This window comes from Melospiza melodia (genome assembly GCF_035770615.1).
Source record: "Melospiza melodia melodia isolate bMelMel2 chromosome 17 unlocalized genomic scaffold, bMelMel2.pri SUPER_17_unloc_1, whole genome shotgun sequence".
NCBI classification, from domain to species: Eukaryota; Metazoa; Chordata; class Aves; order Passeriformes; family Passerellidae; genus Melospiza; species Melospiza melodia.
Genome location: NW_026948502.1, coordinates 1,086,763 through 1,230,433, shown reverse-complemented (window position 1 = coordinate 1,230,433; position 143,671 = coordinate 1,086,763). Strand labels below are relative to the sequence as shown.

General features: G+C 60.3%; 4 protein-coding genes across 10 annotated transcripts; 2 read left to right on the top strand and 2 right to left on the bottom strand.

Annotated features, from left to right (window-relative positions):
* Nucleotides 1–8,404: 8,404 nt before the first annotated feature.
* On the top strand, nt 8,405–22,848 carry LOC134433016 (PDZ domain-containing protein GIPC1-like). The gene is given in 7 exon segments (XM_063181902.1): nt 8,405–8,674; nt 13,238–13,423; nt 15,648–15,828; nt 18,133–18,248; nt 20,266–20,347; nt 22,605–22,720; nt 22,722–22,848. Coding segments are annotated over 7 exon segments (987 nt in total). The 3' UTR covers nt 22,758–22,848.
* A 7,432-nt stretch (nt 22,849–30,280) lies between these two features.
* On the bottom strand, nt 30,281–98,280 carry LOC134433013 (A.superbus venom factor 1-like). The gene is made up of 40 exons (XM_063181897.1): nt 98,116–98,280; nt 95,779–95,971; nt 92,234–92,393; nt 90,511–90,581; nt 90,302–90,396; nt 90,127–90,209; nt 89,944–90,034; nt 88,272–88,374; nt 86,296–86,416; nt 84,761–84,876; nt 82,782–82,928; nt 80,136–80,348; nt 78,683–78,877; nt 77,829–77,987; nt 74,637–74,766; nt 73,590–73,661; nt 71,861–72,061; nt 68,768–68,882; nt 67,191–67,276; nt 61,900–62,039; nt 61,603–61,815; nt 57,724–57,790; nt 56,819–56,905; nt 56,531–56,734; nt 52,393–52,468; nt 52,154–52,313; nt 49,295–49,390; nt 49,055–49,205; nt 47,034–47,197; nt 44,938–45,096; nt 42,559–42,709; nt 42,392–42,443; nt 40,570–40,657; nt 39,156–39,242; nt 37,975–38,080; nt 36,651–36,740; nt 35,181–35,267; nt 33,301–33,384; nt 32,460–32,595; nt 30,281–30,751 (listed from the first exon to the last, which is right to left on the bottom strand). The coding sequence occupies exons 1-40, from the start codon at nt 98,247–98,249 to the stop codon at nt 30,610–30,612; spliced, it is 5,025 nt and encodes a 1,674-aa protein (XP_063037967.1). The 5' UTR covers nt 98,250–98,280; the 3' UTR covers nt 30,281–30,609.
* A 6,430-nt stretch (nt 98,281–104,710) lies between these two features.
* DNAJB1 (DnaJ heat shock protein family (Hsp40) member B1) lies at nt 104,711–114,391 on the bottom strand. 5 transcript variants are annotated; one of them, XR_010031454.1, is made up of 4 exons: nt 114,108–114,391; nt 112,347–112,906; nt 105,547–107,546; nt 104,711–105,410 (listed from the first exon to the last, which is right to left on the bottom strand). XR_010031454.1 is itself a non-coding variant. In XM_063181898.1 (3 exons), exons 1-3 carry the CDS (start codon nt 114,316–114,318, stop codon nt 107,316–107,318), a joined length of 1,002 nt encoding a protein of 333 aa, XP_063037968.1. In that variant the 5' UTR covers nt 114,319–114,391; the 3' UTR covers nt 104,713–107,315. The 5 variants fall into 5 exon arrangements, 3 of the variants coding, with proteins under 3 accessions (XP_063037968.1, XP_063037970.1, XP_063037969.1); XR_010031455.1 differs by having other exon boundaries at nt 104,713–106,495; nt 106,566–107,546; XM_063181898.1 differs by having other exon boundaries at nt 104,713–107,546.
* Nucleotides 114,392–118,793: 4,402 nt separating this feature from the next.
* Nucleotides 118,794–143,543, top strand: LOC134433010 (very-long-chain enoyl-CoA reductase). 3 transcript variants are annotated; one of them, XM_063181891.1, is made up of 13 exons: nt 118,794–118,862; nt 120,629–120,679; nt 124,885–124,936; nt 127,189–127,233; nt 129,516–129,619; nt 130,633–130,748; nt 132,320–132,425; nt 133,649–133,721; nt 135,392–135,435; nt 136,912–136,969; nt 138,444–138,532; nt 139,174–139,219; nt 142,007–143,543. In XM_063181891.1, exons 1-13 carry the CDS (start codon nt 118,848–118,850, stop codon nt 142,132–142,134), a joined length of 927 nt encoding a protein of 308 aa, XP_063037961.1. In that variant the 5' UTR covers nt 118,794–118,847; the 3' UTR covers nt 142,135–143,543. The 3 variants fall into 3 exon arrangements, with proteins under 3 accessions (XP_063037961.1, XP_063037962.1, XP_063037963.1); XM_063181892.1 differs by lacking the exons at nt 135,392–135,435; nt 136,912–136,969; XM_063181893.1 differs by lacking the exons at nt 118,794–118,862; nt 120,629–120,679; nt 124,885–124,936; nt 127,189–127,233 and adding an exon at nt 129,408–129,428 and having other exon boundaries at nt 129,481–129,619.
* Nucleotides 143,544–143,671: the final 128 nt, after the last annotated feature.

Below are 143,671 nucleotides of genomic sequence, written 5' to 3'. Positions count from 1 at the left end.
ACATGACAGCCAGATCCCAGGACAGGGACAGGGACACAGCTGGACACTGGACACGGCCAAATCCTGGGACACGGCCGGATCCCAGGACAGTGCTGGACATGGCCAGGACAGGCACAGGGACACAGCTGGACAGGGACACAGCTGGACATGGCCAGGACAGGCACAGGGACACAGCTGGACAGGGACACAGCTGGACATGGCCAGGACAGGCACAGAGACACAGCTGGACAGGGACAGGGACAGGGACACAGCTGGACAGGGACAGGGACACAGCTGGACATGGCCAGGACAGGCACAGGGACACAGCTGGACACTGGACAGCCGGGTCCCAGGACAGGGACACTCCCAGGACACGGCTGGACAATGGGACAGGGACAATTCCAGGACAGGGACAGATCCCAGGACATGGCTGGACAATGGGACAGGGACAATTCCAGGACAGGGAGACTCCCAGGACATGGCTGGACAATGGGACAGGGACAATTCCAGGACAGGGACACTCCCAGGACACGGCTGGACAATGGGACAGGGACAATTCCAGGACAGGGACACTCCCAGGACATGGCTGGACAATGGGACAGGGACAATTCCAGGACAGGGAGACTCCCAGGACACGGCCGGACAATGGGACAGGGACAGATCCCAGGACAGGGACAGATCCCAGGCCCGATTCCCTCCTGGATGCCGTGGGACCAACAAGGGTGTGACCGGATCCCCCTGGACTCCCCAAATGGGTCCCAGATCCCCCTGAATGGATCCCAGATCCCCCTGGAGAGACCCTGGACTCCCCAAATGGATCCTGGGCCCCCCAAATGCATCCTGGACTCTTCAAATGGATTCTGGACCCCCCTGGACTCACCGGGTGGATCCCGGATCTCTCCGGACCCACCAAATGGATCTGAGATCCCTCTGGGCCTTCTGGATGGGTCCCAGATCCCCCTGGACCCCCCCAAATGGATCCTGGGCTCTCTGGATGGATCCCAGACCCCAAATGGACTCCCTGGGTGGATCCCAGAACCCCCAAACGGATCCCGGACTCTTCCAATGGACCCTGGACCCCTCTGGACTCGCAGGATGGGTCCCAGATCCCTCTGGACTCCTCCCAAGTGGATCCTGGACCTCTCTGGATGGATCTCAGATCCCCGGGTGGATCCCGGGCTCTGAACCCCTCCTGGATGGATCCCAGAGCCCCCCAGGTTGATTCCAGAGCTCTCCGGGTTCCCTGGATGGATCCTGGACCCCCAGAGCGGATCCCGGATCCCCCTGGGCCCCTCGGAGGGATCCCAGAGCCCCTGAGCGGATCCCAAACCTCCAGGTGGATCCTGGATCCCAAATGGGTCCCCTGGATGGATCCTGGACCCCCTTGGACGGATCCCAGACCCCAAATGGGTCCCAGACCCCCCTGGAGCCCCGGATGGATCCCGGTTCCCGAGTGGATCCCCCGGACAGACCCCGGACCCCAGATGGAGCCCCTGGATGGGTCCTGGATCCCCCTGGGTCCCCTGGATGGATTCTGGATCCCCTGGATGGATCCCAGACCCCAGATGGGTCCCAGACTCCCCTGGAGCCCCGGATGGATCCCGGTTCCCAAGTGGATCCCCCGGACAGATCCCGGACCCCAAATGGAGCCCCTGGGTGGGTCCTGGATCCCCCTGGATCCCCTGGATGGATTCCAGTTCCCAAATGAGTCTGGACCACTTGAACAGATCCCAGATCTCAAATGGAGCCCCCTGAACAAATCCTGGAGCCCCAGATTGATCCTGGACCCCACATGGATCCCCTGGGTGGATCCTGGACCCCACATGGATCCCCTGCACAGATCTCGGACCCCTCTGGGCCCCAGACGGATTCTGGATCCCCTGGATGGATCCTGGACCCCAAATGGATCCCCTGCACAGATCTCGGACCCCTCTGGGCCCCCAGACTGATCCTGGATCCCCTGGATGGATCCTGGACCCCAAATGGAGCCCCGGGTGGATCCTGGACCCCACATGGATCCCCTGGGTGGATCCTGGATCCCAAATGGACCCCCTGGGTGGATCCTGGACCCTCTGGACTGATCCTGGATCCCCCTGGACCCCTGGACAGATTTCGGACCCCAAATGGATCCCCTGGACGGATCCCAGACCCCTCAGACTGATCCTGGATCCCCTGGGTGGGTCCCGGATCCCAGATGGATCCCCTGGACGGATCCTGGCGTCCCCGAATGGATCCCAGACCCCTCTGGAACCCTGGACAGATTCCGGATCCCAGATGGATCCCCTGGATGGATCCTGGAGTCCCCGAATGGATCCCGGACCCCTCTGGAACCCTGGACAGATTCCGGATCCCAGATGGATCCCCTGGACGGATCCTGGAGTCCCCAAATGGATCCCAGACCCCTCTGGAACTCTGGACGGATCCTGGACCCCTGAGTGGATCCCAGATCCCAAATGGGTCCCCTGGACAGATCCCGGAGTCCCCAAATGGATCAGGGACCTCAAACGGATCCTCCAGGTGGATCCCAGGCCCCAAACGGATCCTCTGGATGGATCCTGGACCCCATGGACCCATGAACACGTCCTGGAGCCCAAATGGATCCCCTGGACCCCAAATGGATCCCCTGGAGCCCAAATGGATCCCCTGGACACATCCTGGAGCCCAAATGGATCCCCTGGACCCCAAATGGATCCCCTGGACACATCCTGGACCCCCAAATGGATCCCAGATCCCAAATGGATCCCCTGGACACATCCTGGACCCCAAATGGATCCCAGATCCAAAATGGATCCCAGATCCCAAATGGATCCCCTGGGCACATCCTGGAGCCCAAATGGATCCCAGATCCAAAATGGATCCCCTGGACGCATCCTGGACCCCCTGGATGGATCGCAGATCCCAAATGGATCCCCTGGACAGATTCCAGAGTCCCCAAATGGATCCCAGATCCCAAATGGATCCTCTGGACACACCCTGGACCCCAAATGGATCCCCTGGATGGATCCCAGACCCGCAGACAGATCCTGGATCTCCCTGGGTCTCCTGGACGGATTCTGGGTCCCAAATGGATCCCCTGGGCACATCCTGGACCCCAAATGGATCCCCTGGACACATCCTGGAGCCCAAATGGATCCCCTGGGCCCCAAATGGATCCCCCGGACCCCAAATGGATCCCCCGGACGGATCCCAGACCGGGACGATTGTGGGGAACCCCCCCCCCCCGCGCCCCTGCCCCGCTGTACAGAAATACAGGATCCCAAAACGCCTCGAGTCGAGCCCAAAATTCCTTGGATTGACCCCAAAAACCCCGGCCGGGACCCCCAGATCCCCCCGAGCGATCCCAAAACCCCTCGGGAATTCGTCCCAAAAATCCTCGGGAATTCGTCCCAAAAATCCTCGGGAATTTGCCCCCAAAATCCTCTGGGATTCACCCCAAAATCCTCCGGAATTTGCCCCCAAAATCCTCCGGGATTCGCCCCCAGAATCCTCTGGGATTCACTCCAAAATCTTTGGGAATTCGCCCCAGAAATCCTCTGGAATTGGCCCCAAAAATCCTCTGAAATTCACTCCAAAAATTCTCCGGAATTCACTCCAAAATCCTTTGGGATTCACCCCGAAATCTTCTGGGATTGGCCTCAAAATCTTTGCGAATTTGCCCCAAAATCTTTGGGAATTCGCCCCAGAAATCCTCTGGAATTGGCCCCAAAAATCCTCTGAAATTCACTCCAAAAATTCTCCGGAATTCACTCCAAAATCCTTTGGGATTCACCCCGAAATCTTCTGGGATTGGCCTCAAAATCTTTGCGAATTTGCCCCAAAATCTTTGGGAATTCGCCCCAGAAATCCTCTGGAATTGGCCCCAAAAATCCTGGGGAATTCACCCCGAAAATTCTGTGGAATTCACCCCCAAATCCTCTGGAATTCACCCCCAAATCCTTCAGAATTCGCCCCCAAATCCTCGGGAATTCACCCCAAATTTCTGGGACCCTCAAATCTCCACGATCGGCCCCAAAACCTTCGGGACCGACCCCAAACCGGCCCCGGGGCACCCAGGAGCACGGGGGGCCCTGCAGGTGTGAGACAGGTGTGTGACAGGTGTGTAATGGGTGTGTACAGGTGTGCACAGGTGTGTAACGGGTGTGTAATGGGTGTGTACAGGCGTGTAACAGGTGTGCACAGGTGTGTGACAGGTGTGTGATGGGTGTGTACAGGTGTGTGACAGGTGTGTGACAGGTGTGTAATGGGTGTGTACAGGTGTGTGACAGGTGTGTGACAGGTGTGTAATGGGTGTGTACAGGTGTGTAACAGGTGTGCACAGGTGTGTACAGGTGTGTAACAGGTGTGTAATGGGTGTGTACAGGTGTGTACAGGTGTGTAACAGGTGTGTAATGGGTGTGTACAGGTGTGTAACAGGTGTGCACAGGTGTGTACAGGGTGTGTAACAGGTGTGTAATGGGTGTGTACAGGTGTGTGCACAGGTGTGCACAGGGTGTGTAACGGGTGTGCACAGGGTGTGTAACAGGTGTGTACAGGTGTGCATAGGTGTGTGACAGGTGTGCACAGGTGTGTAACAGGTGTGCACAGGTGTGTACGGGTGTGTAATGGGTGTGTGACAGGTGTGTAATGGGGGTGCACAGGTGTGTAATGGGCGTGTAACGGGTGTGTAACAGGTGTGCACAGGTGTGTAATGGGTGTGTACAGGTGTGTAACAGGTGTGCACAGGTGTGTAATGGGTGTGTAACAGGTGTGTAACGGGTGTGTAACAGGTGTGCACAGGTGTGTAACGGGTGTGTACAGGTGTGTAACAGGTGTGCACAGGTGTGTAATGGGTGTGTAACAGGTGTGTACAGGTGTGTAACAGGTGTGCACAGGTGTGTACAGGGTGTGTAACAGGTGTGTAATGGGTGTGTACAGGTGTGTGACAGGTGTGTGATGGGTGTGTACAGGTGTGTACAGGTGTGTACAGGTGTGTGACAGGTGTGTAATGGGTGTGTACAGGTGTGTGACAGGTGTGCACAGGTGTGCACAGGGTGTGTAACGGGTGTGTAACAGGTGTGCACAGATGTGCATAGGTGTGTGACAGGTGTGTAATGGGTGTGTATACGTGTGTGACAGGTGTGCACAGGTGTGTAACAGGTGTGTGACAGGTGTGTACGGGTGTGTAATGGGTGTGTGACAGGTGTGTAATGGGCGTGCACAGGTGTGTAATGGGCGTGTAACGGGTGTGTAACAGGTGTGCACAGATGTGTAACGGGTGTGTACAGGTGTGTGCACAGGTGTGTAATGGGTGTGTAACGGGTGTGTAATGGGTGTGTAACAGGTGTGCACAGGTGTGTAACAGGTGTGCACAGATGTGCATAGGTGTGTGACAGGTGTGTAACGGGTGTGTACAGGTGTGTAACAGGTGTGCACAGGTGTGTACAGGTGTGTGACAGGTGTGTAATGGGTGTGTACAGGTGTGTGACAGGTGTGCACAGGTGTGTACAGGTGACAGGTGTGTAATGGGTGTGTACAGGTGTGTGACAGGTGTGCCCAGGGTGTGTAACGGGTGTGCACAGGGTGTGTAACAGGTGTGTACAGGTGTGCATAGGTGTGTGACAGGTGTGCACAGGTGTGTAACGGGTGTGCATAGGTGTGTACGGGTGTGTAATGGGTGTGTGACAGGTGTGTAATGGGCGTGCACAGGTGTGTAATGGGCGTGTAACGGGTGTGTAACAGGTGTGCACAGGTGTGTGACAGGTCTGCACAGGTGTGTAACGGGTGTGTAACAGGTGTGCACAGATGTGCATAGGTGTGTAACGGGTGTGTATAGGTGTGTGACAGGTGTGCACAGGTGTGTAACATGTAACAGGTGTGTACAGGTGTGCAATGGGTGTGCCCCAGCTGTGCCCAGGTGTGCACAGGTGTGCAATGGGCGTGTCCCATCTGTGCCAGGTGTGTGACTGCTCCCTCAATCCCCTCACTGGCTCCGTTCCCACCCCGCCCACTTTGGGGCTTCAGCCCCGCCCCTTTGCGGCCTGCCCCGCCCCCATTGGGGTCTGAGCCCCGCCCCTTTGGGCTCTGCCCCGCCCCCATTGGGGTCTGAGCCCCGCCCCTTTGCGTTCCAGCCCGCCTCCTTTGGTGTCTGAGCCCCGCCCCTTTGGGCTCCCAGCCCCGCCCCCTTTGGGCTCTGAGCCCCGCCCCTTTGGGGCCTGCCCCGCCCCCTTTGGGCTCTGAGCCCCGCCCCTTTGGGCTCTGCCCCGCCCCCATTGGGGTCTGAGCCCCGCCCCTTTGGGCTCCCAGCCCCGCCCCCTTTGAGCTCCGCTCCTCCGCGCTCCTGGCCCCGCCCATTTTCACCACGCCCCTCTTAGCCCCGCCCCCTCAAGGCCCCGCCCTCACAACGCTCCGCGCTGTCTCCTGATTGGCTGCGAGCTCGGGCGCTCCCATTGCCGGCGGCGCTGGGGGGGTAGGGGACGGAGCGGCCACGCCCTTTCCTGCCCCCCCGCCTTCCATTATTCCTAGCTGGGCGGGGCGGCCGCGCTGATTGGTCCGCGCAGGGCAGGGCGGCGGCGCTGATTGGCGCGGGCGGGGCTTGGCCACGCCCTCCCGGAAGTACCGCTCCGGCAGCAGCGCCCGGCCGGTGAGGGGGGACCGGGACCGGCACCGAAACCGGAACCGGAACCGGAACCGGGACCGGGACCGAGCCCGGGGGGGGCCGGGACCGCGTGCGGGAGGGGGCGGGGCCGGGGCCCGGCGGGAACCGGAACCGGAACCGGGGCCGGGCCGGGGGTCCCGGGGGGGAACCTGGCCCGGGGAACGGGAGGGACCGGGGGGAAACGGGGAGGGAACCGGTGGGGGGAACCGGGGCTCGGGGACCCCCCCCGTGCCTCAGTTTCCCGTCTCGCCTTTCAGCCCCCAGCGGAGCAGAGCGGGGACCCCCCCGAAATACCGGGGAGGGGGCAGCGAGAGAGCCCCGGGAGCCCAAAAGAACCCCCGGGAACACCGGGAGCCCAAAAGAACCCCCGGGAACACCGGGAGCCGCCCCGGGAGCCCCGGGAGCCCAAAAGAACCTCCGGGAACACCGGGAGCCCAAAAGAACCCCCGGGAACACCGGGAGCCGCCCCGGGCAACACCGGGAGCCCAAAAGAACCCCCGGGAACACCGGGAGCCGCCCCGGGAGCACCGGGAGCCCCAAAGAACCCCCGGGAACACCGGGAGCCGCCCCGGGAGCCCCCCCGGAAACCCCTCCGGCTACACCGGGACCCCCCGGAGCCCCCCGGACCAACGTAACCCCCCCAGAAAGCCCCGAGCGCCCCCAAAACCCCCCCAAAGATCCCCCCAGACCCCCCCAGCGTCCCCCATTACCCCCGAACCACCCGAGACCCCCAAAACCTTCCCCCAGAGCCCCCTCGGACCCCCCAAACCCCCCCCGAGACCCCCCAAAACCCCCTCAGACCCCCGAGACCCCCTCAGACCTCCGAGACCCCCCCAAAACCCCTCAGACCCCCAAAACCTCCCCAAATCCCCTCCTAGACCCCTCAGACCCCCCAAAACCTCCCCAAATCCCCTCCTAGACCCCCCAAATCCCCTCCTAGACCCGTCAGACCCCCCAAAAACCCCCCAAATCCCCTCCTAGACCCCCCAAATCCCCTCAAACTCCCCCCAAATCCCCTCCTAAACCCCCGAATCTCCCCAAACTCCCCCCAAACCCACTCCTAGACCCCCCAAATCCCCTCCTAGACCCCTCAGACCCCCCAAACTCCCCCAATCCCCTCCTAGACCCCCCCAAATCCCTCCTAGACCCCCCAAATCTCCCCAAAACCCCCCAAATCCCTCCTAGACGCCCCAAACTCCCCCCAAACCCACTCCTAGACCCCCCAATCCCTCCTAGACCCCCAAATCCCCCCAAACTCCCCCCAAACTCCCCCCAAACCCACTCCTAGACTCCCCCAAATCCCCCCAAACTCCCCCCAAATCCCCTCCTAGACCCCCCAAAGCCCCCAAACTCCCCCCAAACCCACTCCTAGACCCCCCAAACCCTCTCCTAGACCCCCCAAACCCTCTCCTAGACCCACCCCCCCAAATCCCCTCCTAAACCCCCCCAATCCCCTCCTAAACCCCCCAATTCCCCCCAAACTCCCCCCAAACCCACTCCTAGACCCCCCAAATCCCCCCAAACTCCCCCCAAACCCACTCCTAGACCCCCCAAATCCCTCCTAGACCCCCCAATCTCCCCCCAAACCCACTCCTAGACCCCCCAAATCCCCTCCTAGACCCCCCAATCTCCCCCCAAACCCACTCCTAGACCCCCCAAATCCCTCCTAGACCCCCCAATCTCCCCCCAATCCCTCCTAGACCCCCCAAATCCCCTCCTAGACCCCCCAATCTCCCCCCAAACCCACTCCTAGCCCCCCCAAATCCCCTCCTAGACCCCCCGAACCCCGGCATGCCGCTGGGGCTGGGCCGCCGCAAGAAGCCGCCGCCGCTGGTGGAGAACGAGGAGGGGGCCGGGGGGCGCGGGGGGGCCCCGGGGGAGCCCGGGGGGGCCCCGGGGGGGGTCCCGGGGGCGGCGCCCCCCCCGCAGCCGCTGCGGCCCCGCCTGGTGTTCCACACGCAGCTGGCGCACGGCAGCGCCACCGGGCGCGTGGAGGGCTTCGGGAACGTGCGGGAGCTGTACGGGAAGATCGGGGAGGCCTTCGGGATCCCCCCCAGCGAGGTGAGACATACTGGGATATACTGGGAATGCATTGGGTTATACTGGGATGTACTGGGAATGCATTGGGTTATACTGGGTTATACTGGGTTATACGGGGTTATACTGGGAGGGCTTCGGGAACGTGCGGGAGCTGTACGGGAAGATCGGGGAGGCCTTCGGGATCCCCCCCAGCGAGGTGAGACATACTGGGATATACTGGGATGGACTGGGATATACTGGGTTATACTGGGAATGGACTGGGATATACTGGGTTATACTGGGAGGGCTTCGGGAACGTGCGGGAGCTGTACGGGAAAATCGGGGAGGCCTTCGGGATCCCCCCCAGCGAGGTGAGACTGGGTATACTGGGATGGACTGGGATGGACTGGGAATGCATTGGGTTATACTGGGATATACTGGGAATGCATTGGGTTATACTGGGATATACTGGGATATACTGGGAATGCATTGGGTTATACTGGGATATACTGGGAATGCATTGGGATGTACTGGGATATACTAGGATATACTGGGAATGCATTGGGTTATACTGGGTTATACTGGGTTATACTGGGTTATACTGGGAGGGCTTCGGGAACGTGCGGGAGCTGTACGGGAAGATCGGGGAGGCCTTCGGGATCCCCCCGAGTGAGGTGAGACTGGGTATACTGGGATGTACTGGGATGGACTGGGATATACTGGGATGTACTGGGAATGCATTGGGTTATACTGGTTTATACTGGGAGGGCTTCGGGAACGTGCGGGAGCTGTACGGGAAGATCGGGGAGGCCTTCGGGATCCCCCCCAGCGAGGTGAGACATACTGGGATATACTGGGATATACTGGGAATGGACTGGGAATGGACTGGGATGTACTGGGAATGCATTGGGTTATACTGGGTTATACTGGGAATGCATTGGGTTATACTGGGAGGGGTTCGGGAACGTGCGGGAGCTGTACGGGAAGATCGGGGAGGCCTTCGGGATCCCCCCGAGTGAGGTGAGACATACTGGGATATACTGGGATGGACTGGGATATACTGGGTTATACTGGGAGGGCTTCGGGAACGTGCGGGAGCTGTACGGCAAGATCGGGGAGGCCTTCGGGATCCCCCCCAGCGAGGTGAGACTGGGTATACTGGGATATACTGGGATATACTGGGATACACTGGGATGTACTGGGAATGGACTGGGATATACTGGGTTATACTGGGAGGGCTTCGGGAACGTGCGGGAGCTGTACGGGAAGATCGGGGAGGCCTTCGGGATCCCCCCGAGTGAGGTGAGACTGGGTATACTGGGATGGACTGGGATATACTGGGAATGGACTGGGAATGGACTGGGATGTACTGGGAATGCATTGGGTTATACTGGGTTATACTGGGAGGGCTTCGGGAACGTGCGGGAGCTGTACGGGAAGATCGGGGAGGCCTTCGGGATCCCCCCCAGCGAGGTGAGACATACTGGGATGGACTGGGATATACTGGGAATGGACTGGGATGTACTGGGATATACTGGGAATGCATTGGGTTATACTGGGTTATACTGGGAGGGCTTCGGGAACGTGCGGGAGCTGTACGGGAAAATCGGGGAGGCCTTCGGGATCCCCCCCAGCGAGGTGAGACTGGTTATACTGGGAATGGACTGGGATGTACTGGGATGTATTGGGATATACTGGGATGTACTGCGTTACATTGGGAATGCATTGGGATATACTGGGTTATACTGGGATGTACTGGGAATGGACTGGGTTATAGTGGGATGTACTTGGTTATACTGGGATATACTGGGATATACTGGGTTATACTGGGATATACTGGGTTATACTGGGAATGCATTGGGTTATACTGGGAATGGACTGGGATATACTGGGTTATACTGGGAGGGGTTCGGGAACGTGCGGGAGCTGTACGGGAAGATCGGGGAGGCCTTCGGGATCCCCCCGAGTGAGGTGAGACTGGGTATACTGGGATGTACTGGGATGTACTGGGATATACTGGGTTATACTGGGAATGGACTGGGTTATACTGGGTTATACTGGGTTATACTGGGAGGGCTTCGGGAACGTGCGGGAGCTGTACGGGAAGATCGGGGAGGCCTTCGGGATCCCCCCGAGTGAGGTGAGACTGGGTATACTGGGATATACTGGGATGGACTGGGTTATACTGGGTTATACTGGGAATGGACTGGGTTATACTGGGTTATACTGGGAGGGCTTCGGGAACGTGCGGGAGCTGTACGGGAAGATCGGGGAGGCCTTCGGGATCCCCCCGAGTGAGGTGAGACATACTGGGATATACTGGGATGGACTGGGATATACTGGGTTATACTGGGAATGGACTGGGTTATACTGGGTTATACTGGGAGGGCTTCGGGAACGTGCGGGAGCTGTACGGGAAAATCGGGGAGGCCTTCGGGATCCCCCCGAGTGAGGTGAGACTGGTTATACTGGGATATACTGGGATGTACTGGGATATACTGGGATATACTGGGAATGCATTGGGTTATACTGGGTTATACTGGGTTATACTGGGTTATACTGGGAGGGCTTCGGGAACGTGCGGGAGCTGTACGGGAAGATCAGGGAGGCCTTCGGGATCCCCCCCAGCGAGGTGAGACTGGGTATACTGGGATGGACTGGGATATACTGGGATGGACTGGGATATACTGGGTTATACTGGGATGTACTGGGATGTACTGGGATATACTGGGAACGAACTGGGATATACTGGGTTATACTGGGAGGGCTTCGGGAACGTGCGGGAGCTGTACGGGAAAATCGGGGAGGCCTTCGGGATCCCCCCCAGCGAGGTGAGACGGGATATACTGGGATGGACTGGGATGTACTGGGATGTACTGGGATGTACTGGGATGTACTGCGTTACATTGGGAATGCATTGGGATATACTGGGTTATACTGGGATATACTGGGAATGGACTGGGTTATAGTGGGATGTACTTGGTTATACTGGGATATACTGGGATATACTGGGTTATACTGGGTTATACTGGGTTATACTGGGATGTACTGGGTTATACTGGGTTATACTGGGTTATACTGGGTTATACTGGGAATGCATTGGGTTATACTGGGTTATACTGGGAGGGCTTCGGGAACGTGCGGGAGCTGTACGGGAAGATCGGGGAGGCCTTCGGGATCCCCCCCAGCGAGGTGAGACATACTGGGATATACTGGGATGGACTGGGATATACTGGGTTATACTGGGATGTACTGGGATGTACTGGGATATACTGGGATATACTGGGTTATACTGGGTTATACTGGGAGGGCTTCGGGAACGTGCGGGAGCTGTACGGGAAAATCGGGGAGGCCTTCGGGATCCCCCCCAGCGAGGTGAGACTGGTTATACTGGGAATGGACTGGGATGTACTGGGATGTACTGGGATGTACTGGGATGTACTGCGTTACATTGGGAATGCATTGGGATATACTGGGTTATACTGGGATATACTGGGAATGGACTGGGTTATAGTGGGATGTACTTGGTTATACTGGGATATACTGGGATATACTGGGTTATACTGGGTTATACTGGGTTATACTGGGATGTACTGGGTTATACTGGGTTATACTGGGTTATACTGGGTTATACTGGGAATGCATTGGGTTATACTGGGTTATACTGGGAGGGCTTCGGGAACGTGCGGGAGCTGTACGGGAAGATCGGGGAGGCCTTCGGGATCCCCCCCAGCGAGGTGAGACATACTGAGATATACTGGGATGGACTGGGATATTCTGGGAGGGGTTTGGGACAGGCTGGGTTGTACTGGGTTATACTGGGATGGCCTGAAATTGGGCTGGGTTATACTGGGATGCACTGGGAGGGACTGGGATATACTGGGAATGGATTGGGATATACTGGGACATACTGGGAATGGATTGGGATATACTGGGATATACTGGGATGGACTGGGAGGGACTGGGACATACTGGGAATGGATTGGGATATACTGGGACATACTGGGATGCCACACTGGACACACCGGCGTCCCCAGGTGTTGTCCCCTGTCCCCCCAGGTGCTGTTGTGCACGCTGAACACGCCCATGTCCCCATGTCCCCTGTCCCCAGTGTCCCCATGTCCCCTGTCCCCAGTGTCCCCAGGTGATGTCCCCAGTGTCCCCAGGTGATGTCCCCAGTGTCCCCAGGTGCTGTCCCCATGTTCTGTCCTGTGTCCCCAGTGTCCCCACCTGTCCCCAGGTGCTGTTCTGCCCCCTGAACACCCCTCAGGTGCACATTGAGAAGCTCCTGGGGGGGCAGATTGGACTGAGGGATTTGTCCCCACCTGTCCCCAGTGTCCCCAGGTGCTGTCCCGGGCGCTGTTCTGTGTCCCCACCTGTCCCCAGTGTCCCCACCTGTCCCCAGGTGCTGTCCTGCCCCCTGAACACCCCTCAGGTGCACATGGAGAAGCTCCTGGGCGGGCAGATCGGGCTGGGGCATTTGTCCCCAGTGTCCCCAGTGTCCCCAGTGTCCCCAGTGTCCCCAGTGTCCCCAGTGTCCCCAAGTGCTGTCCCGGGCGCTGTTCTGTGTCCCCAGTGTCCCCACGTGTCCCCACCTGTCCCCAGGTGCTGTTCTGCACGCTGAACACGCCCCAGGTGGACATGGAGAAGCTCCTGGGCGGGCAGATCGGCCTCGAGGATTTCATCTTCGCGCACACGCGCGGGCGCCAGAAGGACGTGGAGGTGCTGAAATCCGAGGAGGCGCTGGGGCTCACCATCACTGACAACGGGGCTGGATACGCCTTCATCAAGGTGAGACACACCTGGGACAGGTGAGACACACCTGGGGACACACCTGGGATAGGTGAGACACACCTGGGGACACACCTGGGCAGGTGGGACACATGGGGACACACAGGGACAGTGCAGGTGCTGAAATCCGAGGAGGCGCTGGGGCTCACCATCACTGACAACGGAGCGGGATACGCCTTCATCAAGGTGAGACACACCTGGGGACACACCTGGGACAGCTGGGGACACATGGGGACACACCTGGGACAGGTGAGACACACCTGGGGACACACCTGGGACAGCTGGGGACACATGGGGACACACCTGGGACAGCTGGGGACACATGGGGACACACAGGGACAGAGCTGGGGCTCACCATCACCGACAACGGGGCCGGATACGCCTTCATCAAGGTGAGACACACCTGGGACAGGTGAGACACACCTGGGGACACACCTGGGGACACACCTGGGGACACACCTGGGGACACACCTGGGGCAGCTGGGGACACATGGGGACACACAGGGACAGAGCTGGGGCTCACCATCACCGACAACGGAGCAGGATACGCCTTCATCAAGGTGAGACACACCTGGGACAGGTGAGACACACCTGGGGACACACCTGGGCAGGTGGGACACATGGGGACAGTGCAGGTGCTGAAATCCGAGGAGGCGCTGGGGCTCACCATCACTGACAACGGGGCTGGATACGCCTTCATCAAGGTGAGACACACCTGGGGACACACCTGGACAGGAGGGACACACCTGGGAACACACCTGGGACAGCTGGGGACACATGGGGACACACAGGGACAGAGCTGGGGCTCACCATCACTGATAACGGGGCCGGATACGCCTTCATCAAGGTGAGACACACCTGGGACAGGTGGGATACACATGGGGACACACCTGGGACAGGTGAGACACACATGGGTGGGGGCAATGGCGCTATCACCGACAACAGCACTGGATACACCTTCATCAAGGTGAGACACACCTGGGGACACACCTAGGGACAGGTGAGACACAGCTGGGGACACACCTGGGACAGGTGAGACACACCTGGGCAGGTGAGACACACCTGGGGACAGCTGGGGACACACATGGGTGTGTGTGCTGGGGCTCACCATCACAAACAGCAGAATGGGCTACGCCTTCGTCAAGGTGAGACACACCTGGGACAGGTGAGACACACCTGGGGACGACACACCTGGGACAGGTGAGACACACCTGGGGACACCCCTGGGATAGGTGAGACACACCTGGGACAGGTGAGACACGCCTGGGACAGGTGAGACACACCTGGGGACACCCCTGGGTAGGTGAGACACACCTGGGACAGTTGAGACACGCCTGGGACAGGTGAGACACACCTGGGACAGGTGACACACGCCTGGGGACAGCAGCGTGGGGGCAGTGGGACGGTGCTGGGGCTCACCGTCACCAACAACCGGCGACCCCAGATGGCCTCAGGTGGGACCCAGGTGTCCCCAGGTGTGTCCCAGATGTCCCCAGGTGTGTCTGTGTCTCCAGGTGTCCCCAGGTGTGACCCAGGTGTCCTCAGGTGTGTCCCAGGTGTCCCCAGGTGTGTCCCAGGTGTGTCTGTGTCCCCAGTGTATCCACGAGGGGTCAGTGATGGCGCACACGCCCCAGGTGTGACCCAGGTTACCCAGACCCCACGTTATCCAGGTGTAACTCAGGTGTAACTCAGGTGTAACCCAGGTGCATCTTCCCCCCCCAGAGGATCCGTGAGGGCTCGGTGATGGCGCGCACGCCCCAGGTGTGACCCGGGTTAGCTGGGTTACACAGGTCACACAGGTTGTACAGGCGTGCCCAGGTGTGACCCAGGTTACCCGGGTTAGCTAGGTCACACAGGTTACCCAGGTGTGTCACAGGTGTGTCCCAGGTATCTCAGGTGTGACCCAGGTGTGTCTCTCCCCCCACATAGAGGATCCGCGAGGGCTCAGTGATGGCGCGCATGCCCCAGGTGTGACCCGGGTTAGCTGGGTTACACAGGTCACACAGGTTACCCAGGTGTTACCCAGGTGTTACACAGGTGTGTCTCTCCCCCCCAGCGGATCCGCAAGGGCTCGGTGATGGCGCGCACGCCCCAGGTGTGACCCGGGTTAGCTGGGTTACACAGGTCACACAGGTTATACAGGTGTCACACAGGTTGTACAGGTGTGTCCCAAGTGTGCCCAGGTGTGCCCAGGTGTGACCCAGGTGTGTTTCCCCCCACGCAGAGGATCCGCGAGGGCTCGGTGATGGCGCGCACGCCCCAGGTGGGCGTCGGGGACGTGCTGGAGGCGCTGGACGGGCGCAGCCTGGTGGGCACGCGGCACTTCGAGGTGGCGCGGCTGCTGCAGGAGCTGCCCCGCGGACACCAGTTCAGGCTGAGGCTGACGGAGCCACGGAGAGCCTGGGGTGGGTACCGGGAGGGACTGGGAGGGACTGGGATTGAACTGGGATGGACTGGGATGAACTGGGAGGGACTGGGAATGAATGGGATTGAACTGGGATTGACTGGGAATGAATGGGAGTGATTGGGATCGATGGAGCTGGAGCTGCCCCGGGGGCACCAGTTCAGGCTGAGGCTGACGGAGCCACGGAGAGCATGGGGTGGGTACTGGGAGGGACTGGGATGGACTGGGAGGGACTGGGAATGACTGGGATTGAACTGGATGGACTGGGATGGGCTGGGATTGACTGGGAATGAATGGGAGTGATTGGGATTGATGGAGCTGGAGCTGCCCCGTGGGCACCAGTTCAGACTCAGGCTGACCGAGCCACGGAGAGCCTGGGGTGGGTACTGGGAGCACTGGGATTGAACTGGGAGGGACTGGGATTGAACTGAGATTGAACTGGGATGGGCTGGGAACCAATGGGATTGAACTGGGATGGACTGGGAGGGACTGGATGGATTGGGATGGGCTGGGAATCAATGGGATTGAACTGGGAATGAATGGGATTGAACTGGGATGGACTGGGATTGACTGGGAGTGAACTGGGATGGGCTGGGAATCAATGGGAGTGGACTGGGATGGACTGGGATTGGCTGGGAATGAATGGGAGTGATTGGGATCGATGGAGCAGGAGCTGCCCCGGGGGCACCAGTTCAGGCTGAGGCTGACGGAGCCACGGAGAGCCTGGGGTGGGTACTGGGAGGGACTGGGAGGGACTGGATTGAACTGGGAATGAATGGGATTGAACTGGGATGGGCTGGGAACCAATGGGATTGAACTGGGATGGGCTGGGATTGAACTGGGATTCCCGAGGGCACCCCTTCAGGCTGAGGCTGACCGAGCCCAGGAGGGCCCCTGGTGTCCCCCTTGTCCCCTCTGTCCCCCGCTGGCCCCTCTCTGACCTCCCCATCCCCTCTGGCCCTGTGTCCCCTCCCTGTCCCGTGTCCCTTTCCTGTCCCCTGTGTCCCCATCCGTCCCCTGTGTCCCCTGCTGCCCTGTCTCTCACCCCCCCATCCCCTCTGTCCCCATCCATCCCCTGTGTCCCCTCCCTGTCCCTCTGTGTCCCCTTTGTGTCCCCTCTATCCCCGTCTGTCCCCCTGTGTCCCCTCTGTCCCCTCTCTGATCTCTCTGTCCCCTGTGTCCCCTGTCTGACCCCTCTGTGTCCCCTGTGTGTCCCCTCTGTGACCCCTCTGTGACCCCTCTGTGACCCTGTGTGACCCCTGTGTGACCCCTCTGTGACCCCTCTGTGACCCCTCTGTGACCCTGTGTGACCCCTCTGTGACCCCTGTGTGTCCCCTCTGTGACCCCTGTGTGACCCCTCTGTGACCCTCTGTGACCCCTCTGTGACCCCTGTGTGTCCCCTCTGTGACCCCTCTGTGACCCCTCTGTGACCCTGTGTGACCCCTCTGTGACCCCTGTGTGTCCCCTCTGTGACCCCTGTGTGACCCCTCTGTGACCCCTCTGTGACCCTGTGTGTCCCCTCTGTGTCCCCTGTGTGACCCCTCTGTGACCCCTCTGTGACCCCTCTGTGACCCTGTGTGACCCCTCTGTGACCCCTGTGTGACCGCTGTGTGACCCCTCTGTGACCCCTCTGTGACCCCTGTGTGACCCCTGTGTGACCCCTCTGTGACCCCTCTGTGACCCCTGTGTGTCCCCTCTGTGACCCCTCTGTGACCCCTGTGTGACCCCTGTGTGACCCGTGTGTCCCCTCTGTGACCCCTGTGTGACCCCTCTGTGACCCCTGTGTGTCCCCTGTGTGACCCCTCTGTGACCCCTGTGTGACCCCTGTGTGACCCCTCTGTACCCGTGTGTCCCCTCTGTGACCCCTCTGTGACCCCTCTGTGACCCCTGAGTGACCCCTGTGTGACCCCTGTGTGACCCCTCTGTGTCCCCTGTGTGACCCGTGTGACCCCTCTGTGACCGCTGTGTGACCCCTGTGTGACCCCTGTGTGACCCCTGTGTGTCCCCTGTGTGACCCCTGTGTGACCCCTCTGTGACCCCTGTGTGACCCCTCTGTGACCCCTCTGTGTCCCCTGTGTGTCCCCTGTGTGACCCCTGTGTGTCCCCTCTGTGACCCCTCTGTGACCCCTCTGTGACCCCTCTGTGACCCCTGTGTGTCCCCTCTGTGACCCCTCTGTGACCCCTCTGTGACCCCTCTGTGACCCTGTGTGACCCCTCTGTGACCCCTGTGTGTCCCCTCTGTGACCCCTCTGTGTCCCCTGTGTGACCCCTCTGTGACCCCTCTGTGACCCCTGTGTGTCCCCAGACGGGATCGGGCCCCGTTCCGGGGGGGTCTCGGCTCGGGGGGGGCCCCCCCAGGTGCTCTCGGGCCGGGGGACGCTGAGGCTGCGCTCGAGGGGCCCGGCCACGCTGCAGGAGCAGGTACGGACCCAAAACCGCCCAAAATCACCCCAAAATCACCCCAGAAACACCCCAAAAACACCCCCAGAACAGGCCACGCTGCAGGAGCAGGTACGGACCCAAAACCGCCCAAAATCACCCCAAAATCACCCCAGAAACAGCCCCAGAACAGGCCACGCTGCAGGAGCAGGTACGGACCCAAAATCACCCCAAAAACACCCCAAAATCACCCCAAAAACACCCCCAGAACAGGCCACGCTGCAGGAGCAGGTACGGACCCAAAATCACCCCAAAAACACCCCAAAAACACCCCCAGAACAGGCCACGCTGCAGGAGCAGGTACGGACCCAAAACCGCCCAAAATCACCCCAAAATCACCCCAGAAACACCCCAAAAACACCCCAAAAACAGCCCCAGAACAGGCCATGCTGCAGGAGCAGGTACGGACCCAAAATGGCACAAAATCACCCCAAAAACACCCCAAAATCACCCCAAAAACACCCCAAAAACACCCCAGAACAGGCCACGCTGCAGGAGCAGGTACGGAGCCAAAACCGCCCAAAATCACCCCAAAATCACCCCAGAAACACCCCAAAAACACCCCCAGAACAGGCCATGCTGCAGGAGCAGGTACGGACCCAAAACCGCCCAAAATCACCCCAAAAATCAGCCCAAAAACACCCCAAAAACACCCCAAAAACAGCCCCAGAACAGGCCACGCTGCAGGAGCAGGTACGGACCCAAAACCGCCCAAAATCACCCCAAAATCACCCCAGAAACACCCCAAAAACACCCCCAGAACAGGCCACGCTGCAGGAGCAGGTACGGACCCAAAACCGCCCAAAATCACCCCAAAAACACCCCAAAAACACCCCCAGAACAGGCCACGCTGCAGGAGCAGGTACGGAGCCAAAACCGCCCAAAATCACCCCAAAATCACCCCAGAAACACCCCAAAAACACCCCAAAAACAGCCCCAGAACAGGCCACGCTGCAGGAGCAGGTACGGACCCAAAACCGCCCAAAATCACCCCAAAAACACCCCAAAATCACCCCAAAATCAGCCCAAAAACACCCCAAAAACACCCCAAAAACACCCCCAGAACAGGCCACGCTGCAGGAGCAGGTACGGACCCAAAACCGCCCAAAATCACCCCAAAATCACCCCAAAAACACCCCAAAAACACCCCAAAAACACCCCCAGAACAGGCCACGCTGCAGGAGCAGGTATGGACCCAAAACCGCCCAAAATCACCCCAAAAACACCCCAAAAACACCCCAAAATCACCCCAAAAACACCCCAAAAACACCCCCAGAACAGGCCACGCTTCAGGAACAGGTACGGACCCAAAACCGCCCAAAATCACCCCAAAACCAGCCCCTAGAGACCCCAGAACCAGCCTGCGACCCCCCAAAATATCCACTGGGGACCCCAAAATATCCCACGCAATCCCAAAATGTCCTGGGGACCCCAAAATCCCTTTGGGATCCCCCAAAATCCCCTTGGGACCCCCAAAAATCCCTTTAGGATCCCCAAAAAATCCCCTTGGGACCCCCAAAAAATCCCCGTGGGACCCCCCAAAAATCACCTTGGGACCCCCAAAAATCACCCCAGGGTCCCCCAAAATCCCCTTGGGACCCTCGGGATCCCCAAAATCCCCTTGGGGACCCCCCAAAATCCCCCAAAATCCCTTTGGGACCCCCAGAATCTCTTTGGGATCCCCAAAATCCCCTTGGGGACCCCCCCAAAATCCCTTTGGGACCCCCAGAATCCCTTTGGGACCCCCAAAAATCCCTTTGGGACCCCCAAAATCTCTTTGGGACCCCCAAAACCCCCGTGGGACCCCACAAAATCCCTTTGGGACCCCCAAAATCCACGTGGGACCCCCCCAAAATCCCTTTGGGACCCCCAAAATCCCCTTGGGGACCCCCCAAAATCCCTTTGGGACCCCCAAAAATCCCTTTGGGATCCCCAAAATCCCCTTTGGGACCCCCCAAAATCCCTTTGGGACCCCCCAAAATCCCCCTAATCCCCGCAGCCGTCGGCGTTCGAGGAGCGCGCGGTGGCCAAGGTGGACGATCTGCTGGAGAGCTACATGGGCATCCGGGACAGCGAGCTGGGTGAGCACCCCGAAATCTGGGACCCCAAAATCCACAGGGACCCCAAAATCCTGGGGGAACCCCAAAATCCAGGGGATTACCCCAAAAAAAACCCCCAGGATCACCCCGAACCCCCCGGGCTCTGCTGCAGAGCTCCATGGGCATCCGGGACAGCGAGCTGGGTGAGCACCCCAAAATCTGGGCACCCCAAAATCCACAGGGACCCCAAAATCCTGGGGGAACCCCAAAATCCAAGGGATTACCCCAAAAAAAAACCCCCAGGATCACCCCGAACCCCCCGGGCTCTGCTGCAGAGCTCCATGGGCATCCGGGACAGCGAGCTGGGGGAGCACCCCGAAATCCTGGGGACCCCCCAAAAATCCTGGGGGAACCCCAAAATCCTGGGGAACCCCAAAATCCCAGGGATTACCCCACAAAAACTCCCCGGGATCACCCCAAACCCTCCAGGTTCTGCTGGGGAGCTCCATGGGCATCCGGGACAGCGAGCTGGGGGAGCACCCCAAAATCCACGGGGACCCCAAAATCCGGGACCCCAAAATCCTGGGGGAACCCCAAAATCCAAGCGATTACCCCAAAATCCTGAGGACCCCCCCAAAAATCCTGGGGGACCCCAAAAAACACCCAGGGATCACCCCAAAACTGCCCCGATCTCCCCAAACCCCCCGGGCTCTGCTGGGGAGCTCCCCGAAATCTGGGACCCAAAAATCTGAAACCCCAAAATCCTGGGGAACCCCAAAATCCTGGGGAACCCCAAAAAAACTCCCAGGATCACCCCAAAAAACCTCCCAGGATCGCCCCAAACTGCCCCAATCACCCCAAACCGCCCGGGTTGAGTTGGGGGAGCACCCCAAAATCTGGGGGAACCCCAAAATCTGAGACCCCAAAATGCTGAGGGACCCCAAAATCCCGGGGACCCCCCAAAAGCCCCTGGGAGCCCTGGAGTGTCCCCCAATGTCTCCATCTCTGTCCCAATGCCCCCAGTGTCCCCAGTGTCCCCAGTGTGTCCCCAATGTCCCCAGTGTCCCCAATGTCCCCAATGTGTCCCCAATGTCCCCAATGTGTCCCCAATGTCCCCAGTGTCCCCAATGTCCCCAATGTGTCCCCAATGTCCCCGCAGCCGCCACCATGGTGGAGCTGGGCCGCGACGCCTGTGACCCCAATGTCCCCGATGTCCCCAATGTCCCCGAAGTCCCCAGTGTCCTCAATGTGTCCCCAATGTCCCCAATGTCCCCGATGTCCCCGCTGTCCCCGCAGCCGCCACCATGGTGGAGCTGGGGCGCAATGCCCGTGACCCCAATGTCCCCGATGTCCCCAATGTCCCGAATGTGTCCCCAATGTCCCAGATGTCCCCAGTGTCCCCAATGTCCCCAATGTGTCCCCGCTGTCCCTGCAGCCGCCACCATGGTGGAGCTGGGCCGCGACGCCCATGACCCCAATGTGTCCCCAGTGTCCCCAGTGTCCCCAATGTCCCCAATGTGTCCCCAATGTCCCCGCAGCCGCCACCATGGTGGAGCTGGGCCGCGACACCCGTGACCCCAATGTGTCCCCAGTGTCCCCAATGCCCCCAAAGTCCCCAACGTCCCCGACACTGTGTGTGTCCCCAATGTCCCCGATGTCCCCAATGTCCCCAATGACCCCAATGTCTCCGCTATCCCCCCAATGTCCCCAATGTCCCCAACGTGTCCCCGCTGTCCCCGCAGCCGCCACCATGGTGGAGCTGGGGCGCAATGCCCGTGACCCCAATGTCCCCGATGTCCCCAATGTCCCCAATGTGTCCCCAATGTCCCAGATGCCCCCAGTGTCCCCAATGTCCCCAATGTGTCCCCAATGTGTCCCCAATGTCCCCAATGTCCTCAATGTCCCCAATGTCCCCAATGTGTCCCCAATGCCCCCAATGTCCCCAATGTGTCCCCAATGTCCCCAATGTCCCCAATGTCCCCAATGTGTCCCCAATGCCCCCGCTGTCCCCGCAGCCGCCACCATGGTGGAGCTGGGCCGCAACGCCCATGACCCCAATGTCCCCAATGCCCCCAATGTCCCCAATGTGTCCCCAATGTCCCCAATGTCCCCAATGTCCCCAATGTGTCCCCAATGCCCCCAATGTCCCCAATGTCCCCAATGTGTCCCCAATGTCCCCAATGTCCCCAATGTCCCCAATGTGCCCCCAATGCCCCCAATGTCCCCAATGTGTCCCCAATGTGTCCCCAATGCCCCCAATGTCCCCAACGTGTCCCCGATGTCCCCGCTGTCCCCGCAGCCGCCACCATGGTGGAGCTGGGCCGCGACGCCCGTGACCCCGACGCGCTGGCCGAGGCTCTGGACGCTCAGCTCGGCGACTTCGCCTTCCCCGACGAGTTCGTGTTCGACGTCTGGGGGCGCCATCGGCGACGCCAAGGCCGGGCGGTGCTGAGAGCCCCGAAAATGGGGGCCCCCCAAAACTGGGACCCCAAAAACCGCCTGGGTGGGACCCCCCCCCAAAACTGCCTGGGTGGGACCCCAAAACCTGGGACCCCAAAACCCCAAGACACCCCCAAATGGGGACCCCAAAACCCCGGGACCCCGAAACCACTGGGACCCCAACACGCGGGACCCCAAAATCCTGGAACCCCAAAACCCGGGACCCCAAAACCCCAAGGCACCCCCAAATGGGGACCCCAAAACCCGGGACCCCCGAAACCACTGGGGCCCCAACACGTGGGACCCCAAAATCCTGGAACCCCAAAACCCAGGACCCCAAAAACCACTGGGACCCCAAAACCCCAAGACACCCCCAAATGGGGACCCCAAAACCCCGGGACCCCAAAACCCCGGGACCCCAAAACCATTGGGACCCCAAAACACGGGACCCCAAAATCCTGGAAGCCCAAAACCCAGGACCCCAAAAAACCACTGGGACCCCAAAACCTGGGACCACAAAAGCACTGGGACCCCAAAACCTGGGACCCCCAAAAGCACTCGGACCCCAAAAACCTGGGATCCCCAAAAATCACTGGGACCCCAAAACCCCGGGACACCCCAAAACCACTGGGACCCCCAAAATCCCAGACACTCCCTGATGGGGACCCCAAAACCACAAAACCCCAAAAACCTCAGGATCCCAAAAACCACTGGATCCCCAAAAACCACTGGACCCCAAAACTGCTGGGACCCCAAAACCCCCGGACACCCCAAAACCACTGTGACCCCAAAAACCCCGGGACCCCCCAAACCCCAGGACCCCAAAACCCTGGGACACAACAAAACTCCCTGGGACACCCCAAAAACCCAGGACACTCCATGATGGAGACCCCAAAACCACTGGGACCCCCCAAAAAGCACTGGGACCCCAAAACCCCGGGACACCCCAAAACCCCCAGGACACTGCAAAAGTCCCTGGGACCCCAAAAAACCACTGGGACCCCAAAACTCTGGGAGACCTCCTGATGGGGACCCCAAAACCCTGGGACACCCCAAAACCCCCAGGACACTACAGAACTCCCTGGGACCCCAAAAACCTTGGGACCCTCCTGAATGGGGACCCCAAAATCCCCTGGGATTGGGAACCCCAAAACCCCGGGACACCCCCAAAACTCCCTGGGGTCCCCCCAAATCAGGACCCCCCCAAAACTCCCCAGGACACTACAAAACCCCGGGATGCCCCAAAAACCGCTGGGACACCCCAAAAATCCCGGGACCCTTCCAAAGGGGAACCCCAAAATCCCCCAGGATTGGGGACCCCAAAACTCTGGGACACCCCAAAAACCACTGGGACCCCTCTCGATGGGGACCCCAAAACTCCAGGACACCCCAAAATCCCGGAACACCCAAAACCCTGGGAAACCCCAAAAACTGTCTGGGACCCCAAAAACCTTGGGACCCTCCTGAATGGGGACCCCAAAATCCCCTGGGATTGGGAACCCCAAAACCCCGGGACACCCCCAAAACTCCCTGGGGTCCCCACAAATCAGGACCCCCCAAAACTCCCCAGGACGCCCCAAAAACTGCTGGGACACCCCAAAAATCCCGGGACCCTCCTGAATGGGGACCCCAAAATCCCCCAGGATTGGGGACCCCAAAACTCTGGGACACCCCAAAAACCACTGGGGCCCCACTTGATGGGGACCCCAAAACTCCAGGACACCCCAAAACCCCAGGAAACCCCAAAAACCCCTGGGTTCCCCCCAAATTGAGACCCCCAAAACCCCTCAGAATTGGGGACCCCAAAACTCTGGGACACCCCTGGGACCCCCAAAATCCACTGGGACCCCAAAAATCCCAGGACACCCCAAAAACCCCCCAGGGGCCTGTGGGATTGGGGACTCCCCAAAACCTCCCGGGACCCCCCCAAGGGATTGGGGACCCCCATAATTGAAGGGGACCCCCATAATTGGGGGGACCCCCATAATTGAAGGGGACCCCCATAATTGGGGGGACCCCATAATTGAAGGGGACCCCAAAATTGAAGGGGATCCCCATAATTGGGGGGACCCCATAATTGAAGGGGATCCCCATAATTGGGGGGACCCCAAAATTGAAGGGGACCCCATAATTGAAGGGGACCCCCATAATTGAAGGGGACCCCCATAATTGGAGGGGACCCCCATAATTGGGGCCCCTCATAATTGAAGGGGATCCCCATAATTGGGGGGACCCCATAATTGAAGGGGACCCCAAAATTGAAGGGGACCCCCATAATTGAAGGGGATCCCCATAATTGGGGGGAGCCCCCCAAAAGCTGGAACCCCCCCCCCACCCCCCAAAATCTGCTGGACCCCCAAAGTGCCCTGAGCCCCCCCAAAGTGCCGTGAGCCCCCCCTGGGGAGCCCCCCCAAAATTTCCCTGTGCCCCCCTCACCCCCCCCTCCACCCGGGACCTGCGGACCCCCAAATTCCGAACCCCAAAATTCCCCGTGCCCCCCCCCCCCTTTGAACCCGGGGACCCCCAAATTCCTTTGTGCCCCCCCCATTGTGGGACCCCCCCCGGTGCCACCTGAGCCTGTCACTGTCACTGTCACTGTCACTGTCACCTGCTGGTGTCACCTGCTGGTGTCACCTGTCACTGTCACAAACTGTCACTGTCACCTGCTGGCCCCTCCCCCACCCCGGGATATTTTTGTATTTTCGTGGAAAAAAATTTGGAGATTAAAAAAAAAAAAAAAACCAACCAAAAAAAAAAAAACCAGAGAAATGGGAACGGCTGTGGGGGAGGGGAGGGACACACCTGGGGACAGGTGGGACACACCTGGGACACAGCTGGGGGACACCTGGGGACACACCTGGGGACAGCTGGGACATCTCAGACACACCTGGGGACACACCTGGGGACAGCTGGGGATACCTGGGGACAGCTGGGACATCTCAGACACACCTGGGGACAGCTGGGGACATCTCAGACACACCTGGGACACACCTGGGGACAGGTGGGCACACCTGGGGACAGCTGGGGGCACCTGGGGACACACCTGGGGACAGCTGGGGGCACCTGGGGACACACCTGGGGACACCTGGGGATACCTGGGACACACCTGGGGACACACCTGGGGACAGCTGGGGGCACCTGAGCAGACCTGGACACACCTGGGGATACCTGGGCACACCTGGGGACAGCTGGGGGCACCTGGGACATCTCAGACACACCTGGGACATTCGGGACACACCTGGCACACACCTGGCACATCTCATCACACACCTGAGCATACCTGGGGGCACTTGGGACACACCTGGGCCATCTCAGACACACCTGGGGACAGCTGGAGCACACCTGGGACATCTCATTACACACCTGGGCACACTTGGGGCACACCTGGGGGCACCTGGACACACCTGGGACATCTGGGACACACCTGGGACATCTCATTACACACCTGGGCACACCTGGGGACACACCTGGGACATCTCATTACACCCCTGAGCACACTTGGGGCACACCTGGGGGCACCTGGACACACCTGGGACACACCTGGGCATATCTTGGACACACCTGGAACATCTATGACACACTTGGGGCACACCTGGGAATACCTGGGATACACCTGGGGCTCACCTGGGCATATCTCGGACACACCTGGGGACACCTGGGACATTGGGACACACCTGGGACATCTCATCACACACCTGGGCACACCTGGGGGCATCTTGGACACACCTGGGGTACACCTGGGAATAAGTGGGATACACCTGGGGTGCACCTGGATACACCTGGGGACACACCTGGGACATCTCATTACACACCTGGGACACACCTGGGACATCTCATTACACCCCTGAGCACACTTGGGGCACACCTGGGGGCACCTGGACACACCTGGGACACACCTGGGCATATCTTGGACACACCTGGAACATCTATGACACACTTGGGGCACACCTGGGAATACCTGGGATACACCTGGGGCACACCTGAGACATCTCAGACACACCTGGACACACCTGGGGACACTGGGACATTGGGACACACCTGGGACATCTCATCACACACCTGAGCACACCTGGGACACACCTGGGGGCACCTGGACACACCTGGGGACACACCTGGGCATACCTGGGGGCACCTGGACACACCCATTACAAACCTGGGCACACCTGGGACACACCTGGGCACACCTGGGACATCTCGGGCACATCTGGGGTACACCTGGATACAGCTACACACCTGGGACACACCTGAGCACACCTGGGCACACCTGGGGCACACCTGGACACACCTGAGGAGTACCTGGGACACACCAGGCACACCTGGGCACACCTGTGACATCTCAGACACACCTGGGCCACACATGGGCACACCCATTACACACCCGGGGTACACCTGGGCACACCTGGCACATCTTGGACACACTTTGGGCACACCTGGGGACGTCTGAGACACACCTGGGGTACACCTGGGCACACCTGGGCGCACCCATTACACACCTGGCACACCTGGGGTACACCTGGGCACACCTGGGGTACAACTGAGCACATCTGGTCACACCTGGGGCACACCTGGACACACCTGGGGTACAACTGAGCACATCTGGTCACACCTGGGGCACACCTGGACACACCTGGGCGCACCCATTACACACCTGGGGCACACCTGGGGCACACCTGGGGTACAACTGAGCACACCTGGTCACAGCTGGTCACACCTGGGGCACACTTGGGCACACCTGGGTGCACCCATTACACACCTGGGGTACACCTGGGCGCACCTGGACACACCTGGACACACCTGGGCACACCCATTACACACCTGGGGTACACCTGGGCACACCTGGACACACCTGGGCACACCTGGGCACACCCATTACACACCTGGTCACACCTGGGGCACACCTGGACACACCTGTGTCGCTCCTGCGCCAAGGTGGAGGCAGGAGCAGGTGAGGGCAGGAGCGCAGAAATGCCCCAGAGACCCCCCCAAAACTGCCCCAGGTGCAGGGCTGGGGGTGCAAAATTTGGGGTGGGAAATGAGGGGTGCGGGGTTTGGGGTGTGAAATTTGGGGTGTGAAATGTGGGGTGCGAGGTTTGGGGTGCGGGGTTTGGGGTGTGAAATGTGAGGTGCAGAAATGTGGGGTGCAAAATTTGGGGTGTGGGATTTGGGGTGGGAAATGTGGGTTCAGAGTTTAGGGTGCAAAATTTGGGGTGCGGGCCTTGGGGTGTGAAATTTGGGGTGTGAATTGTGGGGTGCAAAATTTGGGGTGCGGGGTTTGGGGTGTGAAATTTGGGGTGTGGAATGTGGGGTGCAGAATTGTGGGGTGTGGGGATTGGGGTGCAAAATTTGGGGTGTGAAATGTGGGGTGTGAAATTTGGGGTGGGAAATTTGGGGTGCGGGGTTTGGGGTGTGAAATTTGGGGTGTGAAATGTGGGTTCAGAGTTTAGGGTGCAAAATTTGGGGTGCAGGGTTTGGGGTGTGAAATTTGGGGTGGGAAATGTGGGGTGCAAAATTTGGGGGAGCCAACTATCGGGTGCAGGGTTTGGGGTGCGGGGATTGGGGTGTGAGATTTGGGGTGTGAAATGTGGGGTGCAGAGTTTGGGGTGCAAAATTTGGGGTGCGGGGTTTGGGGTGTGAAATTTGGGGTGCAGAATTTGGGGGTGCCAAGTATCGGGTGCAGGGTTCGGGGTGCAAAATCTGGGGTGACAAATGTGGGGCGCAGTGTTCAGGGTGGGAAATGTGGGTTCAGAGTTTGGGGTGCCGAGTGTGGGGTGCAGAGTTTGGGGTGCAGAACTTGGGGTGTGAAATGTGCGGCACAGAATTTGGGGTGCGGGGTTTGGGGTGCAAAATTTGGGGTGACAAATGTGGGGTGCAGGGTTCAGGGTGGGAAATGTGGGGTGCAGAGTTTGGGGTGCAAAATTCGGGGTGTGCAGTTCAGTGTGGGGTTTGGAGGTGCAGAGTTTGGGGTGCCGAGTGTGGGGTGCAGAGTTTGGGGTGCAGAACTTGGGGTGTGAAATGTGGGGTGCAGAATTTGGGGTGCGGGGTTTGGGATGTGAAATTTGGGGTGGGAAATGTAGGTTCAGAGTTTAGGGTGCAAAATTTGGGGTGCGGGGTTTGGGATGTGAAATTTGGGGTGGGAAATGTGGGGTGCAGAAATGTGGGGTGCAGAATTTGGGGTGTGCAGTTCAGTGTGGGGTTTGGAGGTGCAGAGTTTGGGGTGCCGAGTGTGGGGTGCAGGGTTTGGGGTGCAGAACTTGGGGTGCAGGGTTTGGGGTGGGAAATTTGGGGTGCAGAGTTTGGGTGTGGGGTTTGGCATGCAGAGTTTGGGGTCCTTGACTGGTATGGTGTCCCTGTGCCCCCTCTGGTGTCCCCATGTCCCCTCTGGTGTCCCCATATTGTCTCTGATGTCCCCATGTCCTCTCTGGTGTCCCCCTGCCCCCTCTGATGTCCCCATGCCCCCTCTGATGTCCCCATGTCCCCTCTGGTGTCCCCCTGTCCTTTCTGATGTCCCCATGTCCTCTCTGGTGTCCCCATGCCCCCTCTGGTGTCCCCATGTCCCCTCTGGTGTCCCCATGTCCCCTCTGATGTCCCCCTGTCCTTTCTGATGTCCCCATGTCCTCTCTGGTGTCCCCATGTCCTCTCTGGTGTCCCCCTGTCCTTTCTGATGTCCCCATGTCCCCTCTGATGTCCCCCTGTCCTCTCTGGTGTCCCCCTGTCCCCTCTGATGTCCCCATGTCCTCTCTGGTGTCCCCCTGTCCCCTCTGATGTCCCCATGTCCCCTCTGGTGTCCCCATGCCCCCTCTGATGTCCCCATGTCTCCTCTGGTGTCCCCATGTCCCCTCTGGTGTCCCCATGTCCTCTCTGATGTCCCCATGACCCATCTGATGTCCCCATGTCCCCTCTGATGTCCCCATGTGCCCTCTGGTGTCCCCATGTCCCCTCTGATGTCCCCATGTCCTCTCTGATGTCCCCATGTGCCCTCTGATGTCCCCATGCCCCCTCTGGTGTCCCCATGTCCCCTCTGGTGTCCCCCTGTCCTTTCTGATGTCCCCATGTCCTCTCTGATGTCCCCATGTCCTCTCTGGTGTCCCCGTGCCCCCTCTGGTGTCCCCATGACCCCGGTCGTGTCCCTATGTCCCCTGTGGTGTCCCCCTGTCTCCTACCAGGTCCCCATGCCCCCTCTGATGTCCCCATGTCCTCTCTGATGTCCCCATGTCCTCTCTGATGTCCCCCTGTCCTCTCTGATGTCCCCATGTCCCCTACCATGTCCCCATGTCCCTTACCATGTCCCCATGTCCCCTTGATGTCCCCATGTCCCCTCTGATGTCCCCATGCCCCCTCTGATGTCCCCATGCCCCATCTGATGTCCCCATGTCCTCTCTGATGTCCCCATGTCCCCTACCATGTCCCCATGTCCCTTACCATGTCCCCATGTCCCCATGTCCCTTGCCATGTCCCCATGTCCCCTTGATGTCCCCATGTCCCCTTGATGTCCCCACTCCCCCCACATGTCCCTCCCTTCAAGGACACCAAAGCCAATTGCTCAGAAATGACTTTTTTAACAAAAAAAACCCAAAAAAAAAAACGTGAGGAGGGGACAAAAAGCGAGAGGAGAAGAGCGGTGACACCCCAGGACTGGGTGCCACCCCGGCGTGGTGACACCTCGGGTTGGTGCCACCCAAGGGGGGTGGCACCTCGGGGACTCAGCTGGGACTTGGTGCCAGCTGAGGGGGGTTGGTGACGCTCCAGAATTGGGTGCCACCAGCGGGTTGGTGACACCTCGAGGCGGTGGCACCTCGGGGCGGTGGCACCTCGGGGCGGTGGCACCTCAGGGTGGTTGCACCCCGGGGTGGTGGCACCTCGGGGACTCAGGTGGGACAGCCGAAGAACGCCATGTTCTCGGAGAACTCGACAAAGTCCTGGCAGCGGCGCTGCAGCGACGCGTCCTGGCACGCGGCCTCCGAGGGCCACTCCTCCAGCCAGGTGTCCTTGCCCATCAGGTACCGGTACCTGGGGACACGGGGGACAGCTGGGGACACGGGGACAGCTGGGGACACGGGGACAGCTGGGGACATGGGGACAGACAGGGACACGGGGGACAGACGGGGACAGCCATTAGAACAACCATGACGACATGGGGACAATGGGGACAATGGGGATATAGAAGTGGCCTCCGAGGGCCACTCCTCCAGCCAGGTGTCCTTGCCCATCAGGTACCGGTACCTGGGGACACGGGGACAGCTGGGGACACGGGGACAGCTGGGGACACGGGGACAGACGGGGACAGCCATTGGAACAGCCATGGCGACATGGGGACAATGGGGACAATGGGGACATAGGGGTGGCCCTTGGAGGCCACTCCTCCAGCCAGGTGTCCTTGCCCATCAGGTACCGCTACCTGGGGACACGGGGACAGCTGGGGACACGGGGACAGCTGGGGACACAGGGACAGACAGGGGGACATGGGGACTGAGGGGATATGGTGACCCTTGGAGGCCACTCCTCCAGCCAGGTGTCCTTGCCCATCAGGTACCGGTACCTGGGGACACGGGGACAGCTGGGGACACGGGGGACACCAGGACAGACAGAGGGACACGGGGACAGCTGGGGGTCAACCATGGGGACAATGGGGAAAATGGGGGCAGTGGGGACAACGGGGACATCAGGAATTTAGGGGACAATGGGGACAATGGGATACGGGACAGTGGGGGCAATGGGGACAATGGGGATAGAGGGGATAGGGGACACGGGACAATGGGGACAGGGGACATTGGGGATATAGGGGACAATGGGGACAATGGGGACATCTGGAATTCAGGGGACAATGGAATATGGAGGCAATGAGGACAATGGGGACACTGGGATATAGGGCCAATAGTGACAGTGGGGACAGTGGGGACACTGGGGACACAGGGGACAATGGGGATATAAAGGACAAATGGGAGAAAGGGGACATGGGGCAATGGGGACAGGGGACATTGGGGTAGAGGGACAATGGAGGACAGTGGGGACAATGGGGACAATAGGGACAACGAGGGCACAGGGGACAATGGGGGCAATGGGGACAATGGGGACAATAGGGACAATGAGGACACAGGGGACAATGGGGACACTGGGGACACAAGGGACAATGGGGGACAATGGGCACAATGGGGATAGAGGGGCAATGGGGACATAGGGAATTCAGGGGACACGGCAACAAAGGGGACAATGGGGACAGGGGTCATTGGGGATATAGGGGACACTGGGGACACAGAGGACAATGGGGACACTGGGGACATTGGGGACAATGGGGGACATGGGGACAGTGGGAATTCAGGGGACAGTGGGGGCAGTGGGGATATGGAGGACAAGGGACATGGGAGAGTGGGGACAGTGGGGACAGTGGGGACACTGGGGACAATAGGGACATTGGGGACAATGGGGATATATAGGACAAATGGGGAGAAAGGGGACATGGGGCAATGGGGACATTGCGGTATAGGGGACAATGGGGACAATGGGGACACTGGGGACATTGGGGACACTGGGGGACATGGGGACAGTGGGAATTCAGGGGACAGTGGGGGCAGTGGGGATATGGGGGGTCAATGGGGACAATGGGGACACTGGGGATATGGAGGACAAGGGACATGGGAGAGTGGGGACACTGGGAACAGGGGACACTAGGGACAGTGGGGACAATGGGGACATTGGGGACATTGGGCCGGTGTCCTACTGTCTGCCGCTGGCCCAGAGGTCGCTGGCCTGTCCCCAGAGCAGGTAGTCCTGTCCCCTCTGCAGCCTCAGGGCGTCCCTGCACTGCTGGTGGCTCACGAAGGTCCTGTTGCTGCCCGCCGGGTTCTCGTCCGTGCCTGTCACCGTGTCACCGTGTCACCATGGCAACGTGGCACCATGGCACCACATCACCATGGCACCGTGTCACCATGCCACCATGATGGCACCGTGTCCACCGTGTCACCGTGTCAGCATGGTACCATGTCACCGTGTCACCGTGGCACCACGGCACCGTGGCACCGTGTCACCATGGCACTGTGTCACCGTGTCACCATGGCACCAACCCCAACTGGGTGACACTGACCCCAGCTGGGTGACATTGACTCATCTGGGTGACACCAACCCCACTTGGGTGACACTGACCCCAGTTAGGTGACACCAACCCCAACTGGGTGACACCAAACGCAGTTAGGTGACACCAACTCCAATTGGGTGACACCAATCCCACCCAGGTGACACCACCCCACCTGGCTGTCCCCAACCAACGCACTTGAGTGTCCCCATCTGCAGGTGACCCCCACCATGTCCCTTCCCATGGTGACCGTCTCCTCCCTTTTGGTGGCCTTGTCCCCCTGAGGTGGCCATGTCACCTTCTTGAGGCTGACCTTGTCCTCCTTCCATGTTCCCCCATGGTGGCCATGCTCCCCCATGGTGGCCTTGTCCCCACCATGGTGGCCTTGTCCCCCCATGGTGGCCTTGTTCCCCCATGGTGGCCTTGTCCCCAGCCCATGGTGGCCTTGTCCCCCCATGGTGGCCTTGTCCCCAGCCCATGGTGGCCGTACCCATCTTGATGACCGACAGCACCTCCATGACGTAATTGTCGTAGGTCGAGGTCTCCTCCTGTGCCACCACCCTCACCTTGTACACTGCCAGGGGACAATGGGGACACATTGGGGACATTGGGGACAGTCTCCTCTGTGCCACCACCCTCACCTTGTACACTGCCAGGGGACACACTGGGGACATTGGGGACACATTGGGGACAATGGGGACAGTCACCCCTGTGCCACCACCCTCACCTTGTACACTGCCAGGGGACAATGGGGACACATTGGGGACATTGGGGACAATGGGGACAGTCACCCCTGTGCCACCACCCTCACCTTGTACACTGCCAGGGGACAATGAGGACACTGGGGACACATTGGGGACACGTTGGGGACAGTCACCCCTGTGCCACCACCCTCACTTTGTACACTGCCAGGGGACAATGGGGACACTGGGGACACATTGGGGACACGTTGGGGACAGTCACCCCTGTGCCACCACCCTCACCTTGTACACTGCCAGGGGACAATGGGGACACTGGGGACACATTGGGGACAATGGGGACAGTCACCCCTGTGCCACCACCCTCACCTTGTACACTGCCAGGGGACAATGGGGACATTGGGGACACATTGGGGACAATGGGGACAGTCACCCCTGTGCCACCACCCTCACCTTGTACACTGCCAGGGGACAATGGGGACATTGGGGACACATTGGGGACATTGGGGACAGTCTCCTCTGTGCCACCACTCTCACTTTGTACACTGCCAGGGGACAATGGGGACACTGGGGACACATTGGGGACAATGGGGACAGTCACCCCTGTGCCACCACCCTCACCTTGTACACTGCCAGGGGACATTGGGGACACGTTGGGGACAGTCACCCCTGTGCCACCACCCTCACCTTGTACACTGCCAGGGGACAATGGGGACATTGGGGACAATGGGGACAGTCACCCCCGCCAGGGTGGCCCTTCCACGTCCCCTGTCCCCCCTGGTCCTGCCATGTCCCCGATGTCCCCAAGCCACCCGCCATGACCCCTTATCACCCCATGTCCCCAATGTCCCTGATGTCCCCAATGCTCCCAATGTCCACAATGTCCCCAAAGTCCGGATTGTCCCCCCGTGTCTCCATTGCCCCCATTGCCCCCATTGTCCCCCAATTCCCCCAAGATCCCCAATGTCCCCAATGTCGCAGATGTCTCCATTGTCCCCAATGTCCCCATTGCTTCCAATGTCCCCAATGTTCCCAATTCCCCCAGTGTCCCCATTGTCCCCAATGTCCCCAATGTCCCCAATGTCCCCCAATGTCCTCAATGTCCCAAATGTCCCCAGTGTCCCAAATGCCCCAATATCTCCATTGCCCCCTTTGTCCCCACTGTCCCCATTTCCCCCAATGTCCCCAATGTCCCCATTGCCCCCATTGGCCCCATTGTCCCCACTGTCCCCAATGTCCCCATTGCCCCCACTGTCCCCAATGTCTCCCAATGTCCCCCAATGTCCTCACTGTCCCCAATGTCCCCAATGTCCCCCAATGTCCTCAATGTCCCAAATGTCCCCAGTGTCCCCATTTCCCCCAATGTCCCCATTGCCCCCATTTCCCCCAATGTCCCCATTGCCCCCATTGTCCCCCATTATCCCCAATGTCCCCAGTGTCCCCATTGTCCCCACTGTCCCCAATGTCCCCATTGCCCCCACTGTCCCCCATTATCCCCAATGTCCCCAGTGTCCCCACTGTCCCCATTGCCCCCATTGTCCCCCATTGCCCCCATTGTCCCCCATTATCCCCACTGTCCCCACTGTCCCCAATGTCCCCATTGCCCCCATTGTCCCCACTGTCCCCCATTATCCCCAATGTCCCCAGTGTCCCCACTGTCCCCATGTCTCACCGAAGTCCACCCCAGGCTCGCAGGCCTTCTCGATGCGTTGATTGACCGTGATGTCCACGGGCTCCTCCTGGCGCTTGAAGCAGCTCTCTGTGGGGACATCACGGGGACATCGTGGGGACATTGTGGGGACATCACAGGGACATTGTGGGGACATGATGGGGACATCACAGGGACATTGTGGGGACATGATGGGGACATCACGGGGACACAGTCATGACAAGGTCAACTGTGGCAGGGACGTGTCCCCATCACAGTCATGACATGTGACATCTCATCGATGACGTGTCCCAACCAGGTTCATGACCTGTCCCACCATGGCAGAGACATGTCCCCATTGTGGTGGTAACCTGTGACAGTTCCTCAGGGCAGTGTCCCACCATGGCCATGACGTGTCCCACCACAGCAGGGACATGTCCCCATCATGGCTATGAAGTGTCCCATCATGGCCAGGGTATGTCCCCACCATGGTGACATGTGACATCTCATCATTGATGTGTCCCACTATGACCATGACATGTCCCCACCATGACCAGGACATGTCCCCATCATGACCAGGACATGTCCCCATCATGGCAGGGACACGTCCCCATCATGTCCATAACATGTCCTATCACACCAATGCATCTCACCATGACCATGACACGTCCCCATCATGACCAGGACATGTCCCACCATGGCCATGAAGTGTCCCATCACATCGTGTCCCACCATGGCCATGAAGTGTCCCATCAAATCGTGTCCCACCATGGCCATGAAGTGTCCCCACCATGATGACATGTGACATCTCATCATTGATGTGTCCCACCACGGCCGTGAAGTGTCCCATCACATCAACGTGCCCCACCATGGCCATGACATGTCCCCACCATGGCCATGAAGTGTCCCATCATGTCAGCGTGTCTCACCATGACCATGACGTGTCCCACCATGAACATGACATGTCCCCATCATGGCAGGGACATGTCCCCATCATGACCATGACAGGTTCCCATCATGGTGACATGTGACATCTCATCATTCAGGTGTCCCACCATGACCATGACGTGTCCCACCATGGCCAGGGACATGTCCCTACCATGGCCATGAAGTGTCCCATCACATCAACGTGTCCCACCATGACCATGACGTGTCCCACCACACCATGAAGCATCACATCAACGTGTCCCACCATGAACCCTGACTGTCCCCACCATGACCGTGACATGTGCCATCACATCAACGTGTCCCACCATGAACCCTGACTGTCCCCACCATGACCGTGACATGTCCCATCACATCAACGTGTCCCCACCATGACCGTGACATGTCCCATCACATCAACGTGTCCCACCATGACCATGACTTGTCCCCACCATGACTATGACACATCCCCATCATGGTGACATGTCACATCTCATCATTGACATGTCCCCGCCATGACCATGACCAGTGTCCCCCCCTGCCCACCCTGTCCCCGTGTCCCCGTGTCACCTTCGGCGCAGCGACAAACGTCCCCCTGGCAGATCTTGTTCAGTTTCCCTCCCTCCTTGTCCGGGTGGTAGAACCGCGTGCAGCGATCGTCTGCGGGGACACGGGGACATCAGGGGACAGTAGGGGACAGCTGGGACAGCTGGGACAGCAGGGCACAGCTGGGACAGGGACAGGGACAGGGACAGGGACAGGGTGGGGACAGGGACAGGGACAGAGGGGACAGAAGGGGCAGAAGGGATGGGGACAGGGACAAGGACAGGGGACAAGGACAGGAACAGGAACAGGGAGAGGACAGGGACACGGAGGGGACAGGGATGGGGACAGGGACAGTGACAATGACAGTGACAATGACAGTGACAGTCACACACCGATGCTGTAGTAGCTGTAGACACTGACAATGACAGTGACAGTGACAGTGACACACCGATGCTGTAGTAGCTGTAGACAGTGACAACGACAGTGACAATGACAGTGACAGTGACAATGACAATGACACAGTGACAGTGACAATGACAATCACACACCAATGCTGTAGTAGCTGTAGACAGTGACAATGACAGTGACAATGACAGTGACAATGACAATGACACAGTGACAGTGACAATGGCAGTCACACACCAATGCTGTAGTAGCTGTAGGCAGTGACAATGACACAGTGACAGTGACAATGACAATGACAGTGACAGTGACAATGACACAGTGACAGTGACAATGGCAGTCACACACCAATGATGTAGCAGCTGTAGACAGTGACAATGACAGTGACAATGACACAGTGACAGTGACAATGACAGTGACACACCAATGCTGTAGTAGCTGTAGACAGTGACAATGACAGTGACAATGACAATGACAGTGACAATGACAGTGACAATGACACAGTGACAGTGACAATGACAGTGACACACCAATGCTGTAGTAGCTGTAGACAGTGACAATGACAGTGACAATGACAATGACAGTGACAATGACACAGTGACAATGACACAGTGACAATGACAGTGACACACCAATGCTGTAGTAGCTGTAGACAGTGACAATGACAGTGACAATGACAGTGACAATGACAGTGACAATGACACAGTGACAATGACAATGACAGTGACAATGACAGTGACACACCAATGCTGTAGTAGCTGTAGACAGTGACAATGACAGTGACAATGACAGTGACAATGACACAGTGACAATGACACAGTGACAGTGACAATGACAGTGACACACCAATGCTGTAGTAGCTGTAGACAGTGACAATGACAGTGACAATGACAGTGACAATGACACAGTGACAATGACAATGACAGTGACAATGACAGTGACACACCAATGCTGTAGTAGCTGTAGACGCTGACGGCCGCTGGCTGGATCAGCCCCACCTGGAACCTCTGGTGGGCCTTGAAGGCGAAACACTCCTGGGCCCTGTGTGACACCTGGGGACAGCGCGGGGACAGGGACAGGGACAGGGACAGGGATGGGGACAGGGATGGGGACAGGGATGGGGACAGGGATGGGGACAAGGACAAGGGACAACAACAGGGGATAGGGATGGGGACAGGGACAGGGATGGGGACGGGGACAGGGATGGGGACAGGGACAAGGGACAACAACAGGGGATAGGGATGGGGACAACACGGGGACAGGGATGGGGACAGGGACAGGGAACAGGGGACAGGGGACAGCATGGGGACAGGGACGGGGGACAGGGATGGGGACAGGGCAAAGTCATAGGGAGAGCCACAGGGACAGGGGACAGGGATGGGGACAGGGACGGGAACAGCATGGGGACAGGGACAGGGGGTAGGGGAGAGGGACAATGACAGGGACAGGGGACAAGGGACAAGGACAGGGGACAAGGGACAAGGACAGGGGACATGGGACATGGTAGAGGGACACGGGACAACAACAGGGACAGGGATGGGGACAGGGACAGGGACAGGGGGACACCAGGACAGGGACAGGGGACATGGGGGTGGCACTCAGACAGGCTGCGAGCCACCTCCACAATGCACCCGTTCCTGTCCCCAGCCACGTCCCCGTGCTGTCCCCACCCACCCCTGTCCTTGTCACCACCTTGGGACTGTTGCTGTCACCACCCCTGTCCCAGCTGTGTCCCTGTCACAGCCTTGTCCCCTTCCTGTCCCTGCCCATGTCCCCAACTCTGTCCTGACCCCTGTCCCCATCCCTGTCCTCTCACATTCCTGTCCCATCTTGTCCCTGTCCCCATGTCCCTCCTGTCCCCAGTGTCCCCCGTGTCCCCACCTTTGTCATCACGCTTGTCACCCTCCTGTCCCTCCTCATGTCCCCACCTCCATCTTGGGTCCTGTGACATCTTGTCCCCATCCCTGTCCCATCCATGGCCCTGTCCCCATCCCTGTCCCATCCTGTCCCCACCCTGTCCTATCCCTGTCCCACCTTGTCCCTGCCACCACCCCAGTTCTGTCCCCATCCTCGTGTCCCCCGTGTCCCCAATGTCCCCCGTGTCCCCAGTGTCCCCAGTGTCCCCACCTTGTCCAGGTAAATGACGACGTTGCTGCGCTCTTTGTCCTGGTCCAGCTCGAACTTGGAGATGTACCTGTCCACGCCCTCGGACAGCTGGGGACACGGGGACAGAGGGACAGAGTGACATTGGGGACAGAGTGCATTGGGGACAGCAGGGACAGAGTGCCACAAGGGACAGTGGGGACAGAGTGACATTGGGGACAGTGGGACATTGGGGACAGTGGGGACAGTGGGACATTGGGGATAGCAGGGACAGCAGGGACAGAGCAACACTGGGGACAGCGGGGACAGGGTGACATTGGGGACAGAGTGACACCGGGGACAGCAGGGACAGAGTGACATTGGGCATGGGGGACAATGGGGACAGTGTGACATGGACACTGGGGACAGTGTGACACCAGGACAGAGGGGACAGAGTGACACCAGAGACAGTGGGGACAGGGTGACATTGGGGACAGTATGACACTGGGCACGGGGGACAATGGGGACAGTGTGACACTGGGGACAGTGTGACATTGGGGACATCAGGGACAGCGTGACATTGGGGACAGTGTGACACTGGGGACAGCGGGGACAGTGTGACACCGGGCACAGGGAACACATGGGGACAACAAGGATGTGGGGACACAAGGATGCACATGTGGGAATGAGGGGACATGGTGGCACATGGTGGCACAAAGACTTGGGGTCCCATGTCTTTGTCCCCATGTCCCCACAGTGTCCCCGTGTCCCCATGGTGTCCCCGTGGTGTCCCATGTCCCCACACTGACCCTCCTGAGGTCCTACACATCCGGTGTGAATCCCGTCAGCATGGACACGTCCAGGATGGACATGGTGGCATCCACACTGTCCCCTTGGTGTCCCCATGTCCCCCTCAGTCTCCCCATGTCCCCTCAGTGTCCCCATGTCCCCACACTGACCCTCCTGAGGTCCTGCACGTCCGGTGTGAGTCCCGTGAGCATGGACACGTCCAGGATGGACATGGTGGCATCCATGGTGTCCTCATGTCCCCATGTTGTCCCCGCAATGTCCCCATGTCCCCCTGGTGCCCCCTGGTGTCCCCATGTCCCCACACTGACCCTCCTGAGGTCCTGCACATCCAGTGTGAAGCCCGTCAGCATGGACACGTCCAGGATGGACATGGCGGCATCCACAGTGTCCCCTTGGTGTCCCCATGTCCCCCTCAGTGTCCCCATGTCCCTGATGGTGTCCCCATGTCCCCTCAGTGTCCCCATGTCCCCACACTGACCCTTCTGAGGTCCTGCACATCCGGTGTGAATCCCGTCAGCATGGACACGTCCAGGATGGACATGGCGGCATCCACGGTGTCCCCTTGGTGTCCCCATGTCCCCCACAGTGTCCCCATGTCCCTGATGGTGTCCCCATGTCCCCCACAGTGTCCCCATGTCCCCACACTGACCCTTCTGAGGTCCTGCACGTCTGGTGTGAAACCCGTCAGCATGGACACGTCCAGGATGGACATGGTGGCATCCACGGTGTCCAGGTACCTGTGGGGACACAGCTGAGGCCACCCCGCCTGTCCCCACGCCCCCTGTCCCTCCCCGATGTCCCCAATGTCCCCATGGGACAAGGACCCAGCCTTTTTGTCCCCAGTCTCACCATCCTTGTCCCCAGTGTCCCCAATGTCACCAGTGTCCCTTCATCCCATTCCCCACCCTGTCCCCAGTGTCCCCAATGTCCCCAAGATCCCCTCCTTGTCCCTGTTGTCCCCAATGTCCCCAAAGTCCTCAGTGTCCCCAGTGTCCCCATCCTTCCCCTGATGTTCCTGTCCCCAACGCCCCCTCTCTGTCCCTGCTGTCCCCAGTGTCCCCAATGTCCCTGCTGTCCCTCCAGCCCATTCCTCATCCTGTCCCCAATGTCCCCACCCTGTCCCCAATGTCCCCATGCTTTCCCTGATGTCCCTGTCCCCAACACCTCCTCTCTGTCCCCAATGTCTCCAGCGTGCCTCCAACCCATTCCCCACCGTGTCCCCAATGTCCCCAAGATCCCCAATGTCCCCAAGATCCCCTCCTTGTCCCTGATGTCCCCAATGTCCCTCCATCCCATTCCCCACCGTGTCCCCAATGTCCCCAATGTCCCCAAGATCCCCTCCTTGTCCCTGATGTCCCCAGTGTCCCTCCATCCCATTCCCCACCCTGTCCCCAATGTCCCCATCCTTTCCCTGCTGTCCCTGTCCCCAATGTCCCCAGTGTCCCCAATGTCTCCATGTCCCCATTGTCCCCACTGTCCCCAATATCCCGAGTGTCCACCAATGTCCTCAGTGTCCCCAATGTCTCCAGTGTCCTCAGTGTCCCCAAAGTCCCCAGTGTTCCTCCATCCCATTCCACACGTTGTCTCCAATGTCCCCAATGCCCCCATTTTCCTCCCTGTCCCCAATGTCCCTCGTGTCCCAATGTCCCCAATGTCCCCATCCTCTCCCTGCTGTCCCTGTCCAGTGTCCCCATTTTCCTCCCTGTCCCCAGTGTCCCCAATGTCCTCACCCTGTGCCTGATGTCCCCAATGTCCCCATTTTTCTCCCTGTCCCCAATATCCCCCAATGTCCCCAATGTCCTCAGTGTCCCCACTGTCCCTGCTGTCCCCATCCTTTCACCGATATCCCTGTCCCCAACATCCCCCCTGTCCCCAATTCCCCACTGTCCCCAATGTCCCCAGTGTCCCCAATTCCCCAGTGTCCCCAATGTCCCCAGTGTCCCCAATATCTCCAAAGTCCCCAATGTCCCCAATGTCCCCAATTCCCCACTGTCCCCAATGTCCCCAATGTCCTCAGTGTCCCCAGTGTCCCCAAAGTCCCCAACATCCCCCCTGTCCCCAATTCCCCAGTGTCCCCAATGTCCCCAGTGTCCCCAATATCGCCAAAGTCCCCAATGTCCCCAGTGTCCCCAATTCCCCAGTGTCCCCAATGTCCCCAGTGTCCCCAATGTCCCCAACATCCCCCCTGTCCCCAATTCCCCACTGTTCCCAATGTCCCCAGTGTCCCCAATATTTCCAAAGTCCCCAATGTCCCTAATGTCCCCAATTCCCCACTGTCCCCAATGTCCCCAGTGCCCCCAGTGTGCCCAATGTCCCCAATGTCCCCAATTCCCCACTGTCCCCACTGTCCCCAGTGGTCCCAATATTTCCAATATCCCCAGAGTCCCCAATGTCCCCAATGTCCCCAGTGTCCCCAATGTCCCCAGTGTCCCCAATGTCCTCAATGTCCCCAATGTCCCCACTGTCCCCACCTGGTGCAGATGTTGATCTTGACTGTCCTGATGATGTCCTGCTCTTCCCTGCCTGGGTGGGGACAATGAGGTGACATCAAAGGTGACACGAGGCACTCACACAGGGGACACGGGGAGGGGCTGGCGGTGACACCGCCAGGACAGGGAGGGGACACTTGGGGACCCACCGTGGTCGACGTCCTGCACGTCCACGCTCAGCTGGAACTTGTCACACTTGTCCTCCCTCTCAGGGACCTTGGCGTGGTACACGGTGACCACTGTCATTGTCCCCTTGCCCACGCCCTCCGCCTTGACCGTGAACTCCTCGTTGTGCTTGGTCTGAGGGGACATCGGGGACATTGGGGACATTGGGGACATTGGGGACACTGGGGACATTAGGGACATTGGGGACATTGGGGACATTGGGGATATTGGGGACATCGGGGACACTGGGGACATTGGGGACATTGGGAACATTGGGGACACTGGGGACACTGGGGACATTGGGGACATTGGGGACATTGGGGACATTGGGTACACTGGGGACACTGGGGACACTGGGGACATTGGGAACATTGGGGACATTGGGGACATTGGGGACACTGGGGACACTGGGGATATTGGGGACATTGGGGACATTGGGGACATCGGGGACACTGGGGACACTGGGGACATTGGGGACATTGGGGACACTGGGGACACTGGGGACATTGGGGACATCGGGGACATTGGGGACATTGGGGACATTGGGGACACTGGGGACACTGGGGACATTGAGGACATTGGGAGGGGGCAGGGGACATCCCCAGGAGGGACAGGGGACATTGAGAGGGGACATTGGGAGGGGACATTGGGGACATCAGGGACATTGGGGACATCGGGGACATCAGGGACATTGGTAGGGGACACTGGGAGAGGACAGGGGACATTGGGAGGGGGGCAGGGGACGTTGGCAGGGGACAGGTGACATCCCCAGGAGGGACAGGGGACGTTGGTGACATCGGGAGGGGACATTGGGGACATCAGGAGGGGACAGGAGACGTCCCCAGGAGGGACAGGGGACATTGAGGACATCGGGAGGGGACAGGTGCCAGTGCCAGGGGACAGGGACAGGGACAGGTGACAATGCCAGGTGACAGGTGACAAGTGCCAAGGACAGGGACAGGGACAGGTGCCAGGGACAGGTGCCAGTGCCAGGGGACAGGGACAGGTGACAAGGACAGGTGATAAGGACAGGTGACAAGGAAGGGTGCCAGGTGCCAGGTGCCAGGGACAATTCCAGGTGCCAGGTGCCAGGAGCCAGGTGCCAGGTATAGGTGACCAGGACAGGTGACAAAGACAGGTGCCAAGGACAAGTGACAATGCCAGGGGACAGGTGACAGTGACAATGCCAGGTGACAGGTGACAATGCCAGGGACAGGTGTCAGGGACAGGGACAGGTGCCAGTGCCAGGTGACAATGCCAGGTGACAATGCCAGGTGACAGGTGACAGGTGACAGGTGCCAATGCCAGGGACAGGGACAGGTGACAACGGCAGGGACAGGGACAGGGACAGGTGCCAAGGACAGGTGCCAAGGACAGGTGAGAATTCCAGGGAGAGGTGACAAGGACAGGGACAGGTGCCGAGGACAGGTGACAAGGACAGGTGACAGGTGACAATGCCAGGGGACAGGTGACAGTGACAATGCCAGGTGACAGGTGCCAATGCCAGGGACAGGTGACAGAGACAGGGACAGGTGACAATGCCAGGGACAAGGACAGGGACAATTCCAGGTGACAATGCCAGGGACAGGTGTCAGGGACAGGGACAGGTGCCAGGTGCCAATGCCAGGGGACAGGTGGCAGTGACAATGCCAGGTGACAGGTGACAATGCCAGGGACAGGTGCCAGGTGCCAGGTGCCAATGCCAGGGGACAGGTGACAGAGACAGGGACAGGTGACAATGCCAGGGACAAAGGGACAATTCCAGGTGCCAGGTACAGGTGTCAGGGACAGGGACAGGTGACAGGTGACAATGCCAGGGACAGGTGTCAGGGACAGGGAGAGGTGCCAGGGCCAGGTGACAATGCCAGGGGACAGGTGACAGAGACAGGGCCAGGTGACAATGCCAGGGACAGGTGACAGAGACAGGGACAGGTGACAATGCCAGGGACAAGGACAGGGACAATTCCAGGTGACAATGCCAGGGACAGGTGTCAGGGACAGGGAGAGGTGCCAGGGCCAGGTGACAATGCCAGGTGCCAGGGACAGGGACAGGGACAGGTGCCAGGTGCCGATGCCAGGTGCCAATGTCAGGGACAGGGACAGGGACAGGGACAGGTGCCGATGCCAGGTGCCAATGCCAGGGACAGGGACAGGGACAGGGACAGGTGCCAGGTGCCAGGTGCCAATGTCAGGGACAGGGACAGGTGCCAGGGACAGGTGCCAAGCGCCAATGCCAGGTGCCGATGCCAGATGCCAATGCCAGGGACAGGTGCCAGGGACAGGGACAGGGACAGATGCCAGGGACAGGTGCCAGGGGCCGATGCCAGGTGCCCGTGCCAGGTGCCAGCTGGCGGCGCCGTTACCTCGGCGGAGCGCGCCACCAGCGCGTTGCGGTTCTCGATGCGGTATTTGACGGGGCTGGCGCGGCGCGGCAGCAGCACCGACACGTCCAGCTCCAGCTGCTCCTGCGCCCGCGCGGCCGCCTGGTACCGCGCCAGCGCCTGGAACACCAGGATGGTGGCCTGAGGGGACACCAGGGTCACCAGGGCTTGGGGACACCAGGATGGTGGCCTGAGGGGACACCGGGGTCACCAGGGCTTGGGGACACCAGGATGGTGGCCTGAGGAGACACCAGGGTCACCAGGGCTTGGGGACACCAGGATGGTGGCCTGAGGAGACACCAGGGTCACCAGGGCTTGGGGACACCAGGATGGTGGCCTGAGGGGACACCAGGATCACCAGGGGTTCGGGACACTGATGGAGAACCCACGAGATCTTCTGGGTGGACACCAGGGTCACCAGGGCTTGGGGACACCACCTGGTACCGCGCCAGCGCCTGGAACACCAGGATGGTGGCCTGAGGGGACACCAGGGTCACCAGGGTCACCAGGGCTTGGGGACACCAGGATGGTGGCCTGAGGGGACACCGGGGTCACCAGGGCTTGGGGCACTGATGGAGAACCCACAAGAACTTGTGGGTGGACACCGGGGTCACCAGGGCTTGGGGACACTGGGTGGAGAACCCACAAGATCTTCTGAGTGGCCTTGAGGGGACATCAGGGTCATCAGGGCTTGGGGACACCACCTGGTACCGCGCCAGCGCCTGGAACACCAGGATGGTGGCCTGAGGGGACACCAGGGTCACCAGGGTCACCAGGGCTTGGGGACACCAGGATGGTGGCCTGAGGGGACACCACGGTCACCAGGGCTTGGGGACACTGATGGAGAACCCACAAGAACTTCTGGGTGAACACCAGAGTCACCAGGGCTTGGGGACACCAGGATGGTGGCCTGAGGAGACACCAGGATCACCAGGGGTTCGGGACACTGATGGAGAACCCACGAGATCTTCTGGGTGGACACCAGGGTCACCAGGGCTTGGGGACACCACCTGTGTGTCCTGGGACAGTGCTTGGAACACCAGGATGGTGGCCTGAGGGGACACCACGGTCACCAGGGCTTGGGGACACCAGGATGGTGGCCTGAGGGGACACCGGGGTCACCAGGGCTTGGGGACACCAGGATGGTGGCCTGAGGGGACACCGTGGTCACCAGGGCTTGGGGACATTGATGGAGAACCCACAAGAACTTTTGGGTGGACACCACGGTCACCACAGCTTGGGGACACCAACTGTGTCCACCTGGTACCGGGCCAGCGCTTGGAACACCAGGATGGTGGCCTGAGGGGACATTGGTGTCACCAGAGCTTGGTGACACTGGGTGGAGAACCCACAAGTTCTCCTGGGTGGCCTGAGGGGACATCAGGGTCACCATGGCTTGGTGACACTGATGGAGAACCCACCAGATCTTCTGAGTAACCTCGAGGTGACATTGGTCCCACCAGGCCTTGGTGACACCACCTGGGCCACCCCAACTTCTTCTGAGTCACCTTGAGGTGACATTGGTGCCACCAGGGCTTGGAGACACCACCTGGGCCACCCCAACCTCTTCAGAGCAACCTTCAGGTGACACCAGTGCCACCAGGCCTTGGTGACACTGGGTGGAGAACCCACAAGTTCTCCTGGGTGGCCTGAGGGGACATCAGAGTCACCATGGCTTGGTGACACTGGTGGAGAACCCACCAGATCTTCTGAGTGGCCTCAAGGTCACACTGGTGCCACCAGAGCTTGGTGACACCACCTGGACCACCCCAAACTCTTCTGAATCACCTTGAGGTGACATTGGTGCCACCAGGGCTTGGTGACACTGGTGGAGAACCCACCAGATCTTCAAGGTCACATTGGTGCCACCAGACCTTGGTGACACCACCTGGACCACCCCAACCTCTTCAGAGCAACCTTCAGGTGACACCAGTCCCACCAGGCCTTGGTGACACCACCTGGACCACCCCAACCTCATCCGCCCGACCTTCACCTCCTGTGCCACCCAAGCTGTCCCCAGCACCACAACGCCCACCCCTGTCCACCAGGGATGTCCCCGGGGTGGCCAGGTGTCCCACCTGGGTGGATCCGTAACCTCCTCCGTAGTAGTTCTGCTGGGCCAACCACCGCACCACCGGCCCGGCCAGCTCGGACTTCTTCATCTCCAGCAGGGCCAGCAGCGCGTAGGACGTGCCCTCGATGTTGAAGGTGCGGGCGTTGCTCTCCTCCCAGCTGGCCCCACCTGCGGGGACATCCCTGGGGTCACCAGGGACCTCCACGGCCACCTCAGCCCCACCGCAAGGCACAGCCCCGGGTGAGGTGGTATCTCAGGAGGGTTCTAAGTCGCTGCTGGAGAAGGTCAGGAGGACCCAGAACCACGTCCCCTGAGCCCAAATTCCAGGCCTGGGTGAGGAGCAGGTCTGGAGAACCTCAGGAGGAACCAAAACCTGATTTGGAGAACCTCAGGAGAACCTCAGGAGGACCCAAAGCCACTTCCCCTGACCCCAGCTTCATCCATTTAACTCCAAGGTGAGGTTGGAGAACCTCAGGAGGACCCAAAATCTGATTTGGAAAACCTCAGGAGAACCCAAAATCTGATTTGGAGAAGCTCAGGAAGACCCAAAATCTGATTTGGAGAACCTCAGGAGAACCCAGAACGTGATTTGGAGAACCTCAGGAGAACCCAAAATCTGATTTGGAGAATGTCAAGAGGACCCAAAACCACCTCCCCTGACCCCAAATTCCAACCCTGGGTGAGGAGCAGGTCTGGAGAACCTCAGGAGAACCCAAAACCATCTCTCCTGACCCCAGTTTCATCTCATTTAACCGCAAGGTGAGGTAGGAGAACCCCAGGAGAACCCAAAACCTGATTTGGAGAACCTCAGCAGAACCTCAGGAGGACCCAAAGCCACTTCCCCTGACCCCAGCTTCATCCATTTAACTCCAAGGTGAGGTTGGAGAACCTCAGGAGAACCCAAAATCTGATTTGGAAAACCTCAGGAGAACCCAAAATCTGATTTGGAGAACCTCAGGAGAACCCAGAACGTGATTTGGAGAACCTCAGGAGAACCCAAAAGCTGATTTGGAGAATGTCAAGAGGACCCAAAACCACGTCCCCTGAGCCCAAATTCCAGGCCTGGGTGAGGAATCAGTTCTGGAGAACCTCAGGAGAACCCAAAACCAGCTTTGGAGAACCTTCTGAGAGCCCCAAACCACATCACTTCACCCCAGTTCCATCCCTTTTAACCCCAAGGTGAGGTGTCACCTTCAAGAATCTCAGGAGGACCCAAACCCACCTCCCTTCACCCCCAGTTTCGACCCTTCTTGAGATGTCACCTTTGGAGAACCTTTGGAGAACCCAAATCCACCTCCTTTCACCTTGATTTGACCCCTCTTGAGATGTCACCTTTGGAGAACCTCCTGAAGACCCAAACCCACCTCCCTTCACCCCAATTTGACCAATTTCCACCCCAGTTTTGGTGTCAACTTTGGAGAACCTTTGGAGAACCCAAATCCACCTCCTTTCACCCCAATTTGACCCCTGTTGAGGTCTCACCTTTGGAGAACCTCTTGAGGACCCAAACCCACCTCCTTTCACCCCAATTTGACCAATTTCCACCCCAGGTTTGGTGTCACCTTTGGAGAACCTTTGAAGAACTTCGGAGAACCCAAATCTACGTTCTTTTACCCCAATTTGACCCCTGTTGAGGTCTCACCTTTGGAGAACCTTTGGAGAACCCAAACCCACATCCTTTCACCTCGATTTGACCTCTCTTGAGATGTCACCTTTGGAGAACCTTGTCAGAACCTAAACCCACCTCCTTTCACCCCAATTTTGACCAATTTCCACCCCAGTTTTGGTGTCACCTTTGGAGAACCTTTGGAGAACCTTTGGAGAACCCAAATCCACATTCTTTTACCCCAAATTGACCCCTATTGAGGTCTCACCTTTGGAGAACCTCATGAGGAACCAAACCCACCTCCTTTCACCCCAATTTTGACCAATTTCCACCCCAGGTTTGGTGTCACCTTTGGAGAACCTTCGGAGAACCCAAATCCACCTCCTTTCACCCCAATTTGACCCCTGCTGAGGTCTCACCTTTGGAGAACTTCGTGAGGACCCTCTCGCTCTTGAGCTTCCCGACCAGGGCCAGCGCGTAGGACGCCAGGGCCACCGTGTAGGGCCGGGCCAGGCTCTCGTAGCGCCGCGCCAGGAACCCGGCGGCCTTGTTGATGCTCTCCTCCAAGCTCTGGAGAAGCGAGGATGGAGAATTTGGTATCTCAGGTGGCTTCCGTGACGGTGTGGAACCTCAGGAGCGTCACCCGTGGGGTCACTCACGTTGACGTGGTCCTTGCAGATGTCCCGTGCCTCCTCGAGGGCGATGAGGACGAAGGAGGTGAGGGACACCTCGGGCTCGGCGCCCACGTAGCCGCCCTGGGGGAGGAAAATGAGGGAAAAAACCTCGGGATTGGGGTTCTCCAAGAGATCGGTGGTGCACCAGGTGGTCATGGCAGAGATCTGTCCTTGGTCGGTCTGAGGGACAGCCAAGGGACATCCAAAGGTATCTGACCTTCATCTGACCTTCAGGTGAGGAACACCCAAGGAACATTCAAAGGTTATCTGACCTTCACCTGACCTTCACCTGACCTTCAGGTGAGGAACACCCAAGGAACATTCAAAGGTTATCTGACCTTCACCTGACCTTCAGGTGAGGAACACCCAAGGAACATCCAAAGGTCATCTGACCTTCACCTGACCTTCACCTGACCTTCAGGTGAGGAACACCCAAGGAACATTCAAAGGTCATCTGACCTTCACCTGACCTTCATCTGACCTTCAGGTGAGGAACACCCAAGGAACATCCAAAGGTCATCTGACCTTCACCTGACCTTCATCTGACCTTCAGGTGAGGAACACCCAAGGAACATTCAAAGGTCATCTGACCTTCACCTGACCTTCATCCGACCTTCAGGTGAGGAACACCCAAGGAACATCCAAAGGTCATCTGACCTTCACCTGACCTTCATCTGACCTTCAGGTGAGGAACACCCAAGGAACATCCAAAGAACACCCAAGGAAGACCCAAGGGAGACTCAAAGAACATCTGACCTTCACCTGACCTTCAGGTGAGGAGCACTCGAGGGACACTCAAAGGACACCCAAGGGACACCTCAGCAGTGTTTGACCTTCACCTGACCTTCACACAAGGAACATCCAAGGGACACCAAATGGACCCCCAAACTTCACCCAAGGGACATCCAAAGGGTATCTGACCTTCATCTGACCTTCAGGTGAGGAACACCCAAGGGACAATCAAGGGACACCCAAAGAACACCCAAAAGCCACCTAAAGAACATCTGACCTTCACCTGACCTTCACAGGAGGAACATCCAAGGGACAATCAAGGGACACCCAATGGACACCCAAGGGACACCCAAAACCCACCCCAACTTCAACCAAGGAACATTCAAAGAATTCCTGAGGTTCACCTGACCTTCAGCCAAGGTTCACCTGACCTTCACCCAAGGAACGCCCAAGGAACACCCAAAAAACACCCAAGGAACACCCAAGGTTCACCTGACCTTCACCCAAGGAACGTCCAAGGAACACCCAAAAAACACCCAAGGAACACCCAAGGAACACCCAAGGAACACCTGACCTTCACCCAAGGAACGTCCAAGGAACACCCAAAAAACACCCAAGGAACACTCGAAACCCACCCAAACTTCTTCAACCAAGGATCACTCCAAGAATTCCTGAGGTTCACCTGGCCTTCAGCCAAGGAACGCCCAAGGAACGCCCAAAGTTCACCAGACCTTCACCCAAAACCCACCCAAACTCCAACCAAGGATCACTCAACGAATTCCTGAGGTTCACCTGACCTTCAGCCAAGGAATGTCCAAGGAACACCCAAAAAGCACCCAAGGAACACCTGACCCTCACCCAAAGAATGTCCAAGGAACGCCCAAGGAACACTTGACCTTCACCCAAGGAACACCCAAGGAACACCTGACCTTCACCCAAGGAACGCCCAAAACCCACCTGAACTTCAACCAAGGACCATTCAAAGAATCCCTGAGGTCCACCTGACCCTCACCCAAGGAACGTCCAAGGAACACCTAAAAGCCACCCAAGGAACACCCAAGGAACACTTGATCTTCACCCAAGGAACGTCCAAGGAACACCCAAAAACCACCCAAGGAACACCCAAGGAACACCCAAAACCCACCCAAACTCCAACCAAGGAACACTCAACGAATTCCTGTGGTTCACCTGACCTTCAGCCAAGGAACACCTGACCTTCACCCAAGAACGTCCAAGGAACACCCAAAAAACACCCAAGGAACACTCGAAACCCACCCAAACTTCTTCAACCAATGATCACTCCAAGAATTCCTGTGGTTCACCTGACCTTCAGCCAAGGAATGCCCAAGGAACACCCAAAGTTCACCAGACCTTCACCCAAAACCCACCCAAACTCCAACCAAGGATCACTCAACGAATTCCTGAGGTTCACCTGACCTTCAGCCAAGGAACGTCCAAGGAACACCCAAAAAGCACCCAAGGAACACCCAAGGAACACCTGACCTTCACCCAAGGAACGCCCAAAACCCACCCAAACTCCAACCAAGGAACACTCAAGAAATTCCTGAGGTTCACCTGACCTTCACCCAAGGAACGCCCAAGGAACACCCAAAAAGCACCCAAGGAACACCCAAGGAACACTTGATCTTCACCCAAGGAATGCCCAAAACCCACCCAAACTCCAACCAAGGATCACTCAAAGAATTCCTGAGGTTCACCTGACCTTCAGCCAAGGAACGTCCAAGGAACACCCAAGGAACACCTGACCTTCACCCAAGGAACGCCCAAAACCCACCCCAACTTCAACCAAGGAACATTCAAAGAATCCCTGAGATCCACCTGACCTCCACCCAAGGAACGTCCAATGAACACCCAAAAACCACCCAAGGAACACCCAAGGAACACCTGACCCTCACCCAAAGAATGTCCAAGGAACACCCAAGGAACACCTGACCTTCACCCAAGGAACACTCAACGAATTCCTGAAGTTCATCTGACCTTCACCCAAGGAACACCCAAAGTTCACCAGACCTTCACCCAAACCTCCCACCCTCCACCCGAGGCCCCTCAAGCTTCGGCCACCACCAGTGACAGTTGGAGGTGTCCTCCTACCACCATCTCCTTATGGATGACGGGCGCGTCCTCCTGGAAGACCCCGTCCGGCTTCTGCTTGTTGAGGATGAGCCACTTGATGGGGCCGCAGATCTCGCCGTGCTCGATGTCCGTCAGCCTCCTGGCCATGGCGAACACCTTCACCACGTAGGCGGTCAACCTGGAGATGGGGACACCTGAGCGGCCGGGTCACCTGGGCTGGGTGGTGGTGGTGGTGGTGGTGGGAGGAGGTCCCTCACCAGGTGCTGGAGGGGCGATTGATGAAGGCGGCGTAGGAGCTGTCGGGCTTGCGGAAGGCCAACTGCTGGGTGTAACCTGCGAGGAGATGGCCCTTGGTCAACGCGAGGGGTGGCCTGGCTGGGCTTCAGGCCACCAATGTCCTCCAACCACTGGTCAATGTGAGGGGTGGCCTCAGGCCACCAATGTTCTCCAATCGTTGGTCAACATGAGGTGGCTTCAGGCCATCAATGTTCTCCAACTGTTGGCCAACATGAGGGGTGGCTTCAGGCCACCAATGTTCTCCAACTGTTGGCCAACATGAGGGGTGGCTGGTGGTGGCTTCAGGCCACCAATGTTCTCCAACTGTTGGCCAACATGAGGGGTGGCAGGTGGTGGCTTCAGGCCACCAATGTTCTCCAGCTGTTGGTCAACGTGAGGGGTGGCCTCAGGCCACCAATGTTCTCCAACTGTTGGTCAATATGAGGGGTGGCTGGTGGTGGCTTCAGGCCACCAATGTCCTCCAACTGTTGGTCAACATGAGGCGGCCTCAGGCCACCAATGTCCTCCAACTGTTGGTCAACATGAGGTGGCTTCAGGCCACCAATGTCCTCCAGCCATTGGTCAATGTGAGCGGTGGCCAGTGGTGGCTTCAGGCCACCAATGCTCTCCAGCTGTTGGTCAACGTGAGGGGTGGCTTCAGGCCACCAATGTTCTCCAACTGTTGGTCAACATGAGGTGGCTTCAGGCCACCAATGTCCTCCAACCATTGGTCAATGTGAGCGGTGGCCAGTGGTGGCTTCAGGCCACCAATGTTCTCCAACCACTGGTCAACGTGAGGGGTGGCCTCAGGCCACCAGTGTTCTCCAACTGTTGGTCAATATGAGGGGTGGCTGGTGGTGGCTTCAGGCCACCAATGTTCTCCAACCACTGGTCAATGTGAGGGGTGGCCTCAGGCCACCAATGTTCTCCAACTGTTGGTCAACATGAGGGGTGGCCTCAGGCCACCAATGTTCTCCAATCGTTGGTCAACATGAGGTGGCTTCAGGCCACCAATGTTCTCCAGCTGTTGGTCAATGTGAGGGATGGCCAGTGGTGGCTTCAGGCCACCAATGTCCTCCAACCATTGACCAACACACAGAGCACCCACCAAAGCTGAGGAACCCTCAGGCCACCAATGTTCTCCAACCATTGGTAAATATGAGGGGTGGCTGATGGTGGCTTCAGGTCACCAATGTTCTCCAGCCATTGGTCAATGTGAGGGGTGGCCTCAGGCCACCAATGTTCTCCAGCTGTTGGTCAACATGAGGGGCGGCCTCAGGCCACCAATGTCCTCCAGCTGTTGGTCAACATGAGTGGCGGCCTCAGGCCACCAATGTCCTCCAACTGTTGGTCAACATGAGGTGGCTTCAGGCCACCAATGTTCTCCAACTGTTGGCCAACATGAGGGGTGGCAGGTGGTGGCTTCAGGCCACCAATGTCCTCCAGCCATTGGTCAATGTGAGCGGTGGCCAGTGGTGGCTTCAGGCCACCAATGTTCTCCAACTGTTGGCCAACATGAGGGGTGGCAGGTGGTGGCTTCAGGCCACCAATGTCCTCCAGCCATTGGTCAATGTGAGTGGTGGCCAGTGGTGGCTTCAGGCCACCAATGTTCTCCAGCTGTTGGTCAATGTGAGGGATGGCCAGTGGTGGCTTCAGGCCACCAATGTCCTCCAACCATTGACCAACACACAGAGCACCCACCAAAGCTGAGGAACCCTCAGGCCACCAATGTTCTCCAACCATTGGTCAATATGAGGGGTGGCTGATGGTGGCTTCAGGTCACCAATGTTCTCCAGCCATTGGTCAATGTGAGGGGTGGCCTCAGGCCACCAATGTTCTCCAGCTGTTGGTCAACATGAGGGGTGGCCTGGGTGGGCTTCAGGCCACCAATGTCCTCCAAGCATTGGCCACCACAAAGAGCACCCACCAAGCTGAGGAACCCTCAGGCCACCAATGTCCTCCAACTGTTGACCAACATGAGGGGTGGCCTGGGTGGGTTTCAGGCCACCAATGTTCTCCAACCACCGGTCAGTGTGAGGGGTGGCCTCAGGCCACCAATGTTCTCCAACCATTGGTCAATGCAATGATGAATTTGAGGACATTCCCACCATTTTGAGGACATTCCACCACTTTTGAGGACTTTCCCACCATTTTGGTGCCATTCCCACCATTCTGAGGACTTTCCCACCATTTTGATGACATTCCCACCCCTTTTGTTGCTATTCCCACCATTCTGAGGACATTCCCACCATTCTGAGGACATTCCACCACTTTTGAGGACTTTCCCACCATTTTGGTGCCATTCCCACCATTCTGAGGACATTCCCACCATTTTGAGGACATTCCCACCACTTTCGTTGCCATTCCACCATTTTGGTGCCATTCCCACCATTTGGAGGACATTCCACCATTGTGAGGATATTTCCACCATTTTGAGGACATTCCACCATTTTGAGAACATTCCCACCCTTTTGAGGATATTCCACCATTTTGAGGATATTCCACCATTTTGAGGACATTCCCACCATTTTGAGAACATTCCCACCATTATGGTGCCATTCCCACCATTTTGAGGACGTTCCCACCATTTTCATTGCCGTTCCCACCATTTTGAGAACATTCCCACCATTTTGAGGCCATTCCCACCATTTTGAGGACATTCCCAGCATTTTGTTGATGTTCTCACCATTTTGAGGACGTTCCCACCATTTTTGTTGACGTTCCCACCCTTTTGAGGACATCCCCACCATTTTGAGGACATTCCCACCACTTTTGTTGCCATTCCACCATTTTGGTGCCATTCCCACCATTTTGGTGCCATTCCCACCATTTGGAGGACATTCCACCATTGTGAGGACATTCCCACCATTTTGAGGATATTCCACTATTTTGAGGACTTTCCCACCACTTTTGAGGACTTCCCCACCATTTTGAGGACATTCCCACCACTTTCATTGCCATCTCCACCATTTTGTTGCCATTCCTACCATTTTGGTGCCCTTCCCACCATTTGGAGGACATTCCACCATTGTGAGGACATTTCCACCATTTTGAGGATATTCCACCATTTTGAGAACATTCCCACCATTATGGTGCCATTCCCACCCTTTTGAGGACATTCCCACCATTTTCGTTGACGTTCCCACCGTTTTGGTGCCCTTCCCACCATTTTGAGAACATTCCCACCATTTTGAGGACATTCCCACCATTTTCGTTGACATTACCACCATTTGGGTGCCGTTCCCACCATTTTGAGAACATTCCCACCATTTTGAGAACATTCCCACCATTTTGAGGACATTCCCACCATTTTGTTGATGTTCTCACCATTTTGAGGACATCTCCACCACTTTTGTTGCCGTTCCCACCATTTTGAGGACATCCCCACCATTTTGAGGACATCCCCACCACTTTCGGAGCCGTTCCCACCATTTTGAGAACATTCCCACCATTTTGAGGACATTCCCAGCATTTTGTTGATGTTCCCACCATTTTGAGGACATCTCCACCACTTTTGTGTCCGTTCCCACCATTTTGAGGACATTCCCACCATTTTGAGGACATTCCCACCATTTTGAGGACATCCCCACCATTTTGAGGACATTCCCACCACTTCCGTTGCCTTCCCACCATTTTAAGGACATCCCCACCATTTTGAGGACGTTCCCACCATTTTGGTGCCATTCCCACCATTTTGAGGACATTCCCACCACTTTCATGGCCATTCCCACCATTTTGGTGCCCTTCCCACCATTATGGTGCCATTCCCACCATTTTGAGGATATTCCCACCACTTTCGTTGCCGTTCTTCCCACCATTTTGAGGACATTCCCACCATTTTGAGGACATTCCCACCATTTTGGTGCCATTCCCACCGTTTTGAGGACGTCCCCACCATTTTCAGGACATTCCCACCACTTTCGTTGTCCTTCCCACCATTTTGAGGACATTCCCACCACTTTCATTGCCGTTCCCACCATTTTGAGGGCACTCCCACCATTTTGAGGACTTTCCCACTATTTTGTTGCCATTCCCACCACTTTGGTGCCATTCCCACCACTTTTTTTTGCCATCCCCACCATTCTGAGGACATCCCCACCACCCTGGAACCGTTCCCACCTTTCTTGATCAGCTCGATGGCGCCGGCGCGGCGGTCGATGCCGAAGTTCTCCCACTGCATGGTGCTGTCCAGGTAGTGGACGGCGATGACCGTGGGCGTCATGGCGATCATGTTCTGCTCCCCGCAGCCCGCCGGCGTCACGATCAGGTGCTTCAGCTTGGCCCCGTCGATGGCCTTCTCCACCATGATGGACACGGGGTTGCCTGGGCCAGGAGAGGGCGCGTCACGCTCGAGGTGTCCCACCCCACCGCCAGGTTGTCCCCGTGCGTCTTCTCCGCGGTGCTCACCCTGGATGCTGACTTTGGTCTCCGACTCGGTGTTGGGGACGATGTCCGAGAGGTCCGCGGCCTTCACCCGCTCCTCCTGCACCCCGTCTGTGGGGTGGGGTGGGGTGGGGTGGGTGTGGTGACCCCAAATCCTCTCCTGAGGTGGCCCAGCCCCGCCCCACATCAAGGTGGCCCTTGTCCCTTGAGATGTCCCAGTTCCGTGGTGGGATGTCTCTTGTCCTCCAAGTTGTCCCAAACCTGAGCTTGGAGGTTCCTCCTTGATCCCTCCAGATGTCCCAGATCCATGGTGGGACCTCCCTGGTCCCCAAAGACATCCCCAAGCCACCACAGGACCTCCATGGTCGCCAAAGATGTCCCAAAGCCACCGTGGGACCTCCCTGGTCCCCAAAGATGACCCAAAGCCACCATGGGACCTCTTTAATCCCCAAAGATGTCCCAAACCCACAGTGAGATCTCCATGGTCCCCAAAGATGTCCCAAAGCCACCGTGGGACCTCCTTGATCCCCAGAGATGTCCCAAAGCCACCATGGGAGCTTCTTGATCTCCAAAGATGTCCCAAAGCCACTGTGGGACCTCCCTGGTCACCAAAGATGCCCCAAACCCACTGTGGGACCTCCATGGACCTCAAAAATGTCCCAAACCCACTGTGGGTCCTCCATGGACCCCAATGACATCCCAAAGCCACCATGGGACTTCCATGGACCTCAAAGATGTCTTAAACCCACTGTGACACCTCCATGGACCCCAGAGATGTCCCAAAGCCTCCGTGGGACCTCCTTTATCCTCCCAAATCCACCATGGGACCTCCATGGACCTCAAAGATGTCCCAAACCCACTGTGACACCTCCATGGACCCCAAAGATGTCCCAAAGCCACCATGGGACCTCCCCAGAGATGTCACTCACTGACTCCCTTCTTCTGCGGGTCCAGCTCCACGATCTTCACCGTCTTCTCCAGCCGCATCCCCTCGGGCTGTCCAGGGCAGAGTCCAGAGCTGAAGGTGGGTTTGGGTCTGGGTTCCTCCCTGTCCCAACCCCTCTGGACCACCAGGAGAGGCCTCCCAGTATAAACCAGTACCCCCAGTGACACACGGGGACAGCGCCAGGAGGCCACACCGGGTCACACAGGTGGCTGAGGTCCTGGAGACACCAAGGTCACTCTGGGTGTCTTGGTCAACTTCATTGTGTGGCCACCATGGTCAGCCTGAGCTTGGGGACCCCATGGAGATCATCAATGAAGATATTGATTGAAAATATCAGATCAATAACGGCATCAAGTCTCATGGTCAGCCTGAGCTTGGTGACCCCATGGAGATCATCAATGAAGATATTGATTAAAAATACCAAATCAATGAGGACATCAAGTCCCATGGTCAGCCTGATCTGATCCAGGTGATCAATGAAGATATTGATTGAAAATATCAAATCAACGAGGACATCAAGTCCCATGGTCAGCCTGATCTGATCCAGGTGATCAATAAAGATATTGATTGAAAATATCAAATCAATGAGGGCATCAAGTCCCATGGTCAGCCTGATCTGATCCAGGTGATCAATGAAGATATTGATTGAAAATATCAAATCAACGAGGACATCAAGTCCCATGGTCAGCCTGAGCTTGGTGACCCCATGGAGGTGATCAATGAAGATATTGATTGAAAATATCAAATCAATGAGGGCATCAAGTCCCATGGTCAGCCTGATCCCATCCAGGTGATCAATAAAGATATTGATTGAAAATATCAAATCAACGAGGACATCAAGTCCCATGGTCAGCCTGAGCTTGGTGACCCCATGGAGATCATCAATGAAGATATTGATTGAAAATATCAAATCAATGAGGACATCAAGTCTCATGGTCATCACGACCCCATCAATATCAATGAAGATATTGATTAAAAACTTCCAATCAAAAAGGACATCAAGTCCCATGGTCATCCTGATCCCATCCAGGTGATCAATGAAGATATTGATTGAAAATATCAAATCAATGAGGACATCAAGTCCCATGGTCAGCCTGATCCCATCCAGGTGATCAATGAAGATATTGATTAAGAACATCAAGTCCCATGGTCAGCCTGATCCCATCCAGGTGATCAATGAAGATATTGATTGAAAACACCAAATCAATGAGGGCATCAAGTTCCAAGGTCAGCCTGACCCCATCAAGATCATCAATGAGGATATTGATTAAGAACATCAAGTCCCATGGTCAGCCTGATCCTATCCCGATCATCAATGAAGATATTGATTACAAATACCAAATCAATGAGGGCACCAAGTCCCATGGTCAGCCTGAGCTTGGTGATCCCATCAAGATCATCAATGAAGATATTGATTGAAAACATCAAATCAAATCCCATGGTCAGCCTGATCCCATCCAGGTGATCAATGAAGATATTGATTGAAAATATCAAATCAATGAGGGCATCAAGTCCCATGGTCATCCTGGCGTTGGTGACCCCATCGAGGTGATCAATGAAGATATTGATTGAAAACACCAAATCAATGAGGACATCAAGTCCCATGGTCAGCCTGATCCCATCCAGGTGATCAATGAAGATATTGATTGAAAACATCAAACCAATGAGGACATCAAGTCCCAAGGTCAGCCTGACCCCATCAAGATCATCAATGAAGATATTGATTAAGAACATCAAGTCCCATGGTCAGCCTGATCCTATCCCGATCCCATCAATGAAGATATTGATTAAAAACTCCAAATCAATGAGGGTATCAAGTCCCATGGTCAACCTGAGCTTGGTCATCCCATCAAGATCATCAATGAAGATATTGATTGAAAACATCAAATCCCATGGTCAACCTGATCCCATCCAGGTGATCAATGAAGATATTGATTGAAAACACCAAATCGATGAGGGCATCAAGTCCCATGGTCAGCCTGATCCCATCCAGGTGATCAATGAAGATATTGATTGAAAACATCAATTCCCATGGTCAGCCTGATCCCATCCAGATCATCAATGAAGATATTGATTGAAACCACCAAATCAATAATGCAATCAAACCAACCTGGCCACTCACACTGACCCCTTGGTGCCACCACAGCAGACCGGACGTGCCACCACCTCCCACCCCCTCCTGCTGTGGTGGACCTGGCCCACCCACCCATGGTGACCACCCAAAACCACTGAAGGAGAACACCATGGGTGCCACCATGCTGGGAACATCTCAAGAACATCGATGCCACCATGCTGGGATGCCACCATGGGTGCCAACATGCTGAGAACATCTCAAGAACATCGATGCCACCGTGCTGGGATGCCACCGTGGATGCCACCATGCTGAGAACATCTCAAGAACATCGATGCCACCGTGCTGGGATGCCACCGTGGATGCCACCATGGATCCCACTATGCTGGGATGTCACCATGGATGCCACCATGCTGGGAACATCTCAAGAACATCGATGCCACCATACTGGGATGCCACCGTGGATGCCACCATGGATGCCACCGTGCTGGGATGCCACCATGGATGCCACCATGCTGGGAACATCTCAAGAACATCGATGCCACCATGCTGGGATTCCACCATTGATGCCACCATGCTGGGATGCCACCGTGCTGGGAACATCTCAAGAACATCGATGCCACCATTCTGGGATGCCACCATGGATGCCACCATGCTGGGAACACCTCAAGCACATCGATGCCACCATGCTGGGATGCCACCATTGATGCCACCATGCTGGGAACATCTCAAGAACATCGATGCCACCATGCTGGGATGCCACCATGGATGCCACCATGCTGGGAACACCTCAAGAACATCGATGCCACCATGCTGGGATGCCACCATGGATGCCACCATGCTGGGAACATCTCAAGAACATCGATGCCACCATGGGTGCCACCATGCTGGGAACATCTCAAGAACATCGATGCCACCATGCTGGGATTCCACCATTGATGCCACCATGCTGGGATGCCACCACGGATGCCACCATGCTGGGAACATCTCAAGAACATCAATGCCACCATGCTGGGATTCCACCATTGATGCCACCATGCTGGGATGCCACCATTGATGCCACCATGCTGGGAACATCGATGCCACCATGCTGGGATGCCACCATGGATGCCACCATGCTGGGATGCCACCATGCTGAGAACATCTCAAGAACATCGATGCCACCATGCTGGGATGCCACCATGGATGCCACCATGCTGGGAACACCTCAAGCACATCGATGCCACCATGGATGCCACCATGCTGGGAACACCTCAAGAACATCAATGCCACCATGCTGGGATGCCACCATTGATGCCACCATGCTGGGAACACCTCAAGCACATCGATGCCACCATGGATGCCACCATGCTGGGAACATCTCAAGAACATCAATGCCACCATGCTGGGATTCCACCATTGATGCCACCATGCTGGGATGCCACCATTGATGCCACCATGCTGGGAACATCTCAAGAACATCGATGTCACCATGCTGGGATGCCACCATGCTGAGAACATCTCAAGAACATCGATGCCACCATGCTGAGATGCCACCATGGATGCCACCATGCTGGGATGCCACCATGGATGCCACCATGCTGGGAACATCTCAAGAACATCGATGCCACCATGGGTGCCACCATGCTGGGAACATCTCAAGAACATAGATGCCACCATGCTGAGAACATCTCAAGAACATCGATGCCACCATGCTGGGATTCCACCATGCTGGGAACACCTCAAGAACATCGATGCCACCATGCTGGGAACACCTCAAGAACATCGACGCCACCACCGATGACCACTCACCACCACCCGGAGCTTCTTCTTGACGCCGTCACCCATGTAGCGGTCGCGGACGGACGCCTTGACCTCGACGTCCAGCTGGCCCAGCTTGAGGGGGACGACGACGAAGGGGACGGCGCGCGAGGACTGGGCCTTGACCTTCAGGACCTGCTGGAACCTGCGCTTGGCCGTGGAGGGGCTGCACAGCTCGGGGTTGTGGACCAGCTCCACGCGCACCTGCACGGCCACCAGGAGGTCACACCCCAAGGTCTGGAGAAGGTGACGGTTGGTGTCCCCCCAAAAGGACGTCCCCCAGCTGACCGTGATGTCCTGCGGCAGGTGGTTGTAGAGGACGGCGCGGATCTCCACCTGCTCATTCCTCACCACCGAGTAGGGCAGGCGGAGGTCCATGAAGAACTGCTTCAGCACCGTGATCTCGTACGGGGTGGCCACGCAAAGTCCTGCGGGTGGGGACACGGCAGAGGTGGGGGTGGGGGTGGGGACATCGGTGGGGACACGGCAGGGGTGGGGGTTGGGGACATCGGTGGGACACGGCAGGGGTGGGGGTGGGGTGGGGACATCGGTGGGACACGTCAGGGGTGGGGACATCGGTGGGACACGGCAGGGGTCGGGGTTGGGGACATCGGTGGGGACACGGCAGGGGTCGGGGTGGGGACATCGGTGGGACACAGCAGGGGTGGGGTTGGGTTGGGGACATCGGTGGGGACACGTCAGGTCTGGGGGTGGGGACATCGGTGGGGACACGGCAGGTCTGGGGGTTGGGGACATCGGTGGGGACACGGCACGGGTGGGGGTGGGGGTGGGGACATCGGTGGGGACACGGTGGGGGTGGGGGTGGGGGTGGGGACATCGGTGGGGACACGGTGGGGGTGGGGGTGGGGGTGGGGACATCGGTGGGGACACGGCAATGGTTGGGGTTGGGTTGGGGACATCGGTGGGGACACGTCAGGTCTGGGGGTGGGGACATCGGTGGGGACACGGCACAGGTGGGGGTTGGGGTTGGGGACATCGGTGGGACACGGCACAGGTGGGGGTTGGGGTTGGGGACATCTCGTGTGCCCAAGGCAGCCCCGAGGGCTTCAGAGGTGCCTGGAAGGGCAGGGAGATCTCAAAAGGTTTGGGAGGTCCATCAAAACCCAGAGTCCTCACAAGGTTTGGGAGATCCATCAATGTTTAGGAGATCCATCAAGACCCCAAAGAGTCCTCCCATGGTTTGGGAGGTCCATCAAAACCAGCAGAGTCCTCCCAAGGTTTAGGAGATCCATGAAGATCTCAGAATCCTCACAAGGTTTAGGAGATCCATCAAGAACTGTGGGATCATCCCAAGCTTTAGGAGATCCATCAAGGTTTGGGAGATCCATCAAGACCCACAGAGTCCTCCCAAGGTTTGGGAGATCCATCAAGAGCTGTGGGATCTGCTCAAGGTTTAGGAGATCCATCAAGACCCAAAGAGTCCTCACAAGGTTTAGGAGATCTATGAAGATCTCAGAATCCTCACAAGGTTTAGGAGATCCATCAAGGTTTAGGAGATCCATCAAGGTTTAGGAGATCCATCAAGAACTGTGGGATCATCCCAACGTTTAGGAGATCCATCAAGGTTTAGGAGATCCATCAAGACCCACAGATCCTTCACAAGGTTTGGGAGATCCATCAAGGACTGTGGGACCCTCTCAAGGTTTAGGAGATCCATCAAGAACTGTGGGATCATCCCAAGGTTTGGGAGATCCATCAAGAGCCACAGAGTCCTCCCAACGTTCAGGAGATCCATCAAGGTTTAGAAGATCCATCAAGGTTTAGGAGATCCATCAAGACCCAAAGAGTTCTCCCAAGGTTTAGGAGATCCATCAAGAACTGTGGGATCATCCCAAGGTTTGGGAGATCCATCAAAACCCACAGAGTCCTCCCAACGTTCAGGAGATCCATCAAGGTTTAGGAGGTCCATCAAGACCCAAAGAGTCCTCCCAAGGTTTGGGAGATCCATCAAGAACTGTGGGATCTGCTCAAGGTTGAGGAGACCCCTTGAATCCCAAAGTTCAGGAGATCCCTCAAGTCCCATGGAGATCCCTCACATCTCCAGCATGGCCACCAGGCTTTGGGGCATCTCCACGCCCTCAGATTTTGGAGATCCCTCAAATCCTGGTGAACCCCTCCAGGCTTCAGGGGACCCTTCAGGCCTCATGGACCTCCTACAAGGTTTGGGAGATCCATCATGGACTGTGGGACCCTCTCAAGCTTTAGGAGATCCATCAAAACCCAGAGTCCTCCCAAGGTTTAGGAGATCCATCAAGGTTTAGGAGATCCATCAAGACCCAAAGAGTCCTCCCAAGGTTTGGGAGGTCCATCAAAAGCAGCAGAGTCCTCCCAAGGTTTAGGAGATCCATCAAGAACTGTGGGATCCTCCCAAGGTTGGGGAGATCCATCAAAACCCACAGAGTCCTCACAAAGTTCAGGAGATCCGTCAAGAACTGTGGGACCCTCTCAAGGTTTAGGAGACGCCTTGAATTCCAAGCTTTAGGAGATCCACCAAAACCCAGAGTCCTCACAAGGTTCAGGAGATCCATCAAGGTTTAGGAGATCCATCAAGAACTGTGGGATCTGCTCAAGGTTTAGGAGACCCCTTGAATCCCAAAGTTTGGGAGATCCCTCAAGATCCACAGAGTTCTCACAAGGTTTGGGAGATCCATCAAGAACTGTGGGATCTGCTCAAGCTTTAGGAGATCCATCAAAACCCACAGAGTCCTCCCAACGTTTAGGAGATCCATCAAGGTTTAGGAGATCCATCAAGACCCACAGAGCCCTCCCAAGGTTTAGGAGATCCATCAAGAACTGTGGGATCTGCTCAAGGTTTAGAAGATCCATCGAAACCCAGAGTCCTCGCAAGGTTTGGGAGATCCATCAAGAACTGTGGGATCATCCCAAGGTTGGGGAGATCCATCAAAACCCACAGAGTCCTCACAAAGTTCAGGAGATCCATCAAGAATGGTGGGATCTCCTCAAGGTTTAGAAGACCCCTTGAATCCCAAAGTTTGGGAGATCCCTGAAGATCCACGGGGTCTTCCCAAGGTTTGGGAGGTCCATCAAGAACTGTGGGATCCTCCCAAGGTTTAGGAGATCCATGAAGATCTCAGAATCCTCCCAAGCTTTAGGAGATCCATCAAGAACTGTGGGATCATCCCAAGCTTTAGGAGATCCGTCAAAACCCACAGAGTCCTCCCAACGTTTAGGAGATCCATCAAGGTTTAGGAGATCCATCAAGGTTTAAGAGATCCATCAAGACCCAAAGAGTCCTCCCAAGGTTTAAGAGATCCATCAAGAACTGTGGGATCATCCCAAGGTTTGGGAGATCCCTCAAAACCCACAGAGTCCTCCCAACGTTTAGGAGATCCATCAAGGTTTAGGAGGTCCATCAAGACCCACCGAGTCCTCACAAGATCCAGCAGATCCATCAAGAACTGTGGGATCTGCTCAAGGTTGAGGAGACCCCTTGAATCCCAAAGTTCAGGAGATCCCTCAAGTCCCATGGAGATCCCTCACATCTCCAGCATGGCCACCAGGCTTTGGGGCATCTCCACACCCTCAGATTTTGGAGATCCGTCAAATCCTGGTGAACCCCTCCAGGCTTCAGGGGACCCTTCAGGCCTCATGGATCTCCTACAAGGTTTGGGAGATCCATCATGGACTGTGGGACCCTCTCAAGCTTTAGGAGATCCATCAAAACCCAGAGTCCTCCCAAGGTTTAGGAGATCCATCAAGGTTTAGGAGATCCATTAAGACCCAAAGAGTCCTCCCAGGGTTTGGGAGGTCCATCAAAAGCAGCAGAGTCCTCCCAGGGTTTGGGAGGTCCATCAAAAGCAGCAGAGTCCTCCCAAGGTTTAGGAGATCCATCAAGAACTGTGGGATCCTCCCAAGGTTGGGGAGATCCATCAAAACCCACAGAGTCCTCACAAAGTTCAGGAGATCCGTCAAGAACTGTGGGATCTGCTCAAGGTTTAGGAGACGCCTTGAATTCCAAGCTTTAGGAGATCCATCAAAACCCAGAGTCCTCACAAGGTTCAGGAGATCCATCAAGGTTTAGGAGATCCATCAAGAACTGTGCCATCTGCTCAAGGTTTAGGAGACCCCTTGAATCCCAAAGTTTGGGAGATCCCTCAAGATCCACAGAGTTCTCACAAGGTTTGGGAGATCCATCAAGAACTGTGGGATCATCCCAAGCTTTAGGAGATCCATCAAGGTTTAGGAGATCCCTCAAGACCCAAAGAGTCCTCCCAGGGTTTGGGAGATCCATCAAGGACTGTGGGACCCTCTCAAGGCTTAGGAGATCCATCAAAACCCACAGAGTCCTCCCAACGTTTAGGAGATCCGTCAAGGTTTAGGAGATCCATCAAGATCTCAGAATCCTCCCAAAGTTTGGGAGATCCATCAAGAACTGTGGGATCTGCTCAAGCTTTAGGAGATCCATCAAAACCCACAGAGTCCTCCCAACGTTTAGGAGATCCATCAAGGTTTAGGAGATCCATCAAGACCCAAAGAGTCCTCCCAAGGTTTAGGAGATCCATGAAGATCTCAGAATCCTCCCAAGCTTTAGGAGATCCATCAAGAACTGTGGGATCTGCTCAAGCTTTAGGAGATCCATCAAAACCCACAGAGTCCTCCCAACGTTTAGGAGATCCATCAAGGTTTAGGAGATCCATCAAGACCCAAAGAGTCCTCCCAAGGTTTGGGAGATCCATCAAGACCCACCGAGTCCTCACAAGATCCAGCAGATCCATCAAGAACTGTGGGATCTGCTCAAGGTTCAGGAGACCCCTTGAATCCCAAAGTTCAGGAGATCCCTCACATCTCCAGCATGGCCACCAGGCTTTGGGGCATCTCCACGCCCTCAGATTCTGGAGATCCCTCAAATCCTGGTGAACCCCTCCAGGCTTCAGGAGACCCTTCAGGCCTCATGGACCTCCTACAAGGTTTGGGAGATCCATCAAGACCCACAGAGCCCTCACAAGGTTTGAGAGATCCATCAAGAACTGTGAGATCATCCCAAGGTTTGGGAGATCCATCAAAACCCACCGAGTCCTCCCCACGTTTAGGAGATCCATCAAAGTTCAGGAGATCCATCAAAACCCAGAGTCCTCACAAGCTTTAGGAGATCCATCAAGAACTGTGGGATCATCCCAAGCTTTAGGAGATCCATCAAGGTTTGGGAGATCCATCAAGAACTGTGGGATCCTCTCAAGGTTTAGGAGATCCATCAAAACCCACAGAGTCCTCACAAGGTTCAGGAGATCCGTCAAGAACTGTGGGACCCTCTCAAGGTTTGGGAGATCCATCAAGAACTGTGGGATCTGCTCAAGGTTTAGGAGACCCCTTGAATCCCAAAGTTCAGGAGATCCCTCAAGTTCCATGGAGATCCCTCACATCTCCAGCATGGCCACCAGGCTTTGGGGCATCTCCACGCCCTCAGATTCTGGAGATCCCTCAAATCCTGGTGAACCCCTCCAGGCTTCAGGAGACCCTTCAGGTCTCTTGGACCTCCTACAAGGTTTGGGGACCTTCTGCTGCCCCCAGGAACCCCCTGGTCCTCCACGCCCACCTACCTTTGGTGGGGGACAGGCTGACGGCCAGGACCTCCCAGGTGGTGATGGAGTCCTGCAGGTACACGGGCACCGTCTTGGCCGAGATCCTGGAGAAGACAGGAGAGACCAAGATGGTCGGGGGGTGTCACCATGGGACTTCTCTGGTCCCTAAAGATGTCCCAGACCCTCAGCTGGACCTTCCTGGTCCCCAAAGATGTCCCAGACCCTCAGCTGGACCTCCCTGGTCTCCAAAGATGTCCCAAAGCCACCACAGGACTTTCCTGCCCTCCAAAGATGTCCCAAACCCACAGCTGGACTCTCCTGGTCTCCAAAGATGTCCCAAACCCTCAGTAGAACCTTCCTGGTCTCCAAAGATGTCCCAGACCCACAGCTGGACCTTCCTGGTCTCCAAAGATGTCCCAAAGCCACCACGGGACCTCCCTGGTCTCCAAAGATGTCCCAAACCCCACAGTGGGACCTCCTTGGTGTCCAAAGATGTCCCAACCACACAGTTGGACTTTCATGGTCCCCAAAGATGTCCCAAAGCCACCATGGAACCTTCTTGGTTCCAAAGATGTCCCAGACCCTCAGCTGGACCTTCCTGGTCTCCAAAGATGTCCCAAACCCACCGTGGGACCTCCCTGGTCCCCACAGTTGGACCTCCCCGGTCCCCAGAGATGTCCCAAAGCCACCATGGGACTTTCCTGGTCCCCAGAGATGTCCCAACCCCACAGTGGGACCTTCTTGGTCTCCAAAGATGTCCCAAAGCCACATCTGGACTTTCCTGGTCCCCAGAGATGTCCCAAACCCACAGTGGAACCTTCCTGGTCTCCAAAGATGTCCCAGACCCTCAGCTGGACTTTGCTGGTCCTCAAGGATGTCCCAACCCCACAGTGGGACCTCCCTGGTCTCCAAAGATGTCCCAAAGCCACCGTGGGACTTTCCTGGACTCCAAAGATGTCCCAAACCCTCAGTAGAACCTTCCTGGTCCCCAAAGATGTCCCAACCCCACCGTGGGACCTCCCTGGTCTCCAGACATGTCCAAGCTGGATGAGGACAGGGTGACCATGCCCAGGCTGGTCCGTGGGGTGGCACGGGAGGTGGGACAGGAGGTGGCACAGGAGGTGGCACAGGAGGTGGCACAGGAGGTGGCACTGGAGGTGGCACGGGAGGTGGGACAGGAGGTGGCACTGGAGGTGGCACTGGGTGGCACGGGAGGTGGCACTGGAGGTGACACAGGAGGTGGCACAGGAGGTGGGACAGGAGGTGGCACAGGAGGTGGGACAGGAGGTGGCACAGGAGATGGCACAGGAGGTTGGACGGGAGGTGGCACGGGAGGTGGCACAGGAGGTGGCACAGGAGGTGGCACTGGGTGGCACGGGAGGTGGCACAGGAGGTGGCACAGGAGGTGGCACTGGAGGTGGCACTGGGTGGCACGGGAGGTGGCACAGGAGGTGGCACTGGAGGTGGCACAGGAGGTGGCACAGGCGGTGGCACAGGAGGTGGCACGGGAGGTGGGACAGGAGGTGGCACAGGAGGTGGCACGGGAGGTGGCACGGGAGGTGGCACGGGCGCTGGCACGGGCGGTGCAGGCTCACCCCAGCTGGTCGGGCGGCTCCGTCAGCGTCTCCAGCTGCCAGAGCCAGCTCTCGGGGAACAGCGTCCTCACCACGATCTCGTCGTCCTCCAGGAACGGATCCTCGTCCTCCAGGCCTGCGGGCGGTGGCACCGGCACCTCTCGAACGCGGCCTCAGGGCTGAGACCCCTGAGCGGAGCCGGCGTCACCCAGTGCCACCCAGTGCCACCCAGTGCCACCCAGTGCCACCCCAGTGTCACACAGTGTAACCCAGTGTCACCCAGTGTCACCCAGTGCCACCCCAGTGTCACCCAGTGCCACCCCAGTGTCACACAGTGTAACCCAGTGTCACCCAGTGTCACCCAGTGCCACCCCAGTGTCACCCAGTGCCACCCAGTGCCACCCAGTGCCACCCCAGTATCACCCCAGTGTCACCCAGTGCCACCCAGTGTAACCCCAGTGTCACCCAGTGCCACCCAGTGTCACCCAGAGTCACCCAGTGCCACCCCAGTGCCACCCAGTGTCACCCAGTCCCACCCAGTGTCACCCCAGTGCCACCCAGTGCCACCCAGTGTCACCCAGTGTCACCCAGAGTCACCCAGTGCCACCCCAGTGCCACCCAGTGCCACCCAGTGTCACCCAGTCCCACCCAGTGTCACCCCAGTGTCACCCAGTGCCACCCCAGTGTCACCCCAGTGCCACGCAGTGTCACCCAGTGCCACCCAGTGCCACCCAGTGCCACCCAGTGTCACCCAGTGCCACCCCAGTGTCACCCAGTGCCACACAGTGTAACCCAGTGTCACCCCAGTGCCACCCCAGTGCCACCCAATGCCGCCCAGTGTCACCCCAGTGTCACCCCAGTGTAACCCAATGCCACCCAGTGCCACGCAGTGTCACCCAGTGCCACCCAGTGCCACCCAGTGTCACCCAGTGCCACCCCAGTGTCACCCAGTGCCACACAGTGTAACCCAGTGTCACCCAGTGCCACCCCAGTGCCACCCAGTGTCACCCAGTGCCACCCCAGTGTCACCCAGTGCCACACAGTGTAACCCAGTGTCACCCAGTGCCACCCCAGTGCCACCCAGTGCCACCCCTTGTCTTGCCCAAGGTCACCCACGGGTTGCCCGATGGGTTGTCCAAGGATGTCATCAGGAACGTCTGAGGGACACTGGAGCTTCAGGCAAGGAACGGCCCAAACCCACCCAAGACCCTCCCAAGCTCCACCTGAGGAGCACCCAAGGAGTGCCTGAGCTTCACCTGAGCTCCCACCAGGGAAAGTCCAAGGAACACCCAAGGAACACCCAAGGAGCACCCAAGGAACATCCAAGGAACACCCAAGGAACACCCAAGGTTCTCCTGACCTTCACTAAAGAACATCTAAGGAACACCCAAGGAACATCCACGAAACACCCAATGTTCACCTGACCTTCATCCAAAGAACACCCAAGGAACACCCAAGGTTCTCCTGACCTTCACTAAAGAACATCCAAGAAACACCCAAAGAACACCCAAAGAACATCCAAAGAACACCCAAGGAACACCAAAGGAACATCCAAGGAACACGCAAGGGACACCCAAGGTTCTCCTGACCTTCACCACGGAACACCCAAGGAAATTCCAAAAAACATCCAGGGAACATCCAAGGTTCACCTGACCCATCTACCAGGGAAAGTCCAAGGAACACCCAAGAAAAACCCAAAGAACATCCAAGGAACATCCAAAGAACATCCAAAGAACTCCCAAGGTTCTCCTGACCTTCCAACAGGGAAAGTCCAAGGAACACCCAAGGAACATCCAAGGAAAACCCAAGGAACATCCAAAGAACATCCAAAGAACATCTAAGGGACATCCAAAGAACATGCAAGGAACACCCAAGGAACACCCAAGGAACACCCAAGGAACACCCGAGGAACACCCAAGGTTCTCCTGACCTTCACTAAAGAACATCCAAGAAACACCCAAGGAACACCCAAGGAGCACCCAAGGAACAACCAAGGAACACCCAAGGAACACCCAAGGAACACCCGAGGTTCTCCTGACCTTCACTAAAGAACATCCAAGAAACACCCAAGGAACACCCAAGGAGCACCCAAGGAACACCCAAGGAACACCCAAGGAACACCCAAGGTTCTCCTGTCCTTCACTAAAGAACATCCAAGAAACACCCAAAGAACACCCAAAGAACACCCAAGGAACACCAACAGAACATCCAAGGAACACGCAAGGGACACCCAAGGTTCTCCTGACCTTCACCAGGGAACACCCAAGGAAGATCCAAAGAACACCCAAGGAACCTCCAAAGAGCATCCAAAGAACATCCAAGGAACATCCAAAGAACACCCAAGGTTCTCCTGACCTTCCAACAGGGAAAGTCCAAGGAACACCCAAGGAACATCCAAGGAAAACCCAAGGAACATCCAAAGAACATCCAAAGAACATCTAAGGGACATCCAAAGAACATGCAAGGAACACCCAAGGAACACCCAAGGAACACCCAAGGTTCTCCTGACCTTCACTAAAGAACATCTAAGGAACACCCAAGGAACATCCACAAAGCACCCAATGTTCACCTGACCTTCATCCAAAGAACACCCAAGGAACACCCAAGGTTCTCCTGACCTTCACTAAAGAACATCTAAGGAACACCCAAGGAACATCCACAAAGCACCCAATGTTCACCTGACCTTCATCCAAAGAACACCCAAGGAACACCCAAGGAGCACCCAAGGAACACCCAAGGAACACCCAAGGAACATCCAAGGAGCACCCAAGGAACACCCAAGGAACACCCAAGGAACACCCAAGGTTCTCCTGACCTTCACTAAAGAACATCCAAGAAACACCCAAAGAACACCCAAAGAACACCCAAGGAACACCAACGGAACACCCAAAGAACACCCAAGGAACATCCAAGGAACACCAAGGAACATCCAAGGAACACCCAAGGTCCACCTGACCTTCACCAAAGAACACCCAACCTCCACCCAAACTATTCCCAAGCTCACCTTCACCTGAGACCCACCAAGAAACCCCCAAAACCCACTTGAGACCCTCCACCAACGAGGTTCCTCCACCCTCCCCGACCTTCTCCCACCCTCCGTGACCCAACACTTGCTTCTGGCCAGGCCGGTGCTGGGCGAGAGGTTCTGCTGCTCCCTCCTGGCCTGGATGTATCTGCAGCAGTCGAGGAAGGCGCGGACGCAGGAGGTCCCCTCCAGGATGTACTCGCTCCTCTGCTCGCAGCCGTGTCCCATCGGGTTGTCCTTCATGCCGTCCTCGCAGCACCTCCTCTCCAGCTTGTCCGAGAACTCGGCCGCTGGTGGACACCAGGACAGGGATGGGACATGTCCTGGTGGCCCTCAGGGACATGGGAGACTCTGGAGATCTTTGGGACGTGGGACCTTCTGGTGGCTCTTTAGGACATGGGGATCTCAGGGGTGTGGGACATTCTGGTGGCCTTTGGGAGATGGGAAACTGTGGTGGCCTTCAGGGGTGTGGGACATTCTGGTGGCCCTTAAGGACATGGAGACCTTGGGCTTGTGGGACGTTCTGGTGGCCTTCAGGGACATGGGACACTTGTGGCCTTCAGGGGTGTGGGACATTCTGGTGGCCCTCAGGGATGTGGGGACCTCAGGGTGTGGGACATTCTGGTAGCCCTCAGGGACATGGGACACTCTGGTGGCATCTGGTCCCATCGGGTTGTCCTTCATGCCGTCCTCGCAGCACCTCCTCTGCAGCTTGTCCGAGAACTCGGCCGCTGGTGGACACCAGGACAGGGATGGGACATGTCCTGGTGGCCCTCAGGGACATGGGGACCTCAGGGGTGTGGGACATTCTGGTGACCCTCAGGGACATGGGAGACTCTGGAGATCTCTGGGACATGGGACATTCTGGTGGCTCTTTAGGACATGGGGTCCTTGAACGTGGGACACTCTGGAGGCCCTCAGGGACACAGGAGACTGTGGTGGCCCTCAGGGGTGTGGGACATTCTGGTGGCCCTTAAGGACATGGAGACCTTGGGCTTGTGGGACATTCTGGTGGCCTTCAGGGACATGGGACACTGGTGGTCCTCAAGAACATGGGACACTGGTGGCCCTCAGGGGTGTGGGACATTCTGGTGGCCTTTGGGACATGGGACACTCTGGTGACCTTGGGGACAAGGAACACCCTGGTGACCTTGGGGACACCCTGGTGACCCTGGGGACACCCTGGTGACCTTGGGGACAAGGGACATCCTGGTGACCTTGGGGACTGAGGGGACACCCTGGTGACCCTGGGGACACCCTGGTGACCTTGGGGACATGGGACATCCTGGTGACCCCCGGGGACACACTGGTGTCCCTGGGGACAAGGGACACTCTGGTGACCTTGGGGACAAGGGACACTCAGATGGCCTTGGGGACATGGGACACCCTGGTGACCTTGGGGACACCCTGGTGACCCTGGGGACAAGGGACACTCAGATGACCTTGGGGACAGAGGGGACACACTGGTGACCTTGGGACATGGGACACGCTGGTGACCTTGGGGACATTGGGGACAAGGGACACCCTGGTGACCTTGGGGACAAGGGACACTCAGATGACCTTGGGGACACTGGGGACACCCTGGTGACCTTGGGGACAGAGGGGACACCCTGGTGACCTTGGGGACATTGGGGACAAGGGACACCCTGGTGACCTTGGGGACATGGGACACCCCAGTGACCTTGGGGACACCCTGGTGACCTTGGGGACACTCCGGTGACCTTGGGGACACCCTGGTGACCTTGGGGACACTGGGGACAAGGGACACCCCGGTGACCTTGGGGACACCCCGGTGACCTTGGGGACAGTGCCACCTACCCTTGGTGCCCTTGTACTCGGCGAGTGCCAGCGAGCGCCGCTTGCGTTTGGCCGGCTGGGGACACCGGAGCTCTGGGGACAGAGGGGACACCGGTCAGGACCCCAAGGTGTCCCAGGTGTCACAGCCCCAAGTTCAGGGTCACGTCCTCCATCCCTGAGATGTCACCTCCACCATCCCTGAGGTGTCACCTCCACCATCCCTGAGATGTCACCTCCACCATCCCTGAGATGTCACCTCCACCATCCCTGAGGTGTCACCTCCACCATCCCTGAGATGTCACCATCCCCATCCCTGAGGTGTCACCTCCTCCATCCCTGAGATGACACCATCCCCATCCCTGAGGTGTCACCATCCCCATCCCTGAGATGTCACCTCCTCCATCCCTGAGATGTCACCTCTCCCATCCCTGAGATGTCACCATCCCCATCCCCGAGGTGTCACCATCCCTGAGATGTCACCATCCCCATCCCTGAGGTGTCACCTCCACCATCCCCAAGGTGTCACCATCCCCATCCCCAAGGTGTCACCTCCACCATCCCTGAGATGTCACCTCTCCCATCCTCAAGGTGTCACCATCCCCATCCCCAAGGTGTCACCTGCTCCATTCCTGAGATGTCACCTCTCCCATCCCCAAGGTGCCACCTCCTCCACCATCCCCATCCCCTGCTCCATCCCCAAGGTGCCATCTCTGTCAGATGCCACCTCCCTGAGGTGTCACCTGCTCCATCCCCACGGTGTCGCCTCCCTGGTCCCTGAGGTGCCACATCCTTGAAGTGTCACCTCCCCCATCCCCAAGGTGCCACCTCTGTCAGATGCCACCTCCCCAAGGTCCCACCCCTTGTCCCCGAGGTGCCACCCATGTCAGATGCCACCTCCCCGAGGTGCCACCCCCTGTCCCCAAGGTGCCACCTCTTTCAGATGCCACCTCCCCAAGGTCCCACCCCCTGTCCCCAAGGTGCCACCCATGTCAGATGCCACCTCTGTCAGATGCCACCTCCCCGCGGTGCCACCCGCTGTCCCCGCGGTGCCGCCGCCGCTGTCCCCACCTGAGCGCTGGGGCGTGGTCACCTGGACGCTGGTGGCCAGGCTCAGGCCGGCGTCCGCGAAGACGCCGACGTTGTCCCGGCCGCTGCCGGCCGTGCAGCCGATGTCACCGCGCTCCACCGTGTCCCACACCTGCCACCACGGGGACACCGTGACACTGTGACACTGTGACACTGTGACACTGACACTGTGACACTGTGACACTGCCACCACAGGGACACTGTGACACTGTGACACTGCCACCACAGCCGATGTCACCGCACTCCACCGTGTCCCACACCTGCCACCACGGGGACACCGTGACACTGTGACACTGTGACACTGTGACACTGACACTGTGACACTGTGACACTGCCACCACAGGGACACTGTGACACTGTGACACTGCCACCACAGCCGATGTCACCGCACTCCACCGTGTCCCACACCTGCCACCACGGGGACACCGTGACACTGTGACACTGTGACACTGACACTGTGACACTGCCACCACAGGGACACTGTGACACTGTGACACCGTGACACTGTGACACTGTGACACTGCCACCACAGCCGATGTCACCGCGCTCCACCGTGTCCCACACCTGCCACCACGGGGACACCGTGACACTGACACCGTGACACTGTGACACTGTGACACTGACACTGTGACACCGTGACACTGTGACACTGTGACACTGTGACACCATGACACCGTGACACTGCCACCACAGGGACACTGTGACACTGTGACACTGCCACCACAGCCGATGTCACCGCGCTCCACCGTGTCCCACACCTGCCACCACGGGGACACCGTGACACTGTGACACCGTGACACTGTGACACTGCCACCACAGGGACACTGTGACACCGTGACACTGTGACACCGTGACACTGTGACACCATGACACCGTGACATTGTGACACTGCCACCACAGGGACAGCTGTGACACTGTGACACTGTGACACCATGACACCGTGACACTGTGACACTGCCACCAGCCAGGGGTGACACCACGGCTGTGACACTGTGACACTGCCACCACAGCCGATGTCACCGCGCTCCACCGTGTCCCACAGCTGCCACCACAGGGACACCGTGACACTGTGACACTGACACTGTGACACTGACACCGTGACACTGTGACACCGTGACACCGTGACACTGACACTGTGACACTGTGACACTGTGACACTGCCACCAGCCAGGGGTGACACCACAGCTGTGACACCGTGACACTGCCACCACAGGGACAGCTGTGACACTGTGACACCGTGACACTGTGACACCGTGACACTGCCACCACAGGGACAGCTGTGACACTGTGACACTGCCACCACAGCCGATGTCCCCGCGCTCCACCATGTCCCACACCTGCCACCACGGGGACAGCGTGACACTGTGACACTGTGACACTGTGACACCGTGACACTGCCACCACAGGGACAGCTGTGACACTGTGACACTGTGACACTGTGACACTGTGACACTGCCACCAGCCAGGGGTGACACCACAGGGACACTGTGACACTGCCACCACAGCCGATGTCCCTGCGCTCCACCGTGTCCCACACCTGCCACCACGGGGACAGCGTGACACCGTGACACTGTGACACTGTGACACTATGACACTGTGACACTGTGACACTGTGACACTGCCACCACAGGGACACCGTGACACTGTGACACTGTGACACTGACACTGTGACACTGTGACACTGTGACACTGCCACCACAGGGACACTGTGACACTGCCACCAGCCAGGGGACAGCTGTGAGACTGTGACACTGCCACCACAGGGGACAGCCGTGATGGCCACCACCATCCAGAGGTGACACCGTGGCTGTGACACCGCCCAGGGGTGACACCACAGCTGAGATGGCCACGGCCACCATCCCAGGACAATGGGGACAGCTGTGACGGCCACGACCACTGCCACCACCCAGAGATGACAGGACAGCTGCGAAGGCCACCACCAGCCGGGGACAATGGGGACAATGGGGACAACCATGGTGGCCACCACCACCCGGGGACAATGGGGACAACCATGGTGGCCACCACCACCCGGGGACAACCATGGTGGCCACCACCATGGGACAGCAGGCCCAAGGAAACCACGGTGGCCACCAACAGGGGATCATGGAGACATGGACAACCATGGTGGCCACCACCACCAGGGGATCATGGAGACATGGACAACCACGATGGCCACCACCACCAGGGCACATCAGGGACAACCATGATGGTCACGGCCACCAGGGGACATCAGGGACAACCATGATGGCCACCACCACCCGGGGACAATGGGGACAGGGACAACCATGATGGCCACCACCATGGGACAGCAGGCCCAAGGAAACCATGATGGCCACCACCACCAGGGGATCATGGAGACATGGACAACCATGGTGGCCACCACCAACAGGGGACATCAGGGACAACCATGATGGCCACCACCATGGGACAATGGAGACAGTGACAACCACGGTGGCCACCACCATGGGACAGCAGGCCCAAGGAAACCACAGTGGCCACCACCAGGGGATCATGTAGACATGGACAACCACGATGGCCACCACCACCAGAGGACATCAGGGACAACCATGGTGGTCACGGCCACCAGGGGACATCAGGGACAACCATGATGGCCACCACCATGGGACAATGGAGACAGTGACAACCACGGTGGCCACCACATGGGGACATCAAGGACAGCCATGGTGGCCACCACATGGGGACATCGAGGCCAGGGCCACCCACCTTGCTCTGGCTGATCTTGTTCTTGTTGAGCACGTAGACGCCCTTGTCCACGGCCACCACCAGGGACAGTGGGGACATCAGGGACAACCATGGTGGCCACCAACAGGGGACATCAAGGACAACCATGGTGGCCACCAACAGGGGACATCAAGGACAACCATGATGGCCACCACCACCAGGGACAGTGGGGACAGGGACAACCATGGTGGCCACCACCAGGGGACATCAGGGACAACCATGGTGGCCACCACCATGGGATGATGGGGATGGGGACAACCATGGTGTCCACCACCAGGAGACATCAGGGACAGCAAGAACAACCATGATGGCCACCACCACCAGGGGATGATGGAGACAAGGACAACCATGGTGGCCACCACCACCAGGGGACATCAAGGACAACCACGGTGGCCACCACCCCTTGGGGACATGGAGGGCAGGGCCACCCACCTTGCTCTGGGTGATCTTGTTCTTGTTGAGCACGTAGACGCCCTTGTCCACGGCCACCAGCCCCACGTGGGCCTTGTGGTCGCCCTCGATGCGCAGCTCGATCCGCGCCCCCGGCTCCTGGACTCGGTTGTCACCTTCTGAGGCCGCCTTCACCACCAGCTGCCGTGGACACGGCCGGTGACGTCCCCAAGGTGTCCCCAAAGGACACTTCTGTCCCACCCCCACCACGGGAGACACCAAGTTTGGAGCTCCAGGAGAAGTTGGTGGCCGTGGGCTTCGTGGCCGGGTCACCAGGGCCACCAGGGTCACCCAGGAGATGTCCAAGCTCCTCATGGAGCGTCCAAAACCGCACAAGTGACACCAAATCCCCACCAGGGACCACTCGGGTCCCTCAAGAACCTCCCAAACCCCTCAAGGACCTCCCAAACCCCTCAGGAACCTTCCAAACTCCTCAGGGACCTCCCGGACCCATCAAGGACCTCTCAGTTCCCTCAAGAACCTCCCAAACCCCTCAAGAACCTCCCAAACCCCTCAGGAACCTTCCAAACTCCTCAGGGACCTCCCGGACCCATCAAGGACCTCTCGGTTCCCTCAAGGACCTTCCAAACTCCTCAGGGACCTCCCAAATTCCTCAAGGACCTCTCAGTTCCCTCAAGAACCTCCCAAACCCCTCAAGAACCTCCCAAACCCCTCAGGAACCTTCCAAACTCCTCAGGGACCTCCCAAACCCCTCAAGAACTTCCCAAACCTCTCAAGGACATCAAGGACCGCTCCAACCACCACCAAAACCCCATCCCACATCTCCAAACCCCCCCCCGGTTTGACCACCCGGGGGCCACCAGGAGGTGACTCACGGAGCCCATGCAGGTGTCCTTGACGTCCACCCAGACGGAGTCGGCCACGATCTCGCCGGGCAGGACGGAGTAGAAGGCCACCACGCGGAAGGATGGGATGAGCTCGGGCGTCACCGGCAGGGTCATGGTCACCAAGCTCTGGCCGGGCTCGTGCCGCTGCCGGCCGGCGCGCAGGATGCGGCCCTTGGTCATGATCTGCCGGGAGCCAAAGCCTGGTGAGCACCTGGATGTCCACCGGCGTCCTCTCAAGGACCTCCCAAAACCCTCAAGGATCTCTCAAGGACCTCCCAAACTCCTCAAGGACCTCCCAAACCCCTCAAGAACCTTTCAAACTCCTCAAGGACCTCCCAAACTCCTCAAGAACCTCCCAAAACCCTCAGGGACCTCCCAAACCCCTCAGGAACCTTCCAAACTCCTCAAGGACCTCCCAAAACCCTCAAGGATCTCTCGGTTCCCTCAAGGACCTCCCAAACTCCTCAAGGACCTCCCAAACTCCTCAAGGACCTCCCAAACCCCTCAGGAACCTTCCAAACTCCTCAGGGACCTCCCAGACCCATCAAGGACCTCTCAGTTCAGTCAAGAACCTTCCAAATCCTTCAAGGACCTCCCAAAAAGCTCAAGGACCTCTCAGTTCCCTCAGGAACCTTCCAAACTCCTCAAGGACCTCCCAAACTCCTCAAGGACCTCTCAAGGACCTCAAAGACCTCTCAGTTTCCTCAAGAACCTTCCAAACCCCTCAAAAACCTCTCAGTCCTCTCAAGGACCTCCCAGGTCCCTCAAGGGCCACCCAAGCTCCTCAAGGACCTCCCAGGTCCCTCAAGAACCTCCCAGAACCCTCAAGGACATCTCAGTTCCTTCAGGAACCTTCCAAACCCCTCAAAGAGGTCCCAAACCCCTCAAAGAGGTCCCAAACCCCTCAAGGACCTCCCAGATCCCTCAAGAATCTCCCAGAACCCTCAAGGATCTCTCAGTTCCTTCAGGAACCTTCCAAACCCCTCAAGGAGATCCCAAACCCCTCAAAGAGGTCCCAAACCCCTCAAGAACCTCCCAAACCCCTCAAGGACCTCCCAGATCCCTCAAGAACCTCCCAGACCCCTCAAGGATCTCTCAGTTCCTTCAGGAACCTTCCAAACCCCTCAAGGAGGTCCCAAACCCCTCAAGGACATCTCAAACCCCTCAAGAACCTCCCAGACCCCTCAAGGACCTCCCAGGTCCATCAAGGGCCACCCAAGCTCCTCAAGAACCTCCCAGATCCCTCAAGAACCTCCCAGACCCCTCAAGGATCTCTCAGTTCCTTCAGGAACCTTCCAAACCACTCAAGGAGGTCCCAAACCCCTCAAGGACCTCCCAGATCCCTTAATGACCTCCCAAACCCCTCAAGAACCTCCCAGGTCCCTCAAGGACCTCCAGGTGCTCAAGGTGGAGGCACCACCGAGGAACCACGGGTACCCACCAGGTAGGTGAAGAAGGGGACGGAGTTGCGGACGTCGTTGTTGCTGGTCTTGAGGTGGAAGTTGACGGGCAGGTTGTCCCCGGGCTGGAGCTCGGTGGTGGCCACGGCCAGGTGCAGGAAGTTGCCCGAGCCGGCCTGGCTGCGATAGGCCTGGGCCGTCATCTGCCGCGAGGCCTGGCGCGCCGCGGGCAACCCCGGCTGCGCCGTCCGCACCTGGCACGGGCACACGGTGGCACTCGGTGAGGACAGGGGACACGGTGGCACTCGGTCATGGGGAGGGACACGGTGGCACTCGGTCAGGACAGGGGACACGGTGGCACTCGGTCAGCACAGAGGGACACGGTGGCACTCGGTCACGGGCAGGGACACGGTGGCACTCGGTCATGGGCAGGGACACGGTGGCACTCGGTCAGCGGGCAGGGACACGGTGGCACTCGGTCACGGGCAGGGACACGGTGGCACTCGGTCAGCGGGCAGGGACACGGTGGCACTCGGTCAGCACAGGGACACGGTGGCACTCGGTCACGGGCAGGGACACGGTGGCACTCGGTCAGCGGGCAGGGACACGGTGGCACTCGGTCAGCACAGGGGACACAGTGGCACTCGGTCAGCACGGAGGGACACGGTGGCACTCGGTCACGGGCAGGGACACGGTGGCACTCGGTCAGCACAGAGGGACACGGTGGCACTCGGTCACGGGCAGGGACACGGTGGCACTCGGTCAGGACAGGGACACGGTGGCACTCGGTCAGTGGGCAGGGACACGGTGGCACTCGGTCACGGGCAGGGACACGGTGGCACTCGGTCAGCACAGGGGACACGGTGGCACTCGGTCACGGGCAGGGACACGGTGGCACTTGGTCAGGACAGGGGACACGGTGGCACTCGGTCACGGGCAGGGACACGGTGGCACTTTGTCAGCATGGAGGGACACGGTGGCACTCGGTCACGGGCAGGGACACGGTGGCACTCGGTCAGCGGGCAGGGACACGGTGGCACTCGGTCAGCACAGGGGACACGGTGGCACTCGGTCAGCAGGGAGGGACACGGTGGCACTCGGTCAGCGGGCAGGGACACGGTGGCACTCAGTCACGGGCAGGGACATGGTGGCACTCGGTCAGCAGGGAGGGACACGGTGGCACTCGGTCACGGGCAGGGACATGGTGGCACTTTGTCAGCATGCAGGGACACGCTGGCACTCGGTCACGGGCAGGGACACGGTGGCACTCGGTCAGCACAGGGGACACGGTGGCACTCGGTCACGGGCAGGGACATGGTGGCACTCGGTCAGCAGGGAGGGACATGGTGGCACTCGGTCAGCAGGGAGGGCTTGGCCACCAGAGAGGTTGCATAAAGGTCTTGGCCACCATAGGGGTTCCACAGAGGAACCATCATGGAGGGCTTGGCCACCAGAGGGGCTCCATAGAGGCCTTGGCCACCATAGAGGTCCCATAGAAGTCTTGGCCACCATAAAGTTCTTGGCCACCATGAAGGTCTGGGCCATCATGAAGGTCTTGGCCATCATGGAGGACTTGGCCACCATAGAGGTTCCATAGAGGTCCTCTTGGCCACCATAGAGGTCTTGGCCACCATAGAGGGCTTGGCCATCATGGAGGACTTGGCTACTGTAGAGGTTCCATAGACCTTGGACCGTAGAGGTTCCATAGACCTTGGTCTTGGCCACCACAAAGGTCTTGGCCACCATAGAGTTCTTGGCCATCATGGGGGGCTTGGCCACCATAGGCGTTCCATAGAGGGCTTGGCCACCACAGAGGTTCCATAGAGGTCTTGGCCATCATGGTGGCACTTGGTCACCATACAGGGCTTGGCCATCATGGAAGTCTTGGCCATCATGGTGGTCTTGGCTATCATGGAGGGCTTGGCCACCACAGAGGTTCCATAGAAGAACCATCATGGAGGGCTTGGCCACCATTGAGGTTCCATAGAGGTCATGGCCACCATAAAGGTCTTGGCCACCATAGAGGCCTTGGCTATCATGGAGGGCTTGGCCACCATGGGTGTTCCATAGAGGAACCATCATGGAGGACTTGGCCACCATGAAGATCTTGGCCACCATGGAGGTCTCAGCCACTGCGGTGGTCTTGGCTATCATGGAGGACTTGGCCACCATAGGGGTTCCAGAGAGGTCTTGGCCACCGTAGAGACCTTGGCCACCATAGAGATCTTGGCCATCATGGAGAGCTTGGCCACCATAAAGGTTCCATAGAGGTCTTGGCCAGCATGGAGGGCTTGGTCACCATAGAGGGCTTGGCCACCACAAAGGCCTTGGCCACCATAAAGGTTCCATAGAGGGCTTGGCCACCACAAAGGTCTTGGCCACCATAAAGGTTCCATAGAGGTCTTGGCCACCACAAAGGTCTTGACCATCATGGAGGGCTTGGCCACTATGGAAGTCTTGGCCACATAGAGGTCTTGGCCATCATGGAGGGCTTGGCCACCATAGAGGGTCCACAGAAGCCTTGGCCACCATGGTGGTCTTGACCACCACAAAGTTCTCGGCCATCGTGGCGGTCTTGACCTCAGCCACCTCAACCTTGGTCACTCCGGCCACCTCACCCACCCCAACCCTCGGTCACCTCCCCATCAGTGTCACCCCGGCGAGGTGACAGCGGTGTCCCCACTCACGGTGATGGGGACGCTGTCCTTGGTGGCCGGCATGTTGAGGACCAGCCTGGCCGTGCCATCGCCCCGGGTGGACACCTGGCCCTGGAAGCCATCGGCCTGCACGGTGACACGCGGCGCCGGGGACCCGTCGGGGTTGGTGACATAAACCTGGGGGGACATCAGGTGACATAAACCTGGAGGGGACAGTGGGGGTGACATAAACCTGGGGGGACACTGAGAGTGACATAAACCTGGAGGGGACATTGACATAAACCTGGAGGTGACATTGACACAAATCTGGAGGGGACACTGAGGGTGACATAAACCTGGAGGGGACATTGACACAAATCTGGAGGGGACACTGAGGGTGACGTAAACCTAAAGGGGACCCCAGGTGTTGGTGACATAAACCTGGAGGTGACAGAGGACACCGGGAATGGTGTCATAAATCTGGAGGGACAGGGGACACCAGGGGTGGTGACATAAACCTGGAGGGGACACTGAGGGTGACATAAACCTGGAGGGGACACTGAGAGTGACATAAACCTGGAGGGGACACCGGAGGTTGGGGACATAAATCTGGAGGGGACAGAGGACACCAGGGGTGGGGACATAAACCTGAGGGGACACAGGGGTGGTGACATAAACCTGCAGGGGACATCAGGTGACATAAACCTGGAGGAACACTAGGGATGGTGACATAAACCTGGGGGGGACAGGGGACATCAGGGGTGGTGACATAAAACTGGTGGTGACATTGACCATTGGTGGTGACATTGACATTGACATAAACCTGGAGGGGACACCAGGGGTGGTGACAGAAACCTGGAAGGGACACCAGGGATTGGTGACATAAACCTGGAGGGGACTCCAGGAAGGGGTGGTGGCACCAGGAGGGGACACTGGGAAGAGGTGGTGGCACTGGGAAGCGACACTGAGAAGGGGTGGTGGCACCGGGAAGGGACACTGGGAAGAGGTGGTGGCACCAGGAAGGGGACACTGATATTGGGAAGGGGTGGTGACATAGGGAAGGGACACTGAGAAGGGGTGGTGACACTGGGAATAGGTGGTGGCACTGTTTAGGGACACTGGGAAGGGGTGGTGGCACTGGTAAGGGACACTGGAAATGGGTGGTGGCACCGGGAAAGGGTGGTGGCACTGGGAAGGGACATTGGGAAGGGGTGGTGGCACTGGGAGGGGACACTGGGAATGGGGTGGTGGCACCAGAAAGGGGTGGTGGCACTGGAGACAATGACACTGGGAAGGGGTGGTGGCACTGAGAGGGGACACTGGGAATGGGTGGTGGCACTGGGAAGGGGTGGTGGCACTGGGGACAATGACACTGGAAAGGGGTGGTGACACCAGTAAGGGGTAGTGGCACTGGGAAGGGACACTGGGAAAGGGTGGTGGCACCGGGAAAGGGTGGTGGCTCTGGGAAGGGACATTGGGAATGAGTGGTGGCACTGGGAAGGGACACCAACACCAGGAAGGGACACCGGGAAGGGGTGGTGGCACCAGGAAGGGGTGGTGACACCAGGAAGGGATGGTGGCACCAGGAAGGGATGGTGGCACTGGGAAGGGACACCGGGAATGAGTGGTGGCACTGCAAAGGGACACTGGCACCACGAAGGGACACTGGGAAGGGGTGGTGGCACCAGGAAGGGGTGGTGGCACTGCAAAGGGACACCGGCACCAGGAAGGGGTGGTGGCACCAGGAAGGGGTGGTGGCACTGCAAAGGGACACCGGCACCAGGAAGGGGTGGTGGCACCAGGAAGGGACGGTGGCACTGCAAAGGGACACCGGCACCAGGCAGTGCCACCCCAGTGACACAGCGGGGACAGCCCACGGTCCCCAGCCCCTCTCAGGTGACACAGGGACACCACCCAGGGTCCGACTCCTCCTCCAGCCCCAGCTGTGCCCTGTCCCCACCCCAGGACACCCCCTGGGTCCCCGTGCCACCAGCCCGGGCCACCGCTGCTGTCCCCAAGGTGTCACCAACCGTGAGGTCGAAGGGCATCCCCGGCTTGAAGTACTTGGGCGTGCGGGTGAAGTGGATGCTGTAGGGGGACGTGACGATCCTGATGTCACCGAGCTGGGCCTCCACCATGTCACTGCCTGTGGGGACACCGCGGTGGCCGTGTCACCTCCCTGTCCCAGGTGTCCCCCCCATCCCCATTGTCCCCCTGCCACCCTCCATGTCACTGCCTGTGGGGACACTGCGGTGGCCGTGTCACCTGAGGTTCCTGTCCCTTCTATGTCCCCCTGCCACCACCCTGGATGTCCACCATGTCACTGCCTGTGGGGACACCATGGTGGCCGTGTCACCTGGGTCCCTGTCCCCATCCTTGTCCCTTCTATGTCCCCATGCCACCCTCCATGTCACTGCCTGTGGGGACACCACGGTGGCCGTGTCACCTGTCCCTGTCCCCACCTCAGGTGTCCCCCCCATCCTCACTGTCCCCCTGCCACCCTCCATGTCACTGCCTGTGGGGACACCGCGGTGGCCGTGTCACCTGAGGTCCCTGTCCCAGGTGTCCCTCCCATCCTCATTGTCCCCGTGCCACCCTCCATGTCACTGCCTGTGGGGACACTGTGGTGGCCGTGTCACCTGTCCCTGTCCCAGGTGTCCCCCCATCCTCATTGTCCCCATGCCACCCTCCATGTCACTGCCTGTGGGGACACCGCGGTGGCCGTGTCCCCTGGGTCCCTGTCCCCATCTCAGGTGTCCTCCTCATCCTCGCTGTCCCTGTCCCCTCACTGTCCCCCCATGTCCTCCCGTGTCCCCTTGCTCTCCATGTCCCCTGTGTCCTCCCACTGTCGCTGTCCCCCCATGTCCCTCCATGTCCCCCGATGTCCCTGTCCCCCCATGTTCCCAATGTCCCCACATGTCCCCCCATGTCCCCAGTGTCCCCCAATGTCCCCACACAGACCTGACTGGGTGATGACGGTGACAGTGACATAGAGCGAGTGTCCCACCATGTCCCCCCATGTCGTCCTGATGTCCCCCATGTCCCCCCATGTCGCCAGTGTCCCCACACAGACTTGGTGATGACGGTGACAGTGACATAGAGCGAGCGTCCCACCATGTCCCCCCATGTCCCCCTGTGTCCCCCATGTCCCCAGTGTCCCCCTGTGTCCCCAATGTCCCCAGACAGACCTGACTCGGTGATGACAGTGACAGTGACATAGAGCGAGTGTCCCACCATGTCTCCCATGTCCCCAATGTCCCACCATGTCCCCCATGTCTCCAATGTCCCCCGTCTCCCCCCAATGTCCCCACACAGACCTGACTCGGTGATGACGGTGACAGTGACATAGAGCGAGTGTCCCACCATGTCCCCCCATGTCCCCCTGTGTCCCCCATGTCCCCCATGTCCCCTGTGTCCCCCCCATGTCCCCAGTGTCCGCAGACAGACCTGACTCGGTGATGACAGTGACAGTGACATAGAGCGAGTGTCCCACCATGTCCCCCATGTCCCCAACGTCCCCAGTGTCCCCCGTGTCCCCCTGTGTCCCCAATGTCCCCAGACAGACCTGACTCGGTGATGACGGTGACAGTGACATAGAGCGAGTGTCCCACCAGCTCCTGGGGCTTGGGGAAGCGCTCGCGCAGGTGAGCCATGGACAGCAGGACATCGGCGTCACCGTCCTGCACCTGGGGACACATTGGGGACACATTGGGGACAGGGACAAGGTTAGGGACACATTGGGGACAGCAGGACATCGGCGTCACCGTCCTGCACCTGGGGACACATTGGGGACACATTGGGGACATTGGGGACAGGGTTAGGGACAGCAGGACATCGGCGTCACCGTCCTGCACCTGGGGACACATTGGGGACACATTGGGGACACACTGGGGACAGGGTTAGGGACAGCAGGACATCGGCGTCACCGTCCTGCACCTGGGGACACATTGGGGACACATTGGGGACAGGGACAAGGTTAGGGACACATTGGGGACAGCAGGACATCGGCGTCACCGTCCTGCACCTGGGGACACATTGGGGACATTGGGGACAGGGTTAGGGACAGCAGGACATCGGTGTCACTGTCCTGCACCTGGGGACACATTGGGGACATTGGGGACAGGGTTAGGGACAGCAGGACATCGGCGTCACCGTCCTGCACCTGGGGACACATTGGGGACATTGGGGACACGTTGGGGACAGCAGGACATCGGCGTCACCGTCCTGCACCTGGGGACACATTGGGGACATTGGGGACACGTTGGGGACAGCAGGACATCGGCGTCACCGTCCTGCACCTGGGGACACATTGGGGACATTGGGGACATTGGGGACAGGGTTGGGGACAGCAGGGCGTCAGCGTCACCGTCCTGCACCTGGGGACACATTGGGGACACACTGGGGACAGGGTTGGGGACAGCAGGGCGTCAGCGTCACCGTCCTGCACCTGGGGACACATTGGGGACAGGGTTGGGGACAGGGTTGGGGACAGCATTGGGAACAGGGACAGGGACAGTGCCAGGCACACCAGGACAGGGACAGGGACAGGGACAGTGACAGGGACAGTGACAGGGACAAGGACAGGGATGATGCCAGGGTTGGGGACAGTGTTGGGGACAGTGCCAGGCTCACCGGGACAGTGTTGGGGACAGGGACAATGCCAGGGTTGGGGACAGGGCTGGGGACAGGGACGGGACAGGGACAGTGACAGTGACAGTAACAGTGACAGTGCCAGTGCCAGCTCACTGTGACAGGGCTGGGGACAGGGACGGGACAGGGACAGGGACAGTGACAGTGACAGTGACAGTGACAGTGACAGTGCCAGTGCCAGCTCACTGTGACAGGGCCGGGGACAGGGACGGGACAGTGACAGTGACAGTAACAGTGACAGTGACAGTAACAGTGCCAGCTCACTGTGACAGGGCTGGGGACAGGGACGGGACAGGGACAGGGACAGTGCCAGCTCACCGGGACAGGGACAGTGACACTGCCAGGGTTGGGGACAGTGACAGTGCCAGCTCACCGGGACAGGGACAGTGACACTGCCAGGGTTGGGGACAGTGACAGTGACAGTGACAGTGCCAGCTCACCAGGACAGGGCTGGGGACAGGGACAGGGACAGTGCCAAGGACAGTGGCAGTCCCAGGGTTGGGGACAGCACTGGGGACAGTGCCAGGGTTGGGGACAGTGACAGTGACAGTGCCAGGGTCACTGGGACAGGGTTGAGGACAGTGCCAGGGTTGGGGACAGTGACAGTGCCAGTGGCAGTGCCATCTCACCGGGACAGGGACAGGGATGGTGCCAGGGTTGGGGACAGTGTTGGGGACAATGACGGTGCCATCTCACCGGGACAGGGACAGGGATGGTGCCAGGGCTGGGGACAGTGTTGGGGACAATGACAGTGCCATCTCACCGGGACAGGGATGGTGCCAGGGTTGGGGACAGTGTTGGGGACAATGACAGTGCCATCTCACCGGGACAGGGACAGGGATGGTGCCAGGGTTGGGGACAGTGTTGGGGACAATGACAGTGCCATCTCACCGGGACGCGCCGCAGGGACTGGGGGATGCTCTTCCTCTCATCGTCCACCATCACCCCAAAGAGCACAAAGGCCATGCCCTCCACCTTCCTGCCGTACAGGTACCTGGGGACAGCCACCGTGTCACCGTGTCACCCTGTCACCCTGTCACTGTGTCACCCTGTCACCATGTCAATATGTCACTGTGTCACTGTGTCACCGTGTCACTGTGTCCCCTGCACATCCCATCCACCTTCCTGCCGTACAGGTACCTTGGGGACAGCCACCGTGCCACCCTGTCACCCTGTCACTGTGTCACTGTGTCACTGTGTCACCCTGTCACCATGTCAATATGTCACTGTGTCACCGTGTCACTGTGTCCCCTGCACATCCCATCCACCTTCCTGCCGTACAGGTACCTGGGGACAGCCACCATGTCACCGTGTCACCCTGTCACCCTGTCACTGTGTCACTGTGTCACCGTGTCACCCTGTCACCCTGTCACTGTGTCACCCTGTCACCATGTCAATATGTCACCGTGTCACTGTGTCCCCTGCACATCCCATCCACCTTCCTGCCGTACAGGTACCTGGGGACAGCCACCGTGTCACCGTGTCACCCTGTCACTGTGTCACCCTGTCACCCTGTCACCCTGTCACCATGTCACTGTGTCACTGTGTCACCCTGTCACTGTGTCACCCTGTCACCCTGTCACCATGTCACTGTGTCACTGTGTCACCCTGTCACTGTGTCACCTGCCACCGTGCCACCCTGTCACTGTGTCACCGTGTCACCGTGTCACTATGTCACCTGCCACCGTGTCACACTTTCACGCTGTCACTGTGTCACACTGTCAACTTCTCACCGTGTCACCGTGTCACCCTGTCACCGTGTCACCATGTCACCCTGTCACCCTGTCACTGTGTCACTGTGTCACCCTGTCACTCTGTCACTGTGCCAGCCTGTCCCCATGTCCCCATGCTGCCACCCTGTCTCTGCCATCCCATCCCTGCCACCATCAATGTCCCCATTTTCCCCATGTCCCCATCCCTGCCACCACCAATGCCACCATTGTCACCGTGCCCACATCCTGCCACCCCTGTCCCTGTCACCACCATTGTCCCCATGTCCCCACCCTGTCCCTGCCGTCCCATCCCTGCCACCACCAATGTCCCCCCAATGTCCCCATGTTCCCATCCTGCCACTCCCGTCCCTGCCACCACCAACATCCTCATGTCCCCATGCTGCCACCACCACCATTGTCCCCGTGTCCCCATGCTGCCACCCCATGTCCCCATGCTGTCACCCCTCTGTCATCCCATCCCTGCCACCACCAATGTCCCCTGTGCCACCCTGTCCCTGCCATCCCATCCCTGCCACCACCAATGTCACCCCAATGTCCCCATGTCCCCATCCTGCCACTCCTGTCCCTGCCACCACCGTCCTCATGTCCCCATGCTGCCACCACCACCATTGTCCCCATGTCCCCATGCTGCCACCCCATGTCCCCATGCTGTCACCCCTGTCATCTGCCACCACCACCGATGTCCCCATGCCACCCCATGTCCCCTCCACCCTGTCCCCTGTGCCATCCCCAGTGCCACCACCCCAGCCCACCTGTCCCCCTGTCCCCCCACACATCTGTGACCTCGGAGGGGACACTTTTGTCCCCAGAAAGGGACATTTTGGTGTCACCTGGCGTGGATGGACACCTTGAAGTCCTCCTGGCTGTCGATGTAGAGGAACTTCTTCTCAGGCACCAGGGACACCTCGAAGCTGGGCAGCACTGCGGGGTGACAACACCGGTGACGTCATCGGTGACGTCATCGGTGACACGGCCACCCCGATGTCCCCAAGGCCACCCCCACTGTCACCCACCGTACTCCTTGACCTCGAATTTGGTGCTGAATTCCTGATCCGGAGAATCCTCGAATTTGGCCAAAATCGTCCACGTGCCCAAGCTGGGGAGGTGACACGGAGGTGACACGGAGGTGACAGGGAGGTGACAACCCAGGGGTGTCCCCAGGCCACCACGGGGGACGGCGCCACCCACCTGATGACCTCGGGCAGGTTGTGGGTGAAGGACAGGATCCCGTTCTTGGTCGGAGACGACACCAGGACTTGTTTGATGATGACGTTGTCGGGCGTCTGAGGGGACACGCGGGTGGCACCGTGTCACCTCTGTGTGTCACCTGTGTGTGTGTCACCTGTGTGTGTGTCACCCACCTGTGCCACCCACCCGTGTCACCCCAGGGCGCTCACCTTGACCTCCACGGTGACCGTCTTGGCCACCGGCTGCATGAGGTGGTTCACGGTGAAGAGGCGGCAGAGCACTGCAGGGGACACGGGGGACAGTGAGGGGACACTTGGGGACAAGGTGAGGGGACACTTGGGGACAAGGTGAGGGGACACTGGGGACAAGGTGAGGAGGGACAAGGGACTGAGGGGGGCACAGGGGACGATGTGAGGGGACACAGGGGACAAGGTGAGGGGACACAGGGGACAAGGTGAGGGGACAACGTGAGGGGACACTTGGGGACAAGGTGAGGAGGGACAAGGGACTGAGAGTGGCACAGGGGACAATGTGAGGGGACACTTGGGGACAACGTGAGGGGACACAGGGGACAAGGTGAGGGGACACTTGGGGACAAGGTGAGGGGACAACGTGAGGGGACACAGGGGACAAGGTGAGGGGACACTTGGGGACAACGTGAGGGGACACAGGGGACAAGGTGAGGGGACACAGGGGACAAGGTGAGGAGGGACAAGGGACTGAGGGGGGCACAGGGGACGATGTGAGGGGACACAGGGGACAAGGTGAGGGGACAACGTGAGGGGACACTGGGGACAAGGTGAGGAGGGACAAGGGACTGAGGGGGGCACAGGGGACAACGTGAGGGGACACTTGGGGACAAGGTGAGGGGACAAGGACGGGGTGGGGACACAAGGGACAGGGTGAGAGGACACAGGGGACAAGGTGAGGGGACAAGGTGACAGGACAGTTGGGGACAGGCCAGCCCTGGGAGGGGACACAGGGGACGGAGAGGGGACAAGGTGAGAGGGGACAAGGACAGGGTGGGGACACAGAGGACACAGGGGACAAGGTGAGGGGACACAGGGGGACACTTGGGGACAGCCAGCACTGGGAGAGGACACAGGGGACACGGGGGACAAGGCGAGGGGACACAGGGGACAGGTGGGGACAGCCAGCACTGGGAGGAGACACAGGGGACAAGGGGGACAAGGACAGGGTGGGGACACAGAGGACAAGGTGAGGGGGCAATGTGAGGGGACACAAGGGACAAGGTGAGGGGACACAGGGGACAGCCAGCACTGGGATGGGACAGTGTCCCCAGCTGTCCCCAGGGTGTCCCTGCGGTGTCCCCAGCTGTCCCCAGGGTCACTCACTGGTGCTCCCAGAGGTGTCTCCAAGCCCCCAAGATGTCCCCATCCCCTCCAATGTCCCCACAGTGTCCCCATCCCCTCCAATGTCCCCAGCTGTCCCCAGGGTGTCCCCAGGTGTCCCCAGGTGTCCCCAGCTGTCCCTGCAGTGTCCCCAGGTGTCCCCACTCATCCATCAGTGGCCCTGGCAGTGTCCTCAGCCCTCTGAGGTGTCCCCACACCTGTGATGTCCCCACAGTGTCCCCATCCCTTTGCTGTCCCCATCCCCTCCAATGTCCCCAGCTGTCCCTGCAGTGTCCCCAGCTGTCCCTGTGGTGTCCCCAGCTGTCCCTGCAGTGTCCCCAGCTGTCCCTGTATTGTCCCCATCCCCTCCAATGTCCCTGCAGTGTCCCCAGCTGTCCCCAGCTGTCCCCAGGGTCACTCACTGTTGCTCCCAGAGGTGTCTCCAAGCCCCCAAGGTGTCCCCATCCCCTCAATGTCCCCACAGTGTCCCCATGCCCTCGGTGTCCCCATCCCCTCCAATGTCCCCAGCTGTCCCTGCAGTGTCCCCAGGTGTCCCCAGGTGTCCCCAGTGTCCCCTCACCGGTGCTGCCCGGCGTGTAGATGGGTTTGTCGGTCTGCACGAAGATGTGGCCGCTCTGCAGGGCCACCAGCAGCACCTTCTCCAGCGTCACCGCGGCCACCCGCGCTGTCACCGCCACAAACTGCTTCCCTGGCACCTGCGGCAGCGCCTTGGCTGGCACCTGGGGACACGGGGACATCCATGGGGACACTGGGGACAGCGGGGGGATTGGGGACATTGGGGGGATTGGGGGGATTGGGGACAGTGGGGACATTGGGGACAGGAGACATTGGGGACATTGGGGACATCCACAGGGACATTGGGGACACTGGGGACAGTGGGGACATTGGGAACATTGGGGACATCTGTGGGGACACCTGAAGGTGACCATTCCCATGGACACCAGGAATGACCACTGTCCCCAGAGTGACCACTGTCCCCAGAGTGACCACCCCACTGTCCCCAGGAGTGACCACTGTCCCCAGAGTGACCGCTGTCCCCAGAGTGACCACCCCACTGTCCCCAGAGTGACCACTGTCCCCAGCACTGACCACTGTCCCCAGGAGTGACCGCTGTCCCCAGAGTGACCACCCCACTGTCCCCAGGAGTGACCGCTGTCCCCACCCCGCTGTCCCCAGGAGTGACCGCTGTCCCCACCCCGCTGTCCCCAGGAGTAACCGCTGTCCCCAGGAGTAACCGCTGTCCCCACGCCGCTGTCCCCAGGAGTGACCACTGTCCCCAGAGTGACCGCTGTCCCCAGAGTGACCACCCCACTGTCCCCAGGAGTAACCGCTGTCCCCACGCCGCTGTCCCCACCCCGCTGTCCCCACCCCACTGTCCCCAGAGTGACCACCCCACTGTCCCCAGGAGTGACCACTGTCCCCACGCCGCTGTCCCCACCCGCTGTCCCCCTCCGGCCATTCCCAGCCCCGCTCGGGGTCAGTTCCCGTTTCCCGTCCCGGACAGTGACCGTGGGGACAGTGACCCGTGATGGTCACCAGGGGGAGGTGACACTGACCGGGGGGAGGTGACAGTGACCAGGGGGAGGTGACCAGGGGGAGGTGGCAGTTACCAGAAGGGGATGGTGACACTGACCAGAAGGGGGAGGTGACAGTGACCAGGGGATGGTGACACCGTACCTTGATGGTGGCAGTGACCAGGGGGAGGTGACACTGACCAGGGGGAGGTGGCAGTTACCACAAAGGGGTGGTGGCACTGACCAGGGTGCGGAGATGACAGTGACCAGGGGGTGCTGACAGTGACCAGGGGGTGGTGACAGTGACCAGGGTGGGGAGGTGGCACTGACCAGAAGGGGAGGTGACACTGACCAGAGGGTGGTGACAGTGACCAGGGGGCGGTGACAGTGACCAGAATGGGGAGGTGACACTGACCAGAAGGGGGTGGTGAGAGTGACCAGAAGGGGACAGTGACCAGAAGGGGGTGGTGACACCGTACTTTGATGGTGACACTGACCAGAAGGAGGAGGTGACAGTGGCCAGGGGGTGGTGGCAGTTGCCAGAAGGGGATGGTGACACTGACCAGGGGGAGGTGGCACTGACCAGAAGAAGGTGACCCCACACCTTGATGGTGGCAGTGGCCAGGAGATGATGACATTGACCAGAAGGGGGAGGTGGCAGTGACCAGAGGGGGGTGGTGGCAGTTACCAGAAGGGGACGGTGACACTGACCAGGGTGACAAGGTGACACCATACCTTGATGGCAGCCGTGGCCAGAGGGGGTTGGTGACAGTGACAAGGGGGAGGTGACACTGCCCAGGGGGAGGTGGCACTGATTGGATGGGGATGGTGACACTGACCAGGGGGAGGTGACACTGACCAGAAGGGGGAGGTGACACTGACCAGGGGGGTGGTGACACTGACCAGGGGGGTGGTGACAGTGACCAGGGGGGTGGTGGCAGCGACTGGAAGGGGGAGGTGACACCATACCTTGATGGTGTCAGTGACCAGCGGGGGAGGTGACACTGACCAGAAGGGGGAGGTGGCAGTTACCAGAAGGGGATGGTGACACTGACCAGAGGGAGGTGACACTGACCAGAATGACAAGGTGACACCGTACCTTGATGGTGACAGTGACCAGGGGGAGGTGACACTGACCAGAAGGGGGTGGTGACACTGACCAGGGGGAGGTGACAGTGACCAGAAGGGGGTGGTGACAGTGACCAGGGGGAGGTGACAGTGACCAGAAGGGGGTGGTGACAGTGACCAGAAGAGGATGGCGACACTGACCAGAGGGTGGTGACAGTGACCAGAAGGGGGTGGTGACACTGACCAGGGGGGTGGTGACAGTGACCAGGGGGGTGGTGACAGTGACCAGGGCGTGGTGACAGTGACCAGGGGGGTGGTGGCAGTGACTGGAAGGGGGAGGTGACACCATACCTTGATGGTGTCAGTGACCAGCGGGGGAGGTGACACTGACCAGAAGGGGGAGGTGGCAGTTACCAGAAGGGGATGGTGACACTGACCAGGGGGAGGTGACACTGACCAGAAGGGGGTGGCGGCACTGACCAGGAAGTGGTGACACTGACCAGAAGGAGGAGGTGACAGTGACCAGGGGGAGGTGGCAGTTACCAGAAGGGGAGGTGACACTGACCAGGGTGACAAGGTGACACCATACCTTGATGGCGGCCGTGGCCAGAGGGGGTTGGTGACAGTGACAAGGGGGAGGTGACACTGACCAGGGGGAGGTGGCACTGATTGGATGGGGATGGTGACACTGACCAGGGGGAGGTGACACTGACCAGGGGGGTGGTGACACTGACCAGGGCGTGGTGACAGTGACCAGGGGGGTGGTGGCAGTGACTGGAAGGGGGAGGTGACACCATACCTTGATGGTGTCAGTGACCAGCGGGGGAGGTGACACTGACCAGAAGGGGGTGGTGACAGTGACCAGAGGGTGGTGGTGACAGTGACCAGAAGAGGATGGCGACACTGACCAGAGGGTGGTGACAGTGACCAGGGGGGTGACACTGACCAGAAGGGGAGGTGACACTGACCAGGGGGGTGGTGACAGTGACCAGGGGGGTGACACTGACCAGAAGGGGGAGGTGACACTGACCAGGGGGAGGTGACAGTGACCAGAGGGTGGTGGTGGCAGTTACCAGAAGAGGATGGCGACACTGACCAGAGGGAGGTGACACTGACCAGAAGGGGGTGGTGACACTGACCAGGGGGGTGGTGACAGTGACCAGGGGGGTGACACTGACCAGAATGGGGAGGTGACACTGACCAGGGGGGTGGTGACAGTGACCAGGGCGTGGTGACACTGACCAGAAGGGGGAGGTGACACTGACCAGGGGGGTGGTGGCAATGACTGGAAGGGGGAGGTGACACCATACCTTGATGGTGTCAGTGACCAGCGGGGGAGGTGACACTGACCAGAAGGGGGAGGTGACCCCGTACCTTGATGGTGGCCATGGCCAGAGGGGGTTGGTGACACTGACCAAAAGGGGAGGTGACACCACCCAGGGTGACAAGGTGACCCCGTACCTTGATGGTGGCCGTGGCCAGGGGGAGGTGACACTGACCAGAAGGGGAGGTGACCCCGTACCTTGATGGTGGCCGTGGCCATCATGCCCTGCGCGGGGCTCAGCTCCACGTTGGTCCGGAACAGCACCTGGCGCTTCTGGGGGAAGTCGTGCACCAGCAGCAGGGCCTGGGTGGCCGCGCTCAGCCCGGGCGCCTCCAGCAGCACCAGCTCGTCCGTGTCCAGCCGCAGCACGGCCGGGGCCACCATGGTCACCCTGCGGACAGACACGGGATGGGGTCACCATGGTCACCCTGTGGACAGACATGGTGGGGCCACCATGGTCACCCTGGGGACAGACACGGGATGGGGCCACCATGGTCACCCTGGGGATGGGAATGGTGGGGCCACCATGGTCACCCTGGGGATGGCAATGGTGGGGCCACCATGGTCACCCTGGGGACAGATATGGGATGGGGTCACCATGGTCACCCTGGGGACAGACACGGGATGGGGCCACCATGGTCATCCTGGGGACAGATATGGGATGGGGTCACCATGGTCACCCTGGGGACAGACATGGTGGGGTCACCATGGTCACCCTGGGGACAGACACGGGATGGGGTCACCATGGTCACCCTGGGGACAGATATGGGATGGGGCCACCATGGTCAGCCTGGGGACACCAATGGTGGGGTCACCATGGTCACCCTGGGGACAGACATGGGATGGGGCCACCATGGTCACCCTGGGGATGGGAATGGTGGGGTCACCATGGTCACCCTGGGGACACCAATGGTGGGGCCACCATGGTCACCCTAGGGACAGATATGGGATGGGGCCACCATGGTCACCCTGGGGACAGCAATGGTGGGGTCACCATGGTCACCCTGGGGACAGACATGGGATGGGGCCACCATGGTCACCCTGGGGACAGCAATGACTGGGGTCACCATGGTCACCCTGGGGATGGCAATGGGATGGCACAAGGCTCAGAAACCCCAAAAACCCAAAAATCTGCCCCAAAACCAGCTTGGGTAACTCAGAAACCCCAAAATCTGATGCAAAAAACCCAAAATCTGTCCCTAAAACCATCTTGGGAAACTCAGAAACCCAGAAATCCCAAAATCTGCCCCCAAAAACCACAAAAATATGTCCCAGAATCACCTTGGGAACCTCAGAAACACAGAAACGCCAAAATCTGTCCCAAAAACACCTTGGGAATCTCATGGGACCCAGAAACCCCAAAATCTGCCCCAGAAACACCTTGGGAACTCAGAAACCCAGAAACCCCAAAATCTGCCCCAAAACCCCCAAAAATCCGTGCCAAAACCCCCAAAATCTGCCCCAGAAACACCTTGGGAACTCAGAAACCCAGAAATCCCAAAATCTGCCCCAAAAACAGCTCGGAAACCCAGAAACCCCAAAATCTGCCCCAAAACCCCCAAAAATCCGTGCCAAAAACCCCAAAATCTGCCCCAGAAACACCTTGGGAACTCAGAAACCCAGAAACCCCAAAATCTGCCCCAAAATTCCCTTGGGGGTGGGTTTGGGTGGGGGTCCCATGGGTGGGGTTTGGGGGGTCCCATGGGGTGGGTTTAACGGTGGGGGTCCCATGGGTGGGCTGATCATGGGTGGGTTGGGGGTCCCATTGGGGTTGGTTTTGGGGCGGGGGTCCCATGGCTGGGTTGGGTGGGGGTCCCATGGCTGGGTTGATTTTGGGTGGGGGTCCCATGGCTGGGTTGGGGGTCCCATTGGGGTTGATTTTGGGGCGGGGGTCCCATGGGTGGGTTGAGTGGGGGTCCCATTGGGGTTGATTTTGGGGCGGGGGTCCCATGGGTGGGTTGAGTGGGGGTCCCATTGGGGTGGATTTTGGGGCGGGGGTCCCATGGCTGGGTTGGGTGGGGGTCCCATTGGGGTTGATTTTGGGTGGGGGTCCCATGGCTGGGTTGGGTGGGGGTCCCATTGGGGTGGATTTGGGGCGGGGGTCCCATAGCTGGGTTGGGGGTCCCATTGGGGTGGATTTTGGGGCGGGAGTCCCATGGGTGGGTTGGGTGGGGGTCCCATTGGGGTTGATTTTGGGGCGGGGGTCCCATGGCTGGGTTGAGTGGGGGTCCCATTGGGGTGGATTTGGGGCGGGGGTCCCATGGTTGGGTTGGGTGGGGGTCCCATTGGGGTTGATTTTGGGGCGGGGGTCCCATGGCTGGGTTGATTTTGGGTGGGGGTCCCATTGGGGTTGATTTTGGGTGGGGGTCCCATGGGTGGGTTGGGTGGGGGTCCCATTGGGGTGGATTTGGGGCGGGGGTCCCATGGGTGGGTTGAGTGGGGGTCCCATTGGGGTTGATTTTGGGGCGGGGGTCCCATGGCTGGGTTGGGGGTCCCATTGGGGTGGATTTGGGGCGGGGGTCCCCAGTGTCTCACAGCTGAGCGCGGGCGGGGGTCCCGAGCAGCGCCAGGGATCCGAGCAGGAGCAGGAGGAGCCGACGGTGACGGTGAGGAGGATGAGGATGAGGAGGATGAAGATGAGGAGGGGGCGGCAGCGCCGGAGCCCCCATGGCCGCGGCGACAGCGGCGACAACGGCGGCGACAGCGACAACAGCGACAACGATGGTGACAACGACGGCGACAACGACGGCGACAACAGGGACAGGGACAGCGACAGCGACACGGGGGGGGTGTCCCCCGTCCCTTTATGGGGGCGGCACCCGGGGGGCTCATGGGTAACCCGAGCCCCGCCCCCACCCGGGGGAGGGGTCAAGGTGGGGGTCAGGGTGGGGGAGGGGCGCTCCGGCCACCTTTGGTCACTTTCGGTCGCTTTTGGTCACTTTTTGTCGCTTTTGGTCACTTTTGTCGCTTTTGGTCGCTTTTGGTCGCTTTTGGTGACTTTTGATCACTCTTGGTCGCTTTTGGTCACTTTTGGTCGCCCCCGGCCACCTCCAACCACTGCGGCCACCTTTGATCACTTTTGGTCACTTTTGGCCACCTTTGGTCACTTTTGGTCACTTTTGGTCACTTGTGGTCACCCCTGGCTGCCTTTGGTCACTTTTGGTCACTTTTGGCCACTTTTGGTCACTTTTGATCACTTTTGGCCACTTTCGGTCACCCCCGGCCACCTCCAACCACTGCGGCCACTTTTGGTCACTTTTGGTCGCTTTTGGTCACTTTTGGTCACTTTTGGCCACTTTTGGTCACTTTTGGTCACCCCTGGCCACCTTTGGTCACTTTTGGTCACTCTTGGCCACTTTTGGTCACTTTTGGCCACTTTTGGTCACTTTTGATCACTTTTGGCCACCTTTGGTCACCTGCGGTCACCTCTGTGGGTCTGGGGGTGGCACCTTGGGGACCCTGGTGACAAAGGGGGGCTGGGGGGGGGCTCCGGCCGCCTTCGGCCACCTGTGACCACCTTTGGTCACTTTTGGTCACCCCTGGCCACCTTTGGTCACTTTTGGTCACTTTTGGTCGCTTTTGGTCACCCCCGGCTTTTGGTGACTGCTTTTGGTCACCACCTCCAACCACTGTGGCCACCTTTGGTCACTTTTGGCCACTTTCTGTCACCTGTGGTCACCTCTGTGGGTCTGGGGGTGGCACCTTGGGGACCCTGGTGACAAAGGGGGGCTGGGGGGGGGCTCCGGCCGCCTTCGGCCACCCTCGGCCACCTGTGACCGCTTTTGGTCACTTTTGGTCACCTTTGGTCACTTTTGGTCACTTTTGGTCACCTTTGGTCACTCTTGGTCACTTTTGGCCGCTTTCTGTCACCTGCGGTCACCTGTGTGGGTCTGGGGGTGGCACCTTGGGGACCCTGGTGACAATGGGGGGGGGTGGGGGTGGTGGCACCGGTCGGGGTGGGGGAGGGGCGCGGCTCGCGCTGCTCATTTCGGGGAAGGAGCGGGCGCGGGGCCAGCGGGGATTGCGACAGCGCGGGGACAGAGGGGACAGAGGGGACAGAGAGGGGACAGGAGGGGACAGAGAGGGGACAGAGAGGGGACAGAGGGGACAGAGAGGGGACAGAGGGGGACAAAAGGGGGACAGAGGGGACAGGAGGGGGGACAGAGGGGACAGAGAGGGGACAGAGGGGGACAAAAGGGGGACAGAGGGGACAGGAGGGACAGGAGGGGACAGAGGGGGACAAAAGGGGGACAGAGGGGACAGGAGGGACAGGAGGGGACAGAGGGGGACAAAAGGGGGACAGAGGGGACAGGAGGGACAGGAGGGGACAGAGGGGACAGCGAGGTGGGGAGGGACGCCAGGGGACAGCGGGGACAGGAGGGGGACAAAGGGGGACAGAGAGGGACAGGAGGGGACTGCGAGGGGACAAAGGGGGACAGGAGGGGACAGCGGGGACAGGAGGGAACAGAGGGGGACAGCAGGGACAGAGGGGGACAAAAGGGGGACAGAGGGGACAGCGAGGGGGGGGAGGGACGCCAGGGGACAGCGGGGACAAAGGGGGACAGTGGGGGACAGAGGGGGACAGCGGGGGGACAGCAGGGACAGGAGGGGACAGCAGGGGACAAAGGGGGACAGGAGGGGACAGAGGGGGGCAGCAGGGACAGGAGGGGACAGAGGGGGACAGAGGGGACAGGAGGGGACAGTGGGGAACAGTGGGGGACAGAGAGGGGACAGCGAGGGGGGCAGGGACGCCGGGGACAGTGGGGGACAGAGGGGGACAGCGGGGGGACAGCAGGGACAAAGGGGACAGCGAGGGGGGGAGGGACGCCGGGGGACAGGAGGGGGACAAAGGGGACAGAGGGGGACAAAGGGGACAGAGGGGGACAGCCAGGGGGACATTGGGGGGATTGGGGACATTGGGGGACGTTGGGCACATCAGGGACAGCCGGGGGACATTGGGGACAGTGGGGACATCAGGGAACACCAAGGGACAGCGGCGGACAGAGGGGACAGCAGGGACAGGAGGGGACAATGGGGACATTGGGGACATTGAGATGGCACTGGGGGACACTGGGGCACACTGGGGGACATTGGGGACATTGAGATGGCACTGGGGGACACTGAGGGGACACCGGGATGGCGCTGAGGGGACATTGGGGGCAGCAGGGGACAGGGGGGACAGCAGGGGACATTGAGGGGACACTGGGGGACATTGGGGACATTGGGGACACTGGGGGACATTGGGGACACTGGGGGACATTGGGGACATTGGGTACACGAAGACTTGGAGTCCATCCGCCAGGTGAGGACACTGGGGACACTTGGGGACATTGGGGCACACTGAGGGGACACTGGGGACATTGAGGACATTGGGGACATTGGGGACACTTGGGGACACTGGGAACACTGGGGGACAGTGGGGACAGCGAGGAGAGAGCTGGGGATGGCCCGAGGGACGGGGAGGGGACATTGGGGACATTGGGATGGCACTGGGGACATTGGGGACACTGGGGGACATTGGGGACATTGAGGGGACACTGGGATGGCACTGGGGGCATTGGGGGATGCTGAGGGGGACATGGGGACAGCGGGGGACACTGAGGGACATTGGGGGACAGCAGGGACAGGAGGGGACAGAGGGGAGAGAGCTGGGGATGGCCCGAGGGGCAGGGAGGGGACAGTGGGGACACTGGGGGACAATTGGGGTGGCACTGGGGGGACACTGGGGACATTGGGGTGACATTGGGGGACATTGAGGGGGCATTGGGGACAGAGGGGACAGTGAGGGACATCAGGGAAGGACCTGGGTCACGTTCTGGAGCCCTGGTGGGACTTGGACACCTGGGTGACCCCTGGGATGTCCTGGGTGACCTCTGAAAGGTCCTGGGTCATCTCCTGGGCCTTTGGTGGGACCTGGACATTGGGGTCCACCTGGGTCTGGGTCCATCCTGAGAGCCCTGAAATGTCCAGGTGATGTTCTGGAGCTTTGGTGGGACCTGGACACCTGGGTGACCTCTGAAAGGACCTGGGCCATCTCCTGGGCCTTTGGTGGCACCTGGACACCCCAGGCCTGCCTGGACCTGGACACCTGGGTGACACCTGGGCCTGGACACCTGGTGACACCTGGAACGCCCAGGTGATGTTCTGGAGCTTTGGTAGGACCTGGACACCCGGACCTGGGGGGGAGTCAGACCCCATTGGGGAGGGGTCTCCATGCCCCCATTCAGGGTCCCAAACCCCATTTGGGGAGGGGTCCCAAACCCCATTTAGGGACCCTAAATGAGGTTTGGAACCCAAACCCCATTTGGGGAGGGGTCTCAGACCCAATTTGGGGTCCCAAACCCCATTCTGGTTCCCAAATCCCATTTGAGGAGGGGTCCCAGACCCGATTTAGGGTCCCAAACCCGATTTGGGGAGGGGTCCCAAATCCCATTTGGGGAGGGGTCTCAGACCCCATTTAGGGTCCCAAACCCCATTTGGGGAGGGGTCTCCATGCCCCCATTTAGGGTCCCAAACTCCATTTGAGGAGGGGTCCCAGACCCGATTTAGGGTCCCAAACCCCATTTGAGGAGGGGTCTCTCTGCCCTCATTTAGGGTCCCAAACCCGATTTGGGGAGGGGTCTCAGACCCCATTTAGGGTCCCAAACCCCTTTGGGGAGGGGTCTCCATGCCCCCATTTAGGGTCCCAAACCCCATTTGGGGAGGAGTCCCACACCCAATTTGGGGAGGGGTCCCAAACTCCATTTAGGGACCCTTAATGAGGTTTGGAACCCAAACCCCATTTGGGGAGGGGTCTCAGACCCCATGTAGAGTTCCAAACCCCATTTGGGGAGGGGTCTCCATGCCCTCATTTAAGATCCCAAACCCAATTTGGGAAGGGGTCCCAAAGCCAATTTGGGGAGGGGTCTCAGACCCCATTTAGGTTCCCAAACCCCATTTGGGGAAGGGTCCCAAACCCCATTTAGGTTCCCAAACCCCATTTGAGGAGGGGTCCCAGACCCGATTTAGGGTCCCAAACCCCATTTGAGGAGGGGTCTCCCTGCCCCCATTTAAGGTCCCAAACCCGATTTGGGGAGGGGTCTCCATGCCCCCATTCAGGGTCCCAAATCCCATTTGGGGAGGGGTCTCCATGCCCCCATTCAGGGTCCCAAACTCCATTTGAGGAGGGGTCTCCATGCCCCCATTCAGGGTCCCAAACCCCATTTGAGGAGGGGTCCCAGACCCCATTTGGGGAGGAGTCCCACACCCAATTTGGGGAGGGGTCCCAAACTCCATTTAGGGACCCTTAATGAGGTTTGGAACCCAAACCCCATTTGGGGAGGGGTCTCAGACTCCATTTAGGGTCCCAAACCCCATTTGGGGAGGGGTCTCCATGCCCCCATTTAGGGTTCCAAACTCCATTTGAGGAGGGGTCTCCATGCCCCCATTTAGGGTCCCAAACCCCATTTGGGGAGGGGTCTCCATGCCCTCATTTAGGGTCCCAAACCAGATTTGGGGAGGGGTCTCAGACCCCATTTAGGGTCCCAAACCCCATTTGGGGAGGGGTCTCCATGCCCCCATTTAGGGTTCCAAATCCCATTTGGGGAGGGGTCCCAGACCCGATTTAGGGTCCCAAACCCCATTTGGGGAGGCGTCTCCAGGCCCCCATTTAGCGACCCAAACCCCATTTGAGGAGGGGTCTCAGACTCCATTTAGGGTCCCAAACCCCATTTAGGGTCCCAAAGCAAATTTGGGGAGGGGTCCCAAACCCCATTTAGGGTCCCAAAACCATTTTGGGGAGGGGTCTCAGACCCCATTTAGGGTCCCAAATCCCATTTGGGGAGGGCTCCCAACCCCATTTAGGGTTCCAAAGCCAATTTGGGGAGGGGTCTCCATGCCCTCATTTAGGGTCCCAAACCCAATTTGGGAAGGGGTGCCAAATCCCATTTGGGGAAGGGTCTCAGACCCCATTTAGGGTTCCAAACCCGATTTAGGGTCCCAAAGCCAATTTGGGGAGGGGTCCCACACCCAATTTGGGGAGGGGTCCCAAACCCCATTCAGGGTTCCAAACCCGATTTAGGGTCCCAAACCCCATTTGAGGAGGGGTGTCCATGCCCCCATTTAGGGTCCCAAAGCCAATTTGGGGAGGGGTCCCAAATCCCATTCAGGGTCCCAAATCCCATTTGGGCAGGGGTCCCAAACCCCTTTTAGGGACCCAAACCCCATTTGGGGAGGGGTCTCAGACCCCATTTAGGGTCCCAAACCCCATTTAGGGTTCCAAAGCCGATTTAGGGTCCCAAACCCCACTTGGGGAGGGGTCTCCATGCCCCCATTTAGAGTCCCAAATCCCATTTGGGGAGGGGTCCCAAACCCCATTCAGGGTCCCAAATCCCATTTGAGGAGGGGTCCCAGACCCGATTTAGGGTCCCAAACCCCATTTGAGGAGGGGTCCCAAACCCCATTTGGGGAGGAGTCCCACACCCAATTTGGGGAGGGGTCCCAAACTCCATTTAGGGACCCTTAATGAGGTTTGGAACCCAAACCCCATTTGGGGAGGGGTCTCAGACTCCATTTAGGGTCCCAAACCCCATTCGGGGAGGGGTCTCAGACCCCACTTAGGGTCCCAAACCCCATTTGGGGAGGGGTCTCCATGCCCTCATTTAGGGTTCCAAACCCCATTTGGGGAGGGGTCTCAGACCCCATTTTGGTTCCCAAACCCCATTTGGGGAGGGGTCTCAGACCCCATTTAGGGTCCCAAACCCCATTTGGGGAGGGGTCCCAAACCCCATTTTGGTTCCCCAACCCCATTTGGGGAGGGGTCTCAGACCCCATTTGGGGAGGGGTCTCCATGCCCCCATTTTGGGGGGGTTTATCAGCCCCCATTTGAGGGTTCACAAAAATCGGGGGGGGGTCCCTGAGTGATTTTGGGGGGGGGGGGTCCCAAACCCTCTGTGCCCCTCCCCCACCCCAATTCCCCCCCCCACCCCCCTCCGACGCCCCCTCCCCAAATAAACCACGCCCCCTTTGGCTTTTTTAGGGTTTTTTTAATCTCGGCCCCTTTTCCGGGCGGTTTCACCCCAAAAACCGCGAGGGCCCCTCCCCCACCCCCCCCGAGCCGCCCGCGGCCCCTCCCCCACCCCCCCCGGGGGGTCCCCCCTGGTTTGGGACCCCCCCTCAAAATGAAGGGACCCCAAAAAGGGGGGGAGGGGATGGGGGGACCCCTCCCCTAAATACAGCACTGAGGGGGAGGGTCCCAAAATGGGGGGGGGACCCCCAAATTGGGGGGGGGGGGGGACAAGAACACTCGGGGACCCCCAAAATTGGGGGGGAGAAGGACACCTGGGGACCCCCAAAATTGGGGGGAGAAGGACACCCGGGGACCCCCAAAATTGGGGGAGAAGGACACCCGGGGACCCCCAAAATTGGGGGGAGAAGGACACCTGGGGACCCCCAAAATGGGGAGGGGTCCTCAGATGTTCTTGACCCTCAAAATGGGGGGGACAAGGGCACTGGGGGACCCCCAAATTGGGGGGAGAAGGACCCGGGGACCCCCAAATTGGGGAGGGGTCTTCAGATGTTCTTGACCCTCAAAATGGGGGGGACAAGGGCACTGGGGGACCCCCAAATTGGGGGGAGAAGGACACCCGGGGACCCCCAAAATTGGGGGGAGAGAGGGACACCCGGGGACCCCCAAATTGGGGAGGGGTCTTCAGATGTTCTTGACCTCAAAATGGGGAGGACAAGGGAACACGGGGACCCCCAAATTGAGGGGGGGAAGGACACCTGGGGACCCCCAAAATTGGGGGACAAGGACACCCGGGGACCCCCAAAATTGGGGGGGAGAAGGACACCTGGGGACCCCCAAAATGGGGAGGGGTCTTCAGATGTTCTTGACCTCAAAATGGGGAGGACAAGGGAACACGGGGACCCCCAAATTGAGGGAGGGAAGGACACCTGGGGACCCCCAAAATTGGGGGACAAGGACACCCGGGGACCCCCAAAATGGGGGGAGAAGGACCTGGGGACCCCCAAAATGGGGAGGGGTCTTCAGATGTTCTTGACCCTCAAAATGGGGGGGACAAGGGCACTGGGGGACCCCCAAATTGGGGGGGAGAAGGACACCCGGGGACCCCCAAAATTGGGGAGAGAGGGACACCCGGGGACCCCCAAAATGGGGAGGGGTCAAGGACACCTGGGGACCCCCAAATTGGGGGACAAGGACACCCGGGGACACCAAGAGCAGAGGTGGGGGGACAGGGACACCCCAAAACCCCCTGAGATTGGGGCGTGACCCCAAAACCCCCCTGAGATCAAGGACAGGGGTCAAGGACACCCCAAAACCCCCCAGGACATTGAGGTGACCCCAAAACCCCTCAGAGCTTCAAGACTGGGGACAAGGACACCCCAAAACCTCCTGAGACCTTGTCCCTGGTGACCCCAAACCAGGTGACCCCAAAACCCCCCGGGACAGCGGGGTGACCCCAAAACCCCTCAGAGCTCTGAGATCGGGGACAAGAGCACCCCAAAACCCCCCTGAGATCGGGCACAGGGACACCCCAAAACCCCTGAGACAGTGGGGTGACCCCAAAACCTCTCAGAGCTCTGAGATTGGGGACAAGGACACCCCAAAACCCCCCTGAGATCAGGGACAAGAACACCCCAAAACCCCCTGGGACTGTGGGGTGACCCCAAAACCCCTCTGAGATCAGGGACTAGGGACAAGAGCACCCCAAAACCCCCCTGAGATCGGGCACAGGGACACCCCAAAACCCCTGAGACAGTGGGGTGACCCCAAAACCCCCCCAGGACTGCAGGGTCACCCCAAAACCCCTCTGAGATGTCCCTGGTGACCCCAAACCAGGTGACCCCAAAACCCCCCTGAGATCAGGGACAGGGACACCCCAAAACCCCCTGAGATATGGGGTGACCCCAAAACCTCTCAGAGCTCTGAGATTGGGGACAGGGACACCCCAAAACCCCCAAGACAGTGGGGTGACCCCAAAAACCCCTCAGAGCTCTGAGATCGGGGACAAGGACACCCCAAAACCCCCCTGAGATCAGGGACAAGAACACCCCAAAACCCCCTGGGACTGTGGGGTGACCCCAAAACCCCTCTGAGATGTCCCTGGTGACCCCAAACCAGGTGACCCCAAAACCCCTCTGAGATCGGGGACAGGGACACCTCAAAACCCCCCAAGACATTGGGGTGACCCCAAAACCCCCAGGACAGTGGGGTGACCCCAAAACCCCTCTGAGATCAGGGACTAGGGACAAGAGCACCCCAAAACCCCCCTGAGATCGGGGACAGGGACACCCCAAAACCCCCTGGGACAGTGGGGTGACCCCAAAACCCCCCTGAGATCAGGGACAGGGACACCCCAAAACCCCCAGGGAGAGTGGGGTGGCCCCAAAACCCCTCAGAGCTCTGAGATCAGGGAAAATGACACCCCAAAACCCTCTGAGATCGGGGACAAGGACACCCCAAAATCCCCTGAGACAGTGGGGTGACCCCAATATGTCTCAAAACTCTGAGACTGGGGACAGGGACACCCCAAAACCCCTGGGAGAGTGAGGTGACCCCAAAACCCCTCTGAGATCAGGGACAGGGACACCCCAAACCCCCCGAGGATGAGGATGAGGATGAGGATGAGGATGAGGATGAGGATGAGGAGGAGCCCAGCGAGCCCCCCCAGCTCCGGGGCTGTTTTGGGGGGTCCCCCCGAGTCCGCACCCCCCGGGGGTGTTTTGGGGGTCCCCTATGGGGGCAGGATCTGCTCCAGGAGGGGTTTGTGGGCGGGCGGGATCCGCTCGGGGAACTTGACCTCGAACTCGATGACGAGGTCCCCGCGCAGCTCCGGCGAGCGCGGCAGCGGCAGCCCCTCGCCCGGGACGCGGCGCCGGACGCCCGGCCTGAGCACGTCCTGGAACACCATGGGCAGGGAGCGGCCGTCCAGCGTGGGGACGGTCACCGTGCAGCCACACAGAGCCTGGGGACACATTGGGGACATGGGGACAGGTCAGTGACACGTCAGGGATGTGGGGACATCAGGGCAGCTGAGGAACAGGCGGACATTCCACGTCCTGGAACACCATGGGCGTGGAGCGGCCATTGAGGGTGGGGACGGTCACCGTGCAGCCACACAGAGCCTGGGGACACATTGGGGACATGGGGACACGTTAGGGACACGTCAGGGACATGGGGGACATGGGGGACACAGGAGACCCCCGGCCTGAGCATGTCCTGGAACACCATGGGCATGGAGCGGCCATTGAGGGTGGGGACGGTCACCGTGCAGCCACACAGAGCCTGGGGACACGGAGGGGACACGTTAGGGACATGTTAGGGACATGGGGGACACAGGGGACCCCCGGCCTGAGCACGTCCTGGAACACCATGGGCAGGGAGCGGCCGTCCAGCGTGGGGACGGTCACTGTGCAGCCACACAGAGCCTGGGGACACATTGGGGACACGGAGGGGACACGTCAGGGACACGTCAGGGATGTGGGGACATGGGGACATCCTGGAACACCATGGGCATGGAGCGGCCATCCAGCGTGGGGACGGTCACCGTGCAGCCACACAGAGCCTGGGGACACATTGGGGACACGGAGGGGACACGTCAGGGACACGTCAGGGATGTGGGGACATCAGGGCAGCTGAGGAACATGGGGACATTCCACGTCCTGGAACACCATGGGCATGGAGCGGCCATCGAGGGTGGGGACGGTCACCGTGCAGCCACACAGAGCCTGGGGACACATTGGGGACATGGGGACACGTTAGGGACACGTCAGGGACATGGGGACATTCTACGTCCTGGAACACCATGGGCATGGAGCGGCCATCGAGGGTGGGGACGGTCACCGTGCAGCCACACAGAGCCTGGGGACACATTGGGGACACATTAGGGACACGTTAGGGACACGTCAGGGACGTGGGGACACGGAGGGGACACGTTAGGGACATGGGGACATTGCACGTCCTGGAACACCATGGGCATGGAGTGGCCGTCGAGGGTGGGGACGGTCACCGTGCAGCCACACAGAGCCTGAGGGGACACGGAGGGGACACGTCAGGGACACGGGGACAGCTTGGGGACACGGGGACACGTGGACAAGGGGCACGATGGACAGGTCAAGGAGAGGTCAGTGTTAGGGGACACAGGGACAGGTCAGGGACAGGGGACATGGGGGACCCAGGACACGGGGACAGGTCACTGACAGGGGACACGGGGACACAGGGGACAGGTCAGGGACAGGGGACACGGGGACGCAGGACACGGGGACAGGTCACTGACAGGCGACATGGGGGACACAGGGGACAGGGACAGGTCACTGACAGGGGACATGGGGGACACAGGGGACAGGTCACCGACAGGGGACAGGGTGGACCTGCCAGTGCTGGGCCAAGGGACACCCCCAGCATGGCCCCAGAGTGACCCCCAGAGTGTCCCAAAGTGACCCCAAAGTGACCCAGAGTGACCCAAAGTGACCCAGAGTGACCTCCTATCATGTCCTGCCACTACTCAGAGTGACCTCTGGAGTGACCTCCCCCAGAGTGACCCCAGAGTGACCCCCTGGCCATCCATCGTGTCCTGCCACCGCCCCGAGTGACCGCCCATCGTGCCCCCCCACCCAAGCTGACCCACCTGCGATGTCCCCACCTGGTGTCCCCACCAAGACCAGCCCACCCCAGTGTCCCCAGGGCCACCAACCCAACCCCGATGTCCCCATGGCCACCAACACAACCCTGACGTCCCCATGGCCACAACCCTGAAGTCCCCACTGCCACCCAGAGCTGCCCTGATGTCCTCACCAGCACCAAAGACAACCCCCCAGTGTCCCCGCTGTCACCAAGCCAACCCCAATGTCCCCGCTGAGACCACCCCAGCCCCAAGGTCTCCACCACCACCAAGACCAACCAACCTCCAACGTCTCCACCACCAGCCCAACCCCAATGTCCCCAACACCACCCAGACCAGCCCTGATGTCCCCACGGTCACCAACCCAACCCCAATGTCCCCACCTGACGTCCCCACCACCACCCCATGTTCCCACTGCCATCTACCCCCTGATGTCCCCGCTGTCACCCATACCAACGTCCCCACCAAGACCAACCCACCCTCAGTGTCTCCACCACCACCACCCGCCCCTGATGTCCCCAAGCCCACCCCACCTCCAATGTCCCCCCCAAGATCAACCCATCTCCAATGTCCCCACCACAGCCAACCTCTCATGTCCCCACCAAGACCAACCCCTGATGTCCTAAACAAGACCAAGCCATCCTCAATGTCCCCACTGTCACCCATCTCCAACATCCCCACCAAGCCCACCCACCCCCTGATGTCCCCACCAAGACCAAATCATCTCCAATGTCCCCACCAAGACCAACCACCCCATGTCTCCACCGCCATCCACCCCTTGATGTCCCCAAGCCCACCCCATCTCCAACATCCTCACCAAGCCCACCCCATCTCCAAGGTCCCCCCAGGACAAACCCACCCCTATCGTCCCCACAAAGACCAACCCCTGATGTCCCCACCACGACCAACCCATCCTCAAGGTTCCCATCAAGATCAACCCCTGATGTCCCCACCAAGACCAACCCATCCTCAATGTTCACATCAAGACCAACCCCTGATGTCCCCACCAAGACCAACCCATCCTCAATGTTCCCATCAAGACCAACCCCTGATGTCCCCACCAAGGCCATCCACCTCTTGACGTCCCCATCAAGCCCACCCTCAATGTCCCCACTGTCACCCCCCTGATGTCCTCACCAAGCCCACCCAGCCTTAATGTCCCCACCAAGACCAACCCATCCCACCCTGTCCCCACTGCCACCCATCTCCAACGTCTCCAGCAAGCCTACCCAGCCCAAGGTCCCCACCAAGACCACCCCATCTCCAACATCCCCACCAAGACCACCCCATCTCCAATGTCCCCACCAAGACCACTCCATCTCCAACATCCCCACCAAGACCACCCCATCTCCAACATCCCCACCAAAACCACCCCATCTCCAATGTCCCCACTGCAACCCACCCTCAATGTTCCCACCAAGACCACCTCCAGTGTCCCACCAAGCCCACCCTCAATGTCCCCACCAAGACCACCTCATCTCCAGTGTCCCACCAAGCCCACCCTCAATGTCCCCACCAAGACCACCCCATCTCCAAATTCCCCACTGCAACCCACCCTCAATGTCCCCACCAAGACCACCCCATCTCCAATGTCCCACCAAGCCCACCCACCCCCTGATGTCCCCCCCAACACCAACCCACCCCCAATGTCCCCACCAAGACCAGCTCCTGATGTCCCACCAAGACCACCCCATCTCCAACATCCCCACCAAGCCCACCCCATCTCCAAGGTCCCCCCAAGACCAACCCACCCCTATCGTCCCCACAAAGACCAACCCCTGATGTCCCCACCAAGGCCATCCATCTCTTGACGTCCCCATCAAGCCCACCCTCAATGTCCCCACCATGGCCACCCCATCGCCAATGTCCCCACTGCAACCACCCTCAATGTCCCCCCTGATGTCCTCACCAAGCCCACCCACCCTTGATGTCCCCACCAAGATCAACCCATCTCCAACATTCCCATCAACACCAACCTCTTGATGTCCTCACCAAGCCCACCCACCCTTGATGTCCCCACCAAGCCCACCTCATCTCCAACATCCCCACCAAGACGACTCCATCTCCAACATTCCCACCAAGACCAACCCCTGACGTCCCCACCAAGACCAACCTTTGACATCCCCACCAAGCCCACCCCATCTCCAACGTCCCCACCAAGACCACCCAGCCCTGATGTCCCCACTGCCACCCCATCTCCAACATCCCCACCAAGACCACTTCATCTCCAACGTCCCCACCAAGACCAACCCCTGACGTCCCCACAAAGACCACCCCATCTCCAACATCCCCACCAAGCCCACCCCATCTCCAACGTCCCCACAAAGACCACCCCATCTCCAACATCCCCACCAAGACGACTCCATCTCCAACATTCCCACCAAGACCAACCCCTGACATCCCCACCAAGACCACCCCATCTCCAACGTCCCCACCAAGACCACCCCATCTCCAACGTTCCCACCAAGACGAACCCCTGACGTCCCCACCAAGACCAACCCCTGACATCCTCACCAAGACCACCCCATCTCCAACATCCCCACCAAGACCACCCCATCTCCAACATCCCCACCAAGCCCACCCCATCTCCAACGTCCCCACAAAGACCACCCCATCTCCAATGTTCCCACCAAGACCAACCCCTGACATCCCCACCAAGACCAACCCCTGACATCCTCACCAAGACCACTCCATCTCCAACGTTCCCACCAAGACGACCCCATCTCCAAAATCCCCACCAAGACCACCCCATCTCCAACATCCCCACCAAGCCCACCCCATCTCCAACGTCCCCACCAAGACCACCCCATCTCCAACGTTCCCACCAAGACGAACCCCTGACGTCCCCACCAAGACCAACCCCTGACATCCTCACCAACACCACCCCATCTCCAATGTCCCCACCAAGACCAACCCCTGACATCCTCACCAACACCACCCCATCTCCAATGTCCCTACCAAGACCAACCCCTGACATCCCCACCAACACCACCCCATCTCCAACGTCCCCACCAAGACCACCCAGCCCTGATGTCCCCACTGCCACCCCATGTCCAACGTCCCCACCAAGCCTATCTAGCCTTGATGTCCCCGAGCCCACCCACCCCCTGATGTCCCCAAGGCCACCAGGCCGTCCCCGCCGACCTCGCGCAGGCTGATCCTGGCCGGGTAGACGATGTCGGAGCCGTCGCGCCGGAACACGTCGTGCGGCTTGTCCTTGAGCACGAACACCACGTCGGCCGGGATGTTGTTGGGCGTCTGGTCGCCCTCCTTGGGGAAGGTGATCTTGGTGCCCTCCTTCCACCCTTTCTTCACCTCGATGGTCAGGATCTTGTCCTCGTTCCTCACCGTCTTCCCGTCGGGGCCCAGCCGCTTGTGGGAGATCTTCATCTTCTTGGTGCAGCCGCTGTAGATCTCCTCCAGCGACACGCGCAGCTCGTGCAGCACGGGCGGGTCCTGCTTGCGGCCCTCGCCCGCCCGGCCCCGCGGGAAGCTGACGCTGCCGAAGCCCCCCACGTGGAAGGTGTTGAAGCCTTCGTCGCCGTCCTCATCGTCGCCGTTGCGCTGCACGAAGAAGGTGTCGAAGGGGTTGCGCCCGTCGAAGAACTCGGCGAACATGGCGTGCGGGTCGCCGCGGAACGTGTAGGTGAAGGTGGGCCCGTTGGAGCCCCCCGGCCCGGGCGCGGGGGCTCCCCCTTTCAGCCCTGGCGGATTTTTGGGGGTTGGGGGGTTTGTGGCAGGAAGGCGCCCGTCGGCCCCTCCCCGGCCGTGGGGAGAGCCGCGGGCAGGGCAGGGCGTGGGGCGCGGGGAACCGCGGCGGAACCGGTTCTGCCCGTGGCGCCGACGCCGCCGCTGACGGTCCCGGACGGGCCCCAACAGGCCCAGCCGGCTCCAGCGGGCACCCCCGGCACCGCCCCGGCGCCCTCGCGGCCTCCCCCGGGCGCTGCCGGACGCGCGGGGTGCCCGGCGTGGAGCCCCCCACCCGTGGGTGCCCCTCCGGTGCCACCGGAGCCCTGAGCCCGCCCTGCTGCGCCCACCTCAACCCCCAACCCTGGCACTGGCACCTGGCCCTGGCACCCGGCCCTGGCACGTGTCCTCACTCACTGTCCCCTCATCTGTCCTCACCCCCCTGTCCCCCTCATCTGGCCCTGTCACCCTGTCACTGTCACCTGTCACTGTCACCTGTCCCTGTCACCTGCCTCCTCACCTGTCCTCATCCCCCTCATCTGTCCCTGTCACCTGTCCCCCTTGCCTGTCCCCTCACCTGCTGGCCCTGTCCCTGTCCCTGTCCCTGTCCCTGTCCCTGTCCCTGTCCCTGTCCCCCCCTCACCTGTCCCTGTCCCCATTCCCCTCACCCCCTCACCTGCCTGGCTGTCACCCCCAAGCCCCCCACCCCTCACTCTCATCCCCAATGCCCCCCCACCCTCACCCCCTCATTGCCCCTCCTGTGCCCCCCAGGCCCCCTCCCCACCTACCCCCGACCCCCTGACCCTCTCACTTCCCCTCCTGTGCCCCCCAGACCCCCTCCCCACCTGCCCCTGACCCCTTCCCCCCCTCACCCTGGACCCCCTGACCCCCTCACTGCCCCTCTTGTACCTCCCAGACCCCCTCCCCACCTACCCCCGACCCCTTTCCGTGCCCCCCAGACCCCCTCCCCACCTACCCCTGACCCCTTCCCGTGCCCCCCAGACCCCCTCCCCACCTACCCCTGACCCCTTCCCGTGCCCCCCAGACCCCCTCCCCACCTACCCCCGACCCTCTGACCCCCTCACTTCCCCTCCTGTGCCCCCCAGACCCCCTCCCCACCCAACCCTGGACCCCCAACCCCTGTCCCCACCTACCCCCTCACCCTCCCGCGCCCCCCAACCCCCCGCCCCTGCCCGTGCCCCCGGTGCCGCCGCTCACCCTCCTCCCCGTACTTGTCGAAGATCTCCCGTTTTTTGGGGTCGCTGAGCACGTCGTAGGCCTCGGCCACCTCCTTGAAGCGCTGCTCGGCGCCCGGTGAGCGGTCCTTGTCCGGGTGGCAGCGCAGCGCCTGGCGCCGGTACGCGCGGCGGATGTCGGCGGCCGAGGCGCCCCGCGACAGCCCCAGCGTGCGGTAATAGTCCTTGCCCATGGCCGCCCCCGCTGCTCTGGCACCGGGCACCGGCGGCGATCCGCGGGACGGGCACGGGGAGGGAGCCCCGAGGGGCGGGGAGGGGGGACGGGAATGGGGAGGGACCGGGAATGGGGGAGGGAGGGATGGGGAGGGACCGGGAGAGAGCGGGATGGGGAGGGAGGGACTCGGGATGGATGGGGAGGAATGGGGATGGAGCGGGGAGGGACTGGGATGGGGAGGGAGGGACCGGGAGGGATGGGGAGGGAACGGGAATGGATGGGGAAGAATGGGGAGAGACCGGAGAGGGACCGGGATGGGGAGGGAGGGACCGGGAGGGATGGGGATGGACCGGGAATGGATGGGGAGGGACCGGGAGAGACCGGGATGGGGAGGGAGGGACTCGGGATGGATGGGGAGGAATGGGGAGGGACCGGGAGGGATGGGGAGGGATCGGGGAGGGACCGGGAATGGATGGGGAAGAATGGGGAGGGACCGGAGAGGGACCGGGATGGGGAGGGAGGGACCGGGAGGGACGGGGAGAGGGAGGGATGGGGATGGAGCGGGGAGGGACCGAGAATGGATGGGGAGGAATGGGGAGGGACCGGGAGGGACCGGAGAGGGACTGGGATGGGGGAGGGATGGAGAGGGATGAGGATGGAGCGGGGAGGGACCGAGGAATCGATGGGGAAGGACCGGGGAGGGACTGTGGATGGATGGGGATACACCGGGGAGGGACCGAGGGAGGGACCAGGGAAAGACCAGGGAGAGACCAGGGATGGAGCGGGGATGGAGCGGGGAGGGACCGGGGAGGGACCGGGGATGGATGGGGATGGAGCGGGGAGGGACCGGGGATGGATGGGGAGAGGGATGGGCTGGGGATAGACCGGGGAGCGACCGGGGATGGAGAAGGGACGGACCGGAGAGGGACCAGGGATGGAGCGGGATAGAGTGGTGAGATGAATGGACCGGGGAAGGACCGGGGAGGGAGCGGGGAATGGATGGGGAGAGGGATGGGGATAGAGTGGGGAGGGACCGGGGAGGGACCGGGAGGGACCGGAGAGGGACCGGAGAGGGACTGGGATGGGGAGGGAGAGACCGGGGATGGAGCGGAGAGGGATGGGGAGGGACCGGGAGGGATGGGGAGGGACCGGGAGGGATGGGGAGGGATGGGGATGGGGAGAGGACTGGACAGGGGAGGGTCGGGGAGGGTCGGGGATGGAGCGGAGACTGGGGATAGAGCGGGGATGGACCGGAGGAGGGACCGGGGAAGGAGCAGGGAAGGATCGGGGATGGATAAGGAGAGGGAACGACCGGGGAGGGACCGGGGATGGATGGCGATGGAGCGGGGAGGGACCGGGGAGGAAACGGGGGAAAGACCGGGGATGGACCGAGGGATGGAGGGGGAGAGGGCTGGACCGGGGAGGGACCGGGGATGGAGCGGGATTGGATTGGGATGGAGCGGGAAGGGACCGGGGAGGGACCGGGGATGGGTCGAGAAGGGGCTGGACCGGACGAGGAACCGGGAAAGGAGCGGGGAGGGGACGAGGAGGGGTCGGGAAAGGGCCGGGAGAGGGAGCGGGGACAGATGGGCGGAGGAGGTGGGAGAGGAACGGGGCAGGAGCCGGGAGGGGCCGGGGCAGGAGCGAGGGAGAGGGGACGGGGAGGGACCGGGGGAGAACGGGGAAGAACGGGGAAGAGAACGGGGATGGGAACGGGGAAGAACGGGGAAGGGAACGGGGATGGGAACGGAGGGAGCGGGATGGGAACGGGGATGGGGACGGGATGGGAACGGGGAGGAACCGGGAAGGGAACGGGGACGGAGCGGGGCAAGGAGGGGCCCGAGGCTCGCCGGGGCTGTTGCTGTCACCTCAGTGACACCCGGCCCTGTCCCTGCACGGTGACACCGCGGGGACACCTCAGTGACACCTCAGTGACACCCGGCCCTGTCACTGCACGGTGACACCATGGGGACACCTCAGTGACACCTCAGTGACACCCGGCCCTGTCACTGCACGGTGACACCATGGGGACACCTCAGTGACACCTCAGTGACACCCGGCCCTGTCCCTGCACGGTGACACCATGGGGACACCTCAGTGACAGCTCAGTGACACCCGGCCCTGTCACTGCACGGTGACACCATGGGGACACCTCAGTGACACCTCAGTGACACCTCAGTGACACCCGGCCCTGTCCCTGCACGGTGACACCGCGGGGACACCTCAGTGACAGCTCAGTGACACCCGGCCCTGTCACTGCAGGGTGACAATGCGGGGACACCTCAGGGACACCTCAGTGACACCCGGCCCTGTCACTGCACGGTGACACCATGGGGACACCGCGGGGACACCACGGGGACACCTCAGTGACACCTGGCCCTGTCACTGCACGGTGACACCATGGGGACACCACCAGAGCCCCTGGCCACCCCCAGGTGTGTCCCCGCGTGTGACACCGGGGCAGCAGCACGGGGACACGGGACATAGGGACACGGGACATGGGGACACTGGGGGACACAACATGGGGACAGGAGGACGTGGGGACATGAGGACACCGGGACATGGGGACAGGGGACATGGGGGGACATGGAGGGACATGGGGACATGGGGGGACACAGGGGCATGGGGACAGGTGGCCAAGGTGACACAGTGAAACAGGACATGGGGACATGGGGACATGGGGACATGGGGACACGGGGGGACATGGGGGCACGGGGATATGGAGCATGGGGACAGGCAGGACATGGGGACACGGGACACAGGACATGGGGACACAGGACATGGGGACATGGGGACACGGGAGGACAGGGGGACATGGGACACGGGGACATGGGGACACAGGACATGGGGACATTGAGGACAGAGGGGACATGGGGACACGGACATGGGGACACAGGGGCAGGGAGGGACATGGGGACATGGGGACACGGGGACATGGGGACATGGGGACACGGGACACGGGGACACAGGGACAAAAGACAGAGGGGACACGGGGACACGGCTGTTGGAGACCTGGGGACAGGTGGCCAAGGGGACAGGGAGGACACAGGACATGGGGACACAGGACACGGGACATGGGACATGGGACATGGGGGGACAGGACATGGGGACAGGCAGGACATGGGGACACAGGACACGGGACATGGGACATGGGGGGACAGGACATGGGGACATGGGGACATGGGAGAGGGAGGGACATGGGGACACAGGACACGGGGACACAGGGACAGGGAGGGACATGGGGACATGGGGACACAGGACATGGGGACATGGGGACAGGGAGGACAAGAGGACACAGGGGCACATGGGGACATGGGGACACAAGACATGGGGACAGGGAGGACACGGGGACACGGGGACATGGGGACACGGGGACAGGGCTATCGGACACCTGGGGACAGGTGGCCAGGGGGACGTGGGGACACAGAGAGGGACAGCCCCCCCCCACCCCATTGTCCCCATGGCCAGAATGACCAGGAGTCCCCATGGCCCCACAGTGTCCCTGTGTCCCAAAGTGTCCCCAAAGTGTCCCCAAGTGTCCCCATGGCCCCACAGACCCTGTGTCCCAATGTCCCCTGTCCCAAAGTGTCCCCAGGTGTCCCCAGGTGTCCCCAAAGTGTACCAAAAGTGTCCCAAAAGTGTCCCAAGGTGTGCCCACAGTGTCCCCACGGTGTCCCCATCCCCACAGTGTCCCCATCTGCCCCCAGGATGTCCCCACAGTGTCCCACAGTGTCCCAAAGTGTCCCCATGGCCCCACAGACCCTGTGTCCCAATGTCCCCTGTGTCCCAAAGTGTCCCCACAGTGTCCCAAAGTGTCCCCATGGCCCCACAGACCCTGTGTCCCAATGTCCCCCTGTGTCCCAAAGTGTTCCCAAGTGTCCCAGAGTGTCCCCATGGCACCTCACTCTGTGTCCCAATGTCCCCCTGTGTCCCTAAGTGTCCCCAGGTGTCCCCATGGCCCCACAGTCCCAATGTCCCAAAGTGCCCCACGGCGTCCCCACGGTGTCCCCACGGTGTCCCCAGGACCCCCCAGTCTGCCATGACCCCCCCAGCCCCCCCTCACCCCCAGACCCCCCATGACCCCTTTGACCCCCCAACGCCCCCATGACCCCTCAGACCCCCCCATGACCCCCCAAATCCCCCAGCCCCCCTTTGACCCCCCCCCCCACCCCCAGACCCCTTTAGACCCGCCCAGGGCCCACGCGGTGCTTGCCCCGCCCCTACCGCGAGCCCATTGGCTGATCTGACCATCACTCCACCCTCCGCCCCGCCCCCGCCGGGCTCCCATTGGCTGCCCTGCCCGTCACTCTACGCCCCGCCCCCGCATCCCATTGGCGGATTCCCCCTCGGGCGTTCGCGTTGCCCCGGCAACCAGCGCGGCGGGAAAGGGGCGAGCGCGCGGGCGGGGCCGCCGCTTTCCGATTGGCCGCGCCTAGCCACGCGCGCGGCGCCGATTGGCCGAGCCGCAAGCCCCGCCCCCCGGCGGGCCTGAGGGGGCGGGTCACGTGGGGGCGGCGGGGGCGGCGGGAGCGGCGGAGCGGAGCGGCCATGAAGCACTACGAGGTGAGGCGGCCGCGCTGCCCGCGGCCCGGGCCGGACACCGGCACCGGGGCGGCCCCGAGCCTCCGGCCCCGCCGGTCCCGCACGGCGCCATCGCGGCGGCCCCGCGGAACCCGCGCGTTCCGCCCCGGGGCAACCGGGACGCGCTGTGCGCATGCGCGGTGGGTTTGCGATGTGCGCGTGCGCGTCAGGGAGCGACAGGTGTGGGTGGTGGGGCGGAGCTTAGGGCGATGAGGGGCGTGGCTTCAGGAAGGGGCGTGGTCTCGTGGAAAGGGGCGGGGCTTGGGGTCCCGGTGCGCTCGGTGGTCCCGGAGGGTCCCGGAAGGTCCCGGAGGGGCCCGGGAGGGCCCCGCGGTCGCAGCAGCGCCCTGAGGGACCGCAGTGAGCCCGGGAGGGCCCCGGTGTCACCCCCAGAGCGCCATTGTCGCTGTCACCGTCGCTGTCACCATCCCTGTCACCGTCACTGTCACCGTCACCGTGCCCCGGGTGGCTCCAAGGCACGGCCCCGGTGGCCCACGGAGCTGTCACTGTCACCTTCCCCCCCATGGCAGTGTCACCCTCCCCAGTGTCACCCCCCTATGGCAGTGTCACCTTCCCCCCATGGCAGTGTCACCTTTACCCCGTGGCAGTGTCACCCTCCCCAGTGTCACCCCCCCATGGCAGTGTCACCTTTACCCCGTGGCAGTGTCACCCTCCCCCCATGGCAGTGTCACCCCCCCGTGGCAGTGTCACCCTCCCCAGTGTCACCTCCCTGCCATTCCGGTGTCACTTCCCCAGAGCCACCTCCAGGCCACCGCGGGGTCACATTGAGGGCCACCTCCAGATCCACCCCAGGGCCACCACGTGGCCATCAGAGAGCCACCAGGTGCCACCATGAGGCCACCTCCAGGGCCACCATGGAGCCACCTCCAGGGCCACCCCTGTGCCACCTCCAGGGCCACCTTCAGAGCCACCAGGTGCCACCTCCAGAGCCACCTCTTGGGCCACCTCCAGGACCACCCCTGTCCACTTCCAGGGCCACCCCCAGGGCCACCTCCAGGGCCACGCCTGTGCCACCCCTGGGCCACCATGAGACCACCATGGGCCACCCCTGGGCCACCAAGAGGCCACCATGGGGCCACCCCAGAGCCACCCCTGAGCCACCTCCAGGGCCACCAGGGGCCACCCCAGAGCCACCACAGGGCCACCTCCAGGCCATTACACTGCCACCCCAGGGCCACCTCCAAGGCCACCCCCAGGACCACCAGATGCCACTTCCAGGGCCACCTCCAGGGCCACCCCTGGGCCACCATGAGGCCACCATGGGGCCACCCCAGAGCCACCATGGGGCCACCTCCAGGGCCACCCCTGAGCCCCCTCCACGGCCACCAGGTGCCACCTCCAGGGCCACCATGGAGCCACCTCCAGGGCCACCCCCAGGGCCACCAGGTGCCACCACGAGGCCACCTCCAGGGTGACCCCCGAGCTACCACATGGCCACCTATGGTGCCACCTCCAGGGCCACCTCGAGGGCCACCAGGGGCCACCAAATGCCACCAAGGGGTGGGGGGGGTTGGGTGCGTTTATATTTAGCGCCGCCCGGGGCCGGTCGGTGTCGCGTTTCGGTGGCCATGGAGGCGGCGGTGTCGCCCCGCGGGGGTGGCCCGGGGGTGGCCCCGGTGCCGGGGGTGGCCGCGGTGCCGGGGGTGGCACCGGGGGTGGCCGGGCTGTGGCCCCCGGTGGCCCCTCCCGGGAGGCGGCCCCGGAAAGCGGCGCTGCTCTTCTTCGAGGTGGAGATCCTGGACGCCAGGACCAGGGACAAGCTGTGCTTCCTGGACAAGGTAGGGGACACGGGGACATGGGGGGACATGAGGGGACATGGGGGGACACGGGGACATGGGGACATGGGGGGACATGGGGACCAGGGACAAGCTGTGCTTCCTGGACAAGGTAGGGGACAGCTGGGGACATGGGGGGACACGGGGACATGGGGGGACATGGGGACAGCTGGGGACATGGGGACCAGGGACAAGCTGTGCTTCCTGGACAAGGTAGGGGACAGCTGGGGACATGGGGGGACACGGGGACATGGGGACATGGGGGGACATGGGGACCAGGGACAAGCTGTGCTTCCTGGACAAGGTAGGGGACAGCTGGGGACATGGGGACAGCTGGGGACATGGGGGGACACGGGGACATGGGGGGACACGGGGACATGGGGACATGGGGGGACATGGGGACCAGTGACAAGCTGTGCTTCCTGGACAAGGTAGGGGACACGGGGGACAGCTGGGGACATGGGGACATGGGGACATGGGGACAGGGGGGACATGGGGACCAGGGACAAGCTGTGCTTCCTGGACAAGGTAGGGGACACGGGGGACAGCTGGGGACATGGGGACATGGGGACATGGGGGGACATGGGGACAGGGGGGGACATGGGGACAGGGGGGACAGCTGGGGACATGGGGGGACATGGGGACATGGGGGGGACATGGGGACATGGGGGGACATGGGGACCCTGGACAAGCTGTGCTTCCTGGACAAGGTAGGGAGACATGGGGGACAGCTGGGGACATGGGGACAGCTGGGGACATGGGGGGGACGTGGAGGGACAAGGGGACATGAGGACACAGGGGGTCATGAGGACATGGAGGGACAAGGGGACATGGGGGGACAGGGAGACACAGGGACATGGGGGGGATAGGGGGACATGAGGGGACATGGGGGGACATGGGGACATGGGGACATGGGGGGACATCGGGACCAGGGACAAGCTGTGCTTCCTGGACAAGGTAGGGGGACATGGGAACATGGGGGGACATGGGGATGGGGGGACAGCTGGGGACATGGGGGGACATGGGGACATGGGGGGACATGGGGACATGGGGGGGACATGGGGACATGGGGACATGGGGGGGACATGGGGACATGGGGACATGGGGGGACATGGGGACATGGGGGGAACATGGGGACATGGGGACAGGGGGGGACATGGGGGGACATGGGGGGACATGGGGGCATGGGGGGACATGGGGACCCTGGACAAGCTGTGCTTCCTGGACAAGGTAGGGAGACATGGGGGACAGCTGGGGACATGGGGACAGCTGGGGACATGGGAACGGGGGGGGGACGTGGAGGGACAAGGGGACATGAGGACACAGGGGGTCATGAGGACATGGAGGGACAAGGGGACATGGGGGGACAGGGAGACACAGGGACATGGGGGGTACAGGGGGACATGAGGGGACATGGGGACCAGGGACAAACTGTGCTTGCTGGACAAGGTATGGGGACAGCTGGGGACAGGGGAGGGATAGAGGGACATGGGGGGACAGGGGGACATGGGGGGGACATGGAGACACATGGGGACATGGGGGGACATGGGGACATGGAGGGACATGGGGACATGGGGGGACATGGGGACAGGGGACAAACTGTGCTTCCTGGACAAGGTATGGGGACAGGGGACATGGGGACCGGGGGAGATGGGGCTACATGGAGACACAGGGACATGGAGGGGACAGGGGGACATGGGGGGGACAGGGGGACATGGGGACATGGAGACACATGGGGACGTGGAGGGACAGGGGGACATGGGGGGACATGGGGACATGGGGCGGATAGGGGGACACGGGGGGACGTGGGGACAAGGGACAAACTGTGCTTGCTGGACAAGGTATGGGGACAGCTGGGGACATGGGGGGGACATGGAGACACATGAGGACACGGGGGGGACATGGGGACAGCATGGTGGGATATGGGGACATGGGGGGACTAAGGGACACGAGGGGACAGGGAAACACCGGGACATGGGGGGGATAGAGGGACATGGGGGGACATGGGGACAAGGGACAAACTGTGCTTGCTGGACAAGGTACACAGGGAACGGGGGACATGGGGACATGGAGGGACAGGGGGACAAGAGGGGACATGGAGACACATGGGGACAGCATGGGGGGACAGGGGGACATAAGGGGAACATGGGGACTGTGTCATGAGGGGACATGGGGACAGCGTGGGGGGACAGGGGGACATGGGCAGTCATGGGGACTAAGGGACATGGGGACATGGGGGGGACACAGGGGGACATGGGGACAAGAGGGGGATGGAGGGACATGGGGACACGGGGGGGACATGGGGGGACTAAGGGACATGGGGACATGGTGGGACACAGGGACATGGGGCCATGGGGACAGGAGGGCCACGGAGGGACATGGGGACATAGGGGAGCATGGGGGCATGGGGACAGGGGGGACGTGAGGGGACACGGGGACAGCAGGGGGGACATGAGGACATGGGGGGACAGGGGACACAGGGGATGGGAGGGCAATGGGGGCCCCGGGGACACAGGGGGACATGGGGAAATGGGGACTAAGGGACAGGGGGGGGACATGGGGACAGCAGGGGGACATGGGGGGGATGGAGGGGACAGGGGGACATGTGGACTGCAAGAGGGGACATGGGGACACGGTGGGACACGGGGACATGGGGACACAGGAGGACATGGGGGGACAGGGGGGACAGCAGGGGACATGGGGACGGGGGGGACATGAGGGTACAGGGGGATATGAAGGGACATGGGGACGGGGGGGGGACATGGAGACACGGGGGGACACGGGGACACGGGGGGACATGGCGGGTGGAGGGGCCAGGGGGACACATGGGGACAGAGGGGGGACAGGAGGACATGGGGGGGACTAAGGGACAGCATGGAGGGACATGGGGGACACAGGGACAAGAGGACACGGGGACATGGGGAGACATGGACAGCAAAAGAGGACAAGGGGACATGAGGACATGGGGGGACATGGGGGGACATGGGGACAGCATGGTGAGACACGGGGACCAGGGGGACAGCAGGAGGACATGAGGACATGGAGGGGACAGGGGGACATGGAGGGGACAGGGGGACATGGGGGGGGACAGGGGGACACAGGGGGACATGGGGGGACAGGGGGACATGGCGGGGGACAGGGGGACACAGGGGGACATGGGGGGGACAGGGGGACATGGCGGGGGACATGGGGGACATCGGGGCGACGGGGGGGGATATGGGGACATGGAGGAACACAGGGACAAGAGGGGACATGGGGACTCGGGGCACACGGGGGGACATATGGACATGGAGGGACAGGGGGACATGAGGGGGGACAGGGGGACATGGGGGGACATGGGGCCATGGTGGGGACTAAGGGACATGGGGAAAGGAGGGGACGGGGGCACACAGGGACATGGAGGGACAGGGGGACACGGGGGGACAGGGGAACAGGGGGACAGAGGAACATGGAGGGACAGGGGGACACGGGGGGACAGGGGAACAGGGGGACAGAAGAACATGGAGGGACAGGGGGACACGGGGGGACAGGGGGACATGGAGGGACAGGGGGACATGGAGGGACAGGGGACATGGAGGGACAGGGGGACATGGGGGGACAGGGGGACACAGGATGGGAGCGCAGCGTGGGGACACAGGGACACACGGGGTGACGTGGGGAACTGGGGACATGGGGGGGACATGGGGACAGGGGGGCACATGGGGGGACATGGGGACACAGGGTGACATGGGGACAGCAGTGGGGACAGGGGGACATGGGGGGACAGGGGGACATGAGGACCTGGGGGGACTAAGGGACAGTGTGGAGGGACGTGGGGGGACACAGGGACACGGGGAGACACGGGGACACGGGGAGACACGGGGACACAGGGACAGCATGGGGGACAGGGGGACAGGAGGGGACAGAAGGACACAGGGGGACAGGAGGGGACAGACGGACACAGGGGGACACAGGGACATAGGTGGCCATGGGAGAGACATGGGACACGGGGTGACATGGGGACAGCACACAGGGGGACACGGGGACAGCCTGGGAGGGGACAGGGGTAGCCTGGGAGGGGACAGGGGTGGCCCTGTACTGTCCCCATGTCCCCTGAGTGCCATCGCTGTCCCCAGGTGGAGCCTGGGAGGGGACAGGGGTGGCCTGGAAGGGGACACGGGTGGCCCTGCACTGTCCCCATGTCCCCTGAGTGCCATCGCTGTCCCCAGGTGGAGCCTCAGGCCACGGTGGCCGACATCAAAAACCTGTTCAGCAAGAGCCGTGAGTGGGGACAGGGACAGGGGGACAGGGACATGGGGACAGGGGGACAGGGGAACAGGGACAGGGGGACAGGGAGGGGGGGATGGGGAGGGGACAGGGAGGGGACAGGGATGGGGGACAGGGAGGGGGACAGGGGGACAGAGGAGACAGGGACATGGGGACAGGGAAGGGACAGGGAGGGGACAGGGGACGGGGACAGGGGGATGGCGACAGGGACAGGGAGGGGGACGGGGACATGGAGACATGGGGACAGGGAGGGGACAGGGAGGGGACAGGGGGACATGGGACTGGGAAAGGGATGGCGATGGGGGACGGGGGGACATGGGGACAGGGAGGGGACAGGGAGGGGACAGGGAGGGGACAGGGAGGGGACATGGGGACATGGGACTGGGACAGGGATGGGGATAGGGGACATGGGGACAGGGATGGGGATAGGGGGACATGGGGACAGGGAGGGGACATGGGGACAGGGAGGGGGACATGGCATAGGGAGAGGAAGGGCACATGGGGACAGGGAGACAGAGGGGACAGGGACAGGGGACATTGGGACAGAGATATGGGGACAGGGACAGGGATGGGGGACAGGGGGGACATGGGGATGGGGGGACAGGGGACAGAGATGGGGACATGGGATGGGGACAGAGGGACAGGGAGGGGACAGGGACAGAGGGACATGAGAACAAGGAAGGGACAGGGAGGGGACAGGGGGGACAGGGGACAGGGAGGTGACACGGATGGGGCACATGGGGACAGGGAGGGGACGGGGGAAATGTGACAGGGACAGGGACGGGGACAGGGACGGGGACATGGGGACAGGGAGACAGAGGGGACAGGGACGGGGACGGGGACAGGGGGGACAGGGGACCAAGGGGATGAGGACAGGGGACACTGGGACAGAGATTTGGGGACAGGGACAGGGGGACAGGGACAGGGAGAGGGGACAGGGACAGGGACGTGGGGACCCTCAGTGTGCCTGGGACAGGTCACTGAGCCATGGGGACATGTCACCAGGCCGTGTCACCGTGTCACCGTGTCACCGGGCCCGGGGGGCCTCCTTGTCCCTGTCCCCATGGGGGCTGTGTCCCCTCAGTGCCACGATCCCTGTCCCCTCTGTGGCCATGTCCCCCCAGTGCCACCCCCACTGTCCCCACAGTGCCACCCCCGCTGTCCCCATGGGGGCTGTGTCCCTGCAGTGCCACTGTCACTGTTCCCTGGGTGTCATCCCCACTGTCCCCACAGTGCCACCCCTGCTGTCCCCACAGTGCCATGCCCACTGTCCCCTGGGTGCCACCCCCACTGTCCCCTGGGTGCCATCCCCACTGTCCCCTGGGTGCCACCCCCACTGTCCCCACAGTGCCATGATCCCTGTCCCCTCTGTGGCCATGTCCCCCCAGTGCCACCGTCACAGTCCCCACAGTGCCACCCCTGCTGTCCCCACAGTGCCACCATCCCTGTCCCCTCTGTGGCCATGTCCCCACAGTGCCACCCCTGCTGTCCCCACAGTGCCACCCCTGCTGTCCCCACAGTGCCACCCCCACTGTCCCCTGGGTGCCACCCCCACTGTCCCCACAGTGCCACCATCCCTGTCCCCTCTGTGGCCATGTCCCCGCAGTGCCACTGTCCCTGTCCCCTGGTGCCACCATCCCTGTCCCCTTGATGGCCATGTCCCCATGGTGCCACTGTCACTGTCCCCTGGTGCCACCATCCCTGTCCCCTGGTGCCACTCCTGCTGTCCCCATGGTGCCACCATCCCTGTCCCCTTGATGGCCATGTCCCCATGGTGCCACCCCTGCTGTCCCCTGGTGCCACCATCCCTGTCCCCATGGTGCCACTGTCCCTGTCCCCATGGTGCCACCATCTCTGTCCCCTTGATGGCCATGTCCCCCTGGTGCCACCGTCCCTGTCCCCATGGTGCCACTGTCCTGTCCCCATGGTGCCACTGTCACTGTCCCCATGGTGCCACCGTCCCTGTCCCCCTGGTGCCACCATCCCTGTCCCCATGGTGCCACCGTCCCTGTCCCCATGGTGCCACCGTCCCTGTCCCCATGGTGCCACCCCCGCTGTCCCCATGGTGCCACTGTCCCTGTCCCCTGGTGCCACCATCTCTGTCCCCTTGATGGCCATGTCCCCCTGGTGCCACCATCCCTGTCCCCATGGTGCCACCCCCGCTGTCCCCTGGTGCCACCGTCCCTGTCCCCATGGTGCCACCCCCGCTGTCCCCTGGTGCCACCCTGTGACCCTGTGTCCCGCAGATCCCCAGTGGTACCCAGCGAGGCAGTCCCTGCGCCTGGACCCCAGTGAGTGACACCAATGTCCCCAACTGTCCCCAACTGTCCCCAGGTGTCCCCAGGTGTCCTCTGGGGTGTCCCCGGATGTCCCCAGGTGTCCCAACTGTCCCCAGGTGTCCCAGGTGTCCCCAGGGTGTCCCCAGCTGTCCCCAGGGATGTCCCCAGGTGTCCCCCAGCTGTCCCCAGGTGTCACCAAGTGTCCCTCAGGGATGTCCCCCAGGTGTCCCCAAGGTGTCCCCAGGTGTCACCAAGTGTCCCCAGGGGTGTCCAAGGATGTCCACGGTGTCCCCACGGTGTCCCCAAGTGTCCCCTAGGGATGTCCCCCAAATGTCCCCCAGTGTCCCTCAGTGTCCCTCAGTGTCCCCAGGGGTGTCCAAGGATGTCCCTGGATGTCCCCAAAGTGTTCCCAAGGTGTTCCCAAGGTGTCCCTGGATGTCCCCAGGTGTCCCAGCTGTCCCCAGGGATGTCCTCAGGTGTCCCCAAGGGATGTCCTCAGGTGTCCCCAAGATGTCCCCAGGTGTCCCCAGGGTGTCCCCAAGTGTCCCTCAATGTCCCCAGGGGTCCCCCAGCTGTCTCCAGGTGTCACCAAGTGTCCCTCAGGGATGTCCCCCAGGTGTCCCCAAGGTGTCCCCAGGTGTCACCAAGGTGTCCCCAGGGGTGTCCAAGGATGTCCACGGTGTCCCCACGGTGTCCCCAAGTCTCCCCTAGGGATGTCCCCCAAATGTCCCCCGGTGTCCCTCAGTGTCCCTCAGTGTCCCCAGGGATGTCCTCAGCTGTCCCCAGGGGTGTCCAAGGATGTCCCCAGGTGTCCTCAAGATGTTCCCAAGGTGTCCCTGGATGTCCCCAGGGATGTCCCCGGTGTCCCCAAGGTGTCCCCAGGGATGTCCCCAGCTGTGCCAGCTGTGTCCCCCCAGTTGCCCACGGTGTCTCCCAGGTGTCCCCCAGGTGTGCCCCAGATATGCCCCAGGTGTGTGCCCAGGTGTGTGCCAGGAGCGCTGGGTCTGTGCCAGGAGTGCTGGGTGTGTGCCCAGGTGTGCCAGGTACCCCTCCAGGTGAGCCAGGTGTGAGCCAGGTGTGCCCGGGTGTGCCCAGGTGTGCCCAGATGTGTGCCAGGTATGCTCAGGTGTGCTAGGTGTGTGCCAGCTGTGCCCAGGTACCCCCCCAGGTGAGCCAGGTGTGAGCCAGGTGTGCCCGGGTGTGCCCAGGTGTGTGCCAGGTGTCTCACCTGGCGTTCCCTCGTGTGCCCAGGTGCCCCTCAGGCGTGCCCAGGCCTGTGCCCAGGTGTGCTCTAGGTGTGCGCCAGGAGTGTGCCAGGTGTCCCCAGGTGTGCCCAGGTGTGCCAGAGGTGTGCCAGGTGTCCCCCCAGGTGTGCCCAGGTGTGCCCAGGTGTGTTCCAGATGTCCCCAGGTCCCCTCCAGCTGTGTCCCCAGGTGTGCCCAGGTACCCCTCCAGGTGTGCCCAGGTGTGCCCAGGTGTGTTCCAGATGTCCCCAGGTGTGCCAGGCACGCCCCAGGAGTGCTCAGGTGTGTCCCCAGGTGTGCCCAAGGGTATGCCGCGTGTGTGCCACGTGTGTGCCCAGGTGTGTGCCAGGTGTGCCCAGGTGTGTGCTCAGAGATGCCCCAGGGATGCCCCAGGTGTGCCAGGTGTGTGCCAGGTGTGTCCCCAGTTGTGCCAGGCATACCCAGGCATGCCCAGGTGTGCCAGGTGTTTCCCAAGGTGTGCCAGGTGTGCCCAGGTGTGTGCCAGGTGTGTCCCCAGTTGTGCCAGGTGTGTGCCGGGTGTGCCCAGGTGTGTGCCCAGGTGTGTGCCAGGTGTGCCAGGTGTCCCCCCCAGGTGTGCCAGGTGTCCCTAGGGATGTCCCCAGGTGTGCCCGGTTGTGCCCAGGTGTGCCAGGTGCCCCAGGTGTGTGCCAGGTGTGCCAGGCATGCCCAGGTGTGCCCAGGCGTGCCCAGGTGTGCCAGGTATGCCCAGGTGCCCCAGGTGTGTGTCTAGGTGCCCCAGGTGTGCCCAGGCATGCCCAGGTGTGTGCCAGGTGTGCCAGGCGTGCCCAGGTGTGCCAGGTGTGCCAGGCGTGTGGCCAGGCGTGCCCAGGTGTGCCAGGTGCCCCAGGTGTGCCCAGATGTGCCCCAGGCGTGCCCAGGTGTGCCCAGGCGTGCCCAGGTGTGTGCCCAGGTGTGCCCAGGTGTGTGCCCAGGCATGCCCAGGTGTGCCCAGGTGTGCCCAGGTGTGTGCCCAGGCATGCCCAGGTGTGCCCAGGTGTGTGCCAGGTGTGCCAGCTGTGCTCTCCGCAGAGGGGCGCTCTCTCAAGGACGAGGATGTGCTGCAGTCGCTGCCCGTGGGCACCACGGCCACGCTCTACTTCCGGGACCTGGGGGCGCAGATCAGCTGGGTCACGGTCAGTGTCACCTGTGTCACCTGTGCCACCTGTGTGTCACCTCTGTGTCACCTGTGTGTCACCTGTGTGTCACCTGTGTGTCACCTGTGTCACCTGTGTGTCACCTCTGTGTCACCTGTGTGTCACCTGTGTGTCACCTGTGTGTCACCTGTGTGTCACCTGTGTGTCACCTGTGTCACATCTGTGTCATCTGTGTAACCCCCTGTGCCACCTGTGTGTCACCTGTGTCACCTGTGTGTCACCTGTGTCACACCTGTGTCACACCTGTGTCACCTCCCTGTGTCACCTGTGTCACATCTGTGTCACATCTGTGTCCCCATGTCCATCTGTCCCTGCTCCTCAGTGTTCCATGTCCCTTGTGTTCACCTGTCCCAGGTGTCACTGTCCCCTCTCACCTGTCCCAGGTGTCCCTCACCTGTCCTCTCTCACCTGTCCCAGGTGTCCCTGACTGTCCCTGTCTGTCCCCTCACTGTCCCCTCACTGTCCCTGACTGTCCCTGACTGTCCCTGACTGTCCCTGTGTGTCCCCTGTCCCAGGTGTTCCTGACAGAGTGCGCCGGCCCCCTGCTCATTTACCTGTCCCTCACTGTCCCAGGTGTCCCTGACTGTCCCTGACTGTCCCCTGTCCCCTGTCCCAGGTGTCCCTGTCTGTCCCTGACTGTCCCTGTCTGTCCCCTGTCACCTGCCCAGGTGTCCCTCACTGTCCCTGTGTGTCCCCTGTCCCTTACCTGTCCCAGGTGTTCCTGACGGAGTACGCCGGCCCCCTGCTCATTTACCTGTCCCCTCTCACCTGTCCCAGGTGTCCCTGACTGTCCCTGACTGTCCCCTGTCCCCTGCCCAGGTGTCCCTGTCTGTCCCTGACTGTCCCTGTCTGTCCCCTGTCCCCTGTCCCAGGTGTTCCTGACGGAGTGCGCCGGCCCCCTGCTCATTTACCTGTCCCTCACTGTCCCAGGTGTCCCTGACTGTCCCAGGTGTCCCTCACTGTCCCTGTGTGTCCCTTGTCCCCTGTCCCAGGTGTTCCTGACGGAGTACGCCGGCCCCCTGCTCATTTACCTGCTCTTCTATTTCCGGGTGCCGTTCCTGTACGGGCCCCGCTACGACTTCACGGCCAGCCGGCACCGCGTGGTGCAGTGAGTGACACCGGGGGGACACCTTGGGGACATTGGGGACACTGGGGACAGTCACGGCCAGCCGGCACCGCGTGGTGCAGTGAGTGACACCGGGGGGACACCTTGGGGACACTGGGGACACTGGGGACAGTCACAGCCAGCCGGCACCGCGTGGTGCAGTGAGTGACACTGGGGGACAGTGGGGACAGTGGGGACACTGGGGACACCTTGGGGACACTGGGGACACCTTGGGGACAGTGGGGACACTGGGGACACTGGGGACAGTCACGGCCAGCCGGCACCGCGTGGTGCAGTGAGTGACACCGGGGGGACACCTTGGGGACACTGGGGACACTGGGGACAGTCACGGCCAGCCGGCACCTCGTGGTGCAGTGAGTGACACCGGTGGGACATTGAGGGGACACTGGGGACACCTTGGGGACATTGGGGACACCTTGGGCACAATGGAGACATCGGGGATGTCAGGGACATTGGAAGCATTGGGGACATTGGGGACAGTCACCACCAGCCAGCACCACATGGTCCAGTGAGGGACACTGGGGACACCTTGAGGACATCTTGGGGACACTGGGGACGCCTTGGGCACAATGGGGACACCTTGGGGACAGTCATGGCCAGCCGGCACCGCGTGGTGCAGTGAGTGACACCGGGGGGACATTGGGGACACTGGGGACACCTTGGGGACAGTGGGGACATCGGGGATGTCAGGGACATTGGAAGCATTGGGGACATTGGGGACAGTCACCACCAGCTGGCACCACATGGTCCAGTGAGGGACACTGGGGACACCTTGAGGACATCTTGGGGACACTGGGGGCATTGGGGACACCTTGGGGACATTGGGGACACCTTGGGGACACTGGGGACATTGGGAGGACATTGGGGACAATGGGGACATTAGGGACAATTAGGGGATTGGGGACATTAGGGGGACACAGGGGACAATGGGGGGTTGGGAACATTGGGGGGTTTGGGGACACTGGGGACATCAGGGACAATGGGCATGCTGGGAGACATTGGGGATGTTGGGGACATCAGGGACACTGGGGACACCGGGGGGGGGGGGGGGGGGGACATTTGGGACATTGGGGGTTATGGGGGGACGTGGTGACATCGGGGAGACACTGGGGACTCTGTGGGGGACAATGGGGACAATGGGGACATTGGGGGAACATTGGGGACAATGGGAACATTGTGGACAATGGGGACAATGGGGACATTGGGGACAATGGGAACATTGGGGACAATGGGGACACTGTGGGGGACATTGGGGACATTGTGGACAATGGGGACAATGGGGACATTGGGGGAACATTGGGGACAATGGGGACAGTGGGGACAATGGGACAATGGGGACAGTGGGGACAATGGGGACATTGGGGACATTGGGGACAATGGGGACATTGGGGGAACAATGGGGACATTGGGGACATTGGGGACACTGGGGCTTGCAGGGCCCATTGTGGGGACACTGGCCAGGTGGTGGGGACAGGGGGAGGTGTCCCACGTGTGTCCCAGGTGTGTGCCAGGTGTGTCCCCAGTGTCGCCAACGGTGTCCCCAACGTCCCCAGCCTGGCGTGCTGCTGTCACTCGTTCCACTACGTCAAGCGGCTGCTGGAGACGCTGTTCGTGCACCGCTTCTCGCACGGCACCATGCCCCTGCGCAACATCTTCAAGGTGGGAGTGTCACCTGTGTCACCTATGACACCTGTGTGACACCTGTCTGTCACCTGTGCCATCCCCCTATCACCTGTGCGACACCTGTGTCACTGCCCCGGTACCGCCCTGTCCCCTTCTCGCACGGCACCGTGCCCCTGCGCAACATCTTCAAGGTGGGACACCTGGGACACCCGAGTGTCACCTGTGTCACCTGTGCCACCCCCTGTCACCTGTGTGACACCTGTGTGACACCTGTGTGTCACCTGTGTCACTGCCCTGGGCAGTGTCCTGTCCCCTCCCTGTCCCCTTCTCGCACAGCACCGTGCCCCTGTGCAACATCTTCAAGGGGGGACACCTGGGACACCCGAGTGTCACCTGTGTCACCTGTGCCACCTGTGCCATCCCCCTGTCACTTGTGCCACCTGTGCCATCCCCCTGTCACTTGTGTGACACCTGTGTCACTGCCCTGGGCAGTGTCCTGTCCCCTCCCTGTCCCCTTCTCGCACGGCACCGTGCCCCTGTGCAACATCTTCAAGGGGGGACACCTGGGACACCCGAGTGTCACCTGTGTCACCTGTGCCATCCCCCTGTCACCTGTGCCACCTGTGCCATCCCCCTGTCACCTGTGACACCTGTGTGTCACCTGTGTGTCACCTGTGTGACACCTGTGTGACACGTGTGCCACACTCCCAGCACTGCTGTCCCCTCCCTGTCCCCTCCTTGTCCTTGTCCTTGTCCCTGTCCCCACCAGTTCTGGCGCAGTGGCACTGACCCTGTGCCACACCTCTGGGGTGTCACTGTCACCTGGGTCACCTCCCTGTCCCCCCTGGGTCACCTCTGTGTCCCCTCTGTGTCACCTCCCTGTCACCTCTGCCACCCCCTGTCCCTGCCCAGCCCTGACCCCGTGTGACATCCTCCAGGTGTCACTGTCACCTGGGTCACCTCCCTGTCCCCCCTGGGTCACCTCTGTGTCACCTCTGCCACTTCTGTCACCTCTGGGTCACCTCTGCCACCCCCTGTCCCCACCTGGCCCTGACCCCGTATGGCGTCATCCTGGTGTCACCTCTGCCACCCTGTCCCCTCCCTGTCCCCTCAGTGTCCCCTCCATGGCAGCCCCGCACACCTGGCTGTCCCCAGGTGTCCCTGCCCACCACTGCCACATCCCCAAAGTGTCCCCAAGGTGTCCCCAAGGTGTCCCCAAAGTGTCCCCAATGTCCCCAACGTGTCCTCAATGTCCCCAGAACTGCACCTACTACTGGGGCTTCGCTGCCTGGATGGCGTACTACATCAACCACCCGCTGTACACCCCGCCAGGTGAGTGACACCGTCACTGTCACCTGTGTGTCACCTGTGTGTCACTGTCACCTGTGTGCCACCTGTGTGTCACTGTCACTGTCACTGTCACTGTCACTGTCACCTGTGTGCCACCTGTGTGTCACTGTCACTGTCCCCATCCCCACTACATCAACCACCCGCTGTACACCCCGCCAGGTGAGTGACACCGTCACTGTCACCTGTGTGTCACCTGTGTGTCACTGTCATTGTCACCTGTGTGTCACCTGTGTGTCACTGTCACCTGTGTGTCACTGTCACTGTCACCTGTGTGCCACCTGTGTGTCACTGTCACTGTCCCCATCCCCACTACATCAACCACCCACTATACACCCCGCCAGGTGAGTGACACCTGTGTGTCACCTGTGTGTCACCTGTGTGTCACTGTCACCCGTGTGTCACCTGTGTGTCACTGTCACTGTCACCTGTGTGTCACTGTCCCCATCCCCATTACATCAACCACCTGCTGTACACCCCGCCAGGTGAGTGACACCTGTGTGTCACCTGTGTGTTACTGTCACTGTCACTGTCACCTGTGTGTCACCCGTGTGTCACTGTCACTGTCCCCATTACATCAGCCACTCGCTGTACACCCCGCCAGGTGAGTGACACTGTCACCTGTGTGTCACGTGTGTGTCACTGTCACTGTCACCTGTGTGTCACTGTCACTGTCCCCATTACATCAGCCACTCGCTGTACACCCCGCCAGGTGAGTGACACTGTCACCTGTGTGTCACCTGTGTGTCACCTGTGTGTCACTGTCACTGTCACCTGTGTGTCACTGTCACTGTCCCCATTACATCAACCACTCGCTGTACACCCCGCCACGTGAGTGACACCGTCACTGTCACCTGTGTGTCACCTGTGTGTCACTGTCATTGTCACCTGTGTGTTACCTGTGTGTCACTGTCACCGTCACTGTCACCTGTCCCTGTCCCCATCTCCGTGTCCCCTTGTCCCCCTGTGTCACCAGGACACACACGGGGGGTGTCCCTGTCCCTGTCCCTGTCCCTGCCACGCCCGTGTCCCTGCAGGAGGGGACACTGTGGGTGTCCCTGTGTCCCTCTGTCCCTCTGTCCCTGTCTGTCTGTCCCCATGCTGACCCCCTCGTGTCCCTGTCCCTCTGTCCCTGTGTCTCTGTCCCCATCCCCATCTCTGTCCCCCTTTTGTCCCCATCCCTGTCCCCCTGTCTCCCTGTCCCTGTGTCCGTCTGTCCCCCTGTCCTTGTGCTGACCTCTCCGTGTCTCTGTCCCTTTGTCCCTGTGTCCGTCTGTCCCCATGCCTGTCCCTGTGTCCCTGTCCCTCTGTCCCTGTGTCCCTCTGTCCATCTGTCCCTGTGTCCGTCTGTCCCCGTGCCTGTCCCTGTGTCCGTCTGTCCCCGTGTCCGTCTGTCCCCTTTGTCCCTGTCCCTGTGTCCCTCTGTCCCTTTGTCCCTGTGTCCGTCTGTCCCCCTGTCCTTGTGCTGACCTCTCCGTGTCCCTGTCCCTCTGTCCCTGTGTCCGTCTGTCCCCATCCCTGTCCCTGTGTCCCTGTCCCCATGTCTGTCTGTCCCCATCCCTGTCCCTGTGTCAGTCTGTCCCCGTGTCCGTCTGTCCCCTTTGTCCCTGTCCCCGTGTCCGTCTGTCCCGCTCTGACCCCGTCTGTCCCCCCAGCGTACGGTGACGATCAGGTGAAGCTGGCGCTGGCCGTGTTCCTGGTGGGTACGGGGGACACTGGGGGGACACTGGGGGACACTGGGGGACACTGGGGGGACACTGGGGGACACTGGGGGACACTGGGGGGACATTGAGGGGGACATTGGGGGGACACTGGGGGGACACTGGGGGACACTGGGGGGACATTGAGGGGACATTGGGGACACTGGGGGGACATTGAGGGGGACATTGGGGGGACACTGGGGGGACATTGGGGGGACACTGGGGGACACTGGGGGAACATTGAGGGGACATTGGGGACACTGGGGGGACATTGAGGGGGACATTGGGGGGACACTGGGGGACACTGGGGGAACATTGAGGGGACATTGGGGACACTGGGGGGACATTGAGGGGGACATTGGGGGGACACTGGGGGACACTGGGGGGACACTGGGGGGACATTGAGGGGATATTGGGGGGCTGGGAATGGGGGCTTTGGGGGGTTTGGGGGGGTCAGGACGGGGATTTGGGGGGTCGTGGCAGAGTTGGGGGGTCCCAGTGGGGGTCTGGGGGGCTGGGAGAGGGGTTTGGGGGGTTTGGGGGGGTCCCAGTGGGGTTTGGGGGGTTTGGGGGGGCCCATGGGGGGTTTGGGGGGTTTGGGGGGTTGGGATGGGGAGTTTGGGGGGGCTCCCGGTGGGTTTGGGGGGGTCATGGGGGGTTTGGGGGGGCCCATGGGGGGTTTGGGGGGTCCCAGTGGGTTGGGGGGGGGCTGGTCTGGTCTGGGCTCTTTTGGGGGGTCTGGGGGTTCCATTGAGGGTTTGGGGGGCTCCCAGTTGGTTTGGGGGGGGCTGGGATGGGGGATTTGGGGAGGGGTCTGGGGGGCCATGGGGGGTTTGGGGGGCTGTGGGGGGCCCATGGGGGGCTGAGGGAACAGGAATGGGGGATTTGGGGGGTCCATGGGGGGTTTGGGGGGTCATGGGCGGTTTGGGGGAGTTCAGGGGGGTTTGAGGGGTTTGGGGGGCTATGGGGGGGCTGAGGGAACAGGAATGGGGGATTTGGGGGGTCCATGGGGGGTTTGGGGGGTCCATGGGGGGTTTGGGGGGAGTTCAGGGGGGTTTGAGGGGTTTGGGGGGCTATGGGGGGGCTGAGGGAACAGGAATGGGGGATTTGGGGGGTCCATGGGGGGGTTTGGGGGGTCCATGGGCGGTTTGGGGGAGTTCGGGGGGTTTGAGGGGTTTGGGGGGGTCCCAGTGAGGGTTTGGGGGGTTTGGGGGGGCTCAGGGAATTGGAATGGGGGATTTGGGGGTGCCGTGGGGGGTTTGGGGGGGTCCCAGTGGGGCTGGGGGGCTCTGGGCAGATTTTGGGGGGCTGGGGGGGTTTGAGGGGCCATGGGGGGCTCTGGGCACATTTTGGGGGGCTGGGGCAGTTTTGGGGGGTCCCAATGGGGACATTGGGGGGTCCCTGGGGGGGTCCTGGTGCCACCCCCGCCGTGACCCCTCCGTGACCCCTCCGTGACCCCTCCGTGACCCCCCCAGTTCTGCCAGCTCGGGAACTTCTCCATCCACGTGGCCCTGAGGAACCTGCGGCCGGCGGGTGAGGGGACAGCGGGGACAGCGGGGGGACACTGGGGACAGTGGGGACAGCGGGGGGACACTGGGGACAGCGGGGACAGCGGGGGGACACTGGGGACAGTGGGGACACTGGGGACAGTGGGGACATTGAGGGGACATTGAGGGGACATTGGGGACAGAGGGGACATTGAGGGGACAGCGGGGGGACACTGGGGACAATGGGGGGATTGGGGACAGTGGGGACACTGGGGACATTGGGGACATTGGGGACAATGGGGTGTTGGGGACATTGGGGACATTGAGGGGACAGCCAGGGGACATTGGGGACAGTGGGGGGACATTGAGGGGACATTGGGGACATTGGGGGGACATTGGGGACAATGGGGACATTGGGGGGACATTGGGGACAGCGGGGACATTGAGGGGACATTGGGGACAGCAGGGACATGGGGGACATTGAGGGGACAGCCAGGGGACATTGGGGACAGTGGGAGCATTGGGGGACACAGAGGGACATTGGGGACAGCCAGGGGACAGTGGGCAGACATGGGGACATTGGGGACACTGAGGGACACGGGGGACATCAGGGACACTGGGGACATTGAGGGGACAGTGGGGACAGTGGGGGACACAGAGGGGACATGGAGGGGACATGGAGGGTGGCACCTGTCTGGGGCGTGGCCTGGGGGGTGACACGTGTCCTGAGGGTGTCACCAGTGTGTGACCCGTGTCCTACGGGATGTCACCGGTGTGTCCCCGTGTCTGTCCCTGTGTCCCCATGTGACAGTGCGTGTCCCGTGTCCCCTTGTGTCCCCCCGTGTGTCCCTGTGTCCCCATGTGTCCCCATGTGTGTCCCTGTGTCCCCGTGTCACAGTGCCTGTCCTGTGTCCCCATGTGTCACCAGTGTCCCCCCCTGTGTCCCCACGTCCGGGGGTGTCACCGGTGTGTCCCTGTGTGTGCCGTGTCCCCGTGGTGCTCTGTGTCACCGGTGTCCCCCCATGTCACCGGTGTCCCCCTGTGTCACCGATGTCCCTGTGTGTTCCCGTGTGTCCCTGTGTGTCACCAATGTCCCCGTGTGTCACCGATGTCCCCGTGTGTCACTGATGTCCCCGATGTCCCCGACGTCCCTGTGTGTCACCGATGTCCCCGTGTGTCCCCGTGTGTCCCCGTGTGTCCCCGTGTGTCACTGATGTCCCCGTGTGTCACCGATGTCCCCGTGTGTCCCCGTGTGTCACTGATGTCCCCGTGTGTCACCGATGTCCCCGTGTGTCCCCGTGTGTCCCCGTGTGTCCCCGTGTGTCCCCGTGTGTCACCGATGTCCCCATGTGTCACCGATGTCCCCGTGTGTCCCCGTGTGTCACTGATGTCCCCGATGTCCCCGATGTCCCCGTGTGTCACTGATGTCCCTGTGTGTCACTGATGTCCCCGATGTCCCCGATGTCCCTGTGTGTCACCGATGTCCCCAATGTCCCCGATGTCCCCGTGTGTCCCCGCAGGCTCCAAGACGCGCAAGATCCCGTACCCGACGCGGAACCCGTTCACGTGGCTGTTCCTGCTCGTGTCCTGCCCCAACTACACCTACGAGGTCAGGGACAGTGGGGACAGTGGGGACACTGGGGACAGTGGGGACAATGGGGACAGTGGGGACAGTGGGGACAATGGGGACAGTGGGACAGTGGGGACACTGGGGACATTGGGGACAATGGGGGACACTGGGGACAGTGGGGACACTGGGGACAATGGGGACAGTGGGGACAATGGGGACATGGGGACAATGGGACAGTGGGGACATTGGGGACACTGGGGACAGTGGGGACAGTGGGACACTGGGGACAGTGGGGACAGTGGGGACATGGGGACAGTGGGACAGTGGGACAGTGGGGACAGTGGGGACATGGGGACAGTGGGGACAGTGGGGACATTGGGGACAGTGGGGGACATGGGGGCAGTGGGGACATGGGGGCAGTGGGGACATGGGGACAATGGGGACACCTGGGGGGCTGTGACATCCCTGGGGACACCTGGACACCCTGGGGACACCTGGGGGGTGTGACAGTCTTGGGAGGGGACACGGCCATGGGGACATCGCGGTGCTGGGGGTGTCACTGGAGGATGGGGACACTGCCCAAAGGTGACATCCCCATAAGTGACACCCCACAGGTGACACCCACAGGTGACACCCACAGGTGACACCCACAGGTGACAGTCCCCAATTTGTCCCCCTAGGTCGGTTCCTGGATCGGTTTCACCATCATGACCCAGTGCCTGCCCGGTGAGGGGACAGCAGGGGACAGCAGGGGACACATGGGGGGACATGGGGGGACATGGAGGGGACACATGAGGGGACACATGGGGGGGACACATGGAGGAACATGAGGGGACATGAGGGGGACAAAGGGGGACACGGGAGGGACATGAGGGGACACAGAGGGGGACAAAGGGGGACATGGAGGGGACACAGGGTGGGACATGGAGGGGACATGAGGGGACAATGAGGGGGACACAGAGGGGACCAGGAGGGGACATGGTGGGGGCATGGAGGGGACACTGAGGGGGACACAAGGGGACGCGGGACGGGGGGTGACACCCCAGAGACTCCGGTCCGGTGTCCCCTCTGTCCCTGTCCCCTGTGCCACTCCAGGGTCCCCAGGGATTTTGGGGGGATTCAGGGTGGATTTGGGTGGATTTAGATGGATTTGGGGGTGATTTGGGGGAATTTGGGGTGATTTGGGGTGGTTTAGGTGGATTTTGGGGTGGATTTGGGTGGTTTTTGGGGTGGATTTGAGGGGAATTTGGGGGGCATTCAGGTGGATTTGGGGGTGGTTTAGGTGGATTTTGGGGTGATTTGGGGCGGATTTAGGAGTGATTTTGGGGGGATATGAGGCGGATTCAGGGTGGATTTAGGTGGATTTGGGGGAATTTGGGGTGGATTTGGGAACGATTTTTGGGGGGGGGTTGGGGTGGTTTAAATGGATTAGGGGTGGAATTGGGGTGGATTCGGGGGGATTTGTGTGGATTTTGGGGGGATCTGGGAGGATGTGGGGTGGATTTTGGGGTGGATTTTGGGGAATGGGTTGGATTTGGGGGTTTTGGGGTGGATTTGGGGGTTTTGGGGTGGATTTGGGGGGATTTGAGGTGGGTATGGGTTGAATTTAGGGGTGATTTGGGATCTGGGAGGATTTGAGTTGGATTTGGGTGACTTGGGGTGAGTTTTGGGGGGATTTGAGGTGGTTTGGGGTGATTTGGGGTGGAATTGTGTTGAATTTGGGGGATTTTGGGGTGGATTTAGGGGTGGATTTAGGAGGGACTCGGTGGATTTTGACAGGATTTGGGGTGGATTTTGGGGTAGATTTAGGAGGGATTTGGGGAGGATTTTAGGGTGATCCAGGTGGATTTTGGGGGTGATTTGGGGTGGATTTTGGGTGGATTTGGTGGTTATTGTTTCGATTTTGGGGTGATTGGATGGCTTTTGGGGAGATTTGGGGTGGTTTAGATGGATTTGGGTTGGATTTGGGTGGAATTAGGGTGATTTGAGGTGGATTCAGGTGGATTAGGGGTGATTTGGGGTGGAATTGGGATGGATTTGGGATGGATTTAGGGGTCATTGTTTAGATTTTGGGGTCATTTGGGGTGGATTTAGGGGTGGATTTCGGGGTGACTTGGAGGGGAATTTTGGGGCATTTGGGTTGGATTTGGGGTGGATTTTGTGAGGAGATTTGGGTGAATTTTGAGTGGATTTGAGTGGATTTTGGGGTGGATTTGTGTTGGATTGGGGTGGATTTCGGGTAGATTTTGGGGGATTTGGGGTGGTTTGGGGTGGATTTTGTGTGGATTTGGGTTGGATTTGGGGTGGATTTGGGGTGGTTTAGATGGATTTGGGTTGGATTTGGGTGGATTAGTGGTGATTTGGGGTTGATTTTGGGGAATGTGTTGGATTGGGGTGGATTTGGGGTAGATTTTGGGGGGATTTGGGGTGGTTTGGGGTGGATTTTTTGTGGATTTGGGGTGGATTTGGGTTGGATTTGGGGTGGTTTAGATGGATTTGGGTGGATTTAGTGGTGATTTGGGGTGGATTTTGGGTAATGTGTTGGATTGGGGTGGATTTGGGGTGATTTGGGGTGGATTTTGTGTGGATTTTGTGTGGATTTGGGTTGGATTTGGGGTGGTTTAGATGGATTTGGGTGGATTTAGTGGTGATTTGGGGTGGATTTTGGGGAATGCGTTGGATTTAGGGGTGGATTTAGGAGCGAATCTGGGTGGATTTTGAGGGGAATTGAGTGGATTTTGGGGGAATTTGGGGTGGATTTAGTGAGGAGATTTGGGTGGATTTTGGGGTGGATTTGGGTGGATTTTGGGGTGGATTTGTGTTGAATTGGGTGGATTTAGGGGGATTTTGCGTGGATTTGTGTGGATTTGGGGTGGATTTTGGGGTGATTCGGGGTGGATTTAGGAGTGGATTTGGGGTGGGTTTGGGGGATTTGTGTTGGATTCAGCTGGATTTGGGGTGGATATGGATGGATTCAGGTGGATTTTGTGGGGAATTGAGTGGATTTTGGGCTGGATTTGGGGTGGATTTCAGGGTGCCTTGGGGGGGATTTTGGGGTGGATTTGTGTTGGATTTAGGGGGCTTTTGAAGGGATTTGGGTGGATTTGGGTTGGATTTGGAGTGGATTGTGAGGGGAATTGAGTGGATTTTGGGGTGGATTTGTGTTGGATTCAGGTGGATTTGGGGTGGATATGGACGGATTCAGGTGGATTTTGTGGGGAATTGAGTGGATTTTGGGCTGGATGTGGGGTGGATTTCAGGGTGACTTGGGGGGATTTTGGGGTTCATTTGTGTTGGATTTAGGGGGATTTTGAAGGGATTTGGGTTGGATTTGGAGTGGATTGTGAGGGGAATTGAGCAGATTTTGGGGTGGATTTGTGTTGGATTGGGGTGGATTTAGGGGGATTTTGCGTGGATTTTGGGGGGATTTGTGGTGTCCCCGCGGTGCCAGCCGTGTCCCGGCCGTGTCCCTGCGGTGTCCCCGCGGTGCCAGCCGTGTCCCTGTCCCCACAGTGGCGCTCTTCTCGCTGGTGGGGTTCGTGCAGATGGCGATCTGGGCTCAGGGCAAGCACCGCAGTTACCTGCGCGAGTTCCGCGATTACCCGCCCCTGCGCTCGCCCATCGTGCCCTTCCTGCTGTGACACCGCCCTGGGGACAGCCCCCAGTGTCCCCTTCCTGCTGTGACACCGGGGGGACACCCAGGGGACAGCCCCCAGTGTCCCCTTCCTGCTGTGACACTGAGGGGACACCGAGGGGACATCCCCCAGTGTCCCCTTCCTGCTGTGACACCGCGAGGACGTCCCTCAGTGTCCGCTTCCTGCTGTGACACCGAGGGGACATCGAGGGGACAGCCCCCAGTGTCCCCTTCCTGCTGTGACACCGCCGGGGGGACACCACAGGGACAGCCCCCAGTGTCCCCTTCCTGCTGTGACAGCAAGGGGACACCACAGGGACAGCCCCCAGTGTCCTCTTCCTGCTGTGGGGACACTGCAGGGACAGCCCCAGAACATCCCCCGTTGTCCCCTCCCCATCCTGGGGACACCTTGGGGACACCTTGGGGACACGGTGCTCTCTGCTGTCCCCTCCCTGCTGTGACACTGTGGGGACACCGTGATGTGTCCCCGCCAGTCCTGCCCTGAGCCTTGGGCACAGAGAGGGGCAGGGGACATGAGCCCCTTGTCACCCTGGTGTCACAGCAGGACACGGCAGTGTGGCCACACCGTCCCTTGTCACCTCCAGGGTGCCAGCCCCGGTGGCAGTGTCACCTCCAGGGTGGCAGTGTCACCTCCATGGTGGCAGTGTCACCTCCAGATGCCATCCCTGGTGGCAGTGTCCCCTCCGTGGTGGCAGTGTCACCTCCCTGGTGGCAGTGTCCCCTTCTCGGTAGCAGTGTCACATCCAGGGTCCCATCCCCAGTGTCACCTCCATGATGGCAGTGTCCCCTCTGTGGTGGCACTGTCCCCTCCACGGTGGCCGTGTCACCTCCATGGTGGCAATGTCACATCCAGGTTGGCAGTGTCACCTCCAGATGCCATCCCTGGTGTCCCCTCCATGGTGGCAGTGTCCCCTCTGTGGTGGCAGTGTCACATCCAGGGTGGCAGTGTCCCCTCCCTGGTGCCATCCCCAGTGGCACTGTCCCCTCCACGGTGGCAGTGTCACCTCCATGGTGGCAGTGTCACATTCAGGGTGGCACTGTCACCTCTGTGGTGGCACTGTCACATCCAGGCTCCCATCCCCGGTGTCCCCTCCCCAGTGGCACTGTCACCTCCAGGGTGCCATCCGTGGTGTCCCCTCCCCAGTGGCAGTGTCGCCTCCATGGTGGCACTGTCCCCTCCTCGGTGGCAGTGTCACATCCAGGGTCCCATCTCCAGTGTCACCTCCATGGTGGCAGTGTCACCCCCATGGTGGCACTGTCCCCAGCAGCACTGTCCCCGTCACCCCAAGCCACCCCTGGTGACACCGCGGTGTCACCCCCCGTGTCCCCTGCCCAGTGCCACCCCCTGTCCCTGTCCCCGTCCCCGCAGGTGACAATAAATGCCATCCCCCCCTCCGTGTGTGGCTGTCATTGTGTCATTGTCCCCTCCCTGGGGACACCCTTGGGGACAATCCCAGGCTGGGGGGGGGGCGGTGGCTTCGCGATGTCCCCAAGCACAGTGACACGGTGACACGGTGACACAG

Bases quoted from the DNA above. Each gene is read 5' to 3' on its own strand.
- LOC134433013 (XM_063181897.1), bottom strand. From the start codon at position 98,249: ATGGGGGCTCCGGCGCTGCCGCCCCCTCCTCATCTTCATCCTCCTCAT. The intron at 90,035-90,126 runs GTGGGTGACAGT...GTCACCCCGCAG, and splicing joins ATTCGAGGTCAAGGAGTACG to TGCTGCCCAGCTTCGAGGTG. The intron at 88,375-89,943 runs GTGACACCAAAA...GGCTGTCCCCAG, and splicing joins AAGGTGTCCATCCACGCCAG to GTACCTGTACGGCAGGAAGG.
- DNAJB1 (XM_063181898.1), bottom strand. From the start codon at position 114,318: ATGGGCAAGGACTATTACCGCACGCTGGGGCTGTCGCGGGGCGCCTCG. The intron at 112,907-114,107 runs GTGAGCGGCGGC...AAAATCCGCCAG, and splicing joins CGACAAGTACGGGGAGGAGG to GGCTGAAAGGGGGAGCCCCC. The intron at 107,547-112,346 runs GTCGGCGGGGAC...ATGTGTCCCCAG, and splicing joins CCAGGATCAGCCTGCGCGAG to GCTCTGTGTGGCTGCACGGT.
- LOC134433010 (XM_063181891.1), top strand. The intron at 127,234-129,515 runs GTGAGTGACACC...TGCTCTCCGCAG, and splicing joins GTCCCTGCGCCTGGACCCCA to AGGGGCGCTCTCTCAAGGAC. The intron at 130,749-132,319 runs GTGAGTGACACC...CAACGTCCCCAG, and splicing joins AGCCGGCACCGCGTGGTGCA to CCTGGCGTGCTGCTGTCACT.